Raw genomic sequence first — 144,179 nt, 5'->3', positions numbered from 1 at the left:
GAAAACCCCATTTGAGAACATCTATGGAGTTATATTTTGAAAAATATTGCATATATAGTATTAAATATTATATCTTTATTATAAGAGTGATATATAAGCATAAGTTAATACTTATTTATAGTAATTTAAACTTCTTTAGAAACATATCCATAAATATCTTGTTATTTATGTTATTAAAACACTAGAAAGCTCTTATCATATTAATATAAATGTGTTTAATAAGTGATTATATATGTATAATATTATTACATTGAGAGTGATTATGAGGGATGTTCCTTAAAGGAATTATTTTTCACGCTTTTTAAAAGGTAATAACAGGCGTACAAAGGATGTCTATGAACAAGAAAATTTATGTTATGTAAAACTGAATGAGTGACAATTCTGTACATTTTTTTGATAAAGGGATCTAGTTTTAGTGAAAATAAAAGTGTAAAAACCATGTTTCCTAAGGAAATACAATTTCTTTAATCTCTTGAAAAACACGCTCGAATAAACCTGCTCATAGGTTTTTGCTCATAAAATTGACGCACCCCTTCTCTTCCTTGTTCACTCTCTTCTTCTTTAAGCTTGGAAGTAAGTGTGGGTGCCTTCCTCTTAAGTGTAAGCTTGGAAGTAAGTGTCGGTGCCTTCCTCTTAAGCGTCAAAACTGTGGATCTACTAATAGCAAAGCAAGCAAGCCACGCGAAGTATAAGTAATGTGAAGAAAAGCAAAGCGAGCGCGCTAAAAGCAGATTTAAAAGCCGCGTCTATAGGCACGTCTAATAGCGCATCTATACATGCGTCTAAATACACAGAGCAGATGCGGTTTTAGATGCGCACCATAGAACAGACAAATGCAGTTTTAGACGCACTTGTAGACGTGCACCACAGAATAGACAGACGCGATTTTAGATGCGCCACAGAGTTTAAAATTAAATATTTGAAGAAAATTAAATTTTTTGGGTTGTTTGTTTGTAGGATATCTTCATCTTCAACAAGTAGCTCCAGTGAGGATGAATCCCTCCGTATCCACCATCGTGAAATGTGGTTGGAGCAAAAAGTCAAATGTATGTGTGATCGATGTCGAGGAAACATGTATCGTGCACGCAGGATTACACTCAATCACATCTCAAAGTATGGAGAATGGGATGTGACTGTAAACATGGTAAGTATTAAAGAGTTAAGGTTGATTGAGATACCTATGGGTGTTCATATGTTTGAGTTATGATCCCATTTTCATTTGATACAGGATGCAGTGCCACACCCACATATGTTGCCCTATGCTCGCCATGAGGAGGCGAAGCATGGGCGATATGAGGTGGGATCTTCAAGAGGGACCGTTACAGATGCATGGAGTAATGGTGATAGTATCCCTCCACCATTACCTCATGAAGCCGTGGAGGAGGATGTGTTTGATGATATGGTGCAGGATTTATATGTCCATCAAGGGAGGGATGATGGCATGGAGCAAGATGATCTTTTTACTGCAGCATCGACTCCACTATTTGAGGGGTGCGCATTCTCTGTTCTACATGCCTCCCTTGAGTTACTAAACTTGCAAACCATCTGTGGATAGAGCAATGCAAGTTTGAATGCATTACTCAAGTAAGCTTTAAAGTCTATTTCACAAACATGGTGAATTATGCTAGTGGGTCAATTACTTAAATGCTTTTCCTCATTTATGGTCTTCACGTGCAGGCTATTGTGTAAAATGCTTCCAAGGGAGAATAAATTACCGACCTCAAGAGATATGGCAAGGTAACATGTGACCTCTCTTGGAGGATTAGATTACAAGCACATCCATGCATGTGTCAACAATTGCGTTTTGTTTCGTGGACTACGTAAGGATGCAAGAGAGTGCCCTACTTGTGGAGAGGCAAGATATAGAGTAGATCTCAAAACTTTGGACATGCCTCGTAAGGTTTTGCAACATTTTTCCATAATCCCTCGCATCCAACATATGTTCAAGTGCAAATCCATTGCAGAGCTCATGTCATGGCATTCCTCCCATCGATCAACCGATGGCAAGTGGAGAACTCCCGCAGACTCTCCTGCATGGAAGCATATTGAAGACACATGGCCAAACTTCAAGAAAGAACCTAGGAGCTTGAGACTTGGATTGGGTATGGACGGTGTGAACCCATTTGGTCTCAAAAGCACCTCTTACAATGTATGGCCAGTGATATTGGTGAATTATAATCTTCCACCCTCTATGGCTATTAGGGAAACATAAAGTCAAAAATCTTGATGTTTATTTGGAGCCTTTGATTGACGAGCTAGAGATACTTTGGAGAGGTATCGAGGTGCATGATGTGAGTAGGCCTCCCTTGTCACGAGACTTCAACTGCAAAGCAGTCTTGATGTGGACGATGCATGACTTCCTAGGCTATGGCAAGTATTCAGGTAAGCATTACACTTCTAATTATGAATAGGCAAAGGATGTGGCACACTAAACCCACCTTCAACTCTTAATTGCATCTATTGTTCAGGTCTCACTACATCGGGTTACCATACATGTCCTGTTTGTGGTCCTTCGCTAGTTGCCTCACGGGCAGACGCATTGAATAAGGTCATCTATGAGAATCACCATCGATTTCTCCCACCTGATCATCCTAGATATGTTGCCCCTTGGAATGAAGTCCTCCCACAATCACTCACCGTGGGAGATTGGATGAGAATTTGGGACGGTTCCACGACTCCTCCACTACTTGGCATGAGCCGGTAAGGGTTTGTAACTATTATATGCTATATTGGCTAGAAATAAAAATTGCCTGCTAACACTTTATTTTGTTTACATACTCCATCTTTTATCGTTTACCATATTGGTCCCACCTCAAGATCAATCACCTGCTTGATCCCATGCATATCTTCAAGAATGTGGCATCTACCATTTGGGAGCATTTGAATGGGACACGAGATTCCGTAGGCATAGGGGAGGATCTACGTACCGCAGGGAGGATGCGTGAAGCTTGGCCACAAGAGAGACCAAATGGGCGTGTTTTTTTACCTTGTGCACCGTGGAGGTTATCAAAGCTAGAGATGGCAGCGGTGAAGTGCGCTATGACTACAATTCGTACTCCCACTGGATGCATGAGGTGTTTAAAGGGAGCCTTTACAAAGAGCAAGAAAAGAGGTATAGAGCAATTATATGGCTTGAAATCTCATGATTGGCACAAGATGCTCCAAGTAAGTATTTTATGTGCATAATATCTTTTTTCTTTCAAATTTGTGAGTGAATAATTATAAGCAACTAATCAACCACCTCCTCGTGGATTCAGTTCATACTACCTACTAGCATTTCACGTAGTGCATCGAAGGACGTGAAAGATTATATTTACAAGATGGGCGAGCTTGTGAGGTACTTTACATGATACAAAATATGATGCGTATCAATGCTCCATGCAAGGTGTTCATATTGCTAATATGGTGTACTTTTTCATTTCTAGGTATGTGAGCTCAAAGGAAATAGATCCCACCATGCTTGAGGATGCTCGAGTTATGTCAGTGGAGGTGGTTTGTTTAGTGGAGGAGACATTTCCACGTTCTATTCTCACAAACTAACTACATCTTATAGTGCATTTGGTGGATGAGATTACTATATGTAGTACTATACATGCACGATGGTTGTTCTTCCTTGAGCGCTTCATGAAGACCTTGAAGGGCTTCGTGAGACAAAATGCAAGACCCGAAGGTAGCATGGCCGAGGGTTGGTTGGTACAAGAGTCACTTGTATATATTTCTGAGTTTCTTATTGATGTGGATAGCTCTCTCCCATGACTATGGAGAGATGATGAAGACCTAAGGATGAACTCTATTGTGTCTCAAGGGAAAGGACGCAACAAAGTAATAGACACGGAGTTGCATAATAGTATCAACCTCTATTGAGTGCTTAATAGTGATGTGATGAAAAGATGGGTGACAAGATACGAGGATGCAAAGGTAAGAAGAAAGGGCCCTCTTTCGTACACACCATAGATCTCGTGTGCCATACCCTCAGTATCTAAGAGCACTTCCAAAGGATATTCATGTGGATTGGCTACTTGATGAAATGGAGAAAGCAAAGAAAGACGAGGGGATGCATATCACAATGGAAGAATGGGAGTATGTTAGGGGATGCATGAGCAAGGTCGGTATATAGAATGTTATTCATAAGTTAGGAGCTTTCAATAATTTAGATTGCTTATTTAATTGATTTTTTCTTGGTGTAGTGCACTATGTTCAATGATATATGGTGTGAGGGCAAGCATTTTCAAAAACAACGGATTGATGATAAGAGAAACACACAAGATTGTGGCATCATTGCTAGCTTTGAGGGAGCCAATGGAGCCATGGATGATTATTGTGGCATAATCCAAGATATTATTAAGCTTGACTTTCGATGCTTCTTTGTGTATGTTTTGGATGTAAAGTGGTTTAACGACGTGGTGGAAAGAGGCCCTAATGCAACAATCAAACGCCATGCAAGTGGCTTTGTAACTATTGACTCCACAAAGTTTTGGCAAAGTAGGAAGGACACACTAGTACTACCGCAACAATGTGAACAGATACTGTGCACACATATAAAATACTCGCTTTTAAATATTTGATGCAAGGAAAATAACATGATTGTATTTGTGTTTGAATTAGGTTGTCTATCAACCAATGGTGGATAATAATAGATGGTGGCATGTCATACCTATTATGCCACGTTCCAAAGTGATGTATAGTACATTTACTAATATGGAGCGTATGGAGGATGATCATGGCCATGGACGTGATGATGACCGTGATACGAGAGGAGGATGATCATGAGATAGGAGATACAAATATTGAGGCCATCACCCGTGAGGAGGAGCCTACCACTGGTAATGCTGATTTCGATGAGCACATGAGTAGCACAAGTAGTAGTAGGTTGAATGTATTTGTAGATCTAAACGCTTGTTTGGATTTTGAAGTAGATAGTTTGGCAAGGATTGATCTCATTGAGGATGAGATTCAACCTTAGCCCATCATTGATATTGGCAAAACTATTTTACATAGTCTCTCCTCACCTCACGTAATTCTTGTATATGTGGGCTTGCAAAAAAGAATTGATGTTTTTGTTAAAATTATGTGCTTTGGTAATCATGGGCAATGTTTGGAAAGCAATGATGTACACCAAAATCTCACTTTTTGTATTCTCTGTTTTGCGTCTAAATACGCGTCTAATTCTCAGTGTAAATGCGCTAATAAATACGCTAATACATGCGCAAATAGACGCATTAATAAACGTAATATTAGACAGACTCATATTTTCTCAGTATAAACACGCAAAGACATTAATACACGCGCAAATAGACGAGCTGTTAGACATGCGATTAGACACGCTCGTAATTTCTCTATTCAAGCAACACCTATAGATGCGCCCACTATTTTGCACGTCTACCAAGGATTGATCTCATTGAGGATGAGATTCAACCTTAGCCCATCATTGATATTGGCAAAACTATTTTACATAGTCTCTCCTCACCTCACGTAATTCTTGTATATGTGGGCTTGCAAAAAAGAATTGATGTTTTTGTTAAAATTATGTGCTTTGGTAATCATGGGCAATGTTTGGAAAGCAATGATGTACACCAAAATCTCACTTTTTGTATTCTCTGTTTTGCGTCTAAATACACGTCTAATTCTCAGTGTAAATGCGCTAATAGATACGCTAATACATGCGCAAATAGACGCATTAATAAACGCAATATTAGACAGACTCATATTTTCTCAGTATAAACACGCAAAGACGTTAATACACGCGCAAATAGACGAGCTGTTAGACATGCGATTAGACGCGCTCGTAATTTCTCTATTCAAGCAACACCTATAGATGCGCCCACTATTTTGCACGTCTACCAAGCGCGTCTATAGTTGCTTTGTGTTGTTGTGAAAGACGTGGAATGACACATCAACAAATTGGATCCGACATTGCCCTATCAACTAGTAGTGCCACATGGACCGCCTTCATAAAAATTACAACATTACTAAAATCACTCATAATCGTCCCAATAATGTTCACAATCATATAATTCAAAGAAATGTTAAAGATCTTCACACCAATATTTAGGCTCGTACTCTAGATCATATTCTCCATATTTGTCACCATCCTACTAATTTGTAATCTTCACGACATTCTAGCAATTTGTAATCTTCATTTGTAAATCTTGAGACTCATTTTCATAATAATCACAACCATAACATCTTCTTAAGTAGTTCCACGTGATAATCTTCATCCTTTTTTATCGAAGAGGTCTACTCATATATTACTCATACAAAACGCTTGCAAACAAACTCTGCCAGCTTCATCCAGCCACGTGATAATCTTCATCCTGAGCAAAACCATACGGATCACGTTGTTGACTTCCTCATTATAATTATCATCTTCAGGGTCGTAGTCTCCAGAGTCCACCAGAATCTCCATACCCGTCATCACTTTCAGGCTCGTACTCTCCAGCATCATCTCCATACCCGTCACAATCTTCAGGTTCGTACTCTCCACCATAATCTTCATACCCGTCACCATACTCGTAGTGGTCTTCATAACTAGCGTCATCATGAAGATCAGCGAAAACATCTTCATGATTGTCAAGATAACGGACATCCTGATAATAGTAAGCATGCCAGTCGATTTTGGAGTCGTCTTCAACAGGTCCATGGGCCAATCTCGTCTGGCTTCTGCCATGGTTTTTCAAGTGTCCCAACTTGCTTTTCCTGATCACAACAGAACTGCCCAAGTGCGATCGTTCAACATCTTCATCCGGGGCGCCGCCTTTCAGGACGCTTCTTTTTTTTGTTTTCAAGAAGCCTTTCAGGACGCTTCTAAGGTAATTATCTTCAGACCCATCTTCATAATACTTACAACCATAACGATCTTCATAAGTAGCTTTCTCATGATAATCATCGCCATCCTCGCAGTGGTGCTGATAACAACGAGCATCCTGACAATTGTAAGCATTCCAGTCGATTTTGGAGTCGCCTTCAACATCTACATGGCCCAATCTCGACTTGTTTCTAACGTGGTTTTTGACCAAGTGCCCAAACTTGCTTTGCCTGCCGAAACTTGCCCAAACAGAACCGCCCAAATGCGGCCATTCTTCATCAACATCTTCATCCGGGGCGCCACCTTTAAGCACACTTCCAGGGTAATTATAACTCTCAACTGCATCCCCTTCTGCCGCTTTATCAGCACTGCGACATGTGATCGAACCGCGTACCCTTGGAAAATAATCCTTGCTTGAAACTTTCGCCCATACCTGTGCGTCAGAGTGGTCAAATCTCCACCGCGGCCTTTTCCTGTCGATCAGGTACACTTCGATTTCCTCCACATTTGCTTTCCTAAACGTCCAGAGTCTTCTATTATTTAGAGACCAGAACAGACCTTCATGCATGAACACTTGAATAGGTGGAAACATGGCGGGATGCAGGTTTCCAAGAGAGATCATACGGACGGCATCACGGAGGTGAAGGAAATCGTGGGCACCAGAGAAGTGATTTGCGATGGAATCTTGAGTGAAGCGTACATGTTGCGGATGGATTTTCAGTCGTTCTCGCATCCTGTCACTGCGTCTTGCACAAATGCACAATTAGGAGGCAAATATTGAAATATATAAACAGGGAACCAAGGATGATGGATTGGAGTGGCCATTGATTGATTACAGCAGTGTAGTGAAGTGATTGATGGCACAGGCCCAGATGACAAGCTTAGCCAGCTTGCTGCTCGATGATATCTCTGTCTTACCTTGCTGCTCAATGATATTTCTGTCTTACCTGCCACATTATGTTTGTTACATTTCTTATTTTTTGGAACGAGCTCTCAAATTTAATGACTAGGAAGGGACGTTTCCGTGCCGATACATACCCCAAAAACGAAAAGATTAGGAAAAGCTTGTTATGCTGAATAATTATTATTAGGGCCCCAAGGTGGTGAAAATTACTATTAATTAATTAGTTGGTGTGAGGGAGGAGTCCTATATGATGGCAAATTATTTAGTGAGTACGTGTCCCCATACATTGAAAAATGGGAAATTCCCATCAATTAGTTGTTGGGAAGAGAAGAGGAGTGAAAAGGAAGACTTAAAGGGCATGATTAAACTAAAGGATAAAGGGGGGGACTGGGGGAGGGAGTAGTTTCAATTAAGAGGCAAGAGTTGAGGGAGTATGTGCCCCAAGATACTGAAAAATGGAAAATTCGTATTAATTAGTGTCCCCCTCCCCTCGCATGGGAAAATTAAGGTTTAACATTAAATGGGTCCCTTCAAACAATTGAATGTCCCCCCATACATTGAAAAATGAGAAATTCCCATTAATTAGTTGTTGGGAAGAGAAGAGGAGTGAAAAGGAAGAGGGAAAGGGCATGATTAAACTATATGTTCTCCCATACATTGAAAAATGGAAAATTCCCATTAATTAGTTCTTGGGAAAAGAAGAGGAGTGAAAAGAAAGAGGGAAAGGGCATGATTAAACTAAGGGATAAAGGATGGAGGGAGGACTTTCAATAAAGAGGAAGGAGTAGAGGGAGTATGTCTCCCAAGATAGTGCAAATTCGTATTAATTAGTGTCTCCCTCCCCTCGAATGGAAAAATTAAGCCTTAAAGTTAAATGGGTCCCTTCAAACGATTGAATGTCCCCCCATACATTGAAAAATGAGAAATTCCCATTAATTAGTTGTTGGGAAGAGAAGAGGAGTGAAAAGGAAGAGGGAAAGGGCATGATTAAACTATATGTCCCCCCATACATTGAAAAATGGAAAAATCCCATTAATTACTTGTTGGAAAAGAGGAGGAGTGAAAAGGAAGAGGTAAAGTGGCATGATTAAACTAAGAAATAGAGGGAAGAGGGAGGAGTTTCAATTAAGAGGGACCACTTAACAAGGGAACATTAAAGAAGAAGAAACATGCTAAAGGGGGAGGGGGAATGGGGACCATTTGAGGACTAAAGGGGGAGCTTGCACAATCCTCATGGATAGAGAACGACAAAACAAACACTTAGACATTTGCCTTTGGCATGCCAAAAAATGGGGGAGAGCTTTGGTGCTTCAAAGACCATTTTCAAAGGAAGATTTGAGGTTTACTATTGTGCAGATGGCCAAAGAGAAAACCCCTAGCCTTGATGGAATGCTGACTGAATTTTTTCAATTTTACTAGAATACATGCAAGGTACAGATGCTACAGTTTGTCAATTGATGCTGTGTAAAGGGAGTGATCGCTAGCATGTTAAACACTACAGTAATTAAGCTGACACCAAAAGGGCAGAATAAAATGAGGCTTAGTCAATGGGGACCTCTTTCTATGTTAAACACTATATTTTACAAGATCATTGCAAAACTGTTGGCTAATAGGATCCAATTCTTATTAGGAAGGTTGATTTACTCAAAACATTTCGGATTTGTGACAGGGAGAAACATACATGAAGATGTGTTGAAAGCCTTATTAGCAATCGACTATGCACCATCTCAGAATGAGAAAATGGTGATGCTTAATTTGGATTTGGAAAAGAACAGTGTAACATCTAATTCAGGTATGTAACATTGATACCCATTTTAAGATTCCCTAAAAAATTCATTAAAATTATAACTTTTTCAAAAAAAAGTCATATTTTGCGTAGTGAATTTTTCAAAACTTTTAAAAGCCTATCAATTTTGGTACATAATGCCCACAAATTATGAAAGACCTTGACTACAGAGAACAATGTCAATGTATTTAGAAAAATTAAGGAGTCTGTAATTTTTTTTCCTTCCTTTGACCTTTATTTTCAATAGAAAAACTACATGATATAACTTTCAATCCTGTGTGTAGTAACATAACCTTATCAAAATTCTTATGTGAAATTTTGTAGTATCACATAAAGTACTAAAAGAGTAAAAAAATATCATCAAATTAATGGAAAAAAGTAAATGCCTTCTTCTTCAAAACATTCAATGCATATGGATTCTCAAATGTCTTAAGAACACTTGTCTATTGAAACAATTCAAAATCACAAAATTATCAATATAATTCCATAATTGGAGTCTACTCAATTCTCCCATATGTGTCATCTATATCATCTTCATAACCATCCCTAACAACAAATTAATGGGAACAACTAAATGTTCAAAACATTCAAAGCATATGGATTCTAAAATGTCTTAAGAATACTTGTCTATTCAAACCATTCAAATACAAAAAACTGGCAATACAATTTCATAACTAGAGTCTACTCAATTCTTCCATATGTGTCATCTACCTCATCTTCATCACCCTCCCCAATCTGGGTATCTTGTATGGGTTGATCTTGGGGTTCCCGTGATGAGGCTACCATCAAATCTGCATCGAACTTCTCACCTTTCAAACCAAGCTCCTGATGCTCATCAGGCAAGTGATGAATAGCAGTCACTCTCTTCTTTATGTAATCACATTGAATAGGATCTTTTTCAACTACAATTACATATTTCGACCCTTTTTTAAGGCACATGTTGTGACTGTGCGTGAACCAGCAAATAGAGTGAGTACCCACTCATGCTCATTTGAAAACAGATCTATGAGCTGATTAATTAGGAGTTGTGGTTTTTTATAAGGATTTACTATCTCCCCATTCTTATCCATGGTCACATGCCTGAGCTTCTTCATCACAGCTGTAATAATGAAATGATCAGGAGTAAATGGAGCAGATGAGGAAAAATTGATGTGACCAATATTTTTTTTCCATCCATAGACCAATACCCACAACTGAAATGTTTTCTGTCACAGATGTGAATCGATGTCCTTTCATTTTGTCTCACATTAGGTTTCATCCTATGACATGCAATAAAAATAAGTTTTAAAGGGTGGGTGGTTTTCCCCCCTGTCAAACTCTAACATGTCATCACTAAAAGTGATAGATTGTTGTCGAGTTCAATGCTCTTTTTATTTTGCAGCTCAATCAATCAATTGCTTAAAGCTTGCAGGCATCATACTACTCTCAGATCCCTTCTTGCCTCTTTTCTAAAGGTTGTCGTCAAAATAACAGTTCAATATTTTAAACATTCAAATCTGCAATTCGAAAGAAAATTTCCATTAGAATATGTGTACCAAATTTGATATACCATGCTTTTGAATACATTGAAATATGGCACCAAGCTCTCCATCCTGCTGCTCTCTGGATACTCCTCCCGAACAGCATCCCAATCTGGCATGTTCAATTGCCGGATCATTGCTTCCTGCATTCTCATGTGTATTTTATGCTTGCACTAAAAACACATGTAAGATTCTTCTCACTTTTACAGTTGAAACAAAGTCTATTGAAACATTATTTGTAAAGAGATTAATGTAAAATCAAGGAGAGACATGATGCAAAAGAGAGAAGTTTACTTACTCATTAAATTCATTACCCATTTCATCCAAAGAGAGATCCCCAGACACCACTCTGCCAAGCACAAACTTAATTAGAATCTCATCTTTAATTCCCTACATGCTCTTCCATGCTGTGGCTCGAATTTCTTCAGGTAATGCCTTCAAGGTCTGGGTTTCTTTCTTGACTCCTTTAGGTATGAGTTTTTTCTACCCTTTGATTTCAAAATTCTCCCACTTGGGAAAAATTACATTTATCAAATCCCAAACTTCTCCACTATGAAATGCGATTTGGAACATCCCGTCCCATTATCTGAAGCTATCACTTGGCCTTGACGGATCTTTAATTGTTGCAGAAATCCCAGTGTCATTCAACAAAGACAAGCGAAACTCTGGAGTGATCAAAGAACGATCCTCATTGAGTGTTGTAATGAACTCATTGTGCTAGAAAAGAACCCATTCTATCCAAGACATGGACTTCCTATACTCATTGTCATTATTGTGATCAAAAGCCAGTAAGGTTGCCTTTGAATCAATCAATCCAGCATAAACTGTACAATTACATGTCTTATAATGAGAGTTGCTGCACGAAAACTCAATATTCAATTGCCTTTTTGCCTCTACTGAATGGGAGCCTCCAAGAATAAAGTAGTTATAATCATTTGCTTTCCGACGATCAAAAGATGCCTTGTTTGGACAATCTTTTGAATCCATGAGCACAATGTAGTTCACAACTTGTGCATAACACACTATTCAAAATTTTTGGACTTATGTAAAGTCCAATTTGAGAAATGGACTAAAAAACAATCCAAAAATTTTGAATATATTAGTAATGTTGTTTTTTGAACTAGATTTGATGATTAAGTACTAAGAACATCAATGCATAACCAAATCTCTTACAAAGGTGGTCTACATAAACATCTTCATAACTTCTTGTGAATTGAGCTACTATCACCTAAGAACATCAATAGATGACCAATAATAGATGACCAATTCTCTTAGAAAGGTGGTGTAAATAAACACCTTTATGTATAAGTGGTGTGCACACACCTTTATGACCATTTCTTTTAGAAAGGTGGTGTACATAAACCCCTTAGAAAGGTAGTGTAGATAAATCCTTTTATGTGTAAGTGGTGTACATATACACCTCACTTGGTATTTAAAAACACCCTTAGCTATAAAAATACATTTGACATAAAGTTTAAAATACACCATTAAGTATAAAATGGATCTCATAAACAATCTTTATACACAATAGTGAGAGTAAAGAAATCAAAAAAGTAGTAACTTTTTATTAGATATTCGCTTTACATAGAAGTTCAAAACTTGTGATTACAAAGCCGTCAGCCATCATGTTACTCAGTACCAATGTCCTTAATGCCAGTAGGCCCTTGACTACCAGGGTCCTGACTAATAGGCTGCTCTAAGACTGGAGTCTCAGTAGCAAGGTCCTCAATAGTTTGCTCTTCAATTCTAAGCACCTGACTAGTAGGCTGCTCTAGAGTCTCATGACCAAGTTCTTGGTGAGTAGGGACCTGGCTACTAGGTTCCTGACTAGTAGGCTACTCTAGAGTCTATAAGATCATGGTTGAAGAACCATCTATGCCTCCTAGTAACTCCTCTTGGTCATGCTTTGCCTCGTCCATACCTTCTTTGAGTAAGGCTTCCTTGCTTGCTCCACTTGCATGTCCTTCACCCAAGATCAAGGGTGCCTTCCTCACTTTTAATTTCAAGGGAAGTGCTTCCACCTCTTTAGCCTTACGTTTTCCTGTGACGTGTTGTACTACTACTTCTTGCTGCTGCGAGCCTTCCCGTATGATGAGTGGAACCTCCTTGACTCTAGTTGACAATTGATCACCCTTATTCTTTGTGCGGATGTCTTCTTGGCATAAGTCATTGGATGCAAAGCTTTCATCCTCATCATCACCTGAGCTAGAATCATCACCCTCAGACTCACTACCCTCGTCTTCGACATTTTTCTCACTACCCTCTTCTTTGACATTTTCCTCTTTAAAGAAGGTAGTGCAACTGTAATATGTGTCAAAGAACTCAATTTGATGGGCGGTATCAATGACATTTACATTTCTACCTTGGCGTAGCAATTTCTCAGCAGCAAAACCCATTCGATACAATGCTACTTCCCACCCATCATTCAGTAAATTCTTTGTCATCTCTAGTATCACATCAGGATCCATCGGCTTTCTATAATCTACCATTGCTGCATCAAACTTAACCTTATTGTCCTCAAAGTAATGAAGCTCGAGAGTCCTTAAAGGAATTTTGATTAGATTGCCACCACCCCTGGATAAGAAGCACATCAAGAAAGGATACAAGACTTGAATGGCAGTGCCTTCCAAGATAGTCATATGATTGCGTAGGTCTATACCATGGTATACTTTTGAAAGTAAATACCCAAATGGAGATGTCAAACTCGCATACAAGGCACCCCTTTGTGATTCTGTCATGAACAAGACCAACGTTGATCTTTTCTTATCTGCCATAGGACCTTCTATGATCAACCGCACAAGTTCAACTATTCGTGACACTGCAAGGTCTTGCAATTCATCTATGAAAAATATGCATGGCTTCTCCCAAGCCTGACCGCTCAATGTTATGAAATACTCTGTATCAATGCCATTGATGTGTGCAAATTTTGTATCATTCTCTGATAGCAGGATATCATAGGAGTGGTTGAATGGAGAACCATCATCTAAACCACCAATTGCTCTACCTTGGGCAGTGGACTGCAAGGCCTTTTTCTTGATGTCCATATATTCTGTCTCAACAACCTTTGGCATTTTAGCTCTTAGATCCTTTGTTGGTGTGGCATCTGCATCCATTGAAGCCAACCACTTTCTAGCCCATATCTTATCAAGGAGTTGACCTAGGCTAACTGCTTTCTTCTTGTCCACATCAATTGACTTGCCAGCTAACTCATCATCAGATTTCAATAAAAATAATAGTGCCGAGAGTGCAGCCTCACTTTGAATCATTCAGGTGACCACTTCATCCAAGTTGCTATGCTTGCTCTTCTTTCCAAAGAAGCAGTCACCACTTAGAATCTTCTTGCATACTTCTTCTGTTATTGCATCTGGAACAAACCTTAATGCTCTCCACCAAACAATAGATATCGGTTTCTTTATTTCTTTCCTCTGAGTTGCAGTGTGCTCTGGTGCCTCAAAGGATATCTTCCCTATTTCATATGCTTGGCAAACATCCACCATGCTTTAAAACACTGAGTCCTCAAGGAAGACAATGCAAGTAACATCCCTGTATCTTGCAATGGTAGTGTTCAAATCCTTTGCCTCAACCTTATTACTTGTTATGCCTTGCGTATTGCTTACAACACCTTTCAAGCATCTATAGAACTGAGTCCTCTTTGCCATGTACTCAGATGTAGGTCTCCTTCCCTTCACTATTTGTGGCTTTCCATAGCCCACATCCATAACTCCCTTGCCTTTATCAAGATCTTAGAAAGAGAAGAGCTTTTTTTCAACCTAAATGGAGCAGAATTCAGCCTTTCTGATTCTATAGCCCACATCCATAACTCCCTTGCCTTTATCAAGATCTTAGAAAGAGAAGAGCTTTTTTTCAACCTAAATGGAGCAGAAGTCAGCCTTTCTGATTCTAGAATGTACTTCGAGTCATCGTTAAATATGCATATATGACAAATGACCCATTGAAACTTTTCCATCCACTCAATCTGTGGCAAGTTTTCTTTTCTTCCCTCATCAAGGGCGATCCTGCAAGCTTCACAAAAGTGTTGCCCATCAATGGGCTCAAACCTGCATCTTTTCAAAAATCTATTCTTTGCCAGCATGTATCTCTTCTCGATGTCAGTCCCATATCGGCTTTGGTACAAAGCCTCTCCATGAACAAAGTCACTCCTTCTAAAGTTCTCAAAAGCATCAAGAAATTCCACACGCTTTTGAAATGTGACATTAGGCAATATAGGATCTTCTTGAAATCTCTTAAATGCCATAGGATGAAGAGTGATATTAGTAGCAACTAGAGTTCTTGTTTTCCTCGTACCTTCAATTTGCGTGTAAATGTCTTATCTAGCTTTCTTTGATTTGTGAACAACAAAGCTCGATCAATAAGCATTGTGGCCATGCTGAATTGTGAAAATCCCCAAATGTACCCCTCATCCTCTGGAGGATGTAAGTCTACCACACTTATAGAAAAGTCTTCGAGACTTGTATCTTCTTCTTGCGGATCCTCCTATTCATCGCTATCCAATTTTTTGCCTGGTTTTAAATAACGTGCACTTGAAGGATCTGCACGTGGAGTAGGAGTTATTTTTGCTCTCTTTCTGGGAATAGCTGTAAAACTTGAATCTGCTCCACGATCACTCCTTGTTCCTGTAGTTACAGCAGTCGATGGTGTGGTACAGTTGGAGATACTGTAGTTTTTGTTGTAGATATTGTAGTTACTCTTGCCGAAGTTATCGTAGTTACTGCCATAGATATTGGTGGTACAACTTGAGGGTTACATGTTATAGATGGTGTACTTACTACTGCACTTACTACTACTGAAGGTACAATCCCACAACTTGGAAATGCATCCCACATTTTCTTCAGTGCTTCTAAGGCACTAAGTAATTCTTGGGATCCCTCAATTGAATCTGGTAAGGGCTTCAAGAAGTGCTTGTGCATAACTCGTAACTTGTAAACCACCTCGTTATTCTTTCCTTTGCACACAACTTCTATCAAATTATTTTCTTTAATGTTGATGTTTGAGACCATGCCACCATTTCTTACTGCCTCTAGAGAATATTTCACGCTTGACACATTCTCTGCAGTGATCACCAAAAAATACTTTGATTTGCGCTCCATAAAATACCAAGCATGTTCAAGGTATTTGAAAGACACCTTGGAACCAAAACTGGAAGCCATAGTTTTCTGAAAAACAATCAAAAATAAAAAATGAGAATTACAATGATTTTCAGACTCAAATTATTAAATAAATTTCTAATTAAATATTATTTTAAGTTTTATTTATTTTTAATTTTTAAAATAAATTAAATTTATTTAATTTTTTCATCTTTTTTTTTAATTATTTTATTTTATTTTAATTTAATTAATTTATTTATTTTTATATCTAAATTTTAATTTAATTTTTTAAAATTTTTTCAAGTTTTATTTATTTTAACTTTTTTTATTTTTTAAAATAAATTAAGTTAATTAAATTTTTTTGTCTTTTTTCCTTTAAATTGAATTAAATTAATTTTTTTGTCTAAAGCCCTTTGGGGGCTTAGGGTAGGGGAGGGATTAAGCCCCAACCTGTTGCGTGTGCAATAAGTTGGGGGTTAACCCCCTCCTCTCCTCCCGCCTCCCCCATCCTGCCTCTTCCTTCCTCTTTCTTTGCCTCCTCCTCCCGTCTGCGCCCTCCCGTCGACCCCCTCCCCTCCCTCCTACCTCCCCCTCCTGTCTATGCCCTCTCCGTCCTCTCGCCTCCTTGCCTACCTCCTCTTTCTTCTCCCTCTTGCCTCCCCGCCTACCTCCTCTCCTCCTCCCTCTTGCCTCCCCACCTGCCTCCTCCCTCCCGACTGCCCTCTCCTCTCCCTCCTCCCTCCCCTCCCATCCTCCTCACTGCTCCCTGCCTTAAAAAAGAGCGAGAAGAGGGGGGAAGCGGGAGGAGAGGGGAAGGGAGCGGAGGGAGGAAGGGAGGGGGCCGATGGGAGGGGAGGCGGGGAAGGGGGAGGGGGCGACGGGAGGGCAGGAGGAGAGGAGGGAGGAGGGTTAACGGTCGGGGAAGGGAGAGGGGAGGCAGGGAAGGGAGGGCGGGGGCAGGGCGAGAGGGCAAGAGAAGAGGAGGGAGGGGGGCTTTACCCCCACCTGTTGCATGCGCAACAGGTGGGGTGGGGGGTATTATTAACCCCACCCCACCTATTGCGTGTGCAACAAGTGGGGGGGTTAACCCCCCTCCCTCCTCTCCCCGCACCCTCCCGCCTCCCCTCCCCCTTCCTTGCCTCCCCTCCCCCTCCCCCTTCCCCGCGCCCTCCCCACCTCCCCTCCCCCTTCCTTGCCCTCTCGCCGGCCCCCTCCCCTCCCCCTTCCCCGCCTCCCCCTCGCGTCGGCCCCCTCCCCTCCCTCCATCCCACCTGCAACAGGGAGGGGAGGCAAAGGGGGAGGTAGGGAAGGGAGGGGCCGGGGCCGGCGAGGAGGGGGAGGGGGAGGGGAAGGGAGGGATGGTGGGGAAGGGAAGGGAGGGATGACAGGGAGGGAGGGGCCAATGGGGAGGGACGGCGGGGAAGGGGAGGGAGACGCCGACGGGGAGGGGGGGAAATTTCCCCCCCACCCATGTGTTGCATGCGCAACAGGTGGGGGGGTTAACCCCCCCTCCCTCCTCTCCCTGCCCCCTCCTGCCTCCCCTCCTCCTTCCCTGCCTCCCCCTTCCCCATGCCTCCCCTCCCCCTTCCCTGCCTCCCCTCCCCCTCCCCCTTCCCTGCACCCTCCTCGCCTCCCCTCCCCCTTCCCCGCCCTCCCATCGGCCCCCTCCCCTCCCCCTTCCCCACCTCCCCCTCATGTCAACCCCCTCCCCTCCCTCCCTCCCTCCCTCCCGCCTGCGATGGGGAGGGGAGGCAGGGAAGGGAGGGGTTGGCAGGGAGGGGGAGGGGGCGGGGAAGGGAGGGATGGCAGGGAAGGGAAGGGAGGGACGGCAGGGAGGGACGGCGGGGAAGGGGAGGGAGGGGCCAATGGGGAGGGGGAGGGAGAGGAGGGGGAGGGAGAGGGAGGGACCAGCGGGGAGGGGAACGGGGAGGGAGAAGAGGGGAAGGGAGGGGCCGACGGGGAGGGGGAGGCGGGGAAGGGAAGGGAGAGCAGGGAGGAGAGGGGGAGGGGAAGGGGGAGGAGAGGGAAGGGAGGGGGACAGGAGGAGAGGAAGCGAGAGGAGGGAGGGGAGAAGTGGGAGGAGAGGGGAAGGGAGGGGAAGAGAGAAAGCAGGAGAAGAAGGGGGAGAAGAGGGGGAAGTTATGAGAGAGAATGAGGAGAAGTAGAGTTTTATAGGAAATGGGTAGCTTTTAGGTCAAGTCAGCTTTTTTTAGTTTTTTTAGGTTCACTATAAGTAGAACATTCTTCATTCTCTCTTTCATTCAAAGATCATTCGTTTACACTCCACGCTTCTCTCCTCTCATCAACCTGTTGCAGGATTCTCAAAAATTTTCAAAATGTTGCAAGAGGGGGAAGAGGGGGAAGTTATGAGAGAGAATGAGGAGAAGTAGAGTTTTATAGGAAATGGGTAGCTTTTAGGTCAAGTCAGCTTTTTTTAGTTTTTTTAGGTTCACTATAAGTAGAACATTCTTCATTCTCTCTTTCATTCAAAGATCATTCGTTTACACTCCACGCTTCTCTCCTCTCATCAACCTGTTGCAGGATTCTCAAAAATTTTCAAAATGTTGCAAGAGGTGAGTTCATTTCTAACCTATTGCATACGCAAGAACTTCTAAGAATCAAGTTTTTGTAAATTTGAATTTTTTTTCAAATCCGATTCTTTTCTCAAAAATTTGTGTGTATGCAACAACTTTAATTTTTGCATTAAATCTTTTTTCCCACAAATTTTCCTCTTTACCTCAAACTCTCACAACCTATTTTAGAAATTTCTCTCCTAGCCTATTGGGCACACAACAATTTTTCAAAAAAAAAAATCTATTACGAATTTCTCTCTCAACCTCAACCACTCAAACCTCCCTACCTATTACGTACGCAATAACTTCAAAGCAAAATTTAATCATAAATCTCTCCAAAAAACTCCTCAACAAAAAAAAAGCAATCTATTACAAATTTCTCTCTCAACCTCAAAACCACTTAAACCCTACCTATTGTATACGCAAAAACTTCAAAACAAAATTTAATCATAAATCTCTCCAAAAAACTCCTCAACAAAAAAAAACAATCTATTACAAATTTCTCTCTCAACCTCAAAACCACTCAAACCTCCCTACCTATTGCGTACGCAACAACTTTAAAACAAAATTTAATCATAAATCTCTCCAAAAACCTTCTCCAAAAAAAAAACGATCTATTACAAATTTCTCTCTCAACCTCAAAACCACTCAAACCTCCCTACCTATTGCGTGTGCAACAACTTCAAAACAAAATTAAATCATAAATCTCTCCAAAAAACTCTTCTCACGATGGTTTATTACAAATTTCTCTCTCAACCTCAAAACCACTCAAACCTCCCTACCTATTGCGTATGCAACAACTTTAAAACAAAATTTAATCATAAATCTTTCCAAAAAACTCTTCTCATGACACTTTATTAATATAAGAGATCCATTTATAATATTTTTACTTCATAATATAATAAATTTTTATTAACTAATGTCAAAATATAATTTTGCTAAAAATATATATTATTAATCTATAAATTGATATAAATATTATATAAATAAATATATAAATACATTAATTTAAAAAATATAACTTGAAAGGAAGGTCTTCTAGCATATGTGCTTTATATAATACTTATTCTTAAAACAATGAAGAATTAGTGAATATATTGCTATTCTATACATTATTAACTTAAAAACTAATATAAATATAAATTAATTATTATATAAATTTAAATAAATATATAAATTATTAATATTATACATTAATAACATTTAAAATTATGTAGATTATATACTAATAACCTTTCAATTTTAAAAAGTAGTCAATCAAAGAATTGAATTAATTTAAAAAATAAGAAAATATTAAATTTTACACTTACTTTTAACATATATGCTTTTCTTTCATGTGTATAATACTTGTTAGTTAGTCGAAGAATGAAAAATTAGATAATGTATTTGCAAGGTAGGTATTTAAAACCATAGAATCTAGAAGAGGTTTAGCATACTTACTTATCTTTGTTACTATGTGTAATACTTTGCAAAAGCCTTAAACTTTGTTTAAGGCTTTACACAAAACTACAGTATCATTGCATCCATATCATTTTTTTACTTTAGCAACCACCAGATATCCATGGTATCCATGATATGGAATACATATTTCTTCTGAATATTTCTTATCACATACTTTTCATTTTTTCTGATACACCATGTAGCATGAATGTAAGAAAATATGAATCGGTGTGCTTTTAGCCTATGTACTTGTCCCTAATCAGTAGGATACTTTGACTAGGTAGACTTATAATTACTTAAAGTAAAGCCTTTGCAAAGGATTGTACCTTCTGATACACCATGCAACATGAATGTAAGAAAATATGAATCGGTGTGCTTTTAGCCTATGTGCTTGTCCCTAATCAGTAGGATACTTTGACAAGGTAGACTTATACTTACTTAAAGTAAAGCCTTTGCAAAGGATCGTACCTATAAACAAAACACTTTGGAAAGCATATAACATATAGTCTATATATATTTAAACTAAATACTTTGGAATGCATATTTTATATAGTCTATATACCTTAAATCTTACACTTTAAATCTTAAATCCTAAAGTTCCATAAATCTTAGATTATACAATCTAAGCTTTTAAACTTATATAATAGTTATAATCCCTAAACCCTAAACCTTAAACCCTAACCCCTATAACTTAAATTCTAAAACCTAATTTTCAATTCTAAACCCTAGATTCTAGACTCTAAGCTCATGATCTTATATACTAAACCCTAAACCCTAAAACCTAAAACCTAAATCCTAAATCCTAAACCCTAAAACAATAATCATAAACCCTAAATGCTAAATCTTAAACCCTAAACCCTAGATTCTAAATCCTAAATCCTAAACCCTAAACCTTGAATCCTAAACCCTAAACCCTAAAAACATAATCATAAACCCAAAACCCTAAACACTAGATCTTAAATCCTAAGCCCTAAATCCTTAGTCCTAAATACTAAACCCTAAACCCTAACCCTAAAATACAATCATAATCTAATGATTTTTTTCAATTTGTACAATAGGTTTGATATATCCCCCAAATTGTTGCAAGTGGAATAGGTTAATGGTGCACTCAACCTATTGCAAAAATCAAGGAATTTTCTTGATTTGTGCAAGAGGTTGGATATACCCCCCCAACCTGTTGCTCAAGCAACAGGTTGGGGGGTATATCCAACCTGTTGCACAAATCGAGAATTTTCTTGATTTGTGCAACAAATTGGATATACCTCCCAACCTGTTGCTCAAGCAACAGGTTGGGGGATATATCCAACAACAGGCCTCAGTTGGGGTGACCCCAACTTGTTGCTCGAGCAATAGGTTGGATATACCCCCCAACCTGTTGCTCGAGCAACAAGTTGGGGGGTATATCCAATATGTTGCACAAGTCAAGCAACCTTGCACAAATCAAGAAAATTCTTGAGTTGTGCAATAGATTGGATATATTCCCCAACTGTATATTAAATTGTTGCACAAATAAGAAAAATTCTTGATTTATGCAACAGGTTGGATATATCCCCCAACTTGTTGCTCAAGCAACAGGTTGGGGTATATATCCAACCTGTTGCACAAATTTAAAAAATTCATTAAATTTTGATTATATTTTAGGGTTAGGGTTTAGGGTTTAGGATTTAAGATTTAGGGTTTAGGATTTAGAGTTTAGGATTTAAGGTTTAGGAGTTTAGGATTTAGGGTTTAGGGTTTAGGAATTAAATGTTTCAAGTTTAGGATTTACAGTGGTTAAGATGTTTTGGTATTAATTATCTAAAGTTTAGGATGTAGGGTTTAGATTTAATGCCTTCTCTGCTAGTTTTGATATAGAAGTTATTAAGTAATAATAAGCTCAATGATTATTTATTATGTTCATTTTGTGTTGCTAATCTATTTTTGTACATAAAACAAGTATTCACCCTAACAGAGGGTATGTATGTGGTGTTATCTAAGAAGAATGAAGTGGTGGCTTTTGGATGAATTCATAGTCTTGATCCTATGAATGTGTGTCATTTCCAACATTGTGGTGAGAGAAGATGTGTAGTGATAATCACCAACGTTGTAAATCCTGAAGTACATTTAAAATATCCACATGGAGACTTTGAAACATTGGGAGATATCTTACAATGTGACATATTTGATATACAAGCACACAGAACACTCTGGAACCAAGACGAAATTGTTCCAAAGACATACTTTCAAGATATCAAGAAAACTTATTTTGAGGGGGAAAAAGTAGAGATGTTATCTTGCTCCGGAGAAGTTTTAGCAATTGGCAACTTTAAGGGCATGCTCAGAGTTTTCTCTGTATAGTGGAGATAATTAAGTTGACTAGTGCAGGTGTCATTCAAAATGCAATCGATAGTACTTCACATTTAGACATCCATAATACTGCGTCTCAACTACAAGTTCATAGTACTTGTAAATGGGGGTTAGCTTTCTTGAAATCAAGTTTGCCCAAGACAGTTTCCTTCAATGTCATGGAAGACACAACAGAATATTATCAAAAGAAAAAGACTATAACACAAATGGGATCCAAATTGATAAGAAGCTATAGTAGTAATCAAGAGTATCATAGTGGCATGCTCATAGGTATTGAGGACATTATAGTAACAGATGTTGATGTAGAAAAGGTTTCTTGTTTTGCAAGTGACTCAAATATACTCACTGGTATAGAAGACTTGTCTTGTGTTGCAAGTGACTCAAACATGCTCACTCGTGTAGAAGACTTGTCATGTGTTGCAAGTGACTCGAATAGGCTCACTGGTATAGAAGACTTGTCATGTGTTGCAAGTGACTCGAACAAGCTCACTGGTATAGAAGACTTGTCTTGTGTTGCAAGTGACTCAAACATGCTTATTGATATAGAAGACTTGTCTTGTGTTGAGAATAATAAGATCGGACCATAAAGAAAAATACATGCAAAGATTGATGGGATAAGTGATGCAATAACAGGAATTGATGATATTAGTGACAATGATCATGATGTTACCACTCGAACACAAGGCAAAAGGGGCAGAGAATCTGAGACTTGTCATGTTGTTCGTAATATTGTTGCTAGCATGCCAGAGAATATAGATGGGAGAATCTTGAGTTACGAAGGAGAAACAATTCAACCACAAAATTCAAGAGGCATTGGCAACAAATTGACATCAATGAAGATGTCTACTAGATTGCCATTTCCAAGATATTATAAGGTATCAAATAATTCTCAAGCCCAGACAGAATTTGATTATAAAGATGAAGATTCAAGGGAAATGGATTCGAGGTTTGATGATCTTACAATTAGAAAACGTAAGACACTATTTACAAAAAGAAAGTATGTGAGTGTGAAGAGGCGAAGAATCATGGCATCAATTCCAAAACCAAAGAGACACGTAATGCTATCCGAGGAGAATACGAAAAGGATGCTTATGCGAGTTTGTTGCAAGAGATTTTGCATTAGAAAAGTTGGGAAAGATGATTGTGCAGCCATACGCCTTGGTATTTGGAGTAAGACTGCACCTAATAGACATAACTATCTTCTTCAAGAGTTTTCATGCTTTCTTCATCAAGGCATTGATCAAGATTTGAGCACAAGACATTGTAAACCTAGATTAATACCCATGGTTAATGGGAGACCCATTTGCAATCGAGGATATCAATGGTTAACTAGACTATCACATGGCACATACTGGACCATCTGGGCAGAGGTGAAAGAAAAAGTGGTTCATACAATTCATGGAAATACCTACAAGCTTAAATGCCATGGAAGCACTATAAATGCAACCGCAACATTAAAGCAAGTTCTCAAAGACCATGCATTACCGCAGCCTCATCTTCAACAAACAATGCTAGATGGACATGTCGAATGCCAACAACATCTTTCTTTGGGAATGACAAAGAAGGTCGTCCTAGAAACTGTCAATAAAACTTTACAAGACAGAGACGAGAGCATGATTTCACGATCAATCTTGTACAAAATTTGGCGTAGAGATTTTTGCCATTCAAGACACCATCAAAGCAAAGGATGTCAAAATGTAAGACATGTGATGTAAATGTGAGCAGTAGCAAGGAAGATATATTAAATGGTGATCAATCCATTTACGTCATGTGCAGGATGCTCGAAAGTTGTATGCTTCTTGGAGAGAGGAAGCTATGTCACATGTCGATAAGTCCATGTGCATCACCATTGATGGCATGGACCAGAATACAACCACTTTGCCACGATATAGAGAGGATATAGACATATCCCACTGGCATTGGAGGGCAAACGTGGACTAAAAACACACTTGTGTGGAGTATTAGTACATGGATACTGAATCTTTTGTGATGTATGGATTGATAGTTTGCATGACCATGATAGTAACTAGGTTGTTACATCAATCATGAAAGCAATAAGAAAGGTTAGAGATGCTCACGGATGTTTACCTAACACATTGCGAATACAAGCTGATAATTGTTGGAGAGAGAACAAGAATAAATATATATTTGCTTTATGCTCTATGCTAGTTGGTTTGAAAATATTTGAAGAAGTGGAAGTTGGCTTTCTTCTTGTCGGCCATACACATGAAGACATAGATCAAATCTTCAGTGTTATCTCTGGTGAGTTGAAGGCAATGGATGTTTTGACGATGGAGGATATGCTATTTCGAATTGGGAAAAAAATTGGAGGTTCTTGCAAGGAAGAATCAGAAGTGGCTATCTTAGAGAGGATGGTAGATTGGAGAGCATTCATAGAGCCACATTTACAAACAGGAGATGATGTCCTAATAGGACACACAAATCCACACTACTTTCAGTTTCACATGCATAACAATATTCCAATGATGCAATGGAAGCACTACTCAGTAGATGGAGATCATTTATGGAGTGAGTCATATGCTTTATTACAACGAATAATTCCATTGGAGGAAACTAGATTTGTTCTTGCAAAAAACAAATCACTTGACATAGATGAAATGAAAGGCTTGAAAGCCTTCATTAAACATCTTCAAAGTATGATGCAGAAATATCCTAAGCAATCAACTAAGAATTTGGAGACAATTAAATCAACTGAAGCACTTATCCAATCTTCAGAAAGACAAGAAAACTTAATGAGCATTGAATGCTATAAATCCTTTTGGTCGGAACAAGCTAGGTCACCAACTTTTCCTTTGGATATAAATATGTTAGTAGATATGAAGAAAGTAGAGGAATGCCTTTTACCTCGAAAATATTATGGCAGGAAGGGAGACAAACCCTTACTAGAGTTTATACCACTTAATGAAATTGAAGAGGGTCTATTTGTTGCAGTTTGGGCATCTGATCCAGGTTCAGAGTTGGATGACCAAGGTGGCCCAATTTGGGTTGCAAAGGTTGCTAAGATAGAAAGGGATGACAAGGGAACTCCTATAACATTTACAGCTTTATGATATGAACCAAATCCATTGAAAAATCTCCCGAGAAGATATACAATAAAACAACTCTATGAGGGGTGCTTGCAAAAGAAACGTAAATGGGTTCCAAATAATGAGGGATTAACAGAGGTGGAAGTCAGTAGCATTATTCATTGCTGGAAATCGAGGACACGAAGTTTTAAAAAGAAGCATGGATACAATGTTGAAAAATGTATTACAATCCTTGATCCAAGTCTTGTCCATATTAAACATCATTTGACAAGACGACCCATCAAGCACAAATACATTACATGAATTTGATGACTCTGAACGAGATTCAGATGCATAAGATAATATTTTATATGCTTTTTTCCATACAAATGGTGTATCTATACACCACCAATAAGATAATTTATTGTATGGTTTGTTTTTCAAAAAAAGGGTATATCTATACACCACTTATATATTGAATTCAACAAACTCTTTTTTTTCAAAAAAATGGTGTATCTATACACCACTTATATGTTGAATTCAACAAACTCTTTTCATACGGTGTCATATTTTCACTTCATAGTGTTAAAATTGAACTAGAGTTAGGAGACTACCATTATTATTATTATAGTTATTGGATGGGAGCACCATGCACGAGTTTGGGAATTATAGCTTCACTGAGCCATTTTTCTTAAAATTAGAGGTCACCACTTGACTTTTTAGCTTAGTAAGGCCATATTTGTATATAAATGACATATTTAGTGCTCTCAAAAACCCAATTTTCGAGCTCACTAAGTGAAGTTGAGTGGAGAAGATATGCTCCAAAAAAAAGTCCAAACCAGGAGAGAAAGTCCAAAAATTTTGAATAGTGTGTTGCATGCAGATTGTTCTTCATTCGTGACTTCAAATTCTCAATATGGAAAGGATGTATTTTTTGCCCCTCAAATGGCCAAAGGCCAGTCCTAGGATCAATAGGACGTCTAATAACATGATCAATGTGCAAGAAGAAAGTCTGTCGATCCATAAGGTTATCTCATTGTACCTTTGCTTGGACTCTATTTTGTTGTGTATCTGAGGTGCCATCTCCAATGTCAGCTCCTAGTACTTGCAACTCACCACTGGTTGGGATTTCAATGACATCCAATGGTTGTACTCTCCTTGGAGCCTTTGATCCCATTTTACTCTGTTTTTTGCCTTGTGCATTAGATGGAGTCTCCTTGGCAACATCCTCATAAGACTCAAAAGGAAACGCACTTGCAGCCAATAGAGGTCATTTTTTTGGGAGCGGTGCGCTCAAACCATGCCCACTTGGGGGGGCACTTAAACCATGCCCACTTGGGGGTGCACTCAATCCATGATGGCCTGAAAGAGAAGGTGCTCTCAATCCATGTGAACTTGTGGGAGTTCTTAATCCTTGTGTATTAGAGCCAAATTTTTCAGCTTCAACACAAGAAGATCCCTTTCCTTTTGACTTTGAAGAACCTCTTGGTTTGATTGGTGATTTTATGGTATCCTCTTCATAACCTTCCTCCGGATGCTCCTCGGAATCACTATTGGAAGTTGATACCTCCATCTCCTCAATTATTTCATCAACCTCCACAATTTGATTTGTCAAGTGATAAATAAGGTCCTAGACACACAAAACAAAATTGAATCTCTCATAGTATTCAAAAGAAATTACATAAACAAAGAAAATTAGAAATTACTTATGGATAGTAACCAACCTTCCCTTCCTCTTTGATTTGTTTTAATTGTTCTCCTACAGTGGATGGAGTAACAACTTTCAAAGAGAACTTCTCTTCCACAACAATACAAACAAAAGGTTTCTTATTGTCATCAATCCCAAGCATTTCAACACATTCCTCATTGGACTCACTTCTTGTGATATCTTTAATCTTTATTATTGGCTTAAAAATTGATCTTCTAGTGGGAAGTGTCTTTGGAAGCAATAAAGTCATCTCTTCCGTATCACTGTCAACTTTGATGGTCCATTTTAAATCAATGTTATTGTGTACTTCCACTATGTCCCATAATTTTTGAATTTGCAACGAACCTTCATCAAATGGAGTAGGAACATCATAAATCTATTGAAGATGTTGCACCTCAAGACTTGGATCCTTGGCACTTTTCTTTGGTTCCTTGGTGCCTTTCTTTTCCACCCTTATCTTTAGTGGAAGCATCCTCCAATGTGGACTTTCGAAAGACATGGATTTCTCTGAAAGTTTGTTTGTTCGACATGATACCTACAAAAGACATAAACAATGTCAAAATATTATGATATAATGGAGAGAATATCTCAAGTTGAAAAAAACAAAAGCTAGTACAACAAGCTTGATGGTTTCTAAAAAGACTTTGAGCTTCTAACACCTACATTCTTCATGGAAAACGATGTACACATGCTTATTACTGGAACATGATTTTGGACTAGAGAATAAAAAACAAAAAAGCCTCTCCATCTCTCTCTCGCTCCCTCAAACCCTCTCTCTCTCTCTCCCCTCTTGCTATCTCTCGATCTCTCTCTCCCTCTCTTTCTCTTTCTCCCTATTTCTCTCTATCTCTCTCTCTCCCCTCTCACTATTCTCTCTCTCTCTCTCTCTCTCTCTCTCTCTCTCTCTCTCTCTCTCTCTCTCTCTCTCTCTCTCTCTCTCTCTCTCGTAAAGCCCATTTCATCACTGGCTACAACAACCTTGATTCCTTAGCATTTAACCTCAGTCTTCTACTATTTCCAGCATGCCATCGAAGCTTCTTTCACAAGAGCACATGGAGGCAGCGCCATCTATTGTATCAGTTCTACAATAATCAAATTTTTTATTCTCCATACTATCTTGTTTTCTCTCTTGTGTCAAGATCCTGTTATCTATTAAGCATAGACGTTGTATTATTTTCTTACATGGTATCAGAGCTTGGACTCTAGCAAGAAGATTTGGTAGTGTGTTTCTGTTTGTGAGCAGATTGTGAGAGATGGCCCAGCCCACAAGACTATGAATCCCACCATTCGGTGAAAGTGGAAAGTTGGACGGCTCTAACTATCCTCTCTGGAAGTTTAAGATGAAGACCATCCTAAGCGCATATGAGCTGTGGGACACTGCTACTGGGGTGGACGTGAGACCGGTTCCGAGACCGGATCCAGCCAATGCAGGACAACAGATAGTACCAACTGCGGATGAGATTCTCACGTGGACAAGAAGAAATGCAGATGCGCTGGGTTCTATTGTCTGCAGTGTTAGTGATTCCGTCATGGCATTAATTCAACATGTCACCACAGCGGAGGAGGCATGGACGGTCTTGAAAAATCAGTACGAGACCACGAATCAAACGTGGATTCAGAATCTGGAGACTCAACTTGTAAATGAGAAGTTGTCTGAGTCTGAAGCGGCAGAGAAGTTCATCATCAGGGTGAAGAATCTGTGCGATCAGATGACTGCGATTGGCATCACCATCATCAAGGAGAATCTAGCACGAAGGTACATACGGATTCTCCCACCAAAGTACGACGGTCTTGTTATAGCGCTGAATACGTAGAACAGAAATCCACCCCTCAACTTTGAGGATTTCAGCACGATGCTTCTGGAGGAGGAGATGCATCAAAAGATGAGGACTGTCGGCTTTCTGGACTGGATCAAAGAAAGGTAAGGGTAAGGACTCTGGTAACCCATCTTCTTCTGATGATAAAAAGAGAAAGAAGAAGATCAAATGCTTCTATTGCAACAAGGCAGGGCACAAGCAGAATGAGTGCCGCAAGAAGATTGTAGATGAGAAGAACGGAGTGAAGAAAGAGTCCAGCAACAGTGCGCAGACAGTACCAATAGAGCTATTCATTGCAATTGAGGAGATTTGCACGGAGGCAGTTCATGTACCTGCAGATGACAGTGGTGCATCGCGCCACATGACCAGTCGAAAGGATCGGTATACCTCTCTACAGTCGGTAGGGAATGACATCATGGTAGCAGTCGGCAATGATGCAAAATGTCCAGCAAAAGGAAAAGGTACGATTGCTCTCAAGTCAGATGGAGTTGTAAAACAGTTGTCCAATGTTCTTTATGTGCCAGATATCAAGAGGAACTTGTTGTCCGTTTCTGCGATCACGGATCGAGACCTCAAAGTTCAATTCGATAAGAATGGTGCACAGATCCTGGATCTTCAAGGAAAGGTTGTTGGTAAAGGTACACGGCGCAACAACATTTATGAACTCTCAGCTTTCAGTGCTCGAGCGGATGTGAAGAACACTAAGCTATGGCATGAGAGGTTTGGTCATCTAAACCTTAGTTCTTTGAAGGAGATGCATAAAAGTGGAATGATTGCAAACCTACCAGAAATTTCAGATCTGCCCGATGTATGTGAAGCTTGCATGATGGGCAAGCAGCATCGGCAGCCCTTTCCTAAAGAGGCCAGCAGGGCAAAGGCTCCTCTAGAGCTCTTTTACATGGACCTTTGTGGAAAGATGGAGACGGAAGCTTTGGGTGGTTTCTTCTACTTCATGATGCTGATCGACGACTACAGTAGAAGGATATGGATATACTTCCTGAAGACGAAAGACGAGGCTTTTAGTCGGTTCAAGGAATGGCATGTAATGGTCGAGAAAGAATCAGGGAGGAAGGTGAAGAAGCTAAGATCAGATAGAGGTGGAGAGTTCACATCGACTGAATTCAAAAGTTACTGCAAAAGTCATGGAATCAAGAGGCAGAAACCCCCGCCACATACATCACAGCAAAATGGAGTAGCAGAACGCAAGATGCACATCATCTACGAAATGGGCCGGAGTATGATGAAAGGGAAAGATTTGCCAAAGACTTTCTGGGCTAAAGCATGTAACACTGTAGTTTACATCCTCAATCGTAGCTACACGAAGGCTGTGAACGGGATGACTCCACTGCAAGCCTTTTCTGGTAAGAAACCTTCAGCTGCACATTTCAGAGTTTTTGGATGTGACTGTTTTGTGCATATCCAAGAAGGCACTTTACGGGTTGAAACAGACCCCACGAGCATGGTACCAGTGAATTGATGCCTACTTTCTGCAAAACAGGTTCAGGAGGAGCCCATCTGATGCAAATTTGTATATCTTCAGAGAAGGAGGCAGGTGTATGATCGTGGTCCTTTATGTGGACGACCTTGTCATAACAGGGAACCATGAAGAGAAGATCTCGCAGACGAAGCATTTTCTAGGAAGAGAGTTTGAAATGACAGACCTTGGACTGATGCATTTCTGTTTGGGGATTGAAGTTTGGCAGGAGCCGAAATAGATCTTCATTTCACAGCTGAAGTATGCTGGAGAGATACTGAAAGCATTTGGCATGGCTGAGTGCAAAACAGTTGGTACCCCTATGGAGGTTGACGCGAAGCTCTCAAACGAGGATTCATCACCACTGGTGGACGAAGCGCAGTACAGAAGACTTGTGGACAGCTTGATTTACCTGTGCAACACACGACCGGACATCAGTTTTGCGACTGGTGTACTAAGCAGGTTTTCCAATAAACCCCGAGAGAACCATTGGAGGGCAGGGATGCGGGTGCTAAAATTCATCAAAGGCACACTTGATTATGGCATCACCTATACCAAGGGCAACATCTTGACCGGATTTTGTGACTCAGATTTGGCAGGAGACATGGACAGCAGGAGATCAGTGACAGGGTACTGTTTCTCACTTGGATCTGGAGTTGTGTCATGGGTCAGCAAGAAGCAAACCACAGTTGCTCTTTCTTCTACTGAGGTTGAGTACAAATCTGCAAGCTTTGCTTCTTGCAAAGCAGTGTGGTTGAGGAGGATTTTGGGGGACATGGGTGTAGTGCAAAACAAGCCTACGCAGTTATCCTGTGACAATCAGAGTTGCATGGCGATTGCAAAGAACCCGGTGTTCCACGCTCACACAAAACACATTGAGATTCAATATCACTTTGTACGTGAGCTGATCATGGATGGAGAGGTCGACTTAGTGTATTGTCCGACTACGGAGAATGCTGCGGACATCTTCACAAAGGCTCTTGGAAAAGACTTGCTGGAGAGGCATCTTCATCGACTTGGCATTGGGCCGAAAAAGTAAGTTCACTTGCAGGTGGACATTGAGGGGGGGTGTTAGATATCAATGCTCCACTCTCGTGTAACTACGCGGGAACCAGCTAACTCTACTTGTAAGCCCCCCATATGAGGAGAAGGCATTTGAGTAGCTCGGTCATCCGGTAGGTCCTGGTTTGGACACCAGATGGGGGCCATGTGTGGCTTGATGGCTGGACAGCTTCAGATAGAGTTGGCACACCGCCAACTAGGCTACATGCAAGTGCGGGAAGGCATCCCTTGACTGATCGCACTGAGGGTAGATGGAGCATTTCCCAGGGTAGCCCACTCTCAGGTTGCGAGGCCCGTTTGGAGCCTCAGATGATCCCGGATGGCTGTGGGCACCGGTTCTATCGTATGGTCGGTGGCCTATTTCAGGACCAACCCCCAGTCGACCGTTTTGGGTGGACTGGGTCGGCCACCCAATGGAGCCTAACTGACTATGACTGGTGGCTATATAAGAGCAAGCCCGTGAAGACCATTTCATCACTGGCTACAGCAACCTTGATTCCTTAGCATTCAACCTCCGTCTTCTACTGTTTCTAGCATGCCATCGAAGCGTCTTTCACAGGAGAGCACGGCTCGGAGGCAACGCCATCTATTGTATCAGTTCTACAGTAATCAAAATTTTGATTCTCCATACTATCTTGTTTTCTCTCTTGCGTCGAGATCCTGTTATCTGTTGAGCACAGACGTTGTATTATTTTCTTACAAAAACAATGAAGTTGAATTTGGGTAGATAGGTAATGCATGTATCCCCTAGCTTGTTATCCCTTTACCAAAGAACGGGAACAAATCTTTTAGAATTCTAAGATAAAAAAGGAGCTCTAAAGGAATGTAAGAAAATAGTGGGGGTTTACATTTTAAACAATTTCGAGAAAGTTAAAAAAACTGAAGGGATAAGGAGATTATAACATTATATTGCCAAGAAAGTAAAAGAAGAGAATAATAGAACCAATAAGCATGTATAATAGAACACGAGATCTTTTATTAAAAGTGTATGTTGTCGAGCTATTAGAATATTACACAAAGTGATTTTAAGCTAGAGAAGATCATCAAGCAAAGAACCAATTAAATTATTCATACGTACCTTGATAAATATCTATAGAAAGTATAGAGATATATACATATTTTTTTTAAACCACACTTGTGGGCTAGATATGTGTGTATTGTGTAGAAAAAATAGCAGCTTTGTTGTTATGTATATATAATTAGAAGCCTTAAACAAGAAATGCTCTTTGATAAGTGCAAAACCAAAAGATACACATTAAATTTAAAAAAGGAAATTATATATCTCCAATATATAATGGAAACAATTAAATGTAAGTGGAATTAAACAATTAGCTCAAGCATAAATAAAGGATCAACTAACGTAGTCACATACTAAATACTAATGAAAAAAGGACTTATATATAAATATATAAAAGGAATGTATAAGTTCTAAGTAAGCATAACACATAAAGAATTTACAACAACATGAATACTGAAAAGAAAGTCATCATGAAAAGACACTAAGTAAAGGGCTAATAAGCTATATATATATATATACATATATATATATATATATATACATATATATATATACGTATGTATATATATATATGTATATATATATATATATATATATATATATATATGTATATATATATATATATGTATATGTATATGTATGTATATATATATATATATGTATATGTATGTATATCTATATATATATATATATATGTATGTGTATATATATATATGTATGTATATATGTATATATATGTATGTATATATATATATATATGTATGTATATATATATATATATGTATGTATGTATATATATATGTATGTATGAATATATATATATGTATGTTTGTATATGTATATATATGTATGTATATATATATGTGTATATATATATATATATATACTACTGCAATAATGAGAATCTACAAGCACTAAAACAAAAACAGTCATCCACTAAATGAAGTGCCAGCCAAGGAAAGCATCGCCCAGGCTAAGGCGGGGAAGCAAATGCAAGTTAAGCAGCTTGTGTACAACAGAGGTAGCTAATGCAAAGACCCAAAACTATATAAGATCATCGGAATGGGTAACAACTTGGAGCAAAAGGTGCAGACCTTTTGTTTTACAACAATGAGAAAGGGGAGTGAGTGGTCAATGGCAAAGAGAAAGGGGAGTGAGCTTTACAATGAGAAAGGGGAGTGAGTAGTCAATGGCAACGACAAAAGTATAGTCAACGGTGACTACATAAACGATGGCCAATTTTTAAGATGCACAAAAGCAAGTCGAATAGAACCGGAAGCGCTGGAAGCTATAAGCCTCCATCACAACAATGAGTAGAGACTGAGTCAAACTTGAAGATGAGAAAATGAATGTGTCAAGTCATGTGTGGGAGCTACAAACGATCTAGTAAGCACACTCAAGGTCTCTTATGCCAACAGACATAATTCAAGCTTACGGTGGCAATGTCCGGCAGTAAAAAACACTGAAGCTATGTCTGTCATAAATTGAGCCGAGAGGATTGAACAAAGGCATAGATGTTCCCATTCATAAATACTACAAGTGAATGCATGCTTTATACTTAGAGCAACAGAAAAATAACAAACATCTTGCAAACTTGTATATGGGTGTTGAAGGGAGGGCCACGATGTAGGAGTATGAAGCTTTCATTGAGAGACAAGAGAGGCATGGGAGGCAATAGGAATGAGGAAAAAGCTCAAATGAGGAGGCGTAAAAGAAGAAGATGGAGAAAGCTTAACAAACAGCCAGCTTATGATGACACAAATGGAAGGGAAGGCGATGTTCGTTGCCGTTTAGATAGGAGGGGTGGTTTAGCATAATGACATAAGGGGTAAGGTGGTCACGTATGACTTAGGTATATAATTAATAGGAGAGTACAGTGGGGGGGTTTGGGCCCCGAGTTTTAAGAGAGTCCTAGTGGACTAGAATAATTGGAAGTAAGTACGATAAGGGGGTACATTAGGTATAAGAATTAGTTAAAAAGTAAGAGAAATAGTTAGAAATGGTTGGCTAAAAGAGGAAAAAGAGCAAGGGGGGGAGGGGGGGGGGATAAAGTATAAAATTAATAATTAAAAATTAAACAATTCTTAGAAAGTCACAAGGAAAATAATGAGGGGGAAAAGTACAAATGGTGTATGTGTGTGTGTGTGTGAAGGAAAAGGTAGGTGTATCTATTGTCTATTGTGTGAATTGTAAATAGTAGGCAAGGTATTCTACATGCATAAATTCAAGCACATGGACAAATTTAATATCAATGCATGGATGATGTAACATTTCACAATCCAAGTACATGTAACATTTTGTATGAGTGCATGCAACATGAGGACGCTACATCATGGAGAATGCTTACATGTTTTGAGGGCCTACTTTCATGCATGCAACACGATATACAATGAATACATGCATGCAACATGATACATACATGCATAGCAACATGCATGGAACAATGATGAAAACCACCTCTCTCTTTGAAAGTGTCTAGGTACCTACACGCTAGGAGTAGTCCCATCTAGCCCCCTTCCTTGTGACCCTAGGGATGAGGAACTACTCTATAGGTCATGGCTAGGGTGAGGCTTAAGATTAGAAAAGACCAGTTATGTCTCAAATCGAGAGCGGCTACAAATGCACTAGTAGTCCCCTTATAGAGGCAAGGCATGGTAAAAGTATGTTATAATTTCTTGCCATCAATAATAGAGTCATTACTAGCTACAAATGGACCAACAGTCTCCTTATAAAGGCCACCAGTTATAACTCCTTATCGTAAGTAATAGAGTCTTTCCTGGTGGTAATATGCTTGTTATTAGTAATACTACCCCTTGTACCTCTCATAATATTAGTATCATTGATTCGATATCCCACCAAATTCACTGGTGATATTCGATTTCCTTTGTTATTGGTAATGTTGTGTGCTATTGGACAGTAAATGTTTATTTACATATAGTATACTTGACTTTTCCTAAAAATGTTGGGCTTATTAATAGCAAAAAGCAATCGCATGTTTCTTGTATTTTTAGACCGAAAATGTTTTGCCATCATTGCATGTATCCTAAATCATGTAAAAATTTCACATGATTACGTGAATATGTAGTCCTTACATCAAATACAAGAGGATTTCTATTTGCCTTGTTGACGAGGTTCATAGGCAAGGCTATGGAAACTACAACAATCACTAAAAATTTGAGGCCACCAAAATTTGGCGCACATAATTTTTCTTAAAGTGCCATTAGGAGAATAGTTCTTGCCTTGCACTCCTACATGTGGTTCTTTGAGGGCGTTTGGAACTTCAAATTGGAGGACACACCTTTTGAGGATGTATTACTTCTTAAGCTTGTACAATTCACCAAGAATTAACTTAAGAGGTGGAGTTTAGTAATCCTTCTCGTATTATTCTTAGGTGTCAAACGCTTTCGACAAGAATTAAGCTATACTTTCATTCCATGGAGAAATAGATTTAATTGCACTTAGAAGCTCATCCTCTAAACAACTGGTCGCTTCCGAATTGGGATTCTACATATGTGGTCTTCTAAGTCATAAAATCTCATGAGAAAAAATAGAACCTCAAACTCCAGTTCTTGAAATAGAAATAGCTTTTGGATGAGTTTTCTAGATAGGTGTGACTTGTTAAGTGTGTCTCAATGCTTGATTAGTAGTGTTGATTATGATTTATTTTTCAATAAATAATGCCTGATTTTTTCCATGGCATGGCCAAGATTTTTCCATGGCATCATCAAGACTTTTCTCTCAATAGTGTTGTAGAGTTTGAAAATTTGAGCTAATAGCATAGAACGTAGATTGGCATGTCCACACATTTGGTCTTCATTTGGTTGCGCACAAATGGCAAAAGCATTTGCATTGCATAAACATGAATCGTCTAATTGGGATGCCTCACCATTGACACTCTCATCATATATTTGGGAGAAAAATAATCTTATGATCATACCCTTTAGAATACAAAATTCCTCATCCCCAACCACTACACGTACCCAATTGAAATGGCTATCTTGATGGAGTAGAGATGTGACTAGCATTGCAAGTTTGGCATAAAATCTATTGCAAGTTGCTACAGAATACAATGTGACTGGGAGTGGGTCAGCTTCAAAAGGATATAGGTCATGATGCTCTCATGCATGATTTGAAGGAAGACTTCACAAGATATCATCCATGCAGTTTACAATGGGACCTTTGCATGTAAATGCCTCCCTTCTAGATCATCACCTACTTTGACCAAGCTAAATAGGCAATAAGGATAGATAAAGGCTACCATGGTGGGATCTGTCTTTGTCCATGTAGATTGTGGCCAAAGGAGATGTGGACTATTGGTACACATACATTAGATGGTTTCACATACATGGCATGTCCATTGATGATCATCCCCCACCATACCAATATCACGTAGATGTCTTATCCATGCATAGTAGAATGATATCCCCACCATAGCCCCTACCATTAAAATGGATGCATTCTCCTCCAATCGAGCGAATGCACATAGGCTCAAGCTTGAGATCTTTAGCCCTCCTTCTAGAGCATCAGACTACCTCAAGACGCCTCCCATGAAAAGTCCGCAGAAAAAGTAGGGGGCAATATAAGCATATTTGAGAGGCAGTAGTTGGCCCCCAATGGGGCTTACATGGAGCTAAGATTACTTGGGATGACATAGATGGCAATAATACATGGATTGTATTCCTAATTCTACTTCTAGTTTCGGCATTAGATTTGTAGGAATGTCTTGAACACCTTCAATCTTGTCCCAAAAGTGTTTTTGCTCATAGCTCTCTCTCTCTCTCTCTCTCTCTCTCTCACACACACACACACACAACATTTTTTGTAAAGATTTCTTTAATTGGGTGTAGAAGACCACTATTAGTATATAGTGGTCACTAGTTTTATGGATCCTGAAGGGAATCAAGAGGACTTTAATAAATTCATATCGTTTTATGGATCCTGAAGGGAATCAAGAGGACTTTAATAAATTCATCTCTCTCTCTCTCTCTCTCTCTCTCTCTCTCTCTCTCTCTCTCTCTCTCTCTCTCTAAAAGGACAAGATCATGAGTGCTACTTGGGGGTTGATTACTGGGTTTTTCAAGTCACATGGCACGAACCAGCAATTCCACCAACGTTTGAACCATGTGAGGCGTGGAGATCTTCCCTCTACGTTTGTTGGCTGGATGATACAACCGACTAGGGTTACATTGACACTTGTCCAAAGGTGAGCTATTGCATGGTGACCACAAACGACTACTCCAGTTCATCACGAGCAACACTCCACGTGTCAAACCTCTCAACAATGCTGGCTTCGCCGGAGCTACTATCCCCAGAGAGACCGTGTTGTCCATTTTCAACCGGCTAGTGGACTTGGTCCTTCAGATAGCATACAGAGGACCATCATTGTGTAAACACATTGTATATCTATTTTCCAAGTCTTTTAGATATTAGTCTTGGGTGTAAACACTCCCCTAGTGTCCCCACCATCTAGGTTTTCTCATTGTGTTTAATTTTGTCAAGACTTTACTAAAGTCTCTCTCTCTCTCTCTCTCTCTCTCTCTCTCTCTCTCTCTATTATGGTTGTTTGAGACATTGGTGGTGCCCACACTATTTTATGGTGCAGCTATATGGGGCCCGAGTGTAGGGGGTGCAACTGAGTGGAGGAGATTGGAAAGGCCATTAGTGACACTGATTGCCCGCATGATCCGGAGCAAGCCATCTGTACCACATCCGATAATACGAGCTGAATTAGCAGTTGCTCCACTAGTGACTGAGGCTCTCTTCGAGGCAGTAACTTGCATACATAGACTGTGGGATCTACCTGGCTCCAGATATGCATGGTTGGCTATGATATCATCATCCAGGCAGATAGTAGAGGAGGGTCGAACATGGTGCTGGTATGCTCAGCTACAGAGATGGTTTGTAGAGCATGAGTTGACAATGGATGTACTCCCACCTTTCAATACAGTTTGGATTGTCCCAAGTTAGACCTGTCTCGCCATGACCGAAACAAGATCATTAGAGCTGATATTGTCAAGTTGGAGACTGAGAGAACCTGGACTAGACCACATGAGCCCCTAGGGAAGAAGATGGCACACTACCAGAACCATTTTCTTCATTTATCTCAGGATGAACTTATAGCCAAGCTAGCATACATGGACACACCTATCTCACGAGCTACGTAGTATTATTGGCCAAATTCGAACCTCATCACATCAATTGAGAATAGAGACAGGGAGATACACCCACACAGCCCATCAAGATCGGATATGTCAGTTATGCCAACAAGAGGAGGAGACAGAGGAGCATTACGTATGTAGATGCACGGTATATTATGAAATCCGAGGAAGATACCACTATCTATTCAGAAAGGGATTTGGCCCACTCCGTAGGGTGATGGAGTACGAAGATAAAAAATGCTTGGGTTTGTTTTTATCAGAGCTCAGGCGACATAGAGAGACTTTGTTGGGAGACAGATAATCGAGACCAACCCCACCCAGGCAAAGTACACTCAGAGACTTCTTCACTGCCAACACCTCAGCTAGTTTTATGCACTCCCCGCCATCAGAAACCCTTGGCGCCACCACCACCTTATCACACACAGGCAGATTGCCACACTCTAGTGGTGTGATTTTAGACCGAGCCATCGCCATATCCAGGTCACGGAGACCCAGGTCCCCAAGTCCCTGTGCCTGGCACCCACATCTTCATCGGATCCATGCCATCATTGCCAAACACCGAAAACGTGTGGCACCGAGTTATGAGATCCTAGAGCTGCCCATGATTGGGATTTTTGACATAAGAAGAGTGCAACCTTTTTATTGATTAGCTTTCTACCTATGCTGATCAATTGGTACTTTTAGTAAATACTTGTTTGGTATTTCATTAGTTTTGGGTCACTTGCAGTCCCTCTGGCTGTAAGTACCTTTAGTAGCTCTCAACCTTCAACTTATTTATTTTGTTGTTCTCTTTGATGAGACAACACTGGCAGATGTATCAACTATTTTAGTCTCATACGCCGTTTGGGCTTTTAGAGACGTTAATATATATCTATCTATCTATCTATCTCTCTCATTTCCCCTCTAGTAATAAGTACCTACAAATACCTACAAATACAGAAGACATAAACTTTTGATAGTTAACACTTAAGAAACATTTCACATGATATTGCAAATTTTGTATTTGAAGTGCAAGTACAAGTGAGCATTCGTAGTGTTTCGATGTTATCACATGCAATGTTCATCATCTCACGAGGATTAAAAGAAGAGTCCTTTCTCGTCTTGGATCTTGAGTAAGAGCTTCCCACTCATGGAAAGTGAGCCCAAGTCATACAAGATTGCCTTGGTGTTTCCATCGTCTCTCCCATGGGGGCTTCCACACTCTTTTTACGTTTATTCTCAGCCTTTGTGACAGTTGGCCCTCATGTACCATCCTTTCGGAACTATATGATCGCCTTGCATATTATGCAACACTTACGAAATCAGAACGTGTTAGGAACAAAGATCTGGAAAGCTGCCTTTCATGGAATATCTACTCTGAATCTGTAGAGAGAGAGAGAGCAACTACAAATGTGCTGGCTTGAAAGATTAGTTGTTACTCAATTTTTGACTAGAAACAAAAATTATAATTTAAAACTTTGGACATGTAGCTCAACAATCAAACAAGTTTTTGTGGTGATACAGAAAAGTCACACAGATGGCACCAGTACGCTAGAAAATTGAATGAGTAAAAAAACAGCAGTCATAAGACCAGAACACTAATTTGATGGGCCAAGGATACAAATTAATTATTGTACAACTCAATGCATTGTTTAGATTCCTATCAGGAACACTAAAGCCTGCATGTAGGCATAACTGTCTCAATAATCATATTACAATTTTTCATTGTACGTTGGGGGGCCACAACCCTTCATGACTACTACTAGGGCTCTGGCCTGCCTCCCTTGCAGTTGCTTCATCCTATTATTACGGTCCAAGACACCTGCCAGTTGAGCTTGCATATCTTCATCCAGAATTATCATCAGGACACATCAGGGAGACTCTGTCTGGGAGGGAGATGAAACTATTTCATTGATGAGAAAAACCTGAGATGCTGTTGTCAGAGCCTCAGACGCATTAGGGAAAATCATATTACCTAGATGCCCAATGGCTGTTTCCTCTGCATCACTTTGATGTCCCTTCATGATTTGCAGGGTACCCCTGTCAGTGGCCATTGGAAACTGATTCGCACTGCTACCAGTGCTTTCACCCTCTGATGCTTCATAACCATCACTCTCTGTCCTTTGGAATCCCAATCCTGCAAATACGAGTGAAGAGGTTGTACTGTTCAAGTTTACAATGCTTGATCCACTATGCAGGGTCTCTACTATGGGATAGCTGTGCGAGATGTTACTTGAACAATCCATGCATGATTTTCCCTCGTCAGGAGACATATCTGACTCCAAAGTCATCTGAGGATCTCCTTGAATTGCAGAAATTTCGAGATGAACACAGACACTCTCCCCGAGCTGGTCATCTGCCTTCCATGATCCAGTGTTCAAGGCACCTGTAAAATCTTTAGGGGAAAGTCCCTGTTTTCCATGGAGATGATGAAAAACATCCCCATGAATTATTGGGCTATCTGGTGCGCTAATAAAATCATTTCTCCTTTCTCTAGGATATAAAATTGACGATTTAAGAGATCCTTCTACTGCTCCGGGCATATCAAGCTTCTCAATGGGTGTCAACCATGGGCTGGTGTTTACAACCTGCTTGATCTCTGTGCTTGCCTGATGTTTTTCTTTAGAGATAGTTGATTCAATGCCTGAGCCTTCCCTCGAAAAAGAAGGCATGATACTTTCCTGCATTTATATGATATGATCATTCATTTGAAACTTTAGAAAAGACGCCCACAAATAGTTGCATCAGAAGACCATTATGAAAAAATAAAATGAAATTTCCCAGCTTTACATTGTTGTAGAGCATTCCCAATCATTCAAGTCACAGGCTACAAGAAATTATATACTTGGACCATAAAGTTGCACTACCACATTGAAGTGTCTACTAGAAATGTAATGCTTTGCAGAAAACAACATCCTGAATTCTAAAGATTATAGTTGATTCCAAGAGGAATGGTGTAAATTTCAAAATTGAAACATGAAGTTATACAATAACACATTGAATTGTCTACTAAAATGCAATGCGCTCTAGAAAAAAACAGTATAGTTGATCTAGAAGAGGAATGGTTTAAGTTTTATAACAAAACTCAGGAAACAAATTGTAGCTCTGTGATGAACAGGCAAATATTTTAATGTTATTAAACATCAAAACCTGACAACAATTTGGTTCAATGTTAAATACCATCAACTCCACGACATAGCTAGTGCAAAAGGGTTCTCTAATGTGCAAAGATGTAACTCCACTTTGCCATGGAGTCCAGAGGACGATGGGGAACTCCGTAAGCTTCAAGATGCGACAAGAATCCGGAAGATGGAGAGTGGAGATATGTAAATAAATGTCTCGTATGGTTGTGTCCCTGGGGGGGTGGGGGGTAGAGCAGTTAGATTTTAAAGGGCTAAGGTGGGGTGTAAATGAAAAAAGAAATGTCTAGAGGATAAGGAAGTGGAAAATTCTAGAGAGAGGAGGTGAGCGTGAAGGGAGATCTCATGGCGCGGATGTAGAAGAACAGATTGAGTGATTGTTTTCTAGGAGTATCTCACGTCGAGACTCTCGGTGTACTATACAGACACAGTTTCATCAAATGGAAGGACAGTGCTGTTTTGGTCTCACCTCTCTCCTTCACCCCCACTTGCATCCTCTAATACAGTAGGAAATTCAGCGCCAAATTGGAAATCCATCATCATTTCAAGTGCGGTGAGCGTAAAAGCTCGAGGTCACAGAGGGAGGGGGAACCGTATAGCGTGAGCACGGAGGCTCCAAGTCATGGTGGGAGAGAGGAAATCGCAGCTCAAGGGCAAATGCTTTGACCAAACAGGAAGAGAAAGTCCCAGTGTTGAAGGCATCTACTGACTGATAGCAAAGAAAGGAAGGCAAATGAATTGCACGTGAAAGTAATCTTGGACCAAACAGAAGTGCACTGCCTCACGATCGATGTACATGGTGGTTTGTTGCTGAAAGAGGGACCTGCGTCACTCAAAAGCCTTCAAATTGGAAAGTCGGCTCACATATATGCACGAGCAGTTCCTCAAGGATTGCTGAGAAATGAAAGAGTGCAGGCTCTGAAGATCGATGGTATGGTAATCGGAAATCCCACTCCAAGTTATTAAATCGCTCGACAGTTGCGACGCCTGATGCATGAAGGAATCGTGGGGTAGGTGTGATCCTTCACACTGATTTTTAGGATTGACGGATTGGAAAGAAAGGACTGACAAGTGTGAGGCTGAGATAGGTCAGTGTGAAAAGAGCCATGTGGGAAGATTGTGGGAGGTATAAGCCCTTGAGAGAATCATGGGAGATATCAGGGAATATGCTTTGTGAATAAATAGTGGGAGGATTCTGTTTGGCAATGGAAATTATGGCAGGACGGCAAATGGCATTTCTGCAAATTCCAATTGGAATTTCATGGGAGCTTGAACATGCGTGAAAAGAGAGTGGTTTTTGGTGTTTTGAAGCCAGATTTAAAGAAGATTGTCAGAGATTTTGGTATATCACTTTGCACAATAAATACCATTATGAGGGCATTGACGCATCAGCAGTCGGGGGCATTAACGGAGGTCATTATCCAGCTCGAAACCATTACACAGTCAACAGTTTGAATGTGCGCAGCATGCTAAATGAGTCAGTTTGACTATTAAATTAGGTGATTCAGAAAGGGCTTTTGATGCAGACCGATGCCCTAACTTTTGAAATCATCATTGACCTGTTGGCACAAGTGAGTGTTTAATATCAAACGGGTGTTGCATGGTCAGTGGACCATCCCAAAGTTGCTGTGTTTGGTTGTTTGCAGAGGCCTTCAAGACTGCTTGACTTTGCTTTTGAGAACATCATGGATAGTAAACTAATGCCTATCTGAGATTGTGGGAAGACCACACGTGAATATATTTTCTGAGTTGCTTGGGGACAGTAGTGTGGAAAGATGGTGGAAGCTAAGTTGCATGAAACGTTTCCATGCAGGAAACCTCTGAGACTTGAAACCTATCCAAAACGCCACTTGGATGACTAGGAAATGGTGGGGGTAGACTGAGTTAAAAAAACATGGACACATATAGCTTTAGGAATTCTGCTGCAATACAGCAACATATGCACACACACAATTACTTTAGGCATCCTACCCAATATGGCTTCATACCTCGTCGCCATATTACTAATAACATTGCCAATGCTTATATTGGGATAGAATACGCAAAGTACACACAACAAGATGTGTTTCTGCTGCAAGTAAACATCGCCAAAGCATTTGACACTGTACAATGGGACTTTATATCTCAAACGATGCAGTGCTTGGGCTTTGGCGATAAAATTCAGTATGTTATATATTGATTATACTCGGACAATAAAGATGCCTTCAAAATATCTGATGACATTTCTGATCGCTGGGTTTTGCATCGATCAATGAGACAAGGATGCCCACTAAGCGCACTGCTACACGCAATAGCTACACATCCGATGCTTCGGTATATAGATTACCTTGTAGACACTGATGCCTTGCATGGATTAGACATATATGGCCAAAATCCCATGCTTGCACAAGCTTATATAGATGATTCCTTCTTCACACCCAAAAATACTGAGCAGGGTCTTTCACAACTCATGAGTGCTGGCTTGCAGGTAAATTTTCAAAAATTGAAGCTTCTGCATTTACATGCTAAAGACTGGCATTCTTCTCTATGGCCTGGTGAAATTGTATTGCCCAACCAGTTTGTTCTGCATATGGGTTATCCTTTTGGCTGGATGGTAACTCGTCCGCAACAAATAGGTTAGGTGCTTGAAAAGCTTTAAAAGAAGCTAGAATATTGGAAGCTGGCCAGCTGGCCACTTCATGTTCGTCTCCGAATCGTGCAATCCGTTTTAGTTGTGCTTACATACAGTTCTTCTTGCCTCTAGTGATGCTTACCAAGAAGGATATTCAATCTCTCATGTCCACCTCTTATGGAAACTTTTTGGCGCTCCAAGCATGGCCGTAAGAGCATTAGATTAATTTCTATGGAGCGCCTCTGCTCGCCAAAAATGCATGTTGGTCTGAACATTTTAAATACTCACATTCACGTTTTGGCACATAAGCGAAAGATGATGCTGGAATTTCCACAGGGTAACCAGCCATGGGCTGCTATGATGTGCCACTTGATTTCGAAGTTGACTACTTCCAGTTTTGGACACTGGCATCCAACTGAATGGGATTTTAATTTGGGCCACATTGAAGGAAAAGTTAAGTGTTGCCAGTACTAGGTGATCTAGTACTAATAAGTCTATGTGTGTGAGTCATGTGTGAGTGCCACGTGTCATCATGGGACTCATCCCATATGCACTAGGTGCTAGTGTGTGAGTGTGTAGCCTATATAAAGGCTTGTACTTCACTTGTCATGATATACTTGATGAATGAATGAAAGCCTTCTTCATGTCTTCATTTAAGCTTCATTTCCTCACACCCTAACCTTCTCTCTCTCTCTCCTAGCCTCTCCGCCCAACCTCCCTCCCTCCCCCACCCAGTCCTACGGGCTGTCTGTCCCTGTCATCCTGCTTCTTCAACATGTAATGAAATGTTTTCCTACTGTACAATTACGGTCAATGGGAACTAGGTCTAGCATTGGAGGGTGGACCCCCTTGCTTGGGGTTATGGGCATTAGTGACCCACAAGAGTGATGACCTCTCCTTGAGAGGGACATCTGGAAACCACACCCCACCTGAGTATCCAAACATGGGACCAATCAAATGCACAAATTGCATACTGACCTAGGAACCATTCAAGAGAATGTCCCCTGAGCTTTGGGTGTGGGCCTGGTAGCATGCCAAGAGTAATGGAGATACAAAATCAAACGATAAAAAAATGAGCTCAATATGACTCAATTATGACCTTAGAGTACGTCAGTAGATAGTCCAAGCTGTTAGGAACTTGTGGGTGCGATCAAAATTGAATTCTGATAACTTTGAAATTTTTAGGTTTTTGGGAGTGACACGTGGCAGACTGACACATGGAATCTGAGCTGGCAGGTCAGCATGCATGGCAAGCATGCAAGCCAAGTGTCTGGCTCCAAATCTGGTAGATTTGGGACAGGTTGTGGACTGTCCTCTTTGAGACTGCAGCCCACCAAAAATCTGGGACAAGTGTCCACCTTCCACTCTAGGCTTGGGGGGGGGGGGGAGGAGGGGGCTGAGCCTATAAAAGAAGGCCTCTCCCCTTCATTCCCTACATGAAGAAAATTCGTCACTTTTCTTCTCCCTCCTTTTGGTTGATGCAACAGAACCTCTCCAGCTCCTTGGGTGCAGCCATCTCCCCAGGCCATTCTCTCACCTCAGCAGCACTTTCTCTCTCTACATTAGCACACTCTCTCTCTATAGTTCCAAGCTCCAACCCCTCCTCTTCAGAAATCTGCCCCCTCTCAGCTCTTCTGGAACAGCAGCAGCATCCTCTCTCCTTCTCCTAGCCTAGAGCAGCCACAGCCCCTTTCTCTCTCCTGCTGCAGTCTTTCTCTCTCTACTGCAGAATTTCTCTCTCTACTGTTCCAGCCCCTTCCCCTTGCAAAAATCTGCCTTTCTCTGCACCTCTGAAACAGCAGCAGCTCCTCTCTTAGATCCCCTCCCTTGGGGTCAGTATTGGCACTCTCTCTCTCTACAGCTATCACTCCATAAAGGCTTTCTCTCTCTAGCCTACAGGCTGTTTTTCTGAGCTGTTCTCATTCCAGCCCCATTTCCACACTCTCCTCACCCAAGGGAGCTTCAGAGGCATCAAGGACTTCATCTACAAAAGGGTCAAGTCACGAAGGGAGTCTGTATTGTCAAGTTTATCTCATTTACAGCACTAATTCATGTTGTTTCTACTATCTTTCTAGAAACTAGTGCTTGCTTCTAATGTTGGATGTAAGTGGTGATTGTTGCAAGCTTCTTCCTTGTGGATTAGGCAAGCCAAGAGTTGAAACCTGAGCTTGGAATCCTCCTTTCTATTGTCTACCTTGTATATATGCTCTTGAGTCTTGTATCTAGGTCCTAGGCTTTCACTGAGTTCATCAGTTTGGAAGGTGCATTGCACCTTGGTCTTGTATCTCCATTTTCAAGAATAAAGTGAGCCTGGATAAGGGGGGGGGAAGGGGGGGGGGGACCGTCTTGGCCCCTCAATCATATTGCAATTTCCAATGATGTCACTTTGTGTTTAAGCTGTATAAGTCCTAATTACAGCTTAATTGCAATCTCTTAAGTTCAAGTATATGTGTTTGGCAACTGGCAATCATTTCATTCAAACGCCTCTGCAAAATCCATTGTCTGAACTGATAGAAAGCACCGAGTAGTTTACACTCCCCCCCCCCCGCCTACCTTCTCCCAACCCTGTGGGTTCTCCAAGTCGGGCAGGCTGTACCTCCGACGGACTGCTGGCTGCTGCACCAGCCTCCCTCAAGACCCTCGACTGATGCGGGATCTCTCCCAGCCCCATGGGCTGTCTCCTAGCCCCCGCGTGGACTCCTTGTCGCTGCACGACTGATTCCAGGCCACCGGGACACCTAGAGCAGCTGCGCCACCCACGCCACCTGTTTCGCCACCATGCGCCACCCCTGACCTCTGTTAGGTAGAGCAATGCAGGCCACAAGGGCCTGCGCAGACCGCACGAGCTACTAGGCCCCCCCCGTACCTAATGCTTGAGCTCAAGCCGCTCCAAGCCTGCCAACGTCAAGGGGCTGCCACCAAAACAGAGTACACAGGCCCCCTTACAGCCATCAAAACAGGGCCCATGTCTCCACTCCAACCCTATACCTCTGCTCCAACCAGCTCCTGACCTGCAAGAAATCAAGAATCAAATCAAGAAAGACTGTTATGGGCAGCCCTTAGGTGGTGGGCAGCCCAAAGAGTAGGAAAAAGCAGAAAAAAGCAGAAAAATCAGTAAAAAATACCAGAGAAAGGGGAGAGGCTATGGAAAGCTCACCCGATCAGAAAACTAGAGGGGACAAGGACAGAAAATACAGCATAATCTGGACCAAAGGGCAGAAAGTAGAAGATGGGAATGTCAAAGTATGCCATCCACTATCAAAGAGGTATGTAAGCTACAGGACGCTGAAATTGAATGCCTACAAAAGAAACTTGAAGAATGCAAGAAGGATGAGCTTTCAAACATACGTGCTCAGATGAATGATGCCATGGAGGGGTGGAAAGAAGAAATGCATGCAAAATGGGCAAAAGAAATTGGGAAAATGCAGATGGATATGATGTGGGTAATGGACGTGAAAAATAGTTTCCTTACATCCAAGATAGAGAGTTTGGAAGCTCAGGTGATTAGTCTTCAAGATGAGAATGCAGAATTGAAAGCAAAGACACGGAGATGAAGGGGAGCTTCAACCATCCCTACACGAGGAGCTGAATATCATCGAGGAACAAATGAGGCAGATCAAAGGGGCAAAGGGGACATCAGAAGAAGGATGCAGGATTATAAATGAACTGAAATCTGAGAATGAAAAACTCAGAAAACACTTGGCATCCGTGCAAGACACTATGAAGGGTAAACACGCTGAATTCGCCCAGAAAATCAAGAAAGGAGAGGCTGCAATTCTAGAATGGAGCAACGTGATCAAGAAAGTCACTGCAGTCCCCAAGAAAGAGTTCATTTCAGATGCTCTAGAGGAGGATAAAAGGAGAAAATGTAAATCCCTAAATGTCTTAGTCCGAGGCCTCACAGTAGGAGATACCCCTATGGCAGATGCAAATGCATTGTTCACCAAAATGGGTGTGAACCTGACATGTGAGACAGCTTGGAGAGTTGGTAAGCCCAATGCACCCACAAGGCCACTTGTGATGAAGCTACGAACAGCCATGGATAGGAAGACCCTCATGAGCACAAGGGTGACCTTGAAAGGAACCCGGATCTACCTGGACGATAACCTCAACCTCCTACAGCAAGAACACCGGAGGGAAGGTATGGTACACGTCATGGCAGCAAGAGAAGCAGGGAAATGGGCTGCATACAGAGATGGTAGAGTGATCATCTGAGAGAGAGGAGATCAAGACCGGGGGGAGAAGGAAGGAAAGGAAGAGAAAGAGGAGGGTGAATTGTGACGGTGCCGGACCAGAGGGACACAAAGTGGACTGAGACTTGCAGTGTGGAACTGCAATGGCACACTCTGTCTCCGAGAAACCACCTGGACCAGACCATACACTGACAAAGATATGGTCTTCTACACTGAGACACATGAGAGCCCCGAGAGAGGATTGCCCACCGTGACAGGATATACATGGGGGTCATCTCATAGGAAGGAGACGAGGAGAGACACTGGTGTGCAGGGTTCAAGGGGAGTGGCTATCCTCTTTAGATCACACATGAGACCTCTCATATCAATGGCACGGAGAGAGGAGCATGCGCGACACATGTGGATACGAGTCCAGCTACCAAGCGCACGACCGATTCTTATAGTAGTGTGCTATTTCCATCCAGATACCTCATCCTATGCACGTGAGGTCACCACAAAAGGGCACAGTCCATATGAGTCGATTCAAGATGATATCACCAAATTCTCCAGGCAAGGGGACATCCTTCTTCTTGGTGACTTCAATGCACGCACAGGTAATAGGCAGGTGGGCCTACTGGACTTTGTAACACATTCCCTCATAGTACCAGAATTAGATGTAGCTGAGCTCGAGATAGTGAGACATTCTGCAGATGCACCACACATAAAAGAGTATGGACAGCATCTACTTGAGCTAGGGGCTGTTCATGATTTGATCATTTATAATGGTCTACAGAGATGGCCATCATCTGGCAGTCTCACTTGTTTCCCGCATGGCGGAGGGACAAGCACAGTGGACTACCTCTTGGGTCCCCTTACCTTTACCTCACGGATAGACGACTTCATTGTGCCCCCTCCCCCACTCGGGGCTGATCACTCGTACCTAGCCTTTTGTATCTCTACCACTATGCCAACCACAAAGAGGGTCCCCCCTGCACGCACTCGTGTACAGGTTCACTTTGATCGCACCCTGGACCCCATCTATGTGAGCAACTTGGCGAAGGGACTTCCAGCCCTACTACTTGGAGATGCTGTAGACCTCACCCACACCTCAGACACCCTTTCCACGGTAGTCTGGGACGCAGCCATCAAGTCTTTCCCCATGACTCGATCTGCACGTGCCTCACTAGGGAAGATGCCACAAAATCCCTGGTATGATGATGAGTGCAGAGAGATGAGAGCTCACCTCACACGCAAGCTAGCCCTTGGCCACTTGACATCACCCGAGGCACAATGGATTTCACGACGACTGACACGTCGTAAGCGACGGGCCTTCCTCATCCATAGAATGGACGAAGTGATCAATTCATTTCGAGAGGGGATCCCACCATTGGATGGGGGCTTCTATTGGAGGGGAAGCCACCTACACCCATCACAGACCCAAGTGTTTGGCACACTTATGCATGCACTCTTTATGATGTCCTAATGCAAACACCACCTAATATGTCCACTATGCCCCGGCCTACCACTTGCCACTTGTTCACTGCACAGAATGTGCGGGCTGCACTCATCCGGCTTCTTAACTGGAGAGCATAGGACCATGAGGGACTACGGACTGAGCACTTTGATCATGGACAGGATGTCTTGGCTCCGGTACTAGCACAGATGTTCAACCACGCCTAATGTCACGGCTTCCCACCCTCATGGAGTACCACCACCATAGTACCGATACACAAAGCAGGCGACGCCATGGATACTGGGAACTATCGCACTCTCATGATTGGCCACACGCTGGCCAAGATCTATGGATCGATACTGGAGAGGGAGATCAATAGTCATACAGAGGCACATGGGCAACGTGCTTTAGGACAGGCAAGCTTCCGAAGACAGCACTACACTCTAGACAACATCTTCACCTTGAGGGCTATCATTGAGGAGGCGAGGTCGAGACGCCATAAAGCCTACGCTTGTTTTGTAGACTTTCGGAAGGCCTTCGACATTGTCCCGCGATCCCACATGATCAAGAGACTACAGGATATGCAGATTCCAAAGGTTTTGATCTGGGGAGTGGTGAGCCTATACGAGTCCGTTAGAGGGAGAGTTCGTGCCCCAGGAGGCCTATCAGACTGGATTGAGAGCACGATCAGAGTAAAGCAAGGGTGCCCTCTCTCACTGACTCTCTTCGAACTCTACATTGATGAGATTACATCTTTCATAGACCGCATAGGAGGCGAGGGAGCACCACTAGCAGACTTGATGATACAGATTCTATTATATGCGGATGACATAGTCCTCCTATCATCTTCGACAGAGGGACTACAGAGAAGAGTTGTTCTGCAGAGAGAGAGACCTGATGGCTAACCTTGGGAAGACCAAGGTCATGATCTTCAACCCCTCCTACACAATGCTTCACCGGCATAGCTTTTACATACCAGAGTCAGCCAGTGGAGATTGTGCAGTCCTACACATACTCGGGTGCAATCTTCACAGGGCCAATTTTTACGATGACCCACGCAGCCAGAGCACGACTCACGAGGGCATGGTGCCTTGGCCCGACTAGAGCGACAGTGCTTCCAGGCGCACTTCCAGGATCCACCGACGAAGTGTTGGCTTTTCGACACTAGTGTGAAGCCGACCGCCATGTATGCGGCACTGTTTTTGAGGTGTGATATGTCAGCAGCAGAGTGGAAGAGATTAGGATGATTCGGAGTAAGCCCTCGGTCCTCCATCAGATAGTACAGGCAGAGTTTGCCATGACCCCTCTCCAGGTTGATGCCATCTTTCAAACAGTGACTTTCCTCCACAGAGTTTGGGACCTACCTCGTGAGAGACTTCCGAGATTGGCACTAGAGTCCTCCACACGACTATCTGAGAGTGGGGCAGCTACCGCATGGTTTGCACGCACCACCGCATGGTTCGCCAGTCACGAGATTCAAATGGATCGGCTTCCCCCGTTTCAGTATAGCATGGATGCCCCGCTCGAGTCGATCCCACGAGATGAGATTAACCGCATCATACGGTTAGATCTCCTCCAGCTCCACACATCTTGCACTTTGGGGGGGGGGGGGGACCAAGAGTTCCCCACCAAGACCTAGCTCTACTATGACCATTTTCTGAGAGTATCGAAAGATGAGCTCATCATCAGACCTCAATATTTCGACGACAGAGGAGTCTCACACGCACTGAGGATTGCCATCGGACAGATGCGGGTCTCGTCCCATCAACTGAGGATCGAGACAGGGAGAGCTGCACGCATACCCAGAGAGCAACGGACTTGCAGGTTGTGCACGATGGGGACGGTCGAGATAGAGGAGCACTTTTTGTGTGTTTGCCCAACCTACTATGAGATCAGAGGGCGCTACCACTGCATTTTTCAAGAGGGATACGGCTTTGGCCCTCTCTCACGATTGATCCACTTCCAGGACTACCTGATGGAGATGCGACGACACAAGGAGATACTACTACGACATATCAGAGAACAGGAGGATGGGACCACCGCACCACAGGGTACTGAGGTAGATTGAGCGCAGAGACAGGTCACAAATTTCTATGCATTTGACTCGGCCCCAAGGCACTCTGGGACGGAGGACGAGGAGCTAGTTGACATGAGAGATATATGGAACAGCGGAGGTAGCCGACATAGCATTGCCAGACGAGGGGGACACAGACCGTACACGGCGCAACAAACGACCAGAGCACACATGATCGAGATTCGACCTATCTCAGCTCTCCCTAAGGGAGATCAACCGCGAGGCGAGGCATCACTCTTGACATAGCCCATCGGATCCAGAGATCGAGGAGACCACGTTCTCCACCACCACGGGAGACATCGCGACAAATGCAGATACGTGAGCTCTTTGCATCTCATCAAAGAGTCATCATGGAGCCTGGATACATACGGCCGGTCCAGGCACTTGGGACTCTAGCTCTGAGCACTTGATATCTTCATGTCACTCTCATTTTGCATTTATACTTTGCTATTCTACCTTGTACTAGTATAGTATCTTAGTACTCAGCAAGGGCCTTAGTGAGCCCTTTGCACCGGCCCACACTGGTCTGTATGAGCTACTTGATTCCGTACTTTGTCCCATAGGCCCGCGAGGCCTTCCGCGGACGTTAATATTTCTTTCTTTCTTTCTTTCTTTCTCTCCACCATGTTTCTAACATGGTATCAAAGCAAGTCAGTCCTGCCCTAATCCGCCTTGCCACGTCATCATCCTTTCGGCCCTAGCCCTAATTTCGTCTATGCTGCCTCCTCTCAGTCGCCTCATTTCCGCCTCTATTATGCCTCCTCCTTGTAGTCATTAGTCTCTATTTTCGCCTTCTCCATAGCCAGCCACCCTTTCATTCCTTCCTCCCTCCATTGCCGCCTCTTTCCTCATAGCTAGACGCCTTCATTTGAGTCCCTCTACAGCTGCTACAACAGAGCCAACGGCCTATTCGAGGTTTTGAGGTTATTTCCGACTTGTTCTGAGGCTGCTGCTGCATAACCACCTTCAATAGAGGCATTTTTGAGTTGCTTTGGGCCCTTCAACACATCTACATTAGCTGTCTTCTGCATCAGATAACTGCTATAGCATTCGGAGCTGTTCTGGGGAGCCAACTTTCCCTTCAGACACCTGCTGTTCCGTTTTGGTACAACCACACCCGTGTTGAAGCACCTCGGTGTACTTTGGACTATTCTGCTGAGCTGCTTTACAAATTTTGAGGAATATCTTTGCTGCTCTCAGATTCGGGTTCATATTTGGGGCATCTCTAGGCATTTATATCCGTTCTTTTGCACACAAGGAGATTGTTGGTTTTCATCTCAACTTGCTTCCTGCCTTCACAAAGTCCTCTTCAATCATGACTTCCTCATCTTCACGTTCTATCCTTCTGGAGAAGTCTAAGGGGAAAGGTTTTCCCACATGGCAAACCAAAATGCAGCTGCTCCTTATGCATGAAGGTGTTTGGGATGTTGTTAAGGATGACCAAGTTGACTTACTTGATCAACAACATCAAAGGATTTGGAAGCAGTAGAATGCTAAAGCCATTTCCCTCATTGGTCTTTGCTTGACCGACTCGCTCATCCATCATGTGGATTTCAAGTCAACAGCTAAGCAGATTTGGAGTCGCCTCGAGACCTTGTTTGGTAATAAAATCACCAACTCCAAAGTCTTTCTAAAGCTCAAGTTTTATGATATGAAAATGGAAGAGAGTGATGAGTTGAGTGATCATCTAGCCCGGTTTCAATCTCTTGTTCAACAGCTCTCAAGTTTGAAAAGTGTACCTGATGATAAAGATAAGATGGTTGTCCTTATGAAGAGAATGCATGGAATTTCTTGCTTTGAGCACACTCTTTAAGTCCTTCGTCTTGCCACTACCACGTTTGATGATATGGTGGAACTCCTCATTGAGAAGGACCGTCACAATAAGGAAGCCGCTCTTGCCTCTCTTGTTAATCATGCATTTGCTTCCAATAAATGGAAGACTAACAAGAACATATTTGCAGGTTTTGCAAGAGGAAAGGACACATTGAAGCCCATGCTTCAAGAAGAAAGAACAAGAATAAGAGAAGCATCATGCGAATCTTTTGGATGAAGAACAAGCTGAACCTGAAGAGCCCCTAGAGCAAAGGTTCACGGCCTCTCTCTTGACGACGAGGATCCATTTGACTAGGGTTGGGCTTTCTAGGCCCCTATGCTATGTGTGTTTGTGTTGAGTCAAATAAACGTTCTCACCCTTGAGTTGTCCCTCTAAAGTGAATGTATTTGGAGTCAATAAGAAATACTCTGTCCTGGGTTGTCCCCCAAAAATGATTGTCTGCTTTTTTTTTTTAACTTTAAACTTTGGTTCGACGGTATTGACCACCCAGTTCAAAGTAAGGGGGATGACGAGTGATGGTTTGCCCTTGCCGGTCGCAAGCTGACTAAGAAGTCACTATCACACCGGAGGTGTTGGTGGATAATTGGACTTACTCTTTGCGGTATTGCAGTGGAGGGGGGATCGGTCTTCTCTTTGCGTGTTGAGTCTCTCACTCTTTGCTCTGAAGGGGGTTGTTGGAGATATCATAGCCAAACAGTGTGGTTGTGTGAAGTATTGGTGTGTAGTACTACGTGATCTGGTGCTAGTCTATGTGTGTGAGTGCCACATGTCATCGTGGGACTTATCCCATATGCAGTCGGTGCTAGTGTGTGAGTGTGTAGCCTATATAAAGACTTCACTTGTCATGATATAGCCTTCTTCATGTCTTCATTCAAGCTTCATTTCCTCACACCCTCTCTCTTCACCATGTTTCTAACAAATCCAAACAGCCAAAATAGCCTACCAAAGACGCAGTTGGAAAGCGATCCTGCAAGATCCTCTCCAAAAAATAAGAAAATCTCGTGACTCTTTGACAATGCCAAAATATATGAGCCACCATTCCCGAGCAACTAAGCATCAATGACACGTAGGTGGCCCAATATGCCTTCGAGCCACAAGTGCGCGAAAAGGAAAAACACCCACAACTATCCTCCAATGAAAAACCTGTTGGCGAAGAGGGAGTTTCCAATTCCAGAGGTGACGCAGTCTACCCCTCCACCACCTTGCATTGCGCCTCATATTGCCCGTACTGTAATCCAAGGGAGAGGCAAGAGAACCCAGTATATATTGGCAACTGTGTTTGAGAAGTCAAAAAAAGAGGATGCCAAGCATTGAAGTCTGAAACAAGCACCCAATCCCGAGGGTGATCTCGAAGCTAAATGAGGGGTACAGGCTGAAAATCTTGAAGCATTTGAGAAAGCAAACGCCAATAGGGATGATAATGCATACCCAGAGCAAAACGACGAGCCGCCACTACAAAGGGCATCACCGAACCTGTGTCATCGAATACATCTACCACAAAACAAATCCCCCTCATTGTACACACACCCACACACACACACACACATACATTTCTCTCTCTCACACACACATACGCACACAAACAAACACTTTTTTTTTCCGTAAAAGAACCTTTCATTAAGAAGAGTGAGATAGCTACTACTCAAATGCTAAAAAAAGTTGAAAAGAAAACATACTATAGTTGCACTAAAGATTAACTAGTACACAAACACACACACTTTTATAGATTCCCTTGGAGCTGAACACCTACGACATATAGCTGGAGCAATACATCTGCATGATAAAAGCTGTCCAGACGGAATAACCCCCAGCAGAACACGCCATAGAAAGACATATTGTTGTACAAGGACCTTGGACAGCCAAATCTGTTTCAATCTTTTTCGCCACCATTTGACCGGACGATGCAAACACCAAATTTGCTTAGCCCTGTATGACGCCTACGATGGAGGCAACATAACTTTATATAAACATGAGATTGTAATATGAGACAACTTCAAAGGACAAATGGACGAGTGTACTGGAACAAGAGTCCAATCCTAAAGCATGTCTTGAAGTTCTAAAGGCGGTACTATCTGAAATGATTGAAGCATCCGAGTAATGACCTACCATACAGGACGGTAATGCATTCCTAAACCATATTTTCAAGCAAACAAAGGGAAGGATAAAAGAGTGACATCATCATGAATGACATCTGCCATAGAGGAAATCCCTGTTAAATTAAAAAGATACAAGCGTATAGGCTCCTGCAAGGCCAAAGGCTGAGAAAAACCCGTGACCAGTGGATGCTCTCAGCTCTCAAAGAGTTACCTTGTAATGAGTCCCGACATGCCAAGCCAGATGCGAGAGAATATGTTTCCAATCCAAAAACATTTGAGTAACAATAGGGCAACCTTTGACCGTGCCTTCAATACTGTCCAACAGAAAATCCCATTGAGTGGGTCATCAATAGCTAAAAGCAGTAGTAGTAAGTTGAAGAAGTAAGTAGCGCATCATAGCAGCCCAAGGGTGATTACCATGCAGAAACTGTAACATATTTTTCCTTTATGGGCTAGAATGTGCACATGAATGTTGCGAATATTTAAACCACCATGCATTTTTGGCAAACATAACCGCCGTTGTACTGGAAGCAAGTGCAAGCTTTTCCGGCCATGCTTTGAACGCATAAGATTTCCATGATGACAAACATAAAGGATGTAAGATTCTCCTTGGTAAAAAAGATCAGTGGTTGGCAGATAAAATTGAATGTAGGCCACCAAAATAGATTAAACAACTATGAGCCAGACATGCAAAGGCCAAGCCGCTAACTTCCAATATTTCAATTTTTTCCTTAGTTTGACAAGAATCCAATCAATCTGTTGACCACGAGAAATTGACCAACCCAGAGGATAACCAAGGTGACGTACCAACTAATTGGGTGGGACAATTTCTCCTGGCCATACCATACGATACCAATCTTTAGAATGCAAGGGCAACAGACGAGATTTCTGAAAATTGACATGAAGGCCAACAGCGAGGCCATACAGTAAGAGAGCCCGCATAAGTGAAGAAAGGTTCCTTTCAGTATTTTGTGGCACAAACAAGGAATCATCTGCATAAGCCTGAGCCACTAAAGGACGACTTCCAGGAATATCCAAGCCATGTAACATGTCAATTGCCACCAAATGGTCAATGTATTGAAGCATAACATGCATGGCGATAGCATATAGAATAGCACTAAGAGGACAGCCCTGGCAGACTGAACAACGGAGTGTCCAAGTTTCAGCAATATCCCCAAACAAGATGCATGCAACTTTACTGTCATTGTAAAGCCAAAAGATGATATGCTGCAATTTCTGACCAAAGCCTAGAGCTCGCATGGTCTGAGCAATAAAATCCCATTGGATGATGTCAAAAGCCTTTGCAATAGCTACTTGCAACAAGAGAACATCTTGTTCAATATTGCATTGCAAACAATGTTTAGCCTGGCATAAAATCTGATTTTCTTCCATAGAAAGATTTCTAATATGACTCACCTCAATCAAGGATTGAAACATATGTTTGGCATGAGCAAAATTCTCTCTCAAAGTCTTCATGTAAGATTCACCATAGTTACGAATAACCGCTTGCATTCTATCAATGAAAGCTTCCCAAGCATAGTCAATGCCAAAGCGAGACTATTGTGACAAGGGGTGGACAGCCTCAAAGACCATGGCCTTGTATGCATCATGCACCAAATAACTATTATTGACAATGAGTAGTCTTCTTTGCGTAAGCCGATCATCAGGCATGTCATGAAGAGAGATCCTCAACCACAAAGGGGCATGATCAGAATGCATAAAAGCATAATCCACCCATAATTTAGCAGTAAGACAATCATAGTACTGAGGATTAACCTTGTACCAACGATCTAGACGAGCCAAGGCTGAGCTGAAGTAACAGATTCGACCAATGATGGCGCTCAAAAGACAACACGAGTATGGCTAGAAGTATTATCACCTTGCTGAGGAGCATTATTAAAATCCCCACAAATAAAGGCATATTGTCGCCATGGATAAGCTTGCATATCAGCCCAAATTAAACCCCTACTGGAGAGGATTGAGGTGCATAAACCGAGGCAAATTCAAAATTTTCACCTTGAATGAGACGCTGTATAATCAGCCATCTGCCTTGGCTATCATTGAGAGCAACAACTGGCTGAAACTCATGTTTCACCAAGAAACCCACACCCAAAAAAGAGTGCTCACCCGCATAAAATATGCCATACCCAGCAAAGTGCCCATAGTGATCAGCATACATATGCTGGTTATGCTCTTGAAATGCCACTATGTCAGGCTGTCATTGAATGAGATAACCCTAGACAAGTTTCCATTTCCTGACAGCATATTTACAGAATATGTACAGCGTAAAGCCAAAAGTATGAAGTCTGCATTTCAAACTCAGGATCCGGCCCACAACCCTCAGAAGAAGCAAGTGTCTGTGGAGAAGACAAAAGACCCGTAATTTCTTCTTCAGGAAAGAGGGAGCGATTTGCTGTCACAGCAGCCCAAGTAATACCAGTTCCAGAATTTTCTTCAAGAGTATGTCCATTTGACGATGAACCATTCATTCCATGTACGAGGAGGGAGAGGTCTCCGTGCTGTCACAGTTTTTCTTGGACTCTGCCAAGCTTCCTGCAATGTTTTTTCTTTTAGTTTCGATTGAGAAGTAGAAGGCATATAAGAAGAAGCATTGCCATTGGAGACAATGGGAGCTTTCCCCTTATCCTGGGCTGCACTAACAAGCTTATTGGACATAATTTTAGCCGCTGAAGAGCCACCAATATCCTTATGTTGCATCTCGTGGCATTTTGTGTAAAACCAGGTGGCATTGGGAGGCCATGTGTCCCCATTTTTACATTCAAAGCAAGCACCTGCAAATAACCCCCATTTGAGCTTATAAAATGCACTTCCAATAGCAACATGCTTCGTAACAGAATAGGATTCAAGAGTGGGATTATCAGTATCCCAAAGGATGCAAAATCTATTTGAATTCCTATTTGGCCTAGGTGGACAAACCACATTTCCCAAAGAAGGTGTAATTTTTTACAAAAACAAAGCCAAGCATAGAGGAAAATCAACCACCTCCACCGACACCGGACAACAATGGAAAATCAATGCCTGATAATCCCTGGTGGGTGACCATGGCAAAACATGAACCACCTGTTGCCCATAAAAAAGCAGAGAATGTTCAAGGAGCATTTGTTTATGCTGCTCATCAACCATAATAACTTCAAAAAATCCTCGAGTTGCATAATGTACTTAACGAACAAAACAACCACCCAGTGTTCTGGTCAACCAGTTACCGACATCTACTGCAATCGGAATATGACCCGGGAAAAAGATGATGATAGCATGCTTTACATATTCGTGCATGGGATCTACTATATCATCAACCTCCACAATGATCCCAACTGTGGGTGCAGAATCTTTCCAATCCTTGCGGGTATCTTCAAAACCCTTAGAGGCATGCACGGGGTCATTCTGACCCGAGTCCTACTTTTGTTTCTTGTGAGAGTAAATCTTCATTGAAGTCATGTAGTAGAAATGAGATAAACACAAAGGAGAAGACAAGAAGACAAGCCTACGAACAAAGAAAGCAACACAGAGCAAAAAGGTGTGGACAGAAAAAGAAACTGAACCACGTAGTAGACAACAAAGAAAACAAATAGATAGGAATGAAAGAGGGAGCAAAGGCAAGCAGCATCGTGACCAAAGAAAGGGAAAAAGAGGCGACCAGCAGCAAGACGAGGGAGCAGAGGACTATGGCGACTAGCAGCAAAGGCCCACGTCCAACCAGAAGAGATCGTGCAAGCCGTACAGCAAGTACAAAACTGTACAAAACAATTATGTACAAGTACGAGTGGAAACAAGGCATCAAGGGAGCCACGAACTCAAAACGAGGGGTGTAGGAGCTTGTACGGCGAAGCAGGACAGCATTGAACAAAACCGAGACCTAGAAGGGACTCCCGAAAGGCCTGGAGACCCTAAACGTGCACGCTACAACAAGAGAATGCCATAGCAGAGCTCCACCACACACCCCACAACACACATTTTTTTAAAGGTGAAATAAATTTTGCATTAAGAAAGCAATTACATTCATACGTGGTACAGCTACTACTCAAACTAAAAACAGTAATGAAAAACTTCTAACTAGGCCTAAGGAAGGTTTCCAAAGGAATGAGCATCCTGCACAGACCGAAGCCAAAGAAGCTCGAAAGTATGAGAAGACATTCACTAAAGAGTGCTCATATGGTCGAATGGTACGAGCACAATACAATGACCAAAGAGCCCAATATCGACACCAGGAGAAGAAATGATCATACTCCGGGATAGAAGTATATCTTCCAAACAAACCCCCAAAACCGCTTTCCAGAGAAAGTGGATGGAAAACGAGCTCAAAGCCCTATCATCAATCGGAAAAAGAAATCTGTGCAAAAGAAGAGGCCAAATCTCTTGCATGAGAGCAAGTGGGGCAAGTTAAGGAAGCAATGTGCTTGGAGGCCAAGAAATATCCCATCGATAAAGCCCCAACCAAATAGCACCATAGGAATACTCTTTGCTTGAGAGGGAGTTTGCTACTCTAAATACAACAAAGAGAAGTTTTCCACCAAGAAAGAGACTTATTCAGATGCCAAAAATGATTGCCATAATCTTGAAACCAAGGCCGTGGAAGCAAGAAGTGATATGCCTTCTTGGCAAAAAGATCCACAAATGAAAAGAAGGAAAGAAAGAAAGAAAGAAATTTTATTAGAGTCTTCGGAAGACCAATGGGTCTATGAGACTGGAAGAAAACCTAATACAAATCACAGTAAGGGTGGAGCTACTGAAACGAGCATCGTCACTCGTGCTGAATCCTAAGTCTAATCATACATAATCAAATACCTATGAGTGTAACAATGAAAAGAAAAAGACTGGAGCAAAGCGTTGTGCGTCTCGGTCTCCTGGACGAGGCTCGACGTAAGACCAGAGCCACCGTGACTCCCGTGGGACGTATCCCGAGTCTAAACAATGACGGGAGGTCCCGAGAGTGATCTGTGTCCCCTCGATGCCTCGTGTGTCGTGCTACGATCATCGGATCGAGATCTCTGTCACGTATGCGACTAGAGACTGAACGATCAATGTCACTCGATGGAAAGAACTCTATGATCCTGCTCTGAAAGGTGTCTAATGATGTAGCCAAGCCCTGTCACCTGAGCAAGTACTCTCTGTGTCAGACCCCCTCGTGAATGAAGGCCGCGAGGCATCTCTGATCTGGGTAGGCGAGGAATATGAAAAGCAGCCCGGAGCCGTCTCTGAAGAGGCAGTGGAAGCGACCTCAGATCTCGTAGTACACAAGGCACCTTAAAATAAAATGCTCCTCTGACTCAACCTCCTGACAGTTGCACAATATGCATAAGCGATGCTCTTTAGGAATCCCCTCTGCTCTGCCGCTCTCTATGCAAAGGCGATGTGATGATACCCGAAACTGTCCGATGAAGATCTATAGTGAGTGAGGCATATGAAGCTCAGTGCACCCCGGTGGTGTGATAAATCCCTCCTCCGAAGTACGAAGACGGTAATCTTTGTAGAAACTCAGCTTCACTAGAAGCTCCCTCGGCTCCAACCAGATCTTAAAGGTGTGTAGCTGCAAGAGATCCTCTCGAATGACCTGGTTGGTGTGTGGCCCGATCGAGATGGTGGGTGGGAGTACCGGAGGGACATCTAAACTATACTGAAAAGGAGGTATCCTATCGATGTGAAACCCTAGTCTCACAAACCATCTGTGAGTCCGTGCATACCAGCATCACTCGTCTCCCTCTGCTGCCAACCTCATGGAGGAATCGAGAGCCAACCATGGCAACCTCTGTCTCCCTGATGTGCAGTCCCCATATGATCTAACCCGGTGTAGATATGTGATGGTCTAAAAGGCTGCATCTAGCTGGAGTGGAGAAGCACCAAACTCGACCTGAATGATGTGATGTGGTACAAACGGTTTCACCCGATTCATCCGTGAGAGCATGAAGATCTGCAAGCGCTCCACCTATGTCCACTCTATCTCTGACATGCCAAGCCCCCCACAAGGGCTACCATACATACCTGTTGGTTGGACCAAGGAGTCGAAGAGAAGAGCCTTGGTCCAAGGGTCCTTTAAGTGGGAGTGGAAGCATTGTCTCTCTAGCCGAGCCACTGAGGCGTATCCCCTACTCAGTCTGGCCTGCATCGCTGGTCTCATCATGAAAATCAAGCCGGAGAAGATGACCCCCAAGTAAGTGTATGAGGATGCGATCTCAACTGGTGACCCACCGAAAGTAAAAGTAAACTGCTTCCGTTGCATGTTTGCTCGAGAGGTGTTAAAGATCATGACCTTGGTCTTGCCAAGGTTGACCTCCAAATCATGGGATAAACAAAAAGCCTGCAGTGCATCCAAGTGTCGCTAGAGCCACTCGGGTGTGGACGACAAGAGTGCCACGTCATCTGCATAAAGAAGAATCCTGATGATGATCCCGGCAAGTGAGCAGTGTTTGTAGGCGTGTGATGAGACGAGCTCGAGTTACTCTGTCAAAAGCTTCGCGGAAATCCACAAAGCAGCAATGTACCCTCTCCTTCCGTGATCTGGCCTCCTCAATGACACTCTTAGAGTGTGAGTATGTGATCCATAGTCCCATGGTCTCGCCTGACACCGGCCTGACCCTCTGCTCTGAGCCCTCTCATCTCTGCGAACAAGTTGACCAACGCATCCAATACAACTACATAGATCTTGGACATCACATGTCCAATCATGATAGTCCTGTAGTTACTCGGGTCCATGGGATCCCTTGCCTTGTGGATGGGGGTGATGGTATTGAGTGTCCAAGTGCGGGGGAAGCCAAGGCAAACAGCGTCATTGAATAGCCTTGCTAGGATCGAGGCTAACGTGTCAATCCCATATGCGATAAACTCAATGCATAGCCCCTCGTGATCCTTAGCTCGACCATTGTGCAGTTTCAATGTCGTGTCCTTGACTCCCCCTCTGGTGAACAACGTGCAAGTGGTAGGACGAGGTGTGTATGAGATCTGGAGTGAGCTGGTGTGGGACGTCATAAAGATGGTGTGCATATGTGTGCCAAACTCTCGTGTCGGTGAGGGGTGATGGAGACCTACGCTCAAGGAATCTCCGCCAAAAATCCTTAGAGTTGTTGCTGTACAAGATGTTCAACAGCTCCTCATTTCGACGAAGAAATCTCTGCTTCTTCTGACGTACGAGTCGTCGGTACTTGCATACCGTGTCTGGTGTGTTCGGGAGGTGACATCTAGTTTCAAGTTGGAGCTGTCAACGATAAGCCTTGCACTCCGCATCGTACCACTTGTTGCAGGGTACAGAACCAAGAAATGGTGGTCTAGTGGACCGTGTGGTGTGGGTAAAGATTTGGAGGGCAGCCTCGTGGAGTGTGCCACTAATCAGGGCAGCACGGTCCTCTATGAGTAGTATGTGATCGATGTAGGTTAGGAGTCTGTTTAGGCGTCCAGAGTAGGCTAGTGAGAGATTGTGATCAAAGTATATGTCGTGATAGGTGTCGTGCTTCCTATGTGGTGTGTGTGGTGTGGCTAAGCGTAGGGTGGCAATAGTGAAGAATAGGTAAGTGTGATCAACTCCTGCAGGGAGTGGTGCTATGGTGAAGTCGATGATACATGAAGTGAAGGTAGGGGATCCCATGATGTAATCTACTACATTAGTGCCCCCCCCCCTCTCCCCGGCGGGGCGTGGGAAGCAAGTAAAACCACCTAAGGAGGACCATAGGTCAAGCCCGTTGTAGATGATGAGATCATGCATCCTACCCAAATCAAGGAGCGCGTGTCCATATGGTGTAACAGGCCCGTGTTAGTCCGATGAGGTCCTGGTCATCCTGCTCCATCTAGGTCCATGTCTGGTAGCAGATAGAGTCGTCTCGAAAGTCCAAGAGTGGTGCCTGGCGCGTGCTCGTCCTGGCATTGAAGTCCCCAATAAGGAGAACTTCCCCGCGGGCTAAAAGGTCTGGGATATCCTAATGTAAGGCTGCATATGGCAATGTTTCACCCTCCTCTCGTGCCACTCTGGCAAAGTGGGATGTCTCTGGCGGGAAGTAGCATATTGCTATGAAAAGGTCACGAGTGCCTGTGCGTTGGATTCAGCTCCACATAAATCGAGAGTGTGCATCCTTCCTCTCAATGGAGATGGCTCCAGCGAGGGAAGACCTGTACAATACTGCGATCCTGCCTGATCCTCGGACTCCTCCTATATCCCTCGTCTCATCCCTGAAGGCTAACTCCCATGTGTAGCCACTATCGGTAGTGGACACTCTGGGCTCTGGTGTGTCTCCGTGTAAAAGACTATGTCTCGTCCTGTATAAGACTCCGAGAAGTTCCCTGGGTCTGACCATAAGGTACCATTGCAGTTCCAAATGGTGCAGGCTAGGGTCTTAGCCCCGTCCCCTTAGGAGGTACACGGGTGGGAGCCCGACGGGTGCCGATCAACAACCTACCATCTCAGACCACGGCCCATTTTCCCTCCTTGCGGGTAACATCCCGCTGCTGAAGAAGAACTCGTCGCTCCTCAATCTGTAGTGGTGTCAAATCCTCGTCCATGGACAGGGTGGGATGCTCTCATAGAGTGGCTCGACGTCGGAGTGTCGCTAGTCGAGCATGTGAATCTCTAAAGCGAATGACTAGGGGCTGCTCTTGGTTGGGGTCTCTCCCAACACGCCATGCTCCCTCTATGCCATGGTCGGAGACCCCCATGGTGGTGGTCACAAAGGTGATCACCTCCTCCATGGGCGTCGTAGTGATGTTGGTGCTGTCTCGCGTGATCCCTCGTATCCAGATGTTGAGGGCCTTCGAAGCCCTCTGCTGCTGCTCCTGTATGGCGGTTGAAACGGTTGCCTTTGCGGGCTCCCGTTTCACCACGTCCACCCATCTAGTCGTCTCTGCTATAGCCGACTGTATCGTGGCTATATGTGCCTCCATTGTGACTGGGATCCCTCCAGGCGCTGCTCTGAGAGTCCCAAGCTCCTCTCGAAGCTATGTGATGTCGTGTCTGAGTCCCTGGATAAGGATGCCCTGCTCGTGTATAATGCGGGCCTGCTCTTGGGTATATCGGGCCTGCTCCTGGGTGTATCGGGCCTGCTCTGCCTGACGGGCCCGGATGCTGTGTATCTCAGCCAATAGGGAGTCCCAAGCATCTGGTGGGGGCCTTAGATGTCCTGGTCCAAGTGGGAATTGGATCTCGAGAGGGGTTGGAATGAAGGTAGGCTGCTGAGGTTGTACTGAGGATGGGGACAACATGATCTGGGCGGGGGAGTGGTATGTAGGAGTAGCAAGGCCGGACGAGGTGATGAAGGGTGGTTGACTGAGAGGTAGAGGTAATACGAGGGGAAAGTACTGTGGACCCGTGGCCGATGGGGCCAGTGGTGAGGCTACTGGAGAGGAGACCTATGATGATGATGCAAGAGAGGGGGAGGAGAGAGGTGGCGTAGATGATGAGACGGATGATGGTGGTGAAATAGTGGTGGTAACCATAGAGGTCGAGGATGTGGTAAGCGGCATGGGCTTTGGGTGGGCCCCTTTCTTTTGAGCCGCGGTGCTGTCCACTGTCAAACCGCTCCGGTTGCTGCGTTTGTTGAAGTCCTCCAGATTGAGTTGCTTTTGTGTTTTCCCCTTGTCACCGTTCCCCTTCCCCATCTCCACGCGTATGTAAATCTGGACCGAAGCGACTCCCACCTAGTCTCTTGTCCTCATCCCCTTGTTCCCTTCATTCTGGGGAGGCAGCAGCGGGTTGCAGGAGATCGGAGCTGCAAGCGGGGGGGGGGGGGGGAGGAAGAAGAGAGATTTTTTTTTTTTAAAGAGAGATTATTATTTTTAAAAAAAAGCAGCGCGGGTGGCAGGGGTAGCAGAGGGTGACGAGGAGCAGCGAGGGTGGCGGAGGAGTAGCGAGGGTAGCGGGGGCTTGGGGGGGGCTTGGGGGGGGGGGGGGGGGTATAGTGGAGTGTGGCGAAGGGCTGAGCGGGGGGGTAGCGGGGGCTGAAGCGGGGGGGGGGGGGGGCTGAGCGAGGGTGGCAGAGGGGTAGCGGAGGGCTGAGCAGGGGGGCTGAGCGAGGGTAGCGGAGGGTGGCAGAGGGCTGAGCGGGGGGTTAGCAGAGGGTAGCGGGTGCAAAATCGTCCTGACGATAAGGAGTCGATTCCAATTTAAGGGATTCAACGTCCCCTGGACTAAGTATGAATCATAGATGTACTATCAAAGTCCAGAGGATTGTTGCTGCAAAATTGCGGGCTGAGCGGGGGGTAGCGGGGGCTGAGCGGGGGGGTAGCAGAGGGTAGCGGAGTGACTTGGAGTCTCACGATCAAACCGTCAATCCAAAAAGGGGAGAGTAGAAAATAGACAAGGGACGGGCTAAAGAGGCTGCAACAAGGTAGTAATAATACGCCAGATAGATGTGTGATGCAGCCCTAAGCCATACTGTCTCTTGGCATGTGGAAAGGAAAGTGTATAACCCCGATCACCCACAACACCTGCCACTATAGAAACTCCCAATTGGTGTATGAAATACGCCTTGCAAGGCTGCACGTGAGCCCAAAAAACAGGAAAGACCCGACTCTAGTTATGACTCTGCAATCGAAGTGTGTTACCAGGATCTAGAGGTCCAGAAGCTGCTGCCAATCCTGAATCAGCCCCGAATACGACAAGGAAAGTGACCAAATATCACATCAGAAATAGCCAGAACCCAATGGCCAGAAGCATCCATACACAAAAGAGGTAAGTAAACAAGGTCCGTGGTGGCTGGCGATGCTCCAAGCAAATGAGTGTGAAGATCCAAAATGTTCAAAACCCCATGAAGCCTAGGCGAACAGACATAATTTCTTTTGAGAAGGCGGAGAGCCTTACGATCATGCTTGGTGCACCAAAAGCATTCCATAACCTTAGCGGACACACACACATTTTTGTTTTGAAGAACCTCTCATTAAGAAGAATGTACATTCATAGCTGTCCCAACGTGAAACAGCTATTGCTCGCAAACCAGAAGAAGGTGGAAAAAAGGATAGTCATTGCTGCCCCAGTGAAGAGTAGCTAGTACTCCAAAACTAAAAACAGTGGAAGAACACTTCTAGCTAGGCCGGAGAAACATCTCCCATGAAATGCGCAACCTGAAGGAAGCGATGCAGAGAGGAACGGAAGAAATGATAAATATCCACAGAGGAGTGTCCGTACAATTGAGAGTTATGGGCTTGATATAAAGACCACAATGCCCAATAACAACACTAACTAACGAACTGAACAAAGCACGGTGTAGAGGCATATCTCCCAAATAACCAAAACGGCTTGCGAAAGAGATGCTAGGGAATCGAGTCTAAAGATAAGTCCCTAATATGGGAAGAAATCACGGCGATCGGACATGTCTAGAACAGATGCACAGGAATTTACCCACGAAGACACGAGTTTGATCTTTTTTTTGCTTGGGTTTAATATTGGTGCCTCAGGACTCTGTGGAAAGATGGAAATCATAGAGTCTTTTGAGATTCTCCTTTTTCCAAGTTTCACTGCTTTTGGATGTCAGTTAGGCAATCTTTCTATGGTTGTCTGTGTGTTTATCAAATAGATTACTCTGTTTACCTATCTTAAATTGAAATCTTTTGATGTTGTAATTGCGCGTCCCCTCTTTGGTACTTTTGACTAAGGAGGCTCCGATACCACATGTTGGGGAGTGGGAGAGAAGATGGACATCATGGAGAAGAGTGTGGAAACCAAAGGGCAAAATGTTCCATTGATTTGAGAGGAAGTCCTCTCTTTTATAGAATGGGAGAGAGGGTGGCCTACATCATAGCTCTCCTACATCAAAGATAATCATTCCCTACATCATAGGAACTCCTAAATCAAAGGCACCTCCCCATGTAGGGGCCTTTGCATTGCATCATCACGGACATTGTTTCACCCACACAACTTGTAAGGCATCTTGGATACCCTTTGGGGTGGACCGTTACTCGCCGTCAACAAAGGATTTAGTTCTTGACATGCTTAAGAAAAAGCTAGAATACAGGTGCATGTCCGTTGCCACATCTTCAATCCATTCTCATTGCCTGTATCCAGTTTTATTTGCCTTTTTGATGCCTTTTGCCAAACAGGATATCCCATGCTTTATGTCTACTGTTATGGAAGTTTTTAGGCACTCAAACCTTCGAAGGAAATCCCTAGGGCTGCGTTCAGCAAATCACCTTTGCACACCCAAAATGCATGGGGGACTGAATATGTTGAATATTCACATGCATATACTAGCTCACACGAGGAAATTCATGTTCCAGTTCCTGCAGGGTGATCAGCGATGGATTTTCATGATTTTGCACTTGTCCTCTCCAGCTTTTGGTCATTGGCACTTCATTTTGGGTCAAATTGATGGCAAAATAAAGGGTTTTCCTTTTGTCTTTGGTCTAATTGCAGATTGGAAACACATACTTTCCCATCTTAAATGGAATGGCAGAGACATTGTTGCAAGTAACTCCTTGCATGCTGAAAGTCTCCATTGATCGAAGGTTTTCATGCCCCCTTTGCCTTTACAAGAATCTCGCCGCTATTAGTTTCTTTGGTCATGTCGCATGCACCCCTACACTTGGGTCCAAGATGACAACTGGCTTCATTAACAAAGTGAAATAGTTCCTATTATAGGATATTTTGTTGTATGTCATGACCCCATTGTTAGCCCTTTCCTAGGAACAATCAGGCACGAGCTACGTAGGCCAGTCTCTCAACCTTTATAAGTCAAGTCCTTGTTCACTAGTACCCACTGGAAAATAGTAGGTTAGTGTGTTTCCGTCTTAGGGTTTTAGCTAGATCTAGGTCTCGGCCTAGGGTAGGAACCCGGAAGGCTGCCTCTATAGGCTGCCTTGTGCCCCTCCCTAGGCAGCTAAGGGATGGGGAAATGAGCCCAACCAACCGACTGTCTGGTAGGCTATTTGGCTGGTTGGCTCAGCCCTATGAGGCCCCCACATCCCCTATATAAAGAGGGGCTGGCTGCCTCCATTCCTCATCCAGTTCCCCACAGAACAGCCTCCATCTCTTCAGCCCGGTGCATCCTTAGCCCTTCGAGAAGTCCCCCACAAGACAGCCATCAGTTCAGCAGTCCCTAACGGTTATCCAGGAAGGTGTCCACGCAGCACCATAACCTGGCTCGGAGTAGAGGTTTGGGGCTCCTGTTTCAGCAGCTTTCTTTGACAGTTTTCAGATCTTTCTCAGTTCTATCTTCAGCTCTCTTTAGCTCCATCTCTCTCAGCTTCCAAATAGATCTCTCAACCTCCATATCTCAGATTTCCTTCTTCCCTTCATCTCTCCCACTCACACAGCTCTTGCTGCATGCCTGGGGACAGCACAAGCCTCTTCAATAGCCTTGCACAATGGTCCACATCTTCCGTGTGGGAAGCATTGTTCTTGGTTGAGATTGGGTTGCTTCTCAAGCATTTGTGGGTCAACTCTCAATGTTGAAGGGTCATCCTAAAAGTTGCATCCCATGCTCTCTATTTGTATATCTTACAGTTCTCAAAGTATAAAGCAAATTCTCCCCTATTTGTTTGGGGAAGGGGGCACTCAGTGGGTATAGGGACCCAACTTAGTGTCGTCAACATTGTCTCTCTTCCTCTTTATGGTGCATACGCATATGCCTCGCACAAAGGTTTAAAGAAGGTCATGTTGATGTGATAGCCCATAACGCCACCCTTTTGCTCACTTTCCTGGAGCAGCGTCAGCCATGGACACTCATGCTTTCCTGTATGCTCTTGGACATTGGATTCCTGCCATATCATATGTGGATTTTGGGCATCTTCATGGTTGCATTCCTGGCTGTCCCTTTTCTACTAGATTGCTCTATGATTGGCAACTTCTTCTGGAACATCTACATTGGTCGGGCCATCCTTCGGACCCTGGCAATACTCTCCTAGAGCGCTCATTGGAGCCGTGTTTTTTTATCCTTCGTTGGCTCATCTTCAGCCCATATAGGCTTATTTTCTGCATAGATTAGGTATCTCTAAAGTGGCTGATGTGGTGGATGATCGAGGCATCACGCTGTCTTTCCCTCATGCCAAGAGACAATATTGCTTGGGAATGCATCATAGGCCTATTTAGCATATTCTCACCACTATCTTACTACTTTTAAGCATGTCCCCTGCCTGTTTACTATGCTTTTCTTGATGGATTGGACATTTGTTCAAGGCATCACAAGTTATTCTACCTCTTCATTTGCATATCTTACTGCCAAGAATTCTTATCTTCTATAACTCCCACAACCATGGATTCAAGAACGCGATCCAACAACCTGGAACCATGCATAGATAAGTATGCAGACACAAATGTTGTGCTTATCCAAGCAACCAAGAATAATGTCAATCCTTTGATTCAAAGGTGGGTTTTGAGGCATGGGCCATTCTAAAGGACTTATACGAGAGAAAGAAAATTCAACTAGATATTGAACCTCTAGAACCATCTTACTCAAGATGGGGCGAGGCAAAAGGCATAGGATTCTTGACTAAGACCAACGTCTTAAGGGATCAGCTGACCTAGGTGAACAATTGGGTATCAGGTCCTTGACAAATCTTGTTCTTAGAAAACTATCCTGCAGTTATAAAGGATTTGTCACAACATTGACCATGGGTCAAAGGAGCAACCGAATCCCATTCAAGGAGCTAATGGCCACGACTTGAGGACAAGTTAGAGATGAAGATGCATCACCTTGTGGAAATAGCAAGGCATTCAATGCATATTAAGGGCAACAAGAACCTAGGATGCCTTCGGAAGAATAATTGTAAAAGGGAAGGGTCTTCAAACTCCGGGAAGGATCTAGAAGAACAATGTTGATAGCTATGTAGGAGCTAGCGATCAATTGTTGATGGAACAAGGAAACACAGTGTATAACGTATCTAATATGTGGCACTATTGATTGTTTGCTAGCATGGCACAAATGGCAGCTACATGGGCATTGCAAGTTGGCTGCCCTACAATCAGCTACCATGTGGCATGCTGGCTGGCTGACTTGGAGTCATGTCCCCCTTCTCTGGGTTGGGTGATTTTAGCCCATTTGGGGGTATATGTGAGGTGTAATTCCATCCCTCTCCTTCACCCATCGTCGTTATAATATCAATTTTCATCTAAGATCACTAAACACAATGACGGAAGGAAGTGCATTAAATAAATTCACAGCACGATGTTGGACCTCAACATTTAAATAGACAATTGGAAATAAATAAGAACAACATACTGAGTTTGAGACCCAAACAGTACTAGCCCATCCTCCTAATGCAATCTTGTTTGTCTTGCCAAAGGTATAAAAAAGACCACAAACATACTCGTCTTTACGGATTTCTCACTACTACTTTAGACATTGTGATACTATCAATAAAGATTTGAAAATATTGAATTCACAGGTCAAAGCCCGACATTTTAAAAATAAGATTTAAATGATCCCCCCTCTACTTTTTGTTTTTAGCTATTCCTTCCTCTCCCATTGAGAAACAACTAGTGTAGAAAAAGAATCTAAGTTACAATACTTCCACAAGGAAGTTGCGAATTCACTTCTAAGATGAAGCGGGATTGACAATCATTCTTGCTACGATACTATACCTTATCTTTAAGGAATCTAGGTGGTGTACAAATAGCTTCCCTTTGAAGGGTTCCAAGAGAGCCTGATCCACCCAACATGCTTGAACTACTTTGAGATGAAACTTGACTCCGTCCATTGTCGATTAGTTGAGGTTGCTCATCTCTAATAGCTAGTATGTAGTCATAAGTCGTGAGTCCCTAGTAAATATGAGTTCAGATTCAGATAAAATAAGAACTTTCTACATGAAGGACAAAATGCACTCATGGAATACACAACAATAACATTTGCTTTTTCAAACTCAAAAAACTTTACCTTTTTTATTAATAACATATGAAATAAGAAGAGCTGTCCAAGAGGCACCGTTGCCAGCATAGAAAGACTTGTGCACAAGCCCTGAAACAAAAAATATTTTCAAAAGTCTTCACTCAAACCAGATAAAATTTGAGGGCTAAGCTCATGCTTCTTTGGTGTTGAAGCAAGCGCTCTTCAAACTTGCAATATTTGACAAGAATAAACTTCTTTTTATTTTCCAGTAAGTATACCAATTGAATTATCCAAAACCTCACCACTATGATTACGAAGGGAACCACAGAGAAACTACTTCCTAGGTTTTTAACAACTTCCTCATCAAACGTTTTCCAATGAAGGAAACATCGCACCAAGGCCACAACCCCAACAATCCATTGTACAGTGAGCTGTAGCAATTAACACCAAAGAGACAACATGTTACTCTCTCTCTCTCTCTCTCTCTCTCTCTCTCTCTCTCTCCAAAATAGCACTAAGGCTCTCCCTTATTGTGGATTGCACACAATGTATTGCTTTTGGTACCTTCAACCACTTCAGTGTTTTGAAAACCTCTTGTGCCATAAGAGGTGATCACATTATGAGACTCTAACGACCCTTTAACTGTTAGTCATAAGAGGAACTGTTTTATTTTATCATTTTTCAAGGGGAGGGGAGTAGACTTCAATACCATCACACATTGCAAGGCATGTATATGCACTCATAGGAAACATAAACATCATTGATAAGTCTGCATTATGGAAATGTAAAATGGCTTGAGCCACAAGATACTGAAACATGCTTCTCTCCCATGCATTGATTGCCATGGGCCTGCTCTACCCCTCATCTGATCAGTTTCAAATTGAGACAAGTTGCGTGATTCTAGCTGTAATCAGCTCCAAAGACTCTCAAAAGCAATCGATTCACAGCCAATACAGGGGGTTATTGCATAAATGGCAGCAAACTGTGACCACCTGGATCAAGTCGCAGCAGAAACTGAGCCTCCTGGAACAAATCGCAGCAGATCTAGGACACTTTGGAGGTCTGGAATCCCAGATCACAGCTAAAGGTGGCCTCCTAGTGGCTGGAAACCAAATTGCAGCAAACTCTCTCTCTTTGGACCTCACTCATGCAAAGAGACAAGGATTGAATGCTGGAACAAATCGCAATTCAGCCTGGAGAGATGCGGGGAGCAGTAGAAGGAATGCGCAGCACAAGGGAGAGGACTTGGAGGGAACGAGAAGGACAATGCAATAGAAAAGAACTTTGTATAACTGGCCCTGAGAAGAGCAGGAAGCTGAGTACAACTCTTCAATGATTCTGGAAGCTTTGATTGCCTTCTTTTATAGACTTGGCCTAGCAATGAGCCAGACCTACTTTTTACAAAAGCAAGGCTTTCTTGCTTTTGCCCACCTTGGGGTAACTTTTTTAGCCTTTCTAGAACCCCGTGGGGCCTTCATTAGGTGCCATTCTTCCTGGTACTTTTTGCCTTGTGGGACTAGCTTTTTGGCACGTGATCCATCATTTGTGAAGCTTTTTTGCACTCTTCCAAGTCCTACACATACACCAACACTTTAACCCATTAATGGTTAGTGAAATGCGTGTATTCCCAGTTCTTGGACTAATCCTAGTCCCTTGTGGGCATCCCCACAGTTCTCTTTTACCAATGCAAAGCAAAAGTAAAACAATTAACTTATTCTAGTTAACCAAAGTCAATATATACCTAGATGAGTCCAAGAACATGCCCAAACTCATCCTCTAAAAACACAACATAGTGCGATTTCAATCTCATGAAAGTCACTCATAAGGTTGAAACCATAAACTCTATCATGCTTAGCAAGGACTAGCTACTATGACATCCCCATTGACGTCATCAGCGCCCAACAGTGGGTGTAGACCATAGTATAAACATATGCTCTCACACATACAAATCCAAACACCCACACATATTTGAGCATCCATTTATACAAAGTCTTCGTACTGAGTTTCTGTCAGCACTCCGGAGGTGAAAGGCAAACTCAGCCATGATGAAGGCTAGCACTAAAGAAGAAGGCTAATCAAAAGGTAGTCCAAAATCTCTTCATTCAAGCTACAATTGCTTGTGAAGACTAAACGATTTCATTTTAGTCTCTCCTAGACGAGCATCTCCCAGACCAAAGTCAACATTCTTTGACTGAAGTCAATTTTAATAAAGATTATTCTTTATTTCTTGAGAGTAGCACCAAATGGTGACACTTGCCACATGGGCATGCTAAAAGTTGAGATGTGCACATTATGTCATTTGCAACAGGTGGAGACTAATGACCACCTCTTAATGACATACCTCACATACTATATACTACGAGGGCAACACCAATGCATGCTACACAAGGTTTCCTACATATAATCTAGACCGTTTATTACTATTGTGCTGCCCTCCTTGTTTCAAAGATCAACGAGCATATCGACAACCCTTCAAGGACATCAATGGCATACAATCACAAGCTTCTTTCTCAGATAGCCTTTACAAAGTGAATATCGAAAAGTCCACCAAGAGGCTGATCCCCCTTGTTGCCCCCTAGCAAAATCACAACACTAAGCGATCTCCCAACACCCATGTATTCCTCCGATTGAGTAGCAAAACATCCTTGTAATATATTTCCAGCATGTTTCATAGGAATCGGCATACGTATTGGGACCCTAGCGGGTAATCGGCATACGTATTGGGACCCTAGTATTACCCACACGATGCTCAATTCCCTTATCCTTATCAGCATAGGACGATATACTGTAGGGACGATGCATCCAACATGTTTGTGATGTTCCAATTTCGTAGGGGTGTGCTATGCATCATCTAGATCCCCTACATGGGATTTTGATCACAGGGTACGTGGAGGAGATATGAGCAAATTTGACTCACAGAAAGATCCGAATCAGCTGCAATTTGCATATAGAGAGCTTCGTTTTTCAGCAACTTTGGGGCACGGTGTCGCTCATCTATTTGCAAAGTGGCGACTAAGAGCGACGGCGAACTGATCCAAGATGGTGGAGCTTTGCGAAGTTGGTTCCCAATACAAGCGTAGGACGGCGGTGATCTACCTAATGAATCTGGCTACTTTTGCAATCCAAGTGCAATTCTACCGATTTACGCTTTTTGTCCTGTTGACTCCTTTGCACCAAGCTTGTCTGATCACATACCATTGCTTAAGTTGTCTTCCAAAACTTAACCTACGAACCAAGGCAAATTTTGAAATTCGAGGCTTTTGGTTATAATCCTCAATTTGGAATTTGATCCATGAGAATCCTTTTTCCGGAGAATCCTTTTATTCATATTTTCTTTGAACATTGGGAAAATTTGAGATGAAGCTGAAGAAATTGGTGGAACAACAAATTTGGATGTTGAACATGTTGAAGATGCTCAAGTGAGCGAGCATGAACTAGTAAAGAATGCTCCTTCTTGGAAATCTATGAGCCCATCTCCACTTCCTCGTAGTTGATCATCTTCTAAGTCACCCTACCTCAAGTCCAAGATTAACTTTGAGGACTTCATTGGAAGAATGATGAAGAGGCAGGAACAAATGATGGAGAAGCTGAAAGAAAGAAACAAAGAAAGTTTATTAAAAGTCTTCGGAAGACCAAAGGGTCTATGAGACTAAAAGAAACCTGATACAATGATTGAGGGGTGAGCCGCTAATCAGGCATCAACACCCATGATGAATACAAAAAAGTCGAAAAGTCCATAATCATGATCATAACAGCACCAATACATAGAGAGAGAGAGAGAGAGAGAGAGAGAGAGAGAGAAACTGTCAAGGCAAGGTGTCAATCTCGAAAGGGAGGCGTCGCCATGTAAGGCTGTCATGGTGGCATAAAACTTGGCATGGGACGCTCATGCCTATCGGCATGTGTGACCTGCTATGGTCTCCTAGCAATGGCCCTACGGTGACAAGCTGCACTGTCACCCCTATGGGTCTTGTCTCCAGTCTAGTGAGCATGGAGGGAAGGTCTTCCAATATTATTTGCGCCTCAGTTCCCTGTGCCGTATCTCTGGCTCAGGTCCCCACGTACGCTGTCTTTTAAGTCCTGCTGGTCGGTGCTATCTGGCTGGAAAAACTCTTGGAGAGAAAAAATCTCATTTAGTTTCAAGACCTCTTCAACCAGCTTCAAGAGAGCTACTATACCTAGTCGTTTATGGCATTTCCTCCCCTACATCCCAACCTCTATCTTCCTTCAATAGTGCTCCCTTGGGACAAGAAACAGCAAATGCCTGTTTTGGAAAACCAGTACATCCCCCTCCCCTTTCAATTATCCTTATCCTCCCATATCCTCACTACTTTTGATTTTGCCAGGAAGTCTCCAGAAGAATTTGCCATCAACTAGGGAGCTACCAGGGCTACCAGAAGCTCAAAAACCAAATTTGCCTACAGCCAGGGAGCCTCCAAAAGAATTCGCCATCAGCCAGGGAGCTGCCAAGGCTGCTAGAATCTCAAAAACGAAATTCACATACAGCCAAGGAGCCTCCATAAGAATTCGCCATCAACCAAGGAGCTGCAAGGCTGCCAGAAGCTCAAAAACGAAATTCGCCTACAGCCAGGAGACTCCAGAAGAATTCGCCATCAACCACGGAGTTGCCAGGGCTGCCAAAAGCTCAAAAACGACATCCACCTTCAACCAAGGAGCTGCCAGGTGAATTCTCCTTCAACTAGGGAGACGCCAAGGTCATTCGGTTTGGTGTTGCGTGTTAGCTACGAACAGCAAAGAGTTGCTTCCAGAATTCTCAAACAGACAGTTTGCATGGAGAGTCGTCTTCTTTCCTCTGTAAGCTAGAGTATCAGGAGGGCAGCGAAGGTTTGGCACTAGTAACAGCCTATTAGAGATGAGTGGCTGAGTTGGGCTGCTAGTAACAGCTCCAGGCTGTGTGCAAACTTTGTGTGTCTGAGGGATTGATGCTTGGACAGCCAAGAAGAGGGTGATCCTGCCTTGTAGGCGTTTGATGGGAATTTTGGAACTGCTGGCCATGGATTATGCACAGGATTTGGATGCTTTTTGAGCCAGGGATTGGCTGAGAAGCACATTGCTTGTGCTTGGACAGGTGCAAGGGCATTTAACCTTGCTGTAACTTTGCCTTCTGAATAAAGAAATACAGAAATTCCGAAAGGAGCGCCAAGTTTGGTGCCAATCAGGTGTCCGGTTTCTCAGCAAGAGCAATCTAGCTCCCTGTTGTGGGTTTTGTGTTCTGTTTGTTTTGCTGAAATTTAATTGGCTGAAATGTTGGTACTTGCTGGTTAATAATTATTTACCACCCTTTTGTTTATATTAAGGCTGGTTTCAGTAGTATAGCATGATCCCTTGCACTTTGCACACTGAAGACTATTCCTTACATGAGCTTCAGAAAAACAAGAAAGGAGCGTCCTCTCTTACCTTCTTTTTTAGAACTTTTTTAAAAACCCTTTCTTAACTAGCTCTAGCTTTTGCTTTTGTGTGACCAATCTACTCACTTTGTGGTGCTGGCTACCAAAGTGTCAATGATGAAATAGGTGTCTCCTCCATCGGAGCGTGGAACCTAATTTGAAAATATTTCCTTTTTCAAAAGATCTTGAAGAGTTGTGTTCTCAAGCGCCTTGTGAATGAGATGGTGGTGACTATAGAAGGGAACTTGAGCACCATCCCTCCATTTATTGTGCCGCTAGGCCATTATGTCATCTTTGCAACAAGAATATTCATCCTTCTATAACGCTCCGAAATTCCTTCTTCGACTTCATTTTAATGTCACGAGTTCTACTCATAAAGAGATTATTATTATTCATGTCACAAAAAGAAAAGATACAACCTGGTCGCTATTTACATGCCAACCTGGCAGAATAAAAAAGCCACGACACAAAATTTTCTTTAGTGGTCTCCTTTGCTCCTATCTTTTGGTCCCCACTTTGCATTCCTCTCCCCTATCTTGCTTGACATCTTCTTTAGGTTTGGACCCCCACTTTTTCTAGGTCAGGAACTTCCACCAAATTGGTATTCTTAGCAAGATTGATGAGTTGGCTCCCTATCACCACATGATGCAAAGGAAATCGTATGTCATTGTGAGTGAAGCTCACTTTTCTACACTTGCTTCCTCTTTGCTCTTTTGATTCTCCTAAGGTCCTTTGTCCTCCTCTCACTCGACCCCTTAATGAATGAAATGCCATGCACAAGGCTTGCCAAGAGGAGTGTGACACCACTTCAAAAGGAAACTTGCAGCTCATTGAATGGATGTAATAGGCAAGGTGTTGTTTGCCTAACCACCTCCTCACACAAGAGCTGTCCACCATAACTGCTAAATATGTTGAGGGGAGGGTTGAATGTGGGGAAGAATTACTATGCCCTAGGGCTGCTTGGGTAAGGAGGTTCTTCGCAATGCACATGCCGAACAACCCTCAAACATGTGACTGCACAACTCGAATACACTAGGATTGGGGGAAAATGTCAACTAGGATGAGAAGGAGACACCAACAACTTGCAATTTGAGAACAACCAAAAGGGAACGATCAAAATCTAAATTAGATACAATTGATACCAGATAAAACCAATAGGACTAGGGATTCCAATAGCAAATAGTGATAGTTCAACTTCCACCCTTGGGGTTACAGGTACACGGGAAAGTCAAATCATTGGGATCAACCTGTTGCCCGCTTAGTGAAGGATTGTTTGAGCCCATAGCAAGCACACATTGTGGAGAGAGGTCTTTTTGCATGCAAGGAGAGCACAATGTGCAGTGCACACTTGCAAGAAGCTTGTGGCAATCCTCTATAGTCTGGACACACCACATTCCTCACACGACGCTTTTCAGGGCAAAGTTCTCAGCTTTTATCTTCTCATTTTTTGTTCAGAGCACAAAGTTGTGTGCATGCTCATGTTGTGCCTTCATTTGAGTACGCTCATGCTGAAACCAAAACTTGATTTGGTGAGGAGAAAGCTTTACCTACCTGCTTAAATCTTGCCTTGTGGCTCATCTGCATGCAGATGGGATCTCCCTCTTGATGCTCACCAAACCCTCCCTACTAAATAGAAGGGGGACTGCTGCACCTACTATTGGAATCACAGTATCTTGTATGCATGCACATGTAGATAGTAGAGGAATGCGGAGACACCGTACTAGTTGTGAATACGTAATTCATCCGACATAAAAACCATATACCAGTGCATTACAATGACTAGTACACTGATCATAGAAGTCCCATGGTAGATATACCATCAGCAAGCGATGGGAAACTCTATCCCAGACTTTTCTTTCACACTGTGTGAAAGTTCTGTTTTGGAACTGCGATCTCATCCAGTTCCTCTACCTCTCGCTTTTCCTCATAAGGCGTATCTTCTGGCACATCACCATGAAATGGCAGCCCTGGCAGCTCCCTGGTTGAGGGCAAATTCTTCTAGAGGCTCCCTTGTTGTTTGTAGAATAATTTCATTTTTGAGCTTTTGGCAGCCCTGGCAGCTCCCTGGTCGATGGTGAATTCTTCTAGAGGCTCCCTAGTTATAGGCCAATTTCGTTTTTGAGTTTCAGCAGCCCTGGCAGCTCCCTCGTTGATGGCAAATTCTTCAAGAGGCCCCTGACTGTAGGCAAATTTCGTTTTTGAGCTTCTGGCAGCCTTGTCAACTCCCTGGTTGATGGCGAATTCTTCTGGAGGCTCCTGGCTATAGACGAATTTCGTTATTGCTTCTGGCAGCTCTCAAACAGCTCTTGTAGTCAAAAATCAGCAAGGCGATTTGTTAGAACAACCCTGGCGACTTTCCCAGCCTGCGACTTGCCTCTCTCCGCCTTCCCTAGGAGAAAACTGCCACCTCCCAATGAATTTCAACTAATCTGCTTGCTTCCCATGCCAGCTTGCCAAACGTGGCCCGCATAGCAGTGGGATTTTTACTATAAAGAAAATACTTGGAGACAAATAAAACAATACTGAAGACTTTTAATGGCTGAAGAAGATATATATATATATATATATCACAAACGGAACTCAGTACAAGTGAAGATATGAGAGAAGCTCTGGAGGAAGCAAACGTCAGTCCTGACAACTGTAGTGGACTTCTGCACTAGCTCCACAAGTTGGAACTGAACCAAATCTGAGACAGCAAACTGATGCAGAGGTTGCTGCAGGTTTGGAATAGAAAGAACATAATCTGGAGCGGAAGTTGGAGGTAGATCTGGAGCAGAAATTAGGGCAGATCTGGAGCAGAAGTTGGGACAGATCTGAAGCTAAAAGAAGGCAGATCTGGAGCAGAAATTGGAGCAGATCTGATGCAAAAAGGAGGGCAGAACTGAAGCAGAAAGGAAGGCAGATCTGGAGCAGAAAAGAGGGCAGATCTGGAGCAGAAAGGAGGGCAGATCTGGAGCAGAAAGGAGGGGCAGATCTGGGCAGAAAAGAGTGCAGATCTGGAGCAGAAAGGAGGGCAGCAGAGGAGGCAGCCAGGAGGCAGAAACTGAGGCAGCAGAGGAGGCAGCCAGGAGGCAGAAGGGGCTCAGGGTGTGCAGGTACCTCTGGAGCTGGAAGAGAGGAGATTGTAGAATACCTAGCCCCCCCCCCCCCCCCCCCCCCCCCCCTTTAAATAGGAAGGGGCTTTAAGTCGGTCAACCAACAGGTTGACCGACCTGGTCAGATTTGACCCACCAGGTCAATCTGGTCGGCCAGATCTGGTCAGTCCAAAAAAACAACTTTTTTTAATAATTTTTTATTTTGTTTAACCTCTGAACCGGGGCTCTTGACAGATCTTTGGTTGTGGATTTTGCCTCCGATCCGGGGTTTCTTTGACAGGGTTCGGAGAGGCACCAGTGGTGTTTGTACCTGTTTATCCCGTCCGCGAGAATTGGAGATTGCCTGGCTTAACACCCCCTCTCAATGTCCAATGTAGACAGGAGAAGCAAAGAGGTGTTCCATAAGTGATCTATCATCTTCATCAGCCTTTTTTTTTTTTTTTTTTGGTGAATAAAGGGTTTTCATTTAGATGGAGATGCCTACAAAGTAGGTTTTCATCTTCACTAAATGCCCACATCTTCACTGGAGATGCCTACAAAGTAGGTTTTCATCTTCACTAAATGCCCACATCTTCACTAAATGCCCAGATGATGGTACAAAAAAGAAAGACTTGAAGGAGCGCCCTCGCAGGGGATTTGTTCACTTCCTTAAGTACACAAAGAGAAAAAAAACTGCTAAGAAGAAGGAGGTAAACCAATCCCCAACCGTGGGCAGAGATGCTCAAGAGTAGGGCGATTAACCGGCTTGGTAAGAATATCAGCATGATTATCGGCAACTGGAACATAGATCAACCAAATAGTACCTAATTCCACTTGCTCGCGAGTAAAATGAAAGTGAACACCGACATGTTTGGTGCGGTTGGAAAAAATGGAATTGCCTGCGAGAGCAATGGCACTTTTGTTGTCGACGTAGAGGATCGTGGGTTCAGTACAAGGAAAGTGTAGCTCTGCCAAAAACTGTCGGAGATATATGGCCTCTGTGGTACAATCATACAAGGCCCGGTATTCAGCCTCAGTAGAAGAACCAGCAACAGTTTCTTGTTTACGGCTAGACCAAGAAACAGGTGCCGAGCCAAACGAGAAAATATAGCCGCCATGAGAACGACGATTGTCCGGGTCACCAGCCCAGTCGGAATCAGTGTATCCCTATAGGGTTAGTCTTGGTCTGAAATGTAAAGTGATGCTGAGTTGAGTTTTAATGTATTGAAGTGTAGTGGGAGTGGAGCCTAAAAGCAAAAGATCATCGACATAGAGTAAAATAAAGCAGACCCCCTCTGACGAATCATGGATATATAAATTTGGATCAAAGGGAGTAGAATGAAAACCATTAGTTTTGAGGAAGGTGTCTATCCGGTGGAACCATGAGCGAGGTGCTTGTTTAAGCCCATAAAGAGCTTTGCGGAGACGGAAAACCTTATTTTCATGGCCAGGAGGAGAAAAACCTGGTGGGGGAGTCACATGGACTTCTTCATCAAGGTAGCCATTGAGAAAGGCACTCTTGACATCCATTTGATAGATAGTCCAGTGGTGATGAGCAGCTAGGGCGAGAAGAAGACGAGAGGAAGTTAACCGAGCAGTAGGGGCAAAGGTTTCCTCATAATCGATACCATGTTTTTGGCGGAATCCTTGCACTACTAAGCGGGCTTTGTATTTGTCCAGGGTGCCATCGGCTTTGAGTTTTGTTCGAAAGATCCACTTCGTTCCGATGACCTTTTTGTGAGTGGGTCGATTGACCAAGATCCAGGTCTGATTGCGATCAATACTTTCAAGCTCTTGTTCCATAGCACGATGCCATGCAGGATTTTTAACTGCTTCCTGCCAAGTGGCAGGTTCAGAATGTATGATATAGGCCGTGGTAAAAAAAGAGGCAGTGGCAGTAGAAGAAGTTATTCGAGTAGAGCGGCGAGGACCAGAAGGAGGAAGTTCGACAGGAATAATCCCGGAATCCTTCATAGTTTGGCGATACCAGCGTGGCAGCGGGTCGTGAGGAGAAGCAATGGGTGGGGAGAGAGATGTTTCGGGAGGAGAGGAAGGAATTTCGGGTGGAGAATTGTCGGAGGGAACTGGAGTAGATACGTCATCAGAAGAGAGAATAGAGGAATTTTTTAGCACTGCTCTTTCATCGAAGACCACATCTCGGCGAACCAAAACTTTGTTTGTACGAGGATCAAATAATCGATAAGCTTTGGCTTCTGCCGAGTAGCCAACTAGAAGAAAAAGTTCAGCACGAGGTTCGAGTTTACCGCGAGTATCATTGGGAGTATGAGTGTACGTGCGGTAGCCAAAGATACGAAGATGAGAAATAGAAGGACGATAGCCATAGAAGGCCTCAAAAGGCGTCGTGTTCAGGATGGGTTAAGTAGGACAACGATTAAGGATATAGAAAAAAGTATTGACGGCTTCGGGCCAGAGACGTTCAGGCAACTCGGCTGCAAAAAGCATGAACGGGGCATGTTCATGACAGTACGTTGTCGCCGTTCGACACGAGCATTTTGGAAGGCGAATTTGGAGATGTAAGATGGCGTTGGATACCATGCTCTTGAAGGAATTGAGTGAATTCATGGGAAATGAATTCACCACCATTATCACTACGAGCAATCCCAATAGACTTTCCTGTTTGGTTCATAACCAAGCGAGCCCAAGTAGCAAAGAAAGAAAAAGTGTCGGATTTCTCTTTCATGAAAAACACCCATTGATAGCGAGAGTAATCATCCACAATTAAGAAGAAATAATGTGAACCATTGAGGGAAGGAACAGGAGATTTGCCACTAATATCGAGGTGAATTAGACGCAAAATCTCACTGGCTCGAGAAGTGGAATGAGAAGGAAAAGGAGTTCGGCTTTCTTTACCTAATTGACAGGGATGACAAATATCTTTAGCTCGCGATAATTTAGGTAGGCCATCAACTAGATGATCCCGAGACATTTCATATAAAGAGTCATAAGACAAATGTCCCAGATGATAATGCCATAATCGTTATGTGTCAGTTGGATCTTTCAAGGTAGCATTACCGTAAAGCCGATGAAACTCAGAAACGCAATGGGAGGGAGTCACAAGAAATTGAGTTATAAAGTACAGACCATTAGGTTGAGCATCACCTCGAGCTAGAAGGAGTCCCGAGGACTCATCTATGATGTCAACATGCATCTTTGTAAATAGCACTGTGCGACCAAGGAGGCAAAGTTGATGAACAGAAAGAAGATTGACCCCTAATTAGGGGACATAAAACACTTGATCCAATTGAGCAAGATTGGGACCTTTGTCAGTATCAAAAGTTATTGAACCAACACCATGAATAGTAGCAACAGAGTTATTGCCACAACGAACTCCCCCTGTCGCCGGTTGGCGAGAAATGAAGAGATCAGGATGAGGGGTCATATGATGAGTGGCTCCACTATCCACAATCCAAGAAGATTTAGAGCCACATGGAAGAGTATGAAAAGCTGACCCAGATAAGGGAGAGGAGGAGTCAAGCTCGGTGATATGGATCAAGGCTTGAGAAGTGAAGTCTAGAGAATCTCCGGTGGACCAGTCAGACAGACCTTCAGGAGTTATAAAGGGAGGAGATGGAGTGAAGTGATTAGTGACATGGCCCTGGGGTCTCCAGAGAACAGTGTGAGGAGGAGGAGAAGGAGGAGGACCACCCCTAGGACGCCAACGAGGTGGCTGAGGAGTCGTGGTAGGAGGCTGTGGAGTCCAACGGGGTGGTTGAGGAGTCGTGGTAGGGAGCTGAGGAGTCCAACGGGGTGGTTGAGGAAGAAGGCCTTTGGCTTTGGAGCGACATTCATCATCAATATGCCCACTCTCTGGCAATGCTGACAAAACCTATTCTTTTTGGGAAGGGAGTGCCAGGCGGGTTTACTACTAGAGGGGTTAGGAGTAGGAGAGGGCTTTCCGGAGCTAGGTTGATCTTTTGGAATCCCGGAGAGAAGAGCCCCCTCTGAAGCAGAAATGCTATGTTTTTTGTGGACCTGAGAGTAAAGACGAGCATAACGCAAAAGTTGACATTCAAACTCATAAAAAGTAGGAAGAGAAGGTTGAGAAATGATTTGTTGCATAAAACTGAAATACTTGGGCGGAAGTTTATTTAAAAAGAAAGTAACTTGGTCATCCTCGGATTTGGGAGGACCAGTTGTGGCAAATTCAGCAACTAACCGCCGGTAATTTGCTAGTTTAACCTTGAGATCATCGTCAGCAAGAATCTGGAATTGTTGGAGATCATGGTCAAGATTGATGCGACGAGTACGATCTCGAGCTGCATAGCGGTCAGTGAGATGTGCCCATCGCTCAGAGGCAAGATCAAAATGCTGTAATTGAGAGTGAAATTCAAGTAAAAGACCTTGCATAATTTCAACAATAGCAGTGGCATTACGATGTCACCACGAACGAACTAGCTGAGGAGGATAAACATGAGGATCAGGTGGCGATTCGGTACCTTGAACGAGTTCCCATAGGTCTTGAGAATCAAGCACATGGCGCATAAGATTTGACCATGTGGTATAATTAGACCCGTTAAAACGAGTCATATCAGTGAAAGCATGTTTGGCTGTTGCAAAGACAGGGTGAGGGGAAGAAAGAGAATGATAGGGAGAAGCAACCGGTGGAGGCAGAAGAGAATTTGGAATAGAAGCAGAGTGAGAAGAAGGGAGAGGTGGCATCACCGGAGGAATAAAAGAATTTGGAAAAGGTCCTGAGGGGGAGGGATGAATATGAGAGGCGGAATAAGACATGAGAGGTGAAAAAGAGGCAGCGGGAGAGATAGAGGGAAATAAACTATAGGAATCCAGTGGCATGGGAGAAGGAGGAGGATGAGAAACCACTGGAGGAAAGATGGCAGCGGAAGAGATGAGAGGGATGGGAGGGAGGGAAGAATGTGAACCGAAAGCAAACTCATTGTCAGACGCATTTCTCCTTTCTCGTCTGCGAGTGTTCACATGCATGTATGGATCTGTGTCCTCGTGATTACTTGTTCCTATGCCTTGCATAATAGATGGAGTTGCACTAAGGGAATAGGGCAACGTACCTTGCACTGATTCTTGTGGAATAGGCACTGTCGAATAATCCAATGTTCTCATGCCGGCCTGTCCTCTTTTGTCAGGGGATACTTGTTCTTCGTTGGCACCGAACTTGAGATGTTGCTCAACTTCTTCTGAGTTGAATAGAGGTCCTTGTTGACGTATTGGAGAGAACCGTGGAGAGGTAGAGGCACGAGGTGTGCGGGTACCTGCTTCAAGTTCCTTCCATTTCTAGAATTCAGCAAATTCTTTAAAAGTTTGGAGAGGTATTCATCACCTTCAATCCTAGCAGACTCTCTCGACATATGTCGAAGGTGGTGGTTGAATAGAGGTTGATTCAGGCTGAGATCGCTTCGGGGAAGAGGGAGAAGACATCTTCAGGTGATGATTTATCTTCCAAGCTTTCCAGATCAAGGCTCAGGTGCCGATTGGCACACCTGGCTCTGATACCATATAAAGAAAATACTTGGAGACAAATAAAACAATACTGAAGACAATTAATGGCTGAAGAAGATATATATATATCACAAACGGAACTCAGTACAAGTGAAGATATGAGAGAAGCTCTGGAGGAAGCAAACGTCAGTCCTAACAACTGTAGTGGACTTCTGCACTAGCTCCACAAGTTGGAACTGAACCAAATCTGAGACAGAAAACTGATGCAGAGGTTGCTGCAGGTTTGGAATAGAAAGAACATAATCTGGAGCGGAAGTTGGAGGTAGATCTGGAGCAGAAGTTGAGGGCAGATCTGGAGCAGAAGTTGGGACAGATCTGAAGCTAAATGAAGGCAGATCTGGAGCAGAAATTGGAGCAGATCTGATGCAGAAAGGAGGGCAGAACTGAAGCAGAAAGGAAGGCAGATCTGGAGCAGAAAAGAGGGCAGATCTGGAGCAGAAAGGAGGGCAGATCTGGAGCAGAAAGGAGGGGCAGATCTGGGCAGAAAAGAGTGCAGATCTGGAGCAGAAAGGAGGGCAGCAGAGGAGGCAGCCAGGAGGCAGAAACTGAGGCAGCAGAGGAGGCAGCCAGGAGGCAGAAGGGGCTCAGGGTGTGCAGGTACCTCTGAAGCTGGAAGAAAGGAGATTGTAGAATACCTAGCCCCCCCCCCCCTTTAAATAGGAAGGGGCTTTAAGTCGGTCAACCAACAGGTTGACCGACCTGGTCACATTTGACCGACCAGGTCAATCTGGTCGGCCAGATCTGGTCAGTCCAAAAAAAAAAAAAAAATTATATTTTTTTATTTTGTTTAACCTCTGAACCGGGGCTTTTGACAGATCTTTGGTTGTGGATTTTGCCTCCGATCCGGGGTTTCTTTGACAGGGTTCGGAGAGGCACCAGTGGTGTTTGTACCTGTTTATCCTGTCCGCGAGAATTGGAGATTGCCTCGCTTAACATTTACCCCTCTCTTTCCCTTCATTAATACATTGGATTAGCCCTTTTTTACTATTCTAATCAATGAGAGGCCCAAAGGTATTCACAGGTCTAGAAAATTCACGTCCCTGTGACAGCTACTGAAAATGCCTTTCAAAGAGGAAGCCAGCTTGGTCTCCTCAATTTTGCACTTTCTTTGAAGTTCGTGGTCATGATGCCTCAAAGTATAGGTGCATCAAAGGGCTTACGGAATTAATTCCCAAAGTGGCAGAGCATATAGCGGCTTTATCCAACATGTCAATAGACTTTCCCCAGCTATTTTCAACAAACTATACAAGCTTAGGCTTCCCCACCTTGCCATCTAAATCACATATTCACGCAGCCATTGCAATGCCGCCCCTCCTCTATTACTCCTAGTTTCTTCTATTTCCCACCCTTTACTTACTTTCATTCAACAAGATGAGATGGACGAGAGAGGGAAGAAGGTAAAGCTGGATAAGGAACTATAATGTGTTAATAATATAGTGAGTATAGCCATTCCCATATTAAGGAGTACTTTCCTTCATGTAGCTGATTCAACATCAAACACCATTACAATCCAAACTACACAAATCAAGAAGGATAGGCCACCCAATTGAAGATGACCGATAGTAGCTGCAAGTCACAAGAAAAATATGATATGATCGGCCATACACAAGCGAACAAAAATTCATCATTTACTTTGTTTTGTTTTCAAACCATAGAGCCCTCATTTTCAACATGTAGAGGTGAGTCCAAAGTCTCATTCGGGAAATTCAGCAAAGAATTAAAAACACTCGAGCAAAATCTAAAAGAAGCATGAAGGCCTAGAGGATATGTAGTTCGAGGGGGGCAAAAATATGTTTGGAAGAGAGAATGCAACCAAAGATCCCAAAGGTTGCCACCAAAGGTCTCTTTTTACTGCTTCCCCAACCAAAAGTCAGCTCCAATTTGTTGAATATTCTCAATGGCAATCATACGATGAGAACTTCAACCTTTGCTCAAATGACGCTAATGTGCTCATAGAGTAGATGAAGGTAAAGAACTTTCAAGTAGAGGCTCCCAAACATACTCCCTAGGGCTACCTCTCTAGAGCAATGCCAAGCCATGCTAGATGGCCTCCTCAGCCCGCTTACGTGGATGAGGCAAACCCAATGCAGACGGCATACAAGTGGCCACTATAGAAGTCTGTCACATTCAACTTTGCATTCGGCAAGTTCAAGCACAATTTAGGTTGGTACATCAGCTTTGAAAGTGGAGCTATTGTTCACATAATCTAAAAGACACCCAGTCATAATCTGGCTTTTGTGGCACACCTGCTCAATGTGTGTGTGTGAGGCGTGCTATCTCTCTCTCTCTCTTCCGTTCATTTCTGCTGCACTTCTCACATGGTATCAGAGCCACGGTTGGATTGAGACCCCAGGGGCGGACGGGGTGTTGAGCCAACACACAGAGAGGAGGATTAGGGTGTTGTTCAGAGGTGTCTTTGAGGAGGAGCGTATTCGAGGAGTGGATTGTTCGGGTGACCAGCAAAGGGGTGACTTTGAAGGGTGTTTCCAGATCTGAGAGAGGAGGTGTTTCCAAGGGACGGAAAGCGAGGTGTGAAGGTACATTGGGCTGTCAACCCCTTCATCCTCTTCTTCCGCCTTCTTCTTTCTTCGACTCTCAGATCCCTTCCATCCCATCCACCTTCTCTTTCAGTTCATCGTCCTCTTCACTCCGACATGGCGACTTTGTCCAAGATGGCACAAAACAAGACTAGAATTCTAGTGTTGCCCACGTTCCTGGTTGACTGGCAGTTAGACGGGCTCAATTATGGCGTTTGGCAGGTGATGATGGAATATGTGTTACAGTCATACGACATGACAGATTTCGTCTTGTTAGGTGTTGCCTGACCAGATCCCCTAGCAGAGGACCTTGGCATCCTAGCCCAGAAGCAGGCCGAGACTTTGTCCTAGCTATGAGACCGTGTTAATGCCAAGGTAAGATCATTTATCTTTCTTAACTGTACTCCTCAGGTGATAAATCACGTGAAGCACATGACAATGGCCAAAAGTATATGAGAGCATTTGATGTCTATGTATAACTGAACCTCTCCCATGAAGAGGGTCTCGTTGAAGGTCCAGATGAGGTTGTTGGATCCCAAGAAATCTTCATCGATGTGAGAACACATCAACAAGTTACAGGAACTTCGGCAAGAGATCAAGAAGCAAATCTCCTCAACGGACATGGCCATTACTCTACTATCCCAATTATTGTCTCAGTATGGAGCCTTCTATTCATCCATGATCACCAGTGGTACGGTGAATGAGTTGACCTGGAGGAACTAATCCCCCAAGTGCTTGACCAGGAGCGCTTCGTCAATCACACCTACGACAATCAACCTGAGGCTTTGACAGCTGATCAAAGAGGAAGAAAGCAATTGATAGCTATGGAACGAGAAGCTCTCAAGGCATCCCATACATGTAACCGATGTCATCAAAAAGGTCATTATTGGCATCACTGTCCCCAAAGGAACGAAGAGGGGTCCATTAACCAAGTAGCCAATAGTGTGCTTGCTGCAACCACGGTTACTCTAGCCTTTTAGTAACACTTAACAGGAGCCAACAGGCTTTCCGGATCTAGATGGAGGATTGCTTGCTTGTTTGTTGTGGCAGCTAACCTGCCGATCAAGTGTACTGGGCAGGGAGTCATTTATCGAGGTAACGCTTTCAGGAGGACCTTGAGCCACGAGGAGTTGTTCCCGCTGACTCATGTGGCAGTTTGTTACAAGTTTCTATTTTGTTTGGACGTTATGACCTAGCAAATCCAAGGGGGGTCTCCTAGTGTTCTAGTGCAGCTATTGTCTGATGCTGCTGGAGATCCGGTTGGGTCAGTAGATTGACTGTGCGGGAACCCAAACACAGTTGATTGATCCTTGTGAGCTATTATATGCATGTTGCCATTGGAGCACTGAACCAGCAGGGAGGGCTGCCTATATATAGGCCCCCTATTCTCCTTGTTTTGCACCACCTAGAGCGCATCTTTCCATCAACGATCGTTCCAAAGACACGAGATGGGAGCGACAGAACTAAGATCATGATGACCACCATGGCAATTGCAAGGCCAACCACTGTAAGTACTTATGAAGTTCGGGGTGCCAAATTGAACCAAATCGAAAGTGGTTGTTAAGTACACAAAAATCTTCCCACCAAAGTTTATTCCAAAGACTCTAGGCAAGACTGATGGAATCAAGATCATATCATGACCACCATGGTAATTGCAAGGCCAAGAGTCATATCACAAGTGAGAAGCCTGCATTACTATGAGCCACCATCACAATTGTAAGGACAACCAATCTTAGGAGTTGTATCACATGTGATAAAGGCACCCATGAGAAGCCTACACTCCCATAAGCAAAACCAAATCAATTTCATAGCTGTTATCAGCAAGGGAACGAGAAACACCAAGGAGTCAAATGGTAGTTCAGCAATAGCTCAGCCTAATTGGAAGCTTTGCTGAGTGGAGGAAGGAGCCTCCACCAAAGGTAAGAAGTTGAGGATCTAACCCACTAATGGCAGGAGTCGACACCAACATGCGAGAGGAGAATGGGCCAAGATGCCAAGCATTCCAACTTCCAAGAGATGAAGTTCTCTAAAAAAGAAGCAACGAAGCAGCCGAGTATGAGACACAGAACGAGACGCATAGAAGAGACTATAAGTGAAGAGATGAGTTGAGGAGACTTGAGCTATAAGATTGCTACCATGTAAAAAAATCGATACTACTAACACAATTTCTAGTTGTATTATGTATCTTTGCTTGGTTTTCAGTTGTTCTTTGTTGCAACTTCTTCCCCTTGAGTGTTATTCACTTCTAGTGTCCCATCAAGTCACAGGTTGCGGGTTCTTAGGAATGCAAAGTACTTTCTAACCAAGCATTTGTGGCACTTTCAGCCTCCATCCTGGTTCTTTTCTGGGCTGTTTTGTTGAGAGGGGATCTGATCCTCCAATGTTTTCCTCATGCTATGCATGATGTACTCTACCTCAAGCATTTTGCTCTTGGGGGAGTTTTCGTATTTAATAGAAGTCATTTTCATGGAATTTGATTTTAAAATGTATTTTCCCTTTGGTAATACTCCCACGCTCTTCTTTGTTAACCTTAGATACAAAGTATAAACCCTAAACCATAAACTCTAAACCCTACAGCCTAGATCCTAAACCCTAGAACCTATATCTTAGACCCTAAAACATAATCTCTAAACCCTAGACTCTAGATTATAAACTAGCTGAACCCTAAAATAGAGTACACCTCAAGGCTGAGCAATTGCATGACACTTTTAAGAAACGCGACTCTTAGAATGTGATTTTGCAGGTACCATTGGGTTCTCACAATTCCAATTTGAGGACCTTCTGCAATCTGTGTCTCTCATTCACCTTTCAAAACTCTTTGCAAGGTCGACATATTTTGACACTCTGCTCAATATGTTCTCATACTATCTATGCATCTTATGGGTTGACAGATGTCTATTTGGATGAAGATCTCACCCTTTGACGTCACAAACAAGGGAACTACAGCCTGATGTTCACACCTATCTCAGCATCGACTAAAATGATTCTCCGATTACCATACAGCACAGAGCTTTACAATGTATGAGCAACAAAAGCCATCCACAGTTTTGAAGATGACCAGTTCACTTGAAAGCAGCAGACTCTTCCTATTAGCGTTTATTCTAACTTGAAGTTGTAAAAAACCCAACACAAATGTAAAATTTATCAGTGAAAGGCAATTCAACTAAAGTATGTGAGGTTTCGTACTTTACCAATAGTGATGCTGACACCACTAAGGCTATAAATGTCTTGTAATTTTTTCTCCCGACGCAGTTGTTCAACCACTGTAAAACACGCATCAGGGTAAGGAGATATGAGTGCCACTTAGTATAATGTTACAAACTAAGAATCAAGGTTTTTCTGGAATCTTGCACAAAGAGAATATCAGCCTCATACCCGGCAATGATGATCAAACCCTTCTACACATTTATTACAAGATCTGCAGTGCTTGCTATTCTTGTAGACCTGCACAAATCCACAGCACCGATATTCAAATATAGTTCATATCCTGTGAAAGGACAGAGAAATTACATTATTCTTCACAGCCAGGGTACCAGAAAGTGCCAAAATTCAACTTCCATTCAATTTTCCCCACTAGAATTCAAGTATGCTGACCTCAGCATTGCACACTGTACAAAATAGAAGGTCTTCGTCAGGAATGACCCTTTTAATCAATTCGGGCTCTTTGCTGCATAGACTTCCAACAAGTTTAGCCCCAGGGCACAGGCACATCATGTATAATAGCCAGGAAACGATGCATAGAGACCCATGCGTCTTTGTGTCCAGTGTTTGCCATCGCGTATTGGCTTCTTCTCCCTGCTCTAATTCATGTTGTTCATCTTCCTCGATTGTTCCTGATGCTTGGCTTATAGAACCAGTCCTTTTCTTTTGACCCAATGACCTGCATAAATTCAAAAGACCAGCATCTGCTGGGTTCGCTGCTGCACACTGAATATACAAAATCAGAACTGCAAGCTCCTGCAAGGACAAGAAACAAGCATTTTAAAGGCAAGATCAGAGTAAAGAAGGAAGGTGCCCAGAGCAGATTTGCAAGGATAACTAACAGATTGCTAACCAAAGACCTTTTGGTGCTTCAAACAGAATGTTGCACAGATTAGCACTATTTATACCAGAGGTGAGTAGAGGACCATAAAATGAAGCTGTGATACTTTGTTTCCTGAGAAAGGAGCAAAAAACACATAGAAAGAGAAGCCAAGAGCAAAGTATGTTGCAATAGCCACAACCTGCAGAAAAGCTGTTTTATATTAGGACACAAGATCAATGCAAAGTTTAGAGCAGATGATTGAAAATAAACCTCCTTTATCCAACTTACAACCAAACCCATAATCATGTACTGCAGTTACTGAATTGACTAGCAGAAATTTCCTACTACTACATAATCACATTTTGAAAGATCTTTAAGACAATTTTTGCACAAATCTTTCAACTCACAACACTTTTTTCCCAAACAAAAGAAAAGAAAAATAATAAGACTCCAGGCCACTAGTGAGCAGGGATTTTGAGAAGCAGGTTGCATAGCAACCAGCTGCCCCTTTTGATTCGTCAAGCATACTATGGATTGTTGATCTGTATCGCTTTATCAAGCTCTCTCTCTCTCTCTCTCTGTCTCTCTCTCTCTCTCTCTCTCTCTCTCTCTCTCTCTCTCTCTCTCTCTATATATATATATATATATAAAGTTACATGGATTTCACTAAAAAAAATGTGTGTGTGTGTGTGTGTGTGTGTGTGTGTGTGTGTGTACACACACACACGTGTATACACACACATACATGCTTTTTTTTGTGAAATCAGTTACTATATTATTAACATGAAATCAATGTAAATGACATTAGACTCCAAAAGAGAGCCTAATGGAAGAACGAAAAAAACAGTCAGAAAACACTTCAAGGCTAGTAGCATCCAAGTCCCTCGCAGCATAACTATCATATAAAGATTGCTTGAGGGACATTCTGAAGAAAGCATATGCCTGAGGAAACTGTTGTCCCATCCTAGAATGCAATCTCTGTGTCCAAATAGTCCATAGTACCCAAAAACGAGCCCAGTGAAAGAAAAGGAGGAATGGAGACATCTGAGATGAGAAGCATCCAAACATCCAGAAGAGTTTCCCGAATCTGGTAGAGGAAAACCGTGGTAGAGGAAAACCGAAGCCGCAGCAAATGAGAGACATGAGTGATCAATATCTGAGAGTGCGGGCAAGACCATAACAAATGGGAAACTGTCTCACAGTGATGAGAGCAACGGAGGCAAGAAGGGGAAGCAATGCGACGTGCTGCCAATTTCACCCCAATGGAAAAAGCTCCCACTGTACATCTCCAAAAGAAAAGCCTCTGTTTCAATGGCAATTTAGCTTTCCAAATTTTCTTGAGTTGTGATTGCCACCAAGATAAAGACCTATCCAAATTCCAAAGAGTGTTGGCATGCTTATCAATCCATGGTGGTGGAAGAAGAAATCTGTAGACCATCGAGGAGGCCAGATTATCCAATGAAAGTGAACAGATAGCGGGAGATAAGGAAGTCAGATTCCAATCCAGTAATCTGTCCTGTACAAACAGTGGAGGAACAGGAACAAATGGCTGCAACATACACATACATACACGCACGCGCGCACACACACACACACATATATATATAGAGAGAGAACTTGATAAAACGATACAGATCAGCAATCCATAGTACGCTTGATCAATTAGGTGGTTGCTATGCAACCTGATTCTCAAAATAAATACCCACTCACTAGTGGCTTGGACTGTTCCAAAAACAAGGAGGGGTGGCATACAACCAGCGGACTCCTTGACCTAAGTGTAAAATGCTCTTTTTAACTTGGCAAAATGCTCTTTTTTGCCATTTTTCACTTGATCATAGTTTATCCGTTAAGTATTGAGTAGCCTGGCATTACCCTAGCACCATGGCAAAGTGTAATAAATTTATTTAGAGAGCCAAGTAGGTGACCCCTTCTACAAGGGACACCTTTAGATCTCACCGCAGTACAATATTTGCATATAAGATAAAAAGTATCACAATCCAATTAGAAGGCATAGATGCAAAACTAGGAGAAAAGGATGCACTTGCAATTCTCCTCAAGGGCATAGTTGCATCCGTACGCGTATGGATGGTTTTTCCATACGCCATCCGTACGTCCGTAAGTACGGCCTTCCATACGAGTTTTTTTTTTTTTTTTGGGTTGGGTGTGGTTTGGTTTTTTTGTTGTGTGTGTGTGTGGGGAGGGGGGGTGTTTGTTTTGTTTGGGGAGGGATCAATTTTATGCCTAGCCAAAACCTTGGAAAACACATTTTTTAGCACTATTCTAATCCGCACGCTGCTAATCCATACTCCGTACACTATTGACCGACTTTGGCTGTGGTTGGTGGCCTCAAGGATGGTCTCAAAGGAGGAGGAGGATGGCACTGATGCAGATGATGATGAGGATGAGAATGAGGATGACGATGAGGATGAGGATGCAAGCTGCAGCTTGAGGCTTGAGCCTCATCCGTTGTGAATCGTGATGCATTTCAATTTTCAGCTTTATTTCCGAGCTATGGCAACCTTTTCTTCTATAATGTTTTGCCTTTGATGTTTTGGTGTAGTACCTACTTCCAAGTTTCTACTACCTACTACCTCTGATCATGATGTTTGGTGTAGCATTGATCTATCATTGAAATTTGACACTATTTATCAGAATCCAGATTCCAAATGACTCTGTCTCTAGAGGGCCGAGGCTGGACTCTTTGAACTTTCATGAATCATGACTTTAACATTAATACAAGTTTGAAGTTTGAAGTTTCAATTTAAAAGTTTGTAGCTCTATGTCAATGTAATGTGTACAATGTATATTTTTCTAAATGTTTTGAGTAAAATTAGGGTCACGTATGTTTCTGCCCCACATACTCCAATCATACTTCCATACTCGTATGGCATATGCGTATGGTAACATATAGAAAAAAATATGCTCAAGGGTATGCTTGGGGAATACAATGCATTAAGAACAACTTTAAAGAATCTTCTAGATCCAACCTTGAGAGATGTATGCCATCTCTACTTCAGAAAGAAAGGGAATTGAAGACAACTACATCAACAAGTAGCAACAACTATGAAGAACAAGCACTCTTTAAAAAAGCAACTAAGAAGTGTTACCACTGCAGAAGGATGGGTCATTATCAAAGTGAATGCAGAAGAATAGGCCAAAGTGTAACAATTGCAAGAAACTAAGAGGGAGAAGAATGCAAATTGAAGAGCAAAATAGCCACCTACATCAAGCAAAGAAGAAACCTTACCACCTTAGTTCATGATTGTAAAAGGTCACCAAAGACAAACCTTGGAAACCACAAAGACAAACCTTACCACCTTAGTTCATGATTGTAAAAGGTCACCAATGAGTAGACCTAGTTTCTTTCCTTTTATCAAACCTAAACACTAGAATTCAATCATCTAGGGGAGATATCGGCATGTTGTAATACCACACTTGACCACCTTAAGTAGCAATGTATGCACTAAGGAGAGGTCATGGACTTTTCTTTTGTAACTCACATCTTACCACATTTAGTAGTCAATACAACATGGCACCAAGGGCAGTTGTTGAGAATTGTGTTGCCATAAGCACAAGATAAGGGCAAGGCCACATGGCAAGGAGGCTTTATCCCACATGTGAGAAAGCAATGCAAGTTTGTACTCCACTCCTATAAAAGGAAAGTCGTTTTCATCCAATAAAAATGCAGGCTCTCAAGTCTCTCTATGAGTATAAGTCTCAATCTTCTAACCTCATTAAACTTGAGTCTGTGCTTCATTAGTCTAGCTCTTCATCATTTTATGTGTGCACTAGGACCCACCCACCCTAGATTTGGTTAAGCACTCCATAGTCCACTAGCATGCTCATGTTTAACAATCAACTCGATCGTGAAGGGAGAGAATAGCTTTCTGCACCTGTTTTTGGTCCTCTGATAAAGGAAGATCCGGATAGCTGAGGGTGTGGAGGGCACTGCCATGTGAGCCCCCTTGGCCAGCCAAAAGGTCACCCCTTGGATCACAAACCCCTTTGCCAATGCTAGCTCGGAGGCAAAGGAAATATGAAATTATAAAAAGGAGGGGCAAATCCCCATCAAGGCTGCCGAGGCAGCTTGCAAGCTCCAGGTGGTTGCTGGTCCTGAAGGGTGGCAGGCCAGAAGGGATGGGTGCGATGGTGATTGGTGAGGGCTGCTGGAGTCCTGTTGAAGGGCCCGAAACAGTGGAAAAGCACTTGGGAAGGCTGCCTAAGGCAGGGTCTTTTACAAGTCCTTTGCTCTAGGCCTTGCCCAGCCCAAGGGAGGGCTACAACCAGGCCCAATGAGGCGAAACAGTGAGCAGTCCCACTACAGTGTCTGTCAGCGGGCAGCAACAGGGCCAGCAATGGGAGGGTACAATGGGGGCAGCACAGGCTGCCAGGACAGGTTGGGTGTCAAGCCGCTGCAAGCAGCAGCAAGGGTGGGACAGAGTGGTGACGCAAGGACAGACCCAAAAGGGTCCCTACCAGGCTAACATGGAGCAGAGGTGCAAAAGTGTGGGGGGTGGGGTAGTATATTGAAAAGGTGGAAGGGGGGAGGAGCAGGCAGCTAGCGGGGGCCGGGGGAGCAGGGAGAAGCCTGGTGCCGCATAAAGAGTACCCAAGTCAGAACATCTTGGTGCAAGCAAGCTTTTATGATCATCTCTTAGACCCACATCCAATGGAAAACAGGAGACATCTAGCCTGCATTAAACCAGTCAAAGCTGGCTGCTGATCTTATGTGTAATGTACTCCATAAAATTTAGGAGTTTCAAATTTGGAATGAGGCAATGGTATGAGCATATGAAACTAAATTATTCTTTAGCATCAGGTATGTTAAGAGACGACAAAATAAACTGCATTAAGAACAAATAGGGAGTTGCACCTGAAGAGGATGATATGGGAGCTCCCAGCCATGATGTCGCATTGCGCTTTACCCAAGCAGGTATCTTCTTTTAAGCATTATCACCTATACATGTCAACTATCAAACATGTATCTTCTTTTAGGCATTATCATGTATACATGTCGACTATAAAGCAAGGTCTCTCTCTCTCTCTCTCTCTCTCTCTCTCTCTCTCTCTCTCATGTATACATGTCGACTATCAAGCAAGGTTTCTCTCTCTCTCTCTCTCTCTCTCTCTCTCTCTCTCTCTCTCTCTCACAGGTGATTTTGAAATTGGAACCAGGCAGACAAGCTTATATACCTAGATGAATCCAGGAACATTCCCAAACTCATCCTCTAAAAACACAACATAGTGCGGTTTCAATCTCACGATAGCCACTCATAAGATTGAAAACCAGGCAGACAAGCTTATAGTTGATACAAGCTGGAGCTCCCATCACCTGCATAATAAAGGAGATAATTCTTTGATAATACCAGCATATCAAAAATAAGAGAGAGAAAAACAGAAGACAAGATCGGCCAATTTACTGTTGTTATCTTTTCCTCCTTTTTGCAATCCTCTTCCACGGGACGCTACATTTACATGTCCAAATTAGCCACCACACAGAGAACATCAGTAGAACACAGAGCCTGAATCAAGATCCTATAGACAGTTCAAAGTAAAAAACTGTCTGGACAGACTACAAGCCCGATATGAGCTTTCTCCTTAGTAAACCACGAATAACAGTAAACTCTTCTAATCTAATTTATGTCCCAGTGTCCATAATAAATTCAACTAGTCATTGTTGCTTCAAACATCTTGCAACTAGACCAATTTGGAGAAACCTCTTGCACTTGTCAACAACTCAAGCTCCTTGGAGCCTTCATCGCCAACCATGGCAAAAGTATTCCAGCAAGCATTGATGGCCTCTCCCCTCGGCTTACAAGGAAGGCTTTCACCTTCTGCTCTCCTAATACCTGAGAAAACCATGACAAACACGTGCCCAAAACAAACTGCTAAATTCTAAAACAATACTCAGAAGAATGTGTACCCTTGGGTCTCCTCATCATGTTGCTTGCCTTTACCGCAAGCCATGTACCTCTCAAGGCTACCCACAGCACCCTTGCGAAACTCTATACTACATCCCTCAATATCCCCGTAATCATTTGATTCTCATCCTTGAAGTCCTCCAAAGATAGCTCGCCTATGCATGTGGTTGCAGCCTCATAACAGATTAATCAACCAATGTTGTCCCTCATTTTCACAAAGGTCTCGAGTTCCGCTGGTTCCATGGACCATTTCTCCTAGATCTGCATATCTGATCTCATAGATACTCGGAGTGATCTCCGAGAAGATTGTTTCAATTTCCACATTTGTTGTCAACCTAAGCTCCTCTAACTCAGGCTTGGATAACTACTTTTTTTACACTCTGCGCAATAGCCAAGCTCATCACAGTAGAAACATTTCTTATTTTTCTAGCCTCCATCTTCAGAAGAGCCCTCAACCACATCAGACTTCTTGTCTTCAGCATTCTTCTTGTTGTTGGTCTTGCCTTTGCCAGGCTTGCCCCTTCCCGTGCCCCTATCCTTGCTCTAAGAAATGAAAGCCTTGTCCTTGCTCTCCGTCATAAATCTTTGCCTAGTCGTGAAGGGAAGTTACTCACACTAGATCCAAACATTTTCTCTTTTCATGAAAATATGATCAAATACATCAAAGCATAGCGATGGACAAAACATTCCAATATCTCTGATTACATGGCATTCCAGACAATGTAGTGGAGGAGTGGTACTGTACTCCATAGAGCCAATGTGTCAGTCCATGTCCACTCACCTGGGTCTTGTGGTAAATGCTGGAGGGTGCAACAACAAAACAAACAAAGTTTCCACCAAGAACTGCCCTTATCAAGAGAAGAACGTGCATCAATAAACCAACAGCCGTCACTGTATCCAACAACTCTGATAGTATGGAGAATGGCATAGATAGGTTCCTGAACAGGCAATCTGACCTCCTAAGCTGCATAAAAAACTATCACATCTCTGATCCCAGAGAATCCCATGACCTATGCCAAAGAAGACACCCAGCCAATGGAAGCACCTCCGTATCCCTACATGTGCAATGCCATCTGATTAGAATGGCTATAACAATCTGCATGTGCGAGATCTTTTAAAATCTTGTGTAATGATATTCCACTCTAGTGAGGGCAGTTGTCTGAATGCTCTCCAAGCCTGCCCACGACCACTGCATGTACCCTACGAAACCCAGAGACTGGCCTAAATCATCCAAATGGCTATTCTATCATTCTACTTGGTGCTATTCTATCAATCTCATCCTGAGTGTGTGAAGTGATCCATATAAATGAGCATCTGATCCAACACCAACAAAGCAGACCAAAAAGATCTGGTGACTGCCTCTGTGAAAATCTATCTTGTTCTCGGCAACCCTCACGACATCTAGAGGAGTGCAGCTCCAAATCTTTCCATGGCTAGTCGTCAGGTAGAAAGGTTGTAATGACAAGATTATCTAGAAGGGCTCCATGTCATGTTCAGTCCACCCTCAAGGGTAGATAAGGGTATCTGTACTAGCACTCGTATCAAACCATACCATCAAATCTTGACCAAAGGTAATTCCAGATAAACCTCCTGTCTGGGCGATGCAAGGATGCGAAAAACTCCAACAAGAAAGAGTATCATAACTAGGGCTCTCAAAGCCAAATCTATAGTAGCACTCCAACACAACAGTTTCCTCCTGATGAACCCTAGAAATGGAGCAGGCTGTTAAGAGGAGCTAATATCCACACCTATCGCTGGCACCAGCTTATATTCCAACTTACTAATCCACCCACTTAACAAGACAACCGGCAGGAATAAAAGCAAGAAGGTTGAAGATAGGAAGTATATACCTTTGTAAGACTAGAATAAGTCCAATCATACAAAAGATAGGAAGTAGTACCAAAGAACGATAGATAGTAGGATAACGATAGGCGCTTCTAGATAATTGATTTGCTGTTTCAGGACATTTGTGCTATCAAGAGCATGGCATTCCTTGCTCACTCCTCCAATGTCTATCTGTCCAACCACCCACTTAAGAATTCATGAGATTAGAAAGTTTGACAGGTGTTTTTTTGTTTTCTCAACACCTACTTGATCACTCGGCTGGACTTCCTTTCCGTATACTGAATCGATGTGCCTCAAGAACCCTCAAGAGTTGGAAAGTGAACTCTTGGGCAGTTCAAAGTACTCCACTACGAGATTTGCTAAGCAATGCTTACTAAAACTTCCGAGCGCTCGGGTGACTAATGAGGAGGGAGAGCAGTTGTGATTAAGCATGCTGCTGGACTGTTGCATTCTGTTAAGCGTGCTTTCAGATTTTGCAATGTACCATTTCAAGAGTCAGTTTCTTGCAAACGGGAAGCATTACATGCCAGGGAACACCTGAATGAATTGTAGGGAGCCAATTGCCTTGAACCATTTCGACAATGAGATGCTTAGAAGAATGATTCAATATCAGGTGCATTTGCAATGTTTCTATTTTGACCTAGGTCTCTTTTTTGTGCTGTCCTGGTTAGTATGCCAAAAATCATGCCTTGCTCGGCACTGTACTCTCATCTTCCACCCAGATTGTCCTGGCCCTGTAACAGAGTTGTGCTCATCCTAGGAATCATTTTGTTTTCTCATTGGAGACACTGCATAGACAAGGCCCAACTGATCTTCTGAAGGAGACCGTGTTATAGCCAAACCTTCAAACATGCAGATGGAAAAGGCTGAAATTTTGCAAACCCCCCCATGGTTGATGTTGACACATGATTTCGTTGGCTTCTACGGTTGGAGTTCTGGGATTCTTATCCCCCCACTGACAGCTTTCAATGTATTTTATAACAAGCAAACCAATAAGACTAATTGAGCGACAATTTTATTCGAGACTTAGATTCAACACCTAAAAATTTCGATCTTTATCTTAGCGCCGCTGGGAATATAAAGCAATACTTAAATTAACATCATTCTCCAAGTCTACACTCTCTTAACACCATAGCTTAAAGCCTTGTCGCAACTGATCGTAAAAGGACACGTCCGAGCAACTAGAAGCACATTCATCGAATCATAAAACGATCGCAGCATTTGACAGCGGAGAACCTGAAACAAGAGACTCCTCTGAAGTGTACCAAAATACTTTATACATGAAGAAGACCCTCCTTGCACCGAGAAGGAGACGGTTGAAAAGATTTCGAGCCTAAGTTCTACGTGCAAGAATTTGGTATGACACTTGCGCGCTAAGCTTTCGTCAACCGTTGCAGAGAGATTATCAATTGTTGCCAAACGCACCTCCTTCGAGATTGAAAAGCCCACTACTACTCGGTCAAAACACAGCTCTCAGCTCCGAGTAACACGCAGAGGGACAGCCAATTGATACAGTCAGACTATCTCCGCAAGACACGCAACGCTTCAGAGGCGCTATTCCAATTCACCAGAAAACATGCCGATGCACACAGCGGGAAGGGCCACACCTCTCAAGGAAGCTCATTAGACTTGGTAGTCTGTTCAACGGGGACAATGCACCGCGGAACAGAGCTCCGGTTCCTTCGATCCGAGCTCTCAGCCCTGCCAGCAGCTGGGCTAGAAATGGCCTCAGCCACGGTAATGGTGACTGCAAAAGGGAGAGGCAGGTGTATTCAATGCCGTTGCAGGAGAGTTTGGACAAAGCAAGGTGGCTGTGGTGAGTTGGGTTCTAATCAGCTGACCTGAGCTGAGCCAGCTTTCCCTCCTGCGGGAGCTACTGGTGCCGCTACTGCTGTAGAGGTTTTTCTTCCCGTGTAAACTTGCGGGCTGTAATAAGCCAGTGACATGGTCGATGATCCTTGGGTAGATCCGCGTGAGGACGGTCTCACTGCAACAATCGACTCAGCTCACTGCGAGACTTGAAGATGGAGAGCAAGTGAATGACAGCACAGTGCGTCATAAATCCTGTGAGAGCGAGAGCCCAGCAGATCGAGGACGCGGCCATTTAATGGAGAAAGTAAAGGCGACAAACTGCAATTCAGTAGCAAGATTCGCGGTTCCGATCCAAATTGTATGCATGTAATTTCAATCCTTTCAGTGAGCTCGCCGGATTGATCATCTCGCCAACCACACTTTCTCTTCTTTTGGAATCTGTAGAGTGCCTGCACTCTCGATTTGACCATGATCCTGCTCTGTTTCTTCTTCTTCTTTCTCGCGATTGCTGCTGTACATTCTTCGAAAATCCGACGACTTGATCTGATAATACTTTCACTCGCCCAGTTTACTACCATTGCTTCTCTCGCGATCAATTTGCTACTGTTTCTTTTTTCAAACCACTTTGTGCTTGAGAAACTTTATCACTCTTCAGGCGAGCTACCGCACGAATTTTGAATCGTCGTGATTGCGCCAGCGACTGAGATAATGATGTCACGAATTTGGAACTACCATCATGATGTGGCAAACACGTTGAGATGCTCGCATTCGTGTGAGATCGCGGTGGCAAAAGCGCTGACTATCACAGGAAGCCGATCGGAGCTTGTATCCTACGGGCACCGGTTCTTTTTATTGCAGTAATTTCTCCACAACCCAGCAGCTTCCAACCAAATTGCTAACTCAACTCGCGTCGATGCTCTTGCTACCTTCCCATCGTGAAAACAGGTCCTTACGCTATTTGCTTTTTGTGATTGAAGGTCCTCGCTTCAAGCCCCACTTTCACAACTTCTTAACCCTACAATTTGTAACTTCCTTCCCACCATTAATCAGTCCTATCTCCACTTGTCATAGGAGGCGTACCCCTCCTTCATCACCCACATTCACAATTTGCAACCACTAGAACACCCTTTGTCCTTTCTTTGGATCACTCACTCCTATCTTCACTAGTCATAGGAGGAGTCCCCTTTGATCACCCACATTCTCGATTTGCAAGCACTAGAATGCCCTTTGTCCTTTTGCGATGCTTCCTATTGACTATCTTTTTACAAATTTGAAGACCATTGACATAAGCATCAAAATAGAGGCTATAAAAAGCGTGGATATAACATCAATATAAGTATCCAAAATAATTTTTGAATGACGTATAACAAAACAAACTTATGTTGAATAGTCAGTTATGTGAATCGTTGAATGAATCTTCTTCTATGTGATCCTCTAATAACACATATTTAACATTATCATGCTCATCATGTGCTAAGTCTTCGATGTCCTCTGTAGCAAATACCAGATCCCCCACATCTAAAGAGCGTAAATTGTCAGTATCTTGTGAAGGTTGTATAACCACATGCTCATGAGGTAGGGAAGGAGCATTGGAATTGCCTTCTTCCATGCCATCTATTATAACATTTTGCATCTCTTTCTTGGCTTTCTCATCTTCAAAGACATGTCACTTCCTTAATGTAACTTGAGTCACATACCATCATTTGCGTCCAAGTTTTCCATTTGAAAAGTAAACATTCGCAAAATGTATGGTCCAAAGTATCCACTAATAATAGTACAAAAGTGAGGTAGCACAAATGTATCATAAGGACGCCCCAAAATTTGGTTGAGTCAATGGCAAAAAAACCATTCAAATCTTTTCTCACAGGTGCTTGAGTCCCTCTACACACAGCTTTGAACCATTTCACATCCAATATACACATGATAAATTCTCAAAAGCTCACTTTCATGGAGCTTTCATAATAGCTTGTATTGTTCCAATATGATCCAAATCGCTTTCCACTGTTTGGGTATCCGTTGCACTAGCTCAACTCTCTTGGGAGAGGTTCACCATTGACTCCACGATCAAATGTGTTACACTTTGCATCAACCTTCTCTACACAAAAGTGATGCCTATAATGCTCATAAATGAAGATTATAGCATGATCCTTGACTAAATGGTAGTTTGGAGGGCCAGTTGTGGCATGCGAATGGTGGTTGTGGCATGCGAATGGTAGTTGTGGCATGCGAACGGTGGTTTGGAAGACCACTTATGGCATCTATATTGGTAGCCAAAACAAAGAGGTCTTGGTGTGGGTGACCTTTAATGTCCATTATGTTTTTAAACACTATCCTTGCCACTCTTAAAGATGAGATGCTCTTTTAGGATCAAGTTTTTTCGGATTTAGGTTATGTATAAGTTCACTTTAGTTCTTTAGTTAGTTTAGGAATGTTTTAGATCTTAAGGAAGCTCTTTGTTGCATTCATCTCACCCCTTACTTCTTTGTGTCTTGCTTCTCCATAGTTCATTCCTCCCATAACCTATTGCTATTGCTCTCCATTTGCTTACACTTACCTTTATTGTCTATCATTTTCAATAAATATTACACTGGATTGATAATCATGAATCATTTGTGTTGCAACTTTGCACTTACAACCATGTGGATCAATGGTCCATGATCTATTGCATTCATCTCGCCCCTTATTTCTTTGTGTCTTGCTTCTCCATAGTTCGTTCCTCCCATGACATGTTGCTATTGCTCTCCATTTGCTTACGCTTACCTTTATTCTCCATCATTTTCACTAAATATTACACTAGATTGGTGATCATGAATCATTTGTGGATCAATGGTCCATGCTCTATTAAGGTGAGGTGGAGGTATGTGGATTATTTTTCTCATTATTTATCAACTTGAGGTTCTTCTTATGTTGAAATGGACATGTTTAGTAGGATAACGATGCACGCAATCTTTCATGTATATTATATTCATCTATGATACAACTTGTGAGGTTTACCTCTTGTTGTTTATGTTTTGATTGGAGGCTATTGGTGTGTATTTATTTAGCACCTTCACCCCTTGATGATAGAGCATTTCTCTATGAGCATTGCCCTGATAGTGATTTTAAATGTATTACATCTTCTTAAATGATAAATGCTTTAAGACCCTCTATTCCTGCTTACAAACCGAAGAATATTACATCACTAATCATGCTAGTAACAATTTAGGATACATCAATAAATCTTTTCTATGACACAAATGCAAACTTTTGATCACTTAAAAAATGAAGCATCCACCCATCAAGTGTGTTTAGTTATAACTTATCCTGATAAAAGTGTATTCTTCATGAGATGTGCCCTGAGTGAAAAAGACCTCAAGGTGAAGTAATAATTGACCAATTAACAAAAATCATTGAAAGAAATAACGATGGAGAATTACCTTCAATCATATAACCAATTATTAGAACAAAGTCTATTAACTAGTTTTGCAAGAACAATCATGAACAAGGTATATAAATTGCAAAAATCAATGACAAATGCAACTAAGATTGTCATACAAAAAACAAATGCTAGTCAAGCTCTTGATTTCTTTTACTAAGCCACAAGCCCTACCTAAGATAGCTTCCTCCCACAGAGCTTTATCACAGATTTACAATGCCAAATAAAAAATGCAAATGACTATGTGCAACACGAGTTATGATCAACAAGAAAAAATGGAAAGAAGTGTTTAGTGCAAGCTCTAAACATGTGATTCCTTACCTTTATAAACTTGCATACATGTGTGGGATCGTGCTTAAAAAACAAATGGAATATGCTAAACAACCCATCATAGATTGGCCATGCACAAAGAAAGACATTTTAAATATCAAACTCTATAACAAAAGGCATTAGGTGTGCAAGGATTGCCACATGGAAAGATGCAAATAACTTATGCCTAAAAATTCATCTCTTCATGCCAAATTCAATTGAACAGACATATCAAAGAAGTTAAGAAACTAAATTGCATTGAAGAAAGGTGAGTTGCTCGATGCATTGCATCACAAAAATTTGAGAACTAGTATTTCAAGGACAATATGGAATTAATGGAGCTATAGTGAAAGTGATAGTAGAAACAATAAAACCCAAAAGGTTCTACCATGATTTCTTAATGAGGAAGTTAGCTTATTGATTACAATTTTAAAAACTTCAGTATAAAAACATCGTATATGATAGAGATGTTTTCCCGTCCATAGTAATCAAAGTTTTGAGAGCATTAGTATGACAAAAAATTTATACAAAGAGCAATGTTCAGGTAAACGAATGTTGGATTGCCCATTCAAAAATGAGTGACGATGATACGATTCACAAAACCAACATGCTGAGATTGGGTTTGCAGTAATTCAGATGAGATACAAACTCAATATACACACTCAACTATGGAACAAAATTCGATCATAAATTCCAAGCCTACTATTTTCTTAAGAGGCATGTACACAAATAATTACAAAGTTCCAAACCTGTTATATTCTTTAAACGAGAGCCAAGGGGCATGTACAAAAATAATTACAATAAAAAATAAGCTTATTTTACAAATTCAACATAGGTATCAGATTAATTATCATATCCACATGTTGCTACCATGTATTGAAAATCATACATTAAAAAAAAAATCGATAACACAACTATAGAAGGCTCGACAAAAATAATGAAAATGTGCATGGAGTCAAATGTTTTAGCTCAATATTCAAGAAAGGATGAGAAAACTATCCAGTGCATTCCTAAATGCGAATGAGTGCAAGATAGGTTCTTTCATTGCTCTATCATTGCCATTGCAATTTCAAAAAGAGATTTCCAATTCATCGATACATATGTAAAAGAGAATAGAATGTGAACACCTTAACAGGAAACACCAATCACAAAAAATTCAATCAAAATCCATCAAAATCAATTAAAATCATATGTGAGACTCTAATAGACAAAAACATAAACTGCAAAAGGATGAACACCATATGATTGGTAGAATTCATACTTGAATAGAGTTGTATATCACAGCAAACCAAGCAAAGGAAAAATCCAAAATTCATTTGATTTGTCAAGTTTTAATTACACAAAATGCAAATAATTTTTATAAGGAGCAAATTCTAATGTATTTCCCATTTAAGAATGATGAAAAAAGGTAACTAAAACTTATACAGCATGTGAAAAAAGTGTACATAGCAAAAGAAAAAGTGTACAATCTTATCATGTTGAGGTACATGAGTACAACATTAAATTTGACATGCCAAATCTTAAAGAAGATAAATGAAAAGCATTCACACATTTATAGTAAAGAAACACCTGTTATATAATGGACAATGAAGAAAGGAGCTTCTTTGATGATGTGATGCAAACAGAAAGAGCACACTCACAAATGAAACTACATTTGTTTCTAATTGGCAAAGTTAAATATATATTTGTAGTTGCTAGTTGTTGAAGGGAAAGATGTATGTGCTATTCTTACTTGTCTAAGGGCTTCTTAGAGTATGCAATCACCAAATTAAAGAACCAGAATATCTACTCCCAAAGGCACCTCTCCTTGCGTATATACAAAAATCCACTTAGGACTACAATTACCTATTCACACAAAATACCTCACACTTAGCACAATGAAGGCTAGACAAATTAAGCACATTGTATGGGGGTGGCTACCTCTAGAGGATCCTATATGCAACCCTTCATATAAATACTAGGTCCTTAATAGGACCTTGTGTACCCATTTATATGTACATTTTAATCTTTTAGGCCTCATCCTTTGTTAGCATTACCTTCTTAGGTCTGGGCTAGTATAGCATCAAGAATGCCAACCCTTGGAATTCAAGCTAGCCAACACGTGGTAGGCATGAAAGTTATTAGGAGCTCTACTCTGAAAGCTTTAACTGGAATTAAAGGGCATGCAAGGCAGAGTGGATGCATGTCATCCCGCACACAAGTAGCCCAAGATCGGCCTCGCCACTCTAGGTTTTGAGCCTCATACAGGGGGTTTGAGCCCCAAATAGCTTAGGGCTTGTTAGGAGCACCTCCTAATGCTAGGTTTTCCCCAAAAGTCCTAGCATGAGCACCTCCTAATTATGGGACTATCCCAAGTGCTCTTATATGGTTAACACAAGTGCTATTTTCGACACACGGGAGTGGAAAAGTAGGGGAGAGATGGAAAGGATAGCAAAGATGCCTTGGCACCCTATAGGCCCAAGAGCCTTTAAAATGTAAATAAAGGGAGAGTGCTAAAAGGAAAAGGGTTGGCCCTGCCTTCAAAATGTGACATGTATAAAATACCAAATGGTTGACTTGGTGTTTTGTCATTCTACCTACTGGCACAACTTTCTCTCAAAGCTCCCAGTGAGTGGCTTTCGATCTATGCTCTTTGGGCAATGAGATCATGTAGCCATGCACCTTGCTATATTTGACATGGTTTAGAGATAGGCTCTCCATGAAGAGTCAATTTGGGTACCCTCCCTCGCTGCTCATCTCCTCTTCCTCCTCCTTTGGCATGCGTACCTCCTTATCATTCTTTTCCCCCTTATTTGCCTCCTCCTACCGTCTCCACTTTGTCATGTTCACCTCTGCCCATCCCAAGCTCCAATTGTCACACTTATTTTCCCTCCATGTTGCCTCCTCCTCCTTCATTTGTTCCTTTGACATCCACTCTTCCTTTTATTTCTCGTCCTTTTGTTCTTTCGTAGGTGCTCATCTCCTTTCCTTTTAGTCAGTCTACTCTTTTGCTAGCTCTACAATCCTGCCTTTTTTTGCCCTTGCCATACCAAAGAAAAGAATGACTCAGAGGAAATAGTCTAGCGAGGGAAAGGAATTAGCAATTGTGATGAGATAAAAATGGTTGACATAGCTCGATGAGACTGGTAAAATTATCATTTTTAAACCATTCCCAATTCAATAGAAAAGCATGCTGCACAAATAAAGTCTTGTATCCCCTATCATCTGAAATTTAGAAATGATATGTGCATTGCACTGACCTGGACTCCGAGTTAGCAAGCAAATTGGCATTAGTCAGACAAGGAATAAGCAAATGACTGTACGTGATATACACTAGAATTGAAATCTACTTGTTGTACCAGTGAGCACTTTGTGTCTCATCAAATGAATAATTTTTGGCAAAATCTATGACATAAATAATAGTTTCATGAGAAAAATTGGCAAGGCACTTCCTAACTTGCTTATCTCGTTAGCTGGCCATGAAATTGTGAAGCACATGATGAGGATCTGGGTGGCTTATAGACAGCACTTTCATTTGCAAGACATGGGCAGCTATCTCTATGGAACAATGCCCCAATGTGACCAGATCTCAAGTCATTTAAAGCTTGCCAGGCTAGGTCAAAGTTTATGCGTGTTTTACAACAACACACATTCATGTCTTTGAGTTTCTTGATGTAACAGAGATTACAATGCTCAAAGCTCCTTCGTCTAATTAAAAGGTTAGGTATCTAAGCCATAAACTTTAGATACAACTCTGTCTGCTCACCCAACCACCTAACATGTGAGAAATAAAGTTTCATTGAAACAAAAAACAACCTAACGAAGCTAATTAATCTAATCAAGCTAATGGAAAGCAAAACATTTTCACTACTACAAAACAAAACAATTTCAACCATTGGGTTGGTTTAGGATAGACACATAATTGTACCAGCTCGGTGTTTAGACCACTGGGCTACTTTAGGACAATCATACTACTAATTATACTAATCAAGCTAGTCCAAGGATGACCGGAAACTACCCATAAATTAAACCAAACTAATTTAACTACTAGTAAAATAAACTAATTTAATTACTACAAATCACAACAATTTCAACCGTCGGGTTGTTCATCAAATTTTTTGGTTATGAAATATATTTATTTTTATTTTCTATTCGACGTGCTAATTCATGTCAATCATAAAACTCTTGTTTTACCTAAACTAGCTTGGTGATATCTTGCATGATGTTTCAACCACCGGGTTGGTTTAGGACAATCACATAAGTCCAAGCCAGCCATATATGACCTGAACCAACTCAAAAATTAAACTTGAATAATTTAACTACTACGAAACACAATAATTTCATCCAACCACCAGGCTGGTCATCAATTATTTGTGTTTATGTAATATGTTTCTGTTTCAACCACACTGGTTTAGGACAATCACATAAGTCCCCTTTGATCTGAGCCATATCGGTGATATTTCCATGATGTTTGTTCCAACCATCCGGCTGGTTTAGGACAATCACATTTAGGCTAAGTCAGCCTGGTTTAGAAATTAAATGGTATATGATCCGAACCAGTGGAAAAATAAAACTTAACTAGTATTTAATTACTAGGAAACATAGCACCGGTTAAGGATAATCACATTAATAAGTCCAAGCCGGCCCAATTTAGAAATTAAACAATTAAAATATTTAAAAACTCTTTCGTAGGGAACTACCGGATCTATGAGATATATTGCTATTCAACCACATTGCTTTAGAACAATCACATAACTGATGGTTGACCTAAACCAGCAAGGTGATATATTGCATGATGTTTCAACCATCGGGCTGGTTTAGGACAATCACATTAAGTCCAATTAAACAATTAAACTATTTCATAATTGATGTTTGACCTAAACTAGCAGGGTGATATATTGCATGATGTTCCAACCACCGGGTTGGTTTAGGATAAGCACATTAAGTCCAAGCCCTCCCAGTTTAGAAATTAAGTTAAACAATTAAACTACTCCAAAACTCAACCACCATAGGCAATATTGACTTGCATTGTATCAAGCATGTGTATGATGTGCTCGTCCCAATGCTTGTGTCCCATCCACTTTTTGTAGATGTCATTATTATTTGGAGAAACTCTGAACATTTTCACTCAATCAATAAATTTTGCACTTAGGTTGTCTCTCCTTTTGTTGCATTTTGTTGAAGCCCAAAGACTTCCTGGATCGCGATGATCCTACATTGCTTCGTCTCTGCATCCAACCGCTGGAGGCATGTTGGTTCTTCTGATTGAAAACATCTTCAACATTGTGCGACCAAGCCACTTCTCCTTTGTTTCAGAGGATACAAACATCAACAATGTTCTCCTCTTTGCCACGTGTTGTAGGCCATTTCTCAGGTTAGAGAGCATCGTCTCTTGGGCATGCATCTCCCGAGGTGTTGGTAGGATTATCACTCTTGTAGCTTTAGGTGCTATTGTCTCTATTACTTGTGTTGGAGCATGCTTTGATGGTGTAGTTTCCGTTCGTGTAGATAATCATTGGTGGCTGCTCTAGGTACAGTGTGGGAGGTTAGGAGGTGTTGTCACCCTTGGCCGTGTTGAGGCTAGAGGAGTGCTTTCAAGTTATAGTGGAGCCTGCATGATAGTCGGTCAAGAGAGCCCCTATAGAATTGAAGCTGCCTTGTGTTGTGCCAATTTGCTATTGAGCCTTAGGAGTCTTACAAACATTAGTATGATCTCAGAAGGCAAGGAGAATATAGACCTTTCTTTCAAGGAAAACTCTGATATGAATAGAAATGGACAGAAATCTAACTCTCTTTTTCTCAACTAAAAAACTCTCACAAAGAATAGTAAAAACTCATGTCAATGGAATGAACACTCATAGAATACTTGGTAAATACTCACACAATACTCTCTCACTTAAAATGAAGAAACCAATGAACGAAAATCCTCAAAGAAATGAACAAAAATTTCTTCCATGGAAGAGAAGAATGAAATGAACAACTCTCAATCTCTCAATTGATCTCTCACACTCTCACAAAGATGGCGCCTCAGTGGAAGGTACAATCATGCTCTGATACTATGAACAAATATGGAGAGAGGAGAGGAGAAGAGTGGAGATCAGGAGAGAGGGCACAGCTAGAGAGCACACCACAAATGACTAATTTACACTAGATTTAGTTGAAAATTTTAGTTGAAAATAATAACTATATACAAAGCCATTTAGGGTCAGGTTTAGGGTTTCCAACCCTTGTGCCTTTTAGCACTCTATGTGTTAGTGCTATGCACATATGATAACATGTGATGTTGAGATAATTCCTCAATAGTACATACATGGCTCATCCTCACACTAATATGAACTCGCTTGCATACTATGGCAAGCCTCAATGCTTTAGGAGATGTTGATAGATGGCTAGACAATGCTTATGATTGAAACTCATCATGTCACTTAGAATCAGTACACTATTAGATATTTTACTTGCAGTTCAATAGAGCCAGTTCGATGGAGGCTTTTAATCTCAGTAAGGTTCATGAATGTCACATTAGATAGGCCTTGGGGTCTCTAGGCATGGTTTCATTGGGAGGAATCCTTTAACCTTATCAACCTTAGAAATGTAAATTCCTAAAATTTGCAAGAAAAGGTGGAGGAAATTTGACCTGTTGCTTTTGGAGACTAGATATATGATAACGATTAGATGTGAGGAACAACTTTCATTACAAAAACTTTAGATTCAAAAAGGGCCCTTTAGAGAATCATTAAAATATTAGAGGCCTGGATAAGGGAATCTGGAATCCATCAAGGAGATTATGCCATGTGAACTTCTCTATAACAGAGGCTTCTCAATTCTAAGGGAAATTCCATATTTTTTTCAAAATGCCTCAAAAAACGTCATTGGTTCTTCACAATAAAATATTGCCCATGGCAGGTTTGGCTTGACATGGGCCCAACCATGTCAGGCCTCCTTGTTTTCCTCCCATCTAAATTGTGACCCCAACTAGAACTATGCTCACGTTTTCCTTCTAGTTGAACAAACTTTACTTCCAAACCAACTCTCTCTCTATTTTGTCTCTTTCAAAACGTTTCACCTCCTCCATGTACTCCAAAAATGCATTCCCGCCATCTTGTAGCATCTTGTTTCAAACTATCTCTATTCTACTCTTGATTAGTCATTTTCCCTCCTCTTTGTGCACGTTTTTCTTACACATGCGAAAATCTCTCAAAGAAAACTTCTGTCCAAGCTTCTAGTTTCAATCTACTCTTGATTAGTCAGTTTTCCTCCTCTTTGTTCACGTTTTTCTTATGCCTGTGAAAATCTCTCAAGGAGAGAGAGAGAGAGAGAGAGAGAGAGAGAGAGAGAGAGAGATTATAATTTCAAGTTATTATGTTTTTGAATTATTTGAGGCATTCTTTAAAGGAGTACAAAAAAAGGGTGTTCCATCATTTTTGTCTCTTTCTCTATGTTATTGGAGTATAGAGAATCAACTTCAGAAGAAAGGACACATAGTTTCAAGGAAATGAAGTTATTTCACTTTGAAAGTTGTCTCTTTGCCTTAGAAGTCGTCCATATGTTTGTTGCAAAACTTAGAGAGGGAAAGGAGATGGAGGTTGATGATATTTAGAGCCATAAGATTATTTTGACATTTATTTCATCTCTGGTAGAGAGAGAGAGAGAGAGAGATTATAATTTCAAGCTACTATGTTTTTGAATTATTTGAAGGCAGATACTAAGGGGAGAGAGAGAGGGGGGGAGAGAGAATATTTGAGTTGCTATATTTTTGAATTATTTGAGGCAAATACCAGGGGGGGAGGGGGAGAGAGAGAGAGAGAGAGAGAGAGAGAGAGAGAGAGAGAGAGAGAGAGAGAGAGGTGGTCCTAATAATGTTTTGTTTGTTTATATGAGGAATAATCTGGGTCCTAGCATGGTTAGAAATCAAAGTAATCTATATATTTCAAAATACATTTTGTTTGTTTGTGTGAGGAGAGAGAGAGTTGGAGAGACTAATAGAGAGAGAGAGAGAGAGAGAGAGAGAGAGAGAGAGAGAGTTTTGAGGAATGATTACTATGTTTGTTTATGGGTGGAATGAGGGAGGAAGAAAGCTATTGTTAATCATATGGAACTAGGAACATGGAGTATGGAGATGAAAAATGATAGATATCAAGGTAGTTTACAATTTTTTATATTTAAGAACGTCAAGGATGGGCATGGGGGATGGATTCCTCAACTCTACATAAAATATTCATGGATAACAACGCAATCTAGTACTTGTGGGTGCTATAAAGTGGCTCGAAAAGATGCAATGGACATAAAAAAACATTGGAAGGGGAGGATATTAGATTTTGAAATGTCTCCCAGTAGCAAAATAGTAACACGGGTATATATTCAACATGTCTCTATCCATGCATACATATACATGCATCCAGATGCATGCCTTCCATATCATAGGCCCAATTGTAAGTATTCCAAAGTGTACTAGTGTCATGCTTCAAGTATTTGCATTTGTTTGGGGACTTTCTTATGTCTTGCATTTGTTTTATAGATTTGTATCCATCTACTTACAAAGAGTGGGAGCCGCTATCATGCATAACTAGGGTGTTGCATGTCCTCCATGTTGAGATTGGGAGTCTTCAGTACGAAGGTTGCACATTATCAAAATTGAAGGATGGGACCTTCTTTTATGACTCAATGTTCATAGTGCCAAATCAAAAAGGCCAGTATGAAAGATTAGAGCCATTTCCCTTGCCTTCTTTTGACAGTCCAGAGTGGCCACTTCCAAGCATAGAGGTCAGCGAATCATATAGAAATAGAATATTCAATGATGTGAGAAAGGCTATGAAGCCAACTACAGGTGGAAGAAATGCTAGGCTTAGTTGGTTTCTTCCATTTCCATGTTTTGTTGATTTCTTTGCTGGTTGTAGGCAATTGAGAAAAACAAAGATTACATATACTTGCAATAGCTTAGAATTGGACTGCCTATCTGAATTATTTGACAATGGATGGACAACAAGAACATGTCATAGTGAAGATTTGGTACAATGTCGACTGAACACTTTAGATGTGACATTCCGATAAGCATGTCTAAAAATTCTTGTTTGTATAAAAAATTATAATGTTACAAGATAGTATGTTTTGAAAGATTCCAATTGGAAGGCAAAATCTTTGCATGTCTTTCACATATAGAAGGTTTAGATGGAAAAATATGCAATGGGAAGCGATGGATGATGATTTGCATGATGGGACTCATAGTCCCATTGTTGAAGTATTTTTTACTTGGCAAGGACAACCTGATCTGATGTTGGAATTGAAGGAGGAGTGGACCATGCGGTTCATCAGAGAAGAAATGTAGCTGGCAATAACAAACCCTCCCCAGGACTATTTTTTACACTTGACGATTGCAAAGTTAGATATAGGGATGAGACAAACATCCTTTGTAAGAATTGTTGTCCCCCACATACTCTTGAAATAGTAGAGACATGATGGCAGAGGATCATATTTTTTGTCCCAAATATTTGAGATCAAGTGTTTGGATTCTCAGTGCTTCAACAAAGGACTTGGCCATGGGACATGTTAGATGTATGATCATAACAAATAATACAAAGCAATGTTTCATTCATTGTGTTTAATCATTTGAACCTTTAAATTGAAGGCTCTCTAAGGTGTATGAAGGACAAATTTATAAATATTTGTGATTCTAAATTTGTGCCACCTAGTATGCTTCCAAGAGCATACTACATAATATGATGGATACTATCAGAATTACAATTCAAGTGGAGGGTCTCTACAAACATCAAAAAGAGAGGGAGAGGGAGAGAGGGAGGGGGATAGAAAGAGAGGAAGAGGGAGACAAAAAGAGAGGGAGAGGGACAGAAAGAGAGGAAGAGGGAGGGGTAGAGGGAGACAAAAAGAGAGGGAGAGGGAGAGGGAGAGAGGAAGAGGGTGGGGTAGAGGGAGATAAAAAGGGATGGGTAGAGAAGGAGAGGGAGAGGCAGAGGCAGAGGGAGAGGAAGAGGGAGGGGTAGAGAGAGACAGAAAGAGAGAGAGAGGTACAGGCGGAGGGAGAGGGAGACAGAAAGAGAGGGAGAGGAAGAGGGTGGGGTAGAGGGAGATAGAAAGGGAGGGGTAGAGAGGGAGAGGGAGAGGGAGAAGCAAAGGGAGAGAGAGAGGGAGAGACAAAAAGAGAGAGGAAGGGGCCAGGCGAAGAGAGCGGAGGGGAGAAATTTATTTTTATTGTTTTTTTAAAAGGGCAATGGCCCCTTTGTATAAGGTGCATTATTAAATGTAATTTTCACATTCATTGGTCATGCTTCTATTTCTCACAACCTTCTTTTTCATCTTCCCAAGCATCCTTCTTTTTCCACATCCTTTTTTGTCTTCCTAAGCATCTTCCCACACTCATGGGTTCCCCTAGAGAAGCCTATGACCATTGGATTTCATCTACTCGTTCTCATGCCTTAGCAGACCAAATTTACCCAATCTTTTGCAAACCACTCGATCTTGAATCACACTTGAGATCTTTCCTTCTTGCCAATAATCCCTCTCGAGTTTATAGATAGACTTCTTCATGGGCAATTTGTCATGGTTCTACCTCCCCTCACAAATGGGTCCCATTGGACATTCTGAGGTCTCTTGATGAAAGCCCTAACTTCAAGAAGACTCTTGCTAGGGCCATGGAGAATGTCCCCCTCTCTCTCTCTCTCTCTCTCTCTCTCTCTCTCTCTCTCTGAGTATGTTATTCCCCTCGGGGATGCTTTAGATTCTCCCATTGATTTGATAGAGATAGATGCAGCCATTACCGTTCTCCTCACAACTTGTAAGTTTGATGAAGATGTTGAACGATAGCCCGAAGGTCCTTCTGCATCCACAAGTGGTGGAGCATGTCCATCCACAAGTGGTGGAGCAGATGAGGTGAACCTAGACATAGAGCCCGAGGAGCATGCAATAGACCTAGCCAAAGAGCAAGTTGAGAGCCAGGTCATCCTATCAGCTTATCTAAGTCATGCATACCTAGCCTCCACATATAATCCTGACGAGGCAGCAACTAGGCCACACCTCGTCACATCAGTCAATCCAATCTCTATTGAGGGTGAGGAATATAGTACCCTCTTAGAATTGATGGAAGAAACCAGTCTTCGTGAGGATGAGGTGCTATGCCAACTTGCAAATGATGCCTCCGATGATTCCATTGACTTCAGTGCTCCCATCGATCCAAAGGTCAACGAGATAGCACGCTTTGACAACTCCAACCTTAGCAATTTAGAGGCAATTCACCTCACACAAAAAGCGATTGAGGATGCTGAGCCAGAGTACCAAATGTCCGACAAAGAATTCCTAGATTTGTAGAGAAAGTTATTCGAGGACAAAGAGGAAGAAGCCGACACCTCAAGTCAACATGAAGTGCAAGACGAACCACAAAAGGGATTCCAGCTGGACACTGTGGCTGTACCCTTTGCGATGAGGCATGAAAGGTATGTACTTTTAATAGCTTAGGGTTTAGGATTTATTTTCATTATTTGATTCATATCACTTATTCTCTTCTAGTTTTCCACGATAATATTCTTTTAGCATATAGAATGCATGAGTGTTTAGGGTATTTGTGCAATATTGATAAAAAACATGCAAAAAAATCAATGTTCATCAGGGAATCAAACCAGGGTTTAGGGTTTAACAAAAATCAATTCTTTTAAATCTACGTGATCATTTAAAACATCTGAAGTACATTGTGAGTTTTTAGGTCCAAAAATACAAGATAATATTCCCACCTGAAAATTTTAGGGTTTGAATAGATCATTTCTTTTTTGGATTTCATGGGATCCCATGTACTCCAAATGACCCCAAACTTCACCGTATGACTGATCATGCCCAGAAGGACCCTGAAAGCACAAAATCCAACATCATGCGATCAGGGCCAACTTTTGTGCTTCCAGGGTCCTTTTGGGCATGATCAGTCATATGCTAAAGTTTGGGGTCATTTGGAGTACATGGGGTCCCATAAAATTCAAAAAAGAAATGATCTCTTCAAACCCAAAAATTTTCAAGTAATCCTGCCATAAATATGCTTTCATGTAATCACAAGTCAAGTTTTAGGTTGTTGATGTGATATGTTTATTCCATGATATTTTGTGGTTTGATGAATATGTGGGGCGCAAGGGTAGAAGAAGAGGACCTTCTGTAGGAGGATTGACTTCAATTGGTCACTATATTGACCAAGTTCAAAAGCACATTTTGATCTTTCATCGACAATTATCGCTCGAAGGAAAATTGAATATTATGAAGTTCAAGGTCCTTAGTCGAATGGTGAAGATGAAGCTTATCCATCACACGGCAGATCGTGTTGTTTTGATAAAGTGTAGCGTTGCTTTGTTTTTGTTCTCGAACACACAATATGGACCCCTCCATAGCATCATAGCCATTGCAGGAGTAGTGGGTATCAGTGATCCCCAAGATATTGATAAAGAAATCATTCAAACCACTCTTCTTAGACAAACCAAAGAGGGTGCAAAACCCATAAAAAAGAAGCGTAGGCTAGAGTGAAGCATGCCCTAAAGGGCCAATCCTTGTAAACTCTTTCAGAATTAATAAAGCGTGCCCTAAAGGGTTGATCTTTGTAAACTCTTTCTGTATTAATAAAGACTACAATTTTTGTGGGGGTTAAAGGTCACTGTGCATTAACCCCGGTTATGTACAATACTCAAACACATATATAAATGAATGAAAAAGAAGATTAGGGTGGTTCTGCACCCACCAAACTTGTGTGGCTCTGTGTCTCTCTCTCCTTCTTCCATTCTTGCTTCCGTTGAGAGCACTCTCAACTGGTATCAGAGCTCGGGTGATCTAGCTGAGCGTGCGTGAATGCTTTGAAGCTCAGTAGCTCTGTGGGAGGAAGGAGAAGCTCTGTGGGAAGCTTTGTGGGTGACTTTACTTGCATCCGAGTGTGCAGAGACCTTGGAGGAACCTTTGGAAAAGTTACTTTGGCTTTGCGAAGTGGTTTTGAGAGCCTGTTAAGAGCTTTCAAAGAAAAAGTCGTTTTTTGAGCTTTTCCCTGTTCCGTTCGACGACAGAGACTCCATATTGACTTGTAGAGGCAACTATTGCTTGCTTTTGGTGTCCACTTCACTTCAGGATTTTGGAAACACCTTCATTCTTGAATCTGGGGTCATTTCATTGGATTTCTGACTCACTGTGTCAGTTCCTGCGTTTTTTGCCCGGGTGTTGGAACTCAAGTTTGGAGCAACCATTTGCAGATCTGTCAATTCCGGTGGACTCAGGAGGTCCTAAAACTTCTATGTTGCTCATCATTCGCACTCCGGTGGAGTTTACAGATAGCTCTGTTTCCAAAAACGTTTTTCAGTCCGTGTGTTGGACCCAGTGATTGAGACCACAGTTTCCAAAACCGTCTGTCCCATTGCGTTCCGGATGCCCAAAAACCCCTACTTGTCAGTTCTTGCCCGATTCGGTGGAGGATTTATAAATCTCTGTGTATTCGATTTCATCTCTCTGTTATGCATTTTTCATACTAAGGTTTTGAAACCTTAGATTTATGCCACATGGCAGTGGATAAGTGTTGACTCCCATTTCTCACTCATCGGTTGGGATTTTGGAGTTCTGGCAGAAGAGAGATATTTGCAGATTTTCTTGCTGAGTCCGATTATGCAATGGCGCCCATGTTTTGAAGCATCTCAGGTTCTATTTTCAGTAGCGCTCATTACCGTGGGACTATGATTTCTTGAGCATACCTTATGCAGATCACTTTGGTTGTAGTTTGAGCAGTGTGCGCTCATTCGTGGTATGCATTGGGTTGCAATGGATCATTTATAGGCCATTTGGATGCATTGCGGTCCTTGTTGGATGCGCTGATAGGCCCAAATTGCCTTGTGGGATGCTATTTTTTATGGACGCTTTGCACATGGATGCTATTTTATGCTGAGGGACAACTTTGAAACATTGCAGGTGATGCACTGATAGTGCTAAGCTCTCTTGGATGAGATATTATTGATGCATATGCCAGTGGACAGTGTTTATGCTTGAGTCATTTGGCACTTATTGGCATTTTCTTTTGGGCCAGATTTGCTCATCTGGATGCATAGTATATGCACATGAGTCAGATGCTTTGAGCTTTGAGTTTTGGTGATATTTCACTCTATTGTGGCATACACACTTGGGTGCACCTGGTATTTGGTGTGATTCTCTCTTGCAGGCACTAGCATTTGGGATTTTGCTTTATTTGCATCATGGCATCCTCTTCCATGTCTGAAAAGGAGTTTTTCAGCATTAAAAAGTTTGATGGGACAAACTTTTCTTTGTGGAAAGAACAAATAAGGGATGTGCTTATTCAAAAGAAGCAGATTAAACCCTTGGCAGGGATTGAAGCTAAGCCTGCGGATATGTCTGAGGATGATTGGAATGAGGTAAAGGAGACATGCGTGTACTTGGGTACACAGATTCAGACTATGCAGGGCATGTGGATAGTAGGAGATCCACTTCTGGTTATGTGTTCACCTTTGCAGGTGGTGCAGTGTCGTGGATGTCTCGCGCACAGAAGTGCGTTGCTTTGTCTACCACAGAGGCTGAGTATGTTGCAGCCACAGAGGGTTGCAAGGAGGCTATATGGCTTGATCGGCTAGTGGGAGATTTGGGGATTCATACAGGTGTACCGACATTGCATAGTGATTCCATGAGTGCTATTCAGCTAGCACGGAATCTGGTCTTTCATGCAAAGACCAAACACATTGAGGTCAGGTACCATTTCATCAGGGAGGTACTTGAGGACAAGCGCATAGAGCTTGTCAAGGTTCATATAGATGATAACCCTGCAGATATGCTGACGAAGAGTCTACCTAGTCAGCGGTTTGAGTATTGTCGTGTATTGATGGGCATTGGATAGTATGCTCACTGGTTGTTCTCCCTTAAAGGCACATTGTCCTTTAAGTGGGAGGTTGTGGGGGTTAAAGGTCACTGTGCCTTAACCCGGTTATGTACAATACTCAAACACATATATAAATGAATGAAAAAGAAGATTAGGGTGGTTCTGCACCCACCAAACTTGTGTGGCTCTGTGTCTCTCTCTCCTTCTTCCATTCTTGCTTCCGTTGAGAGCACTCTCAATTTTCAGTTAATTTCTTTCTTTGTTATTATTTCCTTTCTTTGAATTGTATGCAAGTTAAATAGAGAAAGACAATTATTTTTTTCATATTTCATGTAAAGAAATTGGAGATTGCAATGAAAAAGACATGGACTACAAGGAATATAAAAAAGGACACTTTATTATATTCATAGGAGCAAAATACAACATTGAGAATCTGATCACCCAAGGTGCAATACATACAACATCTATAGCCATCACCCAAAGTGTAGTCAATAAAACAACCCTAAGTACCCTTGGCTTTCCTAAGGCGTATGATGAACTGCATATCTTTATCAGACATGGTGACCCTTTTCTTGTGGATGGCAGCCAACTGGGTATCATCCATGAGGTCTATCAAGTAGGCCTCACCTGCGTGTTGCAAACCAAGAAGGGCATCTGCCGAAATATGCCAAGGGGCCTCCACTATCCCGCTCCTGTACCACCTAGACATTGCGCTCTAGTTGAGGTCCTATATGACCTCGGGCACTACCCTTGCAAAGCTCGCCTTTGGGATGAGGAGCTTCATAGACTTTTGGTACTTTCGTATCTCTCGAAGTGCCATGGTGCCTGATTTAAACTTATACCTATTCACTAGAGGAGGACCTCTTTGGCCTGGATGTACTAGTGGATGTTGTCCTCTCCCTGGGACTAGATGGCACTGTGGTTGTTATGCTCTCCTTGGGATGCCGCGGGCTTCTTCGACCTCTGCTCCTCATGTCTTTTTGGGTCTCTTCATTCTCTGATTTCGTCTCCTTCGTATCTTCTTGGGGCTTCTGTGGCTTCCGCACTGGAAGCTTCTGATGGGGGTGTTTTGGGGGGGGGTTGAATCGTCGTCACTGGAGGAGCTCCAATAGGAAGAGGAAACTACTGGAGCAATGAGCCTCTTCGCCTTTTGCTTTGTCCTAGCCACAGGGGATGGACAAAGAGGGAGAGAGGGTGCAAGAGTGAGAGAGGGGGATGGGGGATCAAGGGCAAGTGGGAGGGGATGTTGGAGTGTGGGAGGGGAGAACTCTTAAAACAATGAAATGAAAATGAGACCCAATTCCTTTATATAGGGCGCAAAACCCTGATTTTTGAAAATACTTGTTTTCAACATAAACTCGTAGAACATGAACTTGGCACAACCTTGAGCTTAACATAACCTTTAAAAGCATAGAATTGGCGCAACCTAGATCTGGAAACCTATAATTAACATCGAACAACTTAAAATTTTCATTTTTTTTGCATTGATACGCTGACTTTATTGCATCACTTAACTAAAATTATAAATAAATTCTGAAATTTATGAATGGGCATCCATTAGAAGAGTCTACACCATCAATTTTATCTGACTCCAACCATTTGCGCTCTTCTCTTTGACAAGTTGCCTGCCACCTTGCATGATTTTGTCTTGCATTTGATGAATTGAATATTATTCTTCTACGTTCAGAATTAATATCTTGTACTGCATGGGACACGAAGGACTCTTTGAATGCTAGTGTTGCAGCTACTCTTATTTTGATACGCTTGTACCACCATTGAACCAATTGAACCATCGGGCTTGACTTAGTTCTACCACCCCCATGTTGGGTCGCCCTATTATACGCACAACATGCTTGCCAATGCGATCTTTCCATGCCTTGAGTGGACCACACTCCAATGCTTCCATCATGCCATGCCATGTATGGTGCATGTGCATATAAAATGTGTTGCCAAACAAGAAAACAAATTAATAAGTATGGGACCAATCAATATGTACATCTTAATATGTAAGTTAGAAATTACCATGTACTATGTGAAATGATTCTTTCCCTAGGCGATCTCCATATTCTGGCTAGAGTTATTCACAACATTGATAAAACGGTGTGCATCATCATCTTCGAACCTTTTCTTTTGTAGCAAAGGTACCAAGCTATCAAGAGCCAACCAAACTCGAGCTTTTTCCAATCTTTTTTTCCCCTTTCCCCCTCATTCACAACAGGCATTGTGTAACTTTTGCCATACATCAAACTCATCAGCACGTTTGAGCCTATCATTCTTTTTCTTTGCAGAAGAAATTTTAAAGCCTTGACACCTCCAAAACTTGGCTTACAAGGAACATTGCCTATTTTTCTAAATCTTTTCTCATCTTTTGTAATCTTGACTTGCCCAAAGTGTAGTCCCATATCTGAAAGCACTTTTTCAATTCTTGCAATCATTCTCTCACTTTCTTGTTGGGGCTTTAAGTTATGTGCATCAATGATATATAGGTGCACCAACTTTTCAATTATTCTGACAATGGCATGAAGGGCACAAATGTGTACTCTCTGAAGAGGAATTTCAAGAATTGGGCTCCACGATGGATCTTTCCTCGGAACATCACGATCTAGTGCCTTTGTCTAATCGATCTCTACAAATTCACAAGCCCATTGCTTTTGGTTCTTTTTACTGGCCTGCAAAGGTACTCTCTTTTGCATGCACAATGGACAAGGATGGCTTGTTTTTGCTCCATGTGCCACATTAAACATACATTTAATAGTCTTGAGGTCAGCAACTTCAAAATTGTGAATGTGACTCCTTTGGCACCTGTAAAATCAATTCACATTCTATTTCAAAATATTTCAATCATTTTTCATTATTACCAAATAAAAAATCAAATTTCCATGGTACCTCAAATGCAGCCACCCACCAAATCTCCTGTTCTAATTGAACGATGAACTGCCTTGCATTATCAACCTCAACCTGAATATCCAATATTCTATTCATGAATGTCAAACTGACTCTTTCTAATTTTTGACCTTTGACAACCTCACTTTCATCAAGCTTCAGTACAATCTTTAGTTGACCATTGCATTCTTCCACAGGCATATCATAAAATTGACCATGGCCTGCAAAACTCTTCGAACATCCATCACAAAGTTGTTGTTGACAGTTGTGAGTTCCAATTCTTTGGACTCTCCAGCCTTCCCTTTCACAGTTAGTGTACTATATACATGCTGAGGCTCATCAACTAAATCAAGTACAGCCAAATTGAGAGCATGCCTTGCCTTATCAACATCGGTGGGTTTTGGAAGCGGGGTTTTAGCTTTTGTTCCTACAGAAAGACATGCTTTCTTTAAGCTCTTAAATATGAGATGATATGCCTTGGTACTTATCCTTGTAGTGTCACAAACTCCCTGTGCATTAGTTGCATTGAGTTGCTCCAGAACTTTTCTCATAAAATATGTGTTATCTCTGATTTTAGACTTTTGAATTTGGAATGTTGTATAGTAGACTCCAACATTTTTTTCATAAACACTTCACCTAGAGCACAAGATTGTTCATCATGGACAAACATGAGTTTTGAAACAGTCCTACAAGCTCTCACTCGATGCTTCCAGTGACCACTTTTCTTGGATATTTCATCCATTGGATGCAATTTCCTCTTACGAAGTCTTGGACCCATAGGAGTATCCTTCATGAATGCTTATGTTCTTTTCAATTTCCTGATCTCATCTTTAAGAGATGTGTTTTGCATTTGTAATTGAATTACATTTATAGTGTGCTCTCCCAACTAAGCATCTAATGTTTGAACCTTTTCCTGTAATTCATGATTTTTATTCTCTATACCATCATATCAATTTTCTTTTCTAGCCATCTAAACAGTTGTAGCTTGCATAGATGATACCAAATGTTGATTCCAAGACTCTAACATTGAAATCCTTTTGTCTCTTTCGTTAAGTAAACATTCATAGTGGGTGTGAAGGCTCCTTGATTCATGAGCAATCAACCTTTTACAATATCCTAACAAACCATTCTGACCCTTACATAGAAAATTTATTAAGCTGGTCAACCCATGGAATTGAGGGGCCTGACAAGTTTGTGGATCTATTGGATATATCTTCCCATCTAACCACAAATCCATATGAGTTTTTCCTTGATTTTGAAGAGCTATCAAATCACTTTCACTTGCTAAGGAGAATTCATTACTCTTCAGAAATGATGCATTTTTTGAATCAATTTGAAAATGGATGTCCACCTTTTTCTTTTACCTAAGGCCCTCCATGGTTTCATACACTTTCCACCCAACACAACATAATATTGAGATAAGCAAAGAACATATATATTCAATGCACAAAACTAATACCACATACATAAATCACATAAATAATAAATAATAATATCAAATCACAAAACTAATACCATATATACAAATTACATAAATAAAATGACCTTCCCTTAGAAAAACATAGTAAGACAATTAACGTAGTAAATTACACAAAACAACATATAGTATAATTGAATATCACAAACATAATTAAACTATTGTATGTAAAATAAATCAAAATTTAAAACAAACATAATTAAACTATTGTATGTAAAATAAATCAGAAATTAAAACAAACTATATCAAACAGATTTAAAGAATAATCAATATCAATAACATCAGCACATATACATGATAAAATGACAGAAAACAAAACTAATATCACATACAAAGATAGCACACAAAATAATAATGACTTGCATAGCAAATTTAGAGGCACACTTGATTTTGTAAATCATAAATAAACAACACAAATCACATCAAAATACTATAGGCATTGTTAAACTATCAAATGCAAAACATATCAAACGCTTGAATGAACAATACTTGATTCTTGAAAGAGAGATCTTTGGAGAAAAATGTGATCAAACTTGTTCTCCTCACTAGACCCTCTTGTATTACAGGAGGCTGAAGTAGATGGATCTTACTTCATACCAAATAATATGCTGTAAACATCTCGAAATCTATTTTAAAATAGAAAATTATATATAGTAACAGTGTAGAGACTGCTCTTTTACTGTTACACTATTCTTTCTTGTAAGAAAGCCTTTATGAGCTCACTTTTCATGAAAATTCTTTCAAATGTAAAAAAAAACAAAAACTTGTGAATGAATAGTATCTGATTCTTGAAAAAATGTGATCAAACTTGTTCTCCTTAACGGCCCTCTTGTATTCCAGGAGGCTGAAGTTGATGGATCTTGCTCCAAAACAAATTATATACTCCCAAACATCTCGAAATCTATTTCAAATAATCTTTTGTAGAAAACTACACATAGTAAGAGTGCAGTGACTCCTGTTGCAGTATTTTCTCTTGTAAGAAAGCCTCTATGAGCACACTTTTCATGAAATTTCTTTCAAAACAAACAAATCTTTCACCATTTTCAAACAATGTAATAAAAGAAAACAACACTACACAAAACGGACTACAAACTAGTTGTTTCTTCAAAACTGCATCATTGAATCTAAAATCTCGTCATTTCCACTGTCTTGCATTGTTCCAAAGGATATCTCACCTCAACATCCATGAAAGCTACCTGGATAGATCCCAAAACTTCACAAGTTCTTCAAAATCATCCCCCTTATAGACCAGTGTTTAGAGATGGGCAAAAGAAAGACTAATTTTCATGCATAAGAAAGTGCAATGCTTGAGAATCAATCTTCTTTCACCCTTTCTCACAGAAACTCATCTAGTATCTCCTTTTAAGCTTGAAACACCTTGCATCATTCATGGTTCATCCAGAATATTGATTGCCTCGAGTTTCTGCATGAAAATGATTTGGGATCACAAGAGAATCTTAGATGAGAGAAGAAGTGGCGGGATTTGAAAGAAAAGCGCCCAAGATAGAGCAAGAAGAAGGCAGGGTGAATCTTCTTCAAAAATCTTGGAAGTTTTGAAAGAATGAAAGTGAAATGGGAGGGAAATGCAAGGAAAGAAAGAAAATGACAAGATTTTGGTGTGAGATTTCATCCCATGATAGGGAGAACAGAGAAAGAAGCTTCCCGCTCAAAAGAAATGAACAGATTTGAAAAAAAGGTTGGAGAAAATAAAATTCCCAATGGAGCTCAGAAATGAGGGAGAGGAAAGAGAAATGAGAGAGAATGAGAGAAGTGTGGTAGTTGGATGGGAGGATTTGGTTTCAGAACAAATGGTGTCAGTTTGGTTGGGAAACTAGGTTTTTAAGTTTGGTTGGAGAGTTGAGGTAGCAAGTGGTAGGCCTACATCAAACTTTGGTCCATTTGAATAAAGAAATAAGAAAGTTAGGCCCTTTTCAATATTCTATTGCCCTCCACTAGCCAATATTATACTCATTTTTACTCACATGATGGATTTATGTGGAGAAAGTATGTTTAAAAAATCGTCAAAGATAGCATGCCAGTGAAGCTAAGGGTTAAAGCCTATTCCATTGAATGACTCTATTTAAGTGAAGTATTTGAGCTAAGGAGAAGATTAAGTTGAATTGATAAAGCAAGTGTTAGCTAAGAATTACTTGATGGAAACCGTAGAAGCTACCACAAGTGCTCATATGTAGGAGGTTGCCTACTCAAAAGCAAATGCAACATTTTCCCTTGGAACATTTATTTGTCTTGAGAACTTATCGATGTAAGAATGCTTATCAAAGCCCAACCACCATTAGATGTTAAGCAGGTGAGTTCTTTGAATTTTGCATTATTTGTTGTATGCATGCATATGTTGTTTAACCGTTAATCCTTTGCTTGAAACCAAAATGACAATTGACTCTGGGGTATTCTTGAAATTCCGTATTGCATGTTTGGTAAAATTTTTGAAATTCAATATTCTTGATATTTAGTATTGCATTTTGGTCCATGGAAAATTTTTGCCCCAATCATCATCAAGTATAGTTATACTTGGGATATTTGTTTCTATAGTTTGGTTCTTCAATGGAATCTATTAGTTTTATTGTAGTTGAGGTTAATGTTTTGACCAGTTTTGATGCTTAAAAAATGCGAAGCAAATCTAAAGACACGATAATTTTCAAAGTAAAAAAGTATTGAAGAAACGGATTACTCTCTCCTAGTGGATCACCTAATTTCGATATTTCTTGATCGAAACATCGGATTTACATGAGATTTATTACACTAGGTTTGTAATTTGTGTTTCATTCATCTTGAGATTCAAAATTTGGATTCGGTTAACAACAGTTAGGAAAATTTAGATCTTTCACCGAAAAAATTGTTTGGTGATTTAATTAAACATTAACCTAAGCTAAACCCCCTAATGTACATTAATCTAAATTAACCTAATCTAAACATTAACCTCCAACCCCTACCCTAGACCATGCGACAACCATACCCAAAGGTTCACGCTACTCCTCCCCCTCGGCCGTGTGTCCCTCCACTGTGCACCTTCCCCTCCGGCCGACCTTCTTCATGTTCTCCCTAGTCGCCCCTCCCTCCCTTCACTCGGCCTACCTTGTCCCCTCTCTCCCTTGTTGTGGCCCCCTCCCCTCAGGCCCCGACCCCTTGTACCGCTCATCCCTGCCTCTCCCTCTTCACTCCCTTTCCCACCCCCTTCTTTTTCTCCCTTTGGCTCCCGAATCAGTAGTTCAAAGTATCTAGCTGCCCTGCATAATTCAATTGACAGTTCAAAGGCCTCTCCAACCACATCATCGGATCTCACATGCCCTGCTATGGCGGAAGTAGGCACGCCCACATGCGATTGATCTTGATCGAAGATGATCACACAAATCTGACGAAGAACATGATCAAGTCATCGAGTTGGTGGAGAGATTGCTAAGGGTGGTAGAGGATCATCGGCTAGCTATTTCAAGCCGACAGAATTCGCAACTCTACAGAATTTGGATCATCAAAGCAATCAAAATTTCCACAACCATCAACATGGCAGCATCTCATAGAGCTTACCGTTAAGATCCACATTAAGCTCACCTTTGAAGGTAACCCAAAAAAAGATGCGGCAGTGTGGGGAAGGAATTGGGTGGCAGAAGAATGGTGGGAGGCAGGGGTGAGGAGAGAAATGTGGGTGTTGCAGAGCTCGATATAGGCATGGGGAAGAATGCATTTGAACCAGTAGTGGTTTGGTAACAATGGTGAATCGCAAGGGTGCTAGTGGGCACCTTGTCTTATTGATCTTTGTAGAGCATACTTTTGATAGTAGTATCAGTTTACTAACACTCTAGCTCAAGCATTGGTAAAGAGCATCTCCATAGTGTAGAAAATAAACTCCCAATTTACTCTATCATATGCCTTTAACAGTGTAACATCTAATTCGAGAACTATAACCTCAAAAGAGAACTCTAAGGGAATCTTTGAAAGATTCCCTCTTTTTCATGTGAATTCTACGTTTATTTACAAAAGATGGCCTTTTTGCGTGACGATTTTTGAAAAAATACATTAAAACCATGCTTTTATGAAATTTTGCAGACAAAGTTTTTTTGGAAAACGGGCACAAACACCTACACTTTGGAATACCGAAATTGCAAAAAATACATTATTTTTTTAAAACCAATATAATAAGGGCCTATGCATCCAATGCACATAAAAAGACAATGGCATAACACATTTCAAAATCCTAAAAAGGTACAAATCACATTGTTGCACAAACATACATGCCATCGATCCTACAAAGAACGATACTCATCCTCTGATGCTACACCTTCAAATGCACTAGAGCCTAACCTTTATGCAGTAGAAGTTGAAGATCCTTCCTCCTCTAGGTTGTCCACTAGAACATTCTCCAAGTCAACCTGGGCAAGTTTAGTTGCCACCCTCTTTTTTGCATGGCATGTCTTGGCTTCCATTTGTTCCACTGCATCCAATTAATGTCTTTGGAATTTTTTGGGATATTATGTATTGTGTCTCCTTTGGCAAATGCCCAGCTTGTGTTAATTGAAATACATATACCAAAATATCTACCTCATCCAATTGTAGAGTATCATTTCTTGGACAATTCTTTGTCGCCCTCCTCCGTTTTTGGCCATGCTTCCTCGTTACCACCATCTTTGGGTTATATCGACTCGTGAAAGCATCCATGGACTTTGTGAAAAACCAATGCACCTCTATTGACTTGGTGTTTGAACCTTCCTTTTCTACTTTCACAACTTTAGCAATCCAAAAAGAAAATCCACTAGCATCATCTGTTGCTAACATAACAACCATCATACCCACTGCCAAGTCCTCGATGCTACCACTCCACATTTCTTGAACACTTTCCTTGGCTTTTTTGGGCTTTCTTGCTCCAAGGTACATTTCTCTCTCCTCCCCAAGATCGTTCTTCTTTGAAGGTGCATGTAAATGTGCACTTAAAGAAGCATTCATAAGCGCATTTACAAAATCTTGTTCAATGAATTATGGCCAACTAAAATCTGACACATCTTGGGGGTCATTTAGTAGGTGATTGATAAGTATTTGGGATGCAAAGAATGGATTCCACCATGTCCACACCACATCTTCAAAATACATTGTAGCATGCTGGATTGTTTCTCTAATCTCTTTGATTAAACTTATAGGTTTTACATCTTCATGGCTCGTTGCAGCTCCCTCACTGATTGTAAAGGTTGTAAGGGTGCCACATACAACTCACGCTCTCGAACACACTTCAAGAACTTCAATCCTTTGACTGGAACCCAAGTCAATGATGTGGAATAAAAATTCCCTCACAACGTCGTGCCTTCTTGATCTTTCTTCATTTGAAATTGGTGTTGAAAGCTTAAGAAATAATTTCTAGCTCCAAAAACAAAATAAAGAGAGCCATTGAATGAACTTAGACATGGACCACATACCTGATAACACTTGTTGACCTCTTGTGCCTTCTTCGACATCTATTATTTCATTCTCTTCAATGGGAATATCAGGTCCATGGATTTGAGGACCTGGGCTTCTATGTCCACCATCATGCTTAGGTGAAGGAGTAGGAGACACATCCAAGGTGGCAAAAGAGGTTCTGCCACTAGTACAAGATGCATCCAATGTAGCAAAGGAAGTGCCCTTGGAACTATGAGAAGAAGAAATTGAGATAGATGTATTATCGAACGAGCCTCCCATGCAGAACTTTGGAAAGCTTCAAAGGGAACGCCCCAAAAGTGCCATGCAACAAGGAAAGGTGGAAATTAAATGCCTGACCATGAAAGTTAAGGTTAGGTTTAGGGTTTTGAGCATAGAGAAATTTCTAAAAATAGAAAATTCTCTCTATAAAGATGAGATCCCCACATTTGTTTCTCATTATTTCCAAATACATCCAAGAGCTCAAAGAATCACCAGGTATGTGCAATTTTCTTATGCTTCAGTGTTTTTTATTTTTAATTCGATCGTGAAATCAAATTTCATGGCGTGCTTCATTATAATTTATCGTATTTTGAAAATGGGGGTGGTGTGCTTGAATATGATTTAAAGTACCTTATGTTTGATTTTTTGAAAACACATTGCTTTGATTGCTAGTCTATCCTATTTACTAAAAATAGCAAGAAACATGTCTAAAAATAAAATACTCTATATTCTACCCCAATCCCTTCTTGTCTAACGTCTCCATCTCTCCCTCTACGTGTCCACCCCTCCCAGCTCTCTAGCTTTCTAGGTAAGCTCTCCATCTCCTCATGCAGTTGTTCAATTCTTTTTGGATTGAAGGGAGCTTCTTCTTCCCCGCCATCTTCTTCTTCCCCTAACTCCCTCGCTGATTCGCCATTCGATTCTCCTCCCCAACCTCTTTTTTTCCGTGCTCCCCATGCCTTGAGCGCATGCCCACAGCCCAATTGATGATATCATTGATGGGCTATTTGCTTGATCGATGATATCATCGACGGGTGTTAGCCGAGGGAGAGGAGAGAGAGAGTTAGGGAGAGAGGGAGAGAAGGAGAGAGAGTTAGGGAGAGGTAGAGAAGGAGGGAGAGAGAGTTAGGGAGAGGGGAGAGAGAGAGATAGAGAGCAAGAGGGAGAGAGAGAAAGAGAGGGAGGGAGGGAGGGAGGGAGAGAGAGAGAGAGAGAGAGAGAGAGAGAGAGAGAGAGAGAGAGAAATAGTGAGAGGGGAGAGAGAGAGATAGAGAGAAATAGGGAGAAAGAGAAAGAGAGGGAGAGAGAGATCGAGAGATAGCAAGAGGGGAGAGAGAGAGAGAGGGTTTGAGGGAGCGAGAGAGAGACGGAGAGGCTTTTTTGTTTTTTATTCTCTAGTCCAAAATCATGTTCCAGTAATAAGCTGCTACTGTAGGAGGTGCTATAGCTAGGAGTGGAGAGAGAATGAGCAGCTGCTACAGGAGGTGCTGGAGAGGGAGAAACACAGTGGACTAGAGCAGGAGGGGACAGAGAAGATACCAAATGTGTTCCCACATTTGAAAAATGGAGGGAGAATGGAGCTGTACCAAAGAAGAGGAGGGGGCAGGCCTATAACAAGGTGAGAGGGGGAAATTTTTACCCAGAAGGGCCCACCGCCTCTTAAATGACTTGTAGGTTTGTTTAGGGGAGGTGCATATGGGAGAAGGGTCAAGCATGGGTTGAGGGGGGGGGATGGTTTGAGTGGTCCACAGTGTAAGAGGAGTAGCCAATAGGGGCTGTTTGTAGGTCTGCCCACCCTCCACCTCAACATGGCATTGCCCCACAAAAAGGAGCATTCCCATTGGTACACCTCAAATACCTCACTAATCCCTTGAAATTAGGAAACACTAATTGGGGGCCCTTTGGAGACCCCAATTCTCCCCTAATGCTTATTCAACTTCTCTTACCACCCTTGTACATAGCATTACCCCTCCCTTCTTTGCATTTGTTTCACTCAAAGTTATGAAGTGTTAGAACACTTAAAAACAACTCTTACAATCTCTACATGGAAATCGATTATTTTTTAGTTAATGGTGAGAGACTCAAGATGCTACAACCACCTGAGGTTGCAATGAGATTTCCCTAAGACTATGAAGAAGCTTCAACCATGAAATCTGCAATTACATGGAGTGGCTTCAACATGATCATGATGCAACCACACGAGGCTAGGTGAATCTACACAGCAAAAGGCATGCCTTCGGCCAATGATTATCTATCACTACATGGAGTGGCTGTGACATGATCAAGTTGCAACCACACAAGGAGAGGTGAATTTATGCAACTAGATGGGGTGTCTTTGGCATGTTTAAGGTGCAAGAAACAAGGCTATGATTGTGAATGTTTGATTTTGAGCCTAGGGATGATTTTTGCTTTATATTTCCTAGTAAACATGTCAACATGTCGAGTTTTATAAATAAGAAAATAGAAAAAACTTATACGGCAGGCTGTGCTCATAGTCTATGCCAAAAGGCAAGCTTAGGACTCAATAGAACTAGCTTGCATATGATTAAGCTTTGTGACCTCGCATAGGGGTGATGCTCCCATGATGAGGCTAAGGGCCTTATCACATGGATGGGACTAGCATGGGTTTAGGATGGGAATCTTTTTGTCATCATTACACCCATCCTAGACCAAATGGTCTACCATGGATTTAGAATGGGAGTAGCCACTTTTTCTCCCATCCTGGACCATGGCCTCTAGACCTTGGCAGCCAAAATAGGTTTCCCTTTTTTAGGGGTTCCAAAACATGGGAGGATGACAAGTGTGTCCTTGTCCCCACCTCTTAACACATGAAATGATGCCATGTGTCCTCTTCTACCTAAACCCATCCCTAGTTCTTTTTTTGTTAGCACATGGTGGGATGGGAATAAGATAGAAATATGCATGGGACCACTTGGGACGACCTTTTCCCATTCCCATCCTATTTCTTCCCATGTGCTAAGCCCCTAAGAGAGCACCCATCCACTCATCCTTGAAATGAAGAACAATTCAATGACAACCACCTATCTCCCCATGCTATATTATTCAAAGATGCTACTTATATCAATGTCTCAATGATAGGGAGCCTCCGGCACAAATTAATAGACTAGTTTGCATTGTCTCATACGCTTCAAATTTTAGTGCTAACAAGTGATAAAGAAACCCAACTGGATGTGTTACGACCCCAAGTGAAAAAAGAACCTATGCACAAACCTCAACTTCATGACATGAAGAAAGAAGCGATGCAATCACCTTCCTACCTACAAAATGAAGAAAGAAACAATCACGAACTTCCACATTGTGAGATGAAGTCGAGGCTATCCACAAAAGCACTTCTTCCACAATGGCTTCTTCTCCACCAGATCTTCTATTCCACCATGGTATAATCAACAACTTCTTGTAGAGGAGTTGTATCCACTACTTCGTACCCACTACTTCGTACCTTGCTTTGTGGGTACTCCTTGACTTCGCCCATCTCCCATTTCTTTGCCCTTTCCTCAACTCAACTCTCCCATCTCCAACTTCCTTCGCCTTCCTTTTGGCTTGGTGTGGCACAACGTTGTATCTGTGTTGTGTAATATTAGTTGTGCTCAATTTATCACCAATGGCTTGCATACCATTGTACATTCTCACCAGCCTTGCAGGGATTATATGGGTGTCTCCTACATATTGCAAGAGCAAGCATGAACCATTCCTACTATGAATGAGGAGTAGTTGGTAAACGGATGCAACATGGGTGCACAAAGCTAAAAAGCTATTGAAGAAACTTGAGGAGAAACAACTTGAAATCCTCAAGTACGATGTTTATCTAAAAACGAGAATCTTAAAGCTCCCTTCAAATCTTCTCATTTTCTTGTTTCCTTCCTTCAATGCTTTAAATATATGAACATACATATTGTAATGTAAAATAACAAAACTCTAGTAATTTCATGGGTCTTTCCATAGTAGCCTTTTATAATCATTTGTCCAACCTAAATCAGGACGCCATGTACATGAACCGTTCCTCCAAGCAGCCAGATTAGAACCGTTCCTCCAAGCGGCCTAATTAGACCATGTCACAAGCTCCACCGCCAATCTTAATATTCGTTCTGACTATAGTCTTCACAACTGAAACCATGCATCCACCTTTGAGTATCATCTTGAGAGATATGGTAATCTTCAAATTTTGAGATAAATATAATTACTTTTCTTTTGCCCAAAAAAAAAAGTAATCTTAAATAATACTCAACTTGGTAAGAATTTTCAACTATAGTAGACACAATAGATATTGTGCATCATGTTGGCAAACAAAAACCTTTTTATAGCATCTTGCAATCCGTCTTGCCTTGAAATACAATCCAAGCTTCTAAATGGGCATCCCAGCATTGATTATCCACATCGTCACCATGGTTTTTCCAAATTAAGGATATTCATAAAATGGGCATCAGAGCATTGATCGTCCAAACATCGTCACATGGTTTTTCCAAATGAAGGATATTCATAAAACGAAAGACGTGGAATACATCAACAAATTGGATCCGACATTGCTCTATCAACAGCTAGTGCCACATGGACCGTCTTCATAAAATCACTCATAATCATCCAAATACAAAAAAGAAAACATCATAACTATAACCAAAGAAATGTTCACAATTATATAATCCAGAGAAATGTTCAAGATCTTCACACTGATATTTAGGTTCGTAATCTAGATCATAATCTTCATAACTGTCACCATCCTACTATTTTGTAATCTTCATTTGTAATCTTCAGACTCATTTTCATAATAATCACAACCATAACGATCTTCTTAAGTAGTTCCACGTGATAATCTTCATCCTTTTTTATCGAAGAGGTCTACTCATATTACTCAAAAACCACCAAAAGAAGTTTCATACAAAACGCTTGCAAACGAACTCTGCCAGCTTCATCCAGCCACGTGATACTCTTCATCTTGAGCAAAACCATACGGATCACGTCGTTGGCTTCCTCATTATAATTATGATCTTCAGGGTCGTAGTCTCCAGAGTCCACCAGAATCTCCATACCCGTCATCATTTTCAGGCTCGTACTCTCCAGCATCATCTCCATACCCGTCACTTTCTCAAATCAAGTCGACTTGGAGGAAACTAAGAGTAAAACAAAACCGATGTTTATCTCCCCGCACCGATAGCTCAATCGGATAGATTGCCTGGCTTAGAACCAGGAGGTAAGATGTTCAAATCCTCTTCGGCGCGTAATCGCATGTGAATAAGATTAGCAACAAGCAAGCACCAAAACTTGATGTTTTTCCAAAAAAAAGCAGTGATATTTGTCGCGATACATGACAGTAGTCTACAGAGTCCACCAGAATCTTCATACCCGTCATCATTTTCAGGCTCGTACTCTCCAGCATCATCTCCATACCCGTCACAATCTTCAGGCTCGTACTTTCCACCATAATCTTCATACCCGTCACCATACTCGTAGTGGTCTTCATAACTAGCGTCATCATGAAGATCAGCGAAACCATCTTCATGTTTGTCAAGATAACGGCCATCCTGATAATAGTAAGCATGCCAGTCGATTTTGGAGTCGTCTCCAACAGATCCATGGGCCAATCTCATCTGGCTTCTGCCATGGTTTTTCAAGTGTCCCAACTTGCTTTTCCTGATCACAACAGAGACGTGCTGATAAGAACGAGCATCCCGACAATTGTAAGCATTCCAGTCGATGTTGGAGTCGTCTTCAACATCTACATGGCCCAATCTCGACTTGTTTCTAACGTGGTTTTTGAGCAAGTCCCCAAACTTGCTTTGCCTGCCGAATCTTGCCCAAGAACCGCCCAAATGCGGCCATTCTTCATCATCATTATCCGGGCCGCCACCTTTAACGTAATTATAACTCTCAACTGCAACCCCTTCTGCCGCTTTATCAGCAATGCGACATGTGATCGAACCGCGTACCCTTGGAAAATAATCCTTGCTTGAAACTTTCGCCCATGCCTGTGGGTCAGAGTTCTCTTGCAAATATCGGTCAAATCTACACCGCTGCCTTTTCCCGTCGATCAGGTACACTTCGATTTCCTCCACATTTGCTTTCCTGAACGTCCAGAGTCTTCTATTATTTAGAGACCAGAACAGACCTTCATGCATTAACACTTCAATAGGTGGAAACATGGCGGGATGCAGGTTTCCGAGAGAGATCATACGGACGGCATCGTGGAGGTGAAGGAAAGCGTGGGCACCAGAGAAGTGATTTGCGATGGAATCTTGCGTGAAGCGTACATGTTGAGGATGGATTTTCAGTCGTTCTCGCATCCTGTCACTGCGTCTTGCACAAACGCACAATTAGGAGGCAAATATTGAAATATATAAACAGGGAACCAAGGATGATGGATTGGAGTGTGCATTGATTGATTACGGCAGTGTAGTGAAGTGATTGATGGCACAGGCCCAGATGACAAGCTGAGCCAGCTTGCTGCTCGATGATATCTCTGTCTTACCTTGCTGCTCAATGATATTTCTGTCTTACTTGCCACATTATGTTTGTTACATTTCTTATTTTTTGGAACGAGCTCTCAAATTTAATGACTAGGAAGGGACGTTTCCGTGCCGATACATACCCCAAAAACGAAAAGACTAGGAAAAGCTTGTTATGCTGAATAATTATTATTAGGGCCCCAAGTTGGTGAAAATTACTATTAATTAATTAGTTGGTGTGAGGGAGGGGGAGAGCGGGGAGTCCTATATGATGGCAAATTATTTAGTGAGTACGTGTCCCCATACATTGAAAAATGGGAAATTCCCATCAATTAGTGGTTGGGAAGAGAAGAGGGGTGAAAAGGAAGACGGAAAGGGCATGATTAAACTAAAGGATAAAGGGGGGGAGTAGTTTCAATTAAGAGGGAAGAGTTGAGGGAGTATGTCCCCCAAGATAGTGAAAAATGGGAAATTCGTATTAATTAGTGTCCCCCTCCCCTCGCATGGAAAAATTAAGGTTTAAAGTTAAATGGGTCCCTTCAAACAATTGAATGTCCCCCCATACATTGAAAAATGAGAAATTCCCGTTAATTAGTTGTTGGGAAGAGAAGAGGAGTGAAAAGAAAGAGGGAAAGGGCATGATTAAACTATATGTTCTCCCATATATTGAAAAATGGAAAATTCCCATTAATTAGTTCTTGGGAAAAGAAGAGGAGTGAAAAGAAAGAAGGAAAGGGCATGATTAAACTAAGGGATAAAGGATGGAGGGAGGACTTTCAATAAAGAGGAAGGAAATGAGGGAGTATGTCTCCCAAGATAGTGCAAATTCGTATTAATTAGTGTCTCCCCTCGCATGGAAAAATTAAGCCTTAAAGTTAAATGGGTCCCTTCAAATGATTGAATGTCCCCCCATACATTGAAAAATGAGAAATTTCCATTAATTAGTTGTTGGGAAGAGAAGAGGATTGAAAAAGAAGAGGGAAAGGACATGATTAAACTATATATCCCCCCATACATTGAAAAATGGAAAATTCCCATTAATTAGTTGTTGGGAAAAGAGAAGGAGTGAAAAGGAAGAGGGAAAGTGGCATGATTAAACTAAGGGATAGAGGGAGGAAGAGGGACCACTTAACAAGGGAACATTAAAGAAGAAGAAACGTGCTAAAGGGGGAGGGGGAATGGGGACCATTTGAGGACTAAAGGGGGAGCTTGCACAATCCTCATGGATAGAGAACAGCAAAACAAACACTTAGACATTTGCCTTTGGCATGCCAAAAAATGGGGGAGAGCTTTGATGCTTCAAAGACCATTTTTAAAGGAAGATTTGAGGTTTATTGTCGTGCGGATGGCCAAAGAGAAAACCCCTAGCCTTGATGGAATGCCCACTGAATTTTTTCAATTTTACTAGAATACATGCAAGGTATGGATGCTACAGTTTGTCAATTGATGCTATGTAAAGGGGGTGATCGCTAGTGTGTTAAACACTATAGTAATTAAGCTGACACCAAAAGGGCAGAATAAAATGAGGCCTAGTCAATAGGGACCTCTTTCTATGTTAAACACTATATTTTACAAGATCATTGCAAAACTGTTGGCTAATAGGATCAAATTCTTATCAGGAAGGTTGATTTACTCAAAACATTTCGGATTTGTGACAAGGAGAAACATACATGAAGATGTGTTGAATGCCTTATTAGCAATGGACTATGCACCATCTCAAAATGAGAAAATGGTGATGCTTAATTTGGATTTGGAAAAGAACAGTGTAACATCTAATTCAGGTATGTAACATTGATACCCATTTTAAGATTCCCTCAAAATTTCATTAAAATTATAACTTTCTCAAAAAAAAGTCATATTTTGCGTAGTGAATTTTTTAAAACTTTTAAAAGCCTATCAATTTTGGTACATAATGCCCATAAATTATGAAAGACCTTGACTACAGAGAACGATATCAATGTATTTAGAAAAATCAAGAAGTCCGTAATTTTTGTTCCTTCCTTTGACCTTTTATTTTCAATAGAAAAATTACATGATATAACTTTCAATCCTGCGTGTAGTAACATAACCTTATCAAAATTCTTAAGTGAAACTTTGTAGTATCACATAAAGTACTAACAGAGTAAAAAAAATATCATCAAATTAATGGAAAAAAGTAAATGCCTCCTTCTTCAAAACATTTAATGCATATGGATTCTCAAATGTCTTAAGAACACTTGTCTATGAAACAATTCAAAATCACAAAGTTGTCAATATAATTTCATAATTGAAGTCTACTCAATTCTCCCATATGTGTCACCTATATCATCTTCATAACCATCCCCAATAACAAATTAATGGGAACAACTAAATGTTCAAAACATTCAAAGCATATGGATTCTAAAATGTCTTAAGAACACTTGTCTATTGAAACCATTCAAATACAAAAAATTGGCAATACAATTTCATACCTAGAGTCTACTCAATTCTTCCATATGTGTCATCTACCTCATCTTCATCACCCTTCCCAATCTGGGTTTCTTGTATGGGTTGATGTTGGGGTTCCCGTGACGAGGCTACCACCGAATCTGCATCGAACTTCTCACCTTTCAAACCAAGCTCCTGATGCTCATCAAGCAAGTGACGAATAGCAGTCACTCTCTTCTTTATGTAATCACATTGAATAGGATCTTTTTCAACTACAATTACATTTCGACCCTTTTTTAAGGCACATGTTGTGACTGTACCTGAACCAGCAACAAATAGATCAAGTACCCACTCATGCTCATTTGAAAACAGATCTATGAGCTGATTAATTAGGAGTTGTGGTTTTTTATAAGGATTTACTATCTCCCCATTCTTATCCATGGTCACATGCCTGAGCTTCTTCATCACAGCTGGAATAATGAAATGATCAGAAGTAAATGGAGCAGATGAGGAAAAATTGATGTGACCAATATTTTTTTTCCATCCACAGACCAATACCCAACTAAAATGTTTTTTGTAGCAGATGTGAATCGATGTCCTTTCATTTGTCTCACATTACATTTCATCCTATGACATGCAATAAAAATAAGTTTTAAAATTTTTAAAAGAAAACACAATTATAACAATAATAATTGACCCAAAAAAATCTTTGTATTTCATTGTTGCACTCATCAATAAAGGTGGTCATGTCCAGCACATTTATCATTGATGACACTCATCACTGCCCCAGACTATAGGTCTGAATGAAAAATCACGACACGCCAAAGTGTTGCCGACGTAATTGACATAACTGGTCAAGAAGACTCATTAGTTCCTTTGCTTTGTAAGGGTCCTCATCAAAGGTGGATCTGAGAATATTAAACCCATATGGTATGTCTGCAATGACCAACGTGTACTCATTCTTTGGAACTATCTTTGACAATTCATTGCAATCTCCGTTGAGCACACGATAAAACTTTGGTAGATGGTTTTTCCCCTGTCAAACTCTAACATGTCATCACTAAGAGTGATAGATTGTTGTCAAGTTCGACGCTCTTTTTTTTTCCAGCCCGGTCAATCAATTGCTTAAAGCTTGCAGGCATCATACTATTCTCAGATCCCTTCTTGCCTCTTTCCTAAAGGTTGTCATCAAAATAACAGTTCAATATTTTAAACATTCAATTCTGCAATTCAAAAGAAAATTTCCATTAGAATATGTATACCAAATTTGATATACCATGCTTTTGAATACATTGAAATATGGCGCCAAGCTCTCCATCCTGTTGCTCTGTGGATACTCCTCCCGAATAGCATCCCAATCTGGCATATTCAATTGCCGGATCATTGCTTCCTGCATTCTCATGTATATTTTATGCCTGCACTAAAAACACATGTAAGATTCTTCTCACTTTTACAGTTGAAACAAAGTCTATTGAAACATTATTTGTAAAGAGATTAATGTAAAATCAAGGAGAGACATGATGCAAAATAGAGAAGTTTACTTACTCATTAAATTCATTACCCATTTCATCCAAAGAGAGATCCCCAAACACCACTCTGCCAAGCACAAACTTAATTAGAATCTCATCTTTAATTCCCTACATGCTCTTCCATGCTGTGGCTCAAATTTCTTCAGGTAATGCCTTCAAGGTCTGGGTTTCTTTCTTGACTCCTTTAGGTATGAGTTTTTTCTGCCCTTTAATTTCAAAATTCTCCCACTTGGAAAAAATTGCATTTATCAAATCCCAATCTTCTCCACTATGAAATGTGATTTGAAACATCCTATCCCATGATCTGAAGCTGTCACTTGGCCTTGATGGATCTTTAATTGAGTGATCAAAGAATGATCCTCATTGAGTTTTGTAATGAACTCATTGTGATAGAAACAAACTCGTTCTATCCAAGACATGGACTTCCTATACTCATTGTCATTATTGTGATCAAGAGCTAGTAAGGTTGCCTCATTGTCATTATTGTGATCAAGAGCTAGTAAGGTTGCCTCCGAATCAATCAATCCAGCATAAACTATACAATTACATGTCTTCTCCATGTCTTATAATGAGAGTTGCACGAAAACTCAATATTCAACTGCCTTTTTGCCTCTGCTGAATGGGAGCCTCCAAGAATAAAGTAGTTATAATCATTTGCTTTTCGACGATTAAAAGATGCCTTGTCTAGACAATCTTTTGGATCCACGAGCACAAGGTAGTTCACAACTTGTGCATGCAGATTGTCCTTCATTCGTGACTTCAAATTCTCAATATGGAAAGGATGTATTTTTTGCACCTCAAATGGCCAAAGGCCAGTCCTAGGATCAATAGGATGTCTGATAACATGATCAATGTGCAAGAAGGAAGTCTGTCGATCCACAAGGTTATCTCATTGTACCTTTGCTTGGCCTCTATTTTGTTGTGTATCTGAGGTGCCATCTCCAATGTTAGCTCCTGGTACTTGCAACTCACCACTGGTTGGGATTTCAATGATATCCAATGGTTGTACTCTCCTTGGAGCCTTTGATCCCATTTTACTCCGTTTTTCCCCTTGTGCAATAGATGGAGTCTCCTCGATAACATCCTCATAAGACTCAAGAGGAAATGCACTTATAGCCAATAGAGGTCATTTTTTTGGGAGCGGTGTGCTCAAACCATGCCCACTTGGGGGGGCACTTAAACCATGCCCACTTGGGGATGCACTCAATCCATGATGGCCTGAATGAGAAGGTGCTCTCAATCCATGTGAACTTGTGGGAGTTCTTAATCCTTGTGTATTAGAGCCAAATTTTTCAGCTTCAACACAAGAAGATCCCTTTCCTTTGGACTTTGAAGAACCTCTTGGTTTGATTGGTGATGTTATGGTATCTTCTTCATAACCCTCCTCTGGATGCTCCTCAGAATCACTATTGGAAGTTGATACCTCCATCTCCTCGATTATTTCATCAACCTCCACAATTTGATTTGTCAAGTGATAAATAAGATTCTAGACACACAAAAAAAATTGAATCTCTCATAGTATTCAAAAGAAATTGCATAAACAAAGAAAATTAGAAATAACTTATGGATAGTAACTAACATTCCCTTCCTCTTTGATTTGTTTTACTTGTTCTCCTACAGCAGATGGAGAAACAGCTTTCAAAGAGAACTTCTCTTCCATAACAATACAAACAATAGGTTTCTTATTGTCATCAATCCTAAGCATTTCAACACATTCCTCGTTGGACTCACTTCTTGTGATATCTTTAATCTTTATTATTGGCTTAAAAATTGATCTTCCATTGGGAAGTGTCTTTGGAAGCAATAAAGTCATCTCTTCCGTATCAGTGTCAACTTTAATGTCCATTTCAAATCAATGTTATTGTGTACTTCCGCTATGTCCCATAATTTTTGAATTTGCAACGAACCTTCATCAAATGGAGTAGGAACATCATAAATCTATTGAAGCTATTGCACCTCAAGACTTGGATCCTTGGCACTTTTCTTTGGTTCCTTGGTGCCTTTCTTTTCCACCCTTATCTTTAGTGGAAGCATCCTCTGATGTGGACTTTCGAAAGACATGGATTTCTTCGAAAGTTTGTTTGTTTGACATGGTACCTACAAAAGACATAAACAATGTCAAAATATTATGATATAATGGAGAGAATATCTCAAGTTGAACAAAACAAAAGCTAGTACAATAAGCTTGATGGTTTCTAAAAAGACTTTGAACTTCTAACATCCTCCATTCTGAGCTACAACACCTCCTAGAGCAACTGCTCATCCCCCTCTACTCTTTCTCCCTCCATTCCTAGCTACAGCACCTCTTGGAGCTTCTCTTAAGCTTCAGTTGCATCCTCTATACCTTCTCCCTCTCTCTCCCTCTATTAGAGCTGCTCTCTCCCTCCAAGCTACACTTTCTAGTCCACTATTGCTGTTGTGACCTCTGTACAAGCATGGTGAGTAGACCATACATGTACTCTGTGTCCCACAGGAGCAAAAATGCACTGGGTGAATGGGTGCCTTGCACCTACATCTTGAATGATTGGATAGTCATGAGAGGATCTGCCAAGGGTCCACATAAGCCTCCCAAGAGCAAAAGAGGTGATCTTTTGCATGAATGGAAGGGCCGCATCTTGAAGTTCAAGCTTGGGAAGAAAGGATTGCTTGCAAAGGTGCAACACATTTACATGGGGAAGGACATGCGCCTTCCTCCGTCAACGATACCATCGCATTGTAAGTCTGCATTTTGTGTAAGATTTTGAAGTGTAACGAGTCAGCTTGAAATTGTATTTTGAAATAGAACCAGTGTAATGAGTCAGTTTGAAATTGTATTTTGAAATAGCACTTGTGCATAGCAGATGTATTTCATTCAAACTTTGAGGAGTGGGAACCAGTCGAGTGCTTCTTAGGTAAGTTTACTGCCATTCATGAGGATTTAGGAAGGCAAATGCATGCTAGAGAGAAGTCCTTTGCTTTGAAACAGAGAAATATCTATTGGTATAATGCCAAGTACATTACTCCAAGGATGGCATCAGGCTATGGCCATCTTTAATGCATTGCAACACCACAACTTGAAGACATGGATTGCAGCATGGTGGACACAAGAACAATGCAATCATATAAGGAAAAGATTGCAAAGGATGTGGGCATGGCCATGAAGTTTACATTTGGCTCTAAATGGGTAAGGTTGTCTTGGTTTATGCCTCTGCACATTTTTGCTTCTTGTTTTCATAATATCCAGATGCGCAGAACAAAAATCATGTGGTCATGCAAGTGCCTACATGAGAATGCCCTTGAGGAATTGCTTGGGGTGAATTGGGGAAGCAGGTTAGGTGAATTGTGGCTGTGGTACTGGTGAATTGTGGCTGTGAAGTACCACATCTCCTGCCAAATGTTATATTTTGCTTTCCAATATAGGTGCTGGAAGAAAACAGGTGACAATTGGCTCCCCCTTGACTCTAACAATGATGATAATACAGGGGTAAGTTTACGTATTGGTTCTCATTTAGGAGATGTTAAGAATGTGACTGTC

At 41.8% G+C, this 144,179-nt stretch overlaps 1 protein-coding gene across 7 annotated transcripts; it reads right to left on the bottom strand.

Annotated features, from left to right (window-relative positions):
* Positions 1-40,320: 40,320 nt before the first annotated feature.
* LOC147889017 (putative protein S-acyltransferase 22) lies at positions 40,321-102,270 on the bottom strand. Of its 7 annotated transcripts, XM_087393035.1 has the most exons (11): positions 101,997-102,270; positions 101,581-101,902; positions 97,263-97,359; positions 92,475-92,588; positions 91,960-92,322; positions 91,741-91,809; positions 91,557-91,628; positions 72,156-72,284; positions 71,902-71,982; positions 71,610-71,786; positions 40,321-41,402 (listed from the first exon to the last, which is right to left on the bottom strand). In XM_087393035.1, the coding sequence occupies exons 3-11, from the start codon at positions 97,302-97,304 to the stop codon at positions 40,593-40,595; spliced, it is 1,857 nt and encodes a 618-aa protein (XP_087249161.1). In that variant the 5' UTR covers positions 97,305-97,359; positions 101,581-101,902; positions 101,997-102,270; the 3' UTR covers positions 40,321-40,592. The 7 variants fall into 7 exon arrangements, with proteins under 7 accessions (XP_087249161.1, XP_087249158.1, XP_087249160.1 ...); XM_087393032.1 differs by having other exon boundaries at positions 101,581-102,270; XM_087393034.1 differs by having other exon boundaries at positions 97,263-97,346; positions 101,581-102,270.
* Positions 102,271-144,179: the final 41,909 nt, after the last annotated feature.

The sequence above is a fragment of the Dipteris shenzhenensis genome, chromosome 21, assembly GCF_047967505.1.
Source record: "Dipteris shenzhenensis isolate YYH24624 ecotype China chromosome 21, Dip_SZ_1.0, whole genome shotgun sequence".
Taxonomy (NCBI): Eukaryota; Viridiplantae; Streptophyta; class Polypodiopsida; order Gleicheniales; family Dipteridaceae; genus Dipteris; species Dipteris shenzhenensis.
Note: the sequence above shows the minus strand (reverse complement) of the source record. Positions and strands in the feature narration are given on the sequence as shown.

Coding starts and splice junctions, on each gene's coding strand:
- LOC147889017 (XM_087393032.1), bottom strand. CDS start 97,304: ATGCGACATCATGGCTGGGAGCTCCCATATCATCCTCTTCAG. Junction 91,810..91,959: donor GTACAGTGTGCAATGCTGAG/GTCAGCATACTT, acceptor GGATTTGTGCAG/GTCTACAAGAATAGCAAGCA. Junction 41,403..71,609: donor CTAGATTCCTTAAAGATAAG/GTATAGTATCGT, acceptor ATATAAATGCAG/GAAAGTATCATGCCTTCTTT.